Source organism: Panthera uncia, chromosome D4 (assembly GCF_023721935.1).
Source record: "Panthera uncia isolate 11264 chromosome D4, Puncia_PCG_1.0, whole genome shotgun sequence".
NCBI lineage: Eukaryota > Metazoa > Chordata > Mammalia > Carnivora > Felidae > Panthera > Panthera uncia.
In genome coordinates this window covers 12,589,240-12,733,418 of record NC_064807.1, presented here as the reverse complement: position 1 = coordinate 12,733,418, position 144,179 = coordinate 12,589,240, and the positions used below count along the sequence as shown (strand labels likewise).

Genomic DNA, 144,179 nt, shown 5'->3' with positions numbered 1-144,179 from the left:
AAATACATTTGAGGATAAAAAAACCCAAAGAGGAAAAAATAATGTCCATATGGATATGGTGTGGGAAAAATATGCAGTGTGTATGGAAAAATTCTTGGCCAAGTGACTGGGAAAATTGTATGCAAATGTGTAAGTGGTTAAGATAGCTGTTATAATTAAAACCTGTGAGCAAGAGATAGGAAATTGTTTTGGCAAAATAAAAAGGACTTCACCAATAAGATAGTCTAGAAATGGGGTATTCTTGAAATGGTTTTTGATAATGTTCTAACCAAGGCAGTTTCTATGGCCAAAATCTTTTAAAGGAGAGGGAGGTGCATGATGAATGGGAAAAATGACTTTAATCCCCCAAACCCCACTTCACGGCCACTTCATTTCCACTTTCTGGCGGTTTTGTTGATTTCTTGTTTGTTTTGCCTTCCAAGTCCTTTCAAATGACTGGCCCAAGACCGTCTCAAAGGATGGCGTTCTGTGGGTACACATACAACACTTAGGCCGTAGGAACCAATCCCAACGCCAGTTTTTCAACAGTTCATAATATTCCGTGCCATCTCCTAAGGTGCTTGAAGTTTGTCCACATTTCGTTTCTGAAGAGCCCCAAGGTCTAGAACCGCGGATCGGCAAGAAAGCGTGAAGGGACTCTGTCAAAATGAAAACAGCCGTGTATCATCATTTCGAAAGGGTAGAAGGAACAGTCGGAGAGTGAACTCCAGGAGAGCAAGGCTTTGGAGTCCTGCGTTTGATCTGTCTTTTGTGATGCACGCTGATGCATAACTCAGTCCTCTCCCTTTGTCCCAATGCTGTGTTTGCCTTCTACCAAGATCCAACAGGTGGTCCACTCGGGTGAGGACACCGCCTCTCCAAAGGCTTGTCATCCATTCGCAAGCTATAGCTAGCTGTCGCAGGAGGACAGATAAAGAACAGAATCTCTCCACCTGGGCTCTATAGGTTCCGAAGATTCGTTGCCAAATTCTGTAAACTGAATCCAACCTTACACGAGGTGAATTTATATTTGCACGTTAGAATAAAAAAGATAAGAAACAGGCCTCCTCTGCCTCAGGACACAGGATGGTGATCAATTCATTAAGCTGGCCGTTCTACTTTCTTGGTTTATTATACATTTGGAAGGTAGTGACTTGTAAGACTGGATATTGGCTATAACTTGATAACAAGTTTGGGTTATAATCAGCTGAGAAGCCGTTCTCCCTGTATAACGATGACAAATAGATCATGTTGAATTTTAAAGGAGAGGATATATTCTCAAGTGTTTTGGGGTATGGGTTTTGCTTACTCTCTATCAAGACAGTCTTTTTTTTTTTTAAAGTAGGTTCCACACCCAGCGTGGAGCCCAGTGCAGTGCTTGAACTCACAACCTTGAGATCAAGACCTGAGCTGTGATCAAGAGGCGGATGCTTAACTGACTGAGTCACCCAGCACCCCTATATCAAAAGTCTTAACAGGGTTCCCAGGAACTGGTATCGGTGAAAGATAAGACAACCAACAGTAATAAAACAAACAAGCAAACCTTTGCAAGAAACCGTCTTCATGCTATGATTTGCTCTGGAATGAGAGTCAGTTTCTTATGAAAGTCTTCTTTGCCCCCATCTGTTAATAAGAATGATCAGATTGATTTAAGTTCTCCATATTTTATCAGATTAATGATTTTAACAGCGTTGGTGAGTCATAATTGACACACAAGAAACTGCATATCTTTAAAGTACACAATAGAAGTTTTAACTTGTGTACACGTATAAAACCATAATCAAGATCATGAACATGTCCGTCAGACCCAAAAGTGGCCCATACCTTTTTACAATCTCTTGTTCCTTTCCACCCCTCTCTGCCACACTCGGCCACTGATCGATTTTCTGTCACTATAAATTAAATTGAATTGCCTAGAATTTTATATGAGTGGAAAAACACAGTGTGTTCTATTGGGGGGGGGGGAGGGGGAGGGGCTTCTCTTGCTCAGTATAATTATTTTGAGATTTATCCATGCAGAATTCCATTGTATGAATATATGGCTTCCTTACCCTCTTCTCTATTGTGGATGTTTAGGTAGTCGCTAGTTTGAGGCTAGCAAAGAGAGCTTTTACAAACCTTAATATAAAAATCTTTGCATGGGGGCGTCTGGGTGACTCAGTCCATTAAGCATCCGACTTCGGCTCAGGTCATGATCACACAGTTTGTGAGTTCGAGCCCCGTGTTGGACTCTGTGCTGACAGCTCCAAGCCTGGAACCTGCTTGGGATTCTGTGTCTCCCTCTCTCTCTGCCCCTCCCCCTCTCACACTCTGTCTCTCAAAAATGAATAAATGTTACAATTGTTTTTTTTTTTTTTTTCTAAATCTTGGCATGGGTGCATGCTTATAATTCTCTGGAGCAAATACTCAGGAGTAGAACAGCTGTATCATATGCTTTGTGTCTATTTAACTTTTTTGAAACTGGCAAACTGTTTTCCCAAGTGGTGGTGCCATTCTGCATTCCCATGAGCCTCGAAGCTCCAGTTCCTCCCTGTCCTTGTCAACACTTGTTTCTAATATCTTTTTAATTTTAGGTTTCTTTCTGAGTGTGTAGGGGTATGGTATTATGGTTTTAATTTGCATTTCCCTAATGACTAATGATATTGAGTACTCCTTAACGTGCTAGTCATCTATAGATCTTCTTTGCCAAATTTACTGCCGAAGCTTTTAGCTCTTAAAAAAAAAATGGATTATTTTCTAATTACTGAGTTTTGAGAGTACTTTATATAGTTTGAATACAAATCTTTGGTCAGATACATGCTCTGAAATTATTTGCTACCCATCTGTGGCTTGATTTTTGTTTTTACTTTTTACTCTCTACCAATATCTTTGTGCAAAAGGTTTTTTTTATTCTAAGGAAGTCTAGTTGAACAATTTGTTATTATATGAATTGTGTTTTTGGTGTCCTATCTAAGAAATCTTTGCCTAACCCAAGATCACAAAAGTTTTCCCCTGTTTCCTTATGGAAGTTTTGAAATGCTAGGTTTTACATGTAGGCTTATGATCCATTTTAAGTTGATTTTTTATATGTTGCAAAATATGGATCAAAATTGTGTTTAATTTATTTATTTTTATTTTTTAACGTGAGGATCTTAGGTTGTGTCAGATGAAAAGGCTACCATTTCTCCACTAACTTGTACTGACAATTTTGTTAAAAATTAGTTGTTAGAAAAAAAGTCTGTTTCTAGTGCCTTTAATTTCATGAATTTGTTCCATTAATCTATTTATGTATGCTAATGGCATACTGACTTGATTACTTTAGCTTTGTAATAATTCTTGAAATGTGTCCGTGTTAGACCTTAAATTTTGTTTCCTTTTTCAAAGTTCTGATTATTCTGAATCTTTTCAATTTTTATGTGAATTTTAGAATCAGCTTGTCAAAATCTCTACAAAAAATGCCTGCTAGGATTTCGGTAGAGCTTTTGTTGAAACCAGAGATCAGTTTGGGAGAACTGAAAACAATACTGAGTTTCCAACTTAGGAACAAGGTGTGTCTGCATTTACTTCAGTCCTCTTTAATTTCACTCGGCAATGTTTCATCGTTTTCTGTGTAAGCCTTTCATACCTTTTGTTAGACTTGCCCCTGAGTTTTTCTGTTTTTTGGTACCGTTGTAGGCAATAGTGTTTATCATTTTTAATTTTTGAATCTTCATTGCTAGTATGTAGACACAATTCCTGTATACTCATCTTGTATTCTGAAAGCTGATTTATTGGTTCTTAGGGTTTTTATAGATCTCAACAGATTTTCTACATAAGGGATTACATCATTTGTGAAAAAAGACAGTTTTACTTTTTGCTTTGCTAATGTGGATGCTTTTTTTTTTTCGCTTGATTTATCACATTGACTAGAATCTTCAACGTTGAGAGTAGGCACTCTTGCCTTGTTCCTGATCTTAGGGCACAATCATTTAGTTTTATACCATTAAGTAGGATGCTAGTTAGAGGATTTTAAGTAAATGCCCTCTGTTGAGTTGAGGAATTTTCCTTCTGTTCATTATCAGAGTTTTTTTTTTTTTTTAATCAGGAATGGATATTAGATTTTCTCAAATGATTTTCTGCATCTATGGAGATGATCACATATAATTTATATATTTGTAGATACATATTTTTAGCCTGTTAATAGGATAAATTACAATGATAGATTTTTGTATTCAGATGAATTGTGCCACTGGCCTGCCCTGATGAATTTTCAAATGGCAAAACAATCTTGCATTCTTGGGATAAACTTCACCTGATCAAAATATATTGATTATCCCTTTAACATATATTGGATTCCATTTGTAGAAATCTTATTTAGGATTTTTGTTATCTATACTTACTACATAATGATACTGGTCTGCAGGGGCACCTGGGTGGCTCAGTTGGTTAAGCATCCAGCTCTTGATTTTGTCTCAGGTCATGATCTCACAGTTCATGAGATCAAGCCCCATGTTAGGCTCTGTGCTGGCAGTGTAGAGCCTGCTTGGGATTCTCTCTCTCTCAGCCCTTCCCTCTGCCAAAATAAACAAACAAACAAACAAACAAACTTCAAAAGATACTGGTATACAATTTCTTTGTAATATCTTTGTCTGGTTTTGGTATCTGAGTCATCTTTGGACTCCTGGAATGAGTTGGGAAGTATACCCTCCTTTTCCATTCGCTGAGAGACTTTGTGAAGAATTTGTAAATACTTAGAATTTATCAGTGCTGCCATATGGGCATGGGATTGTCTTTGTGGGAAAATTTTCAACTACTAATTCAATTTCTTTAATCAATACAGAACTTTTCAGATCCTATCTTTATTCCTGGAGAAGCTTTGGTAATTTGAGTCTTTCAAGAAATTTTTCGTTTCATCTAAGTTGTCAAATTTATTGGCATAAAATTGTTGAAAATACTCTAATTTTTTTTTAATACCTATGGAATCTCTAGTAATGTCATTCTGCTCATTTCTGATATTGGTAACTGGTGAATTGCTTTCTTTCCTAATCCAACCGGCTTTAGTTTCATTGACTTTTATCTATTGTTGCAGGTTATTTTACTAATTTTCATTCTGGAATATTACTATATATCTATATCTATATATCTATAGGTAGATATAGATATACACACTGCCTCTTCTTTATGAATTCACCTATTGATGCATACCTGGATTGCTTCCATATCTTGACTATTATAAATAATGCTGCTATAAAGATGGGGGCGCATATATCTTTTTGAATTGGTGTTATTGTTTTCTTTGGGTCAATTTCCAGTAGTGAGGTTACTGGATCATAGAGTATTTCTCTTTTTAATTTTTGAGGAATCTCCAAAACAGAGAGGCTATAGTGACTGCACCAATTTACCTTCCCACCAACTGTGCACAAGGGTTCCTTTTTCTCCACATCCTTGCTTACACTTGTTACTGTCTTTTTGATTTTAGCCATTCTGAAAGGTATGGGGTGATACCTCATTGTGATTTTGATCTGCATTTCCCTGATGATGAGTGATGTTGAGCACGTTTTCATGTGCTTGTTGGCCAACTATATTATCTTCTTTGGAAAAATGTCTGTTCAAGTCCTCTGCCCTTTTTTTAATTGGATTGTTTGTTTTTAACGCTGAGTTGTAGGAGTTTTTCATATATTTTACATATGAACCTTTTATCAGATACATTATTTGCCAATATTTTCTCCCATTCAATAGGCTGCCTTTTAGTTTTAATGATGGTTTCCTTTGCTGTGCAAAATCTTTTTATTTTGGTGAGGTCCTAATAGTTTATTTTTGCTAGGGTTTCCCTTGTCTGAGGAGAGAGATAACTAGAAAACTGTTGTTAAGGGTGATGTCCCAGAGATTACTGCCTCATTTTCTTATAGGAGATTTACAGTTTGAGGTCTTGAGATCTTTCGTATTCTAAAAAGGCTATTGATTGCTATAAATCTCCCCCTAAGTCCTGCTTTATAGGCATCCCCCAATTTTGATATGTTGTTTTTATTTTTAGTTCTAAATATTTTCTAATTTCCTTTATTTTTTCAACTTGTGTGTTATTTAAAAGTGTTTTATTCAGTACCTATATATTTGGAGATTTTCTTTAGATTTTTCTGTTAATTCTAATTGAATTCCATTGTGGTTAGAGAAGATAATTTGCATGATTTAAATCTTAAAAAATTATATGACCCTGAAATATGGTCTGTCTTGGTAGATATTCCATGTGTGCTTACAGAGAATGTGTATTCTGTTTCTGTTAGGTGAAGTGTTTTACAAATGTCCAATAGAACCAGTTGGTTGAGAGTGTTGCTCAAGTGTTCAGTGTCTTTATTGATTTTCGGGTTAAATGTTCTACCAATTATTAAGAGGGGGTATTGAACTATTATCTAAAACTGAGATACAGGGACACCTGGGTGACTCAGGTAAGCTTCCGGCTCTTGATTTCAGCTCAGGTCGTGATCTCCCAGTTGTTGGGTTTGAGCCCCATATCAGCCTCTGTACTGATAGTGCAGAGCCTGCTTGAGATTCTCCTTCCCTCCCCCCCTCCCTCCCCCCCCTCTCTGCCCCTCACCCACTAGTGTGTGTGTTCTCTTTCTCTCAGAATAAAGAGACACTTAAAATTAAATTAAATTAAAATAGGGAGATAATTGACACATTATATTCAGCTATACAACAGTGATTTGATACATGTATATATTGCTAAATGATCACAATAAATCTAGTCAACAGTGGTCACCTCCCATGATTATAATTATTTTTCTTGAGATGAGAACTTTGAACATCTCTCTTAGCAGCTTTCAAAGGTATAATACGCTATTATTAACTATAGTCCCTATGTGATACATTATATTCCCAGTACTTATTTTAGAACTGGAAGTTTGTACCTTCTGGCCACCTTCACTCATTTTGTCCACAGCCCAACCCCATACTTGTTAGCTCTGATTCTTTGTTATTTTAGCAACTGCCTTAGGGCTTTTAGACTGTGATGCATTATTGCTGTATACTATTTTCAAATCATATTATCCCACTTCTGTACATTATTGGAAGCTTAAAATAATCTTCCATTTCTCATTTTACAATCTTTGTACTATTGTTCTACATTTTCCTTTTTTTACATATGTTGTAAACCCAATGCTGCATTATTACTATTATTGCTTAAATGGTCAATTATCTTTTAAAGAGATTTAAATAATGTTAAAATGTATGTATTTCCCCATGTAGTTACCGTCTCATTCTTTTTTCATTTGTGTTTTCTTTATTCCTTTTATAGACTTAGATTTCTGTCTGACATAATTGTTTTTGTGCTAGAAGGACTTCTGTTAACATTTATTGTAGTGTTGGTGTGCTGGCAATGGATTCTCTTGGTTTTTGTGTGTCAAAAGTTGTCTTGATTTTACCTTCGTTTTAGAAAGAAATTTTTGTTGTGCGTAGAATTCTGAGTTTTTTTTTTTCTGTCAAGACTGTAAATGTCCTAGTCTGCTGACTTCTTGCTTGTATTCTATCCAATGAGGAATGTGCTATTTATCTTACCTTTGTTCCTCTTTGATACAATGTCTCTTCCTCTGGCTGCTTTAAGCTTTTCTCTTTCTTACTGGTTTTTAGCAGTTTCATTATGATGTACTTTGGTATCATTTTTCTCACGTTTCTTGTGTTTGGGTTTCATTAGACTTCTTGGTCTCTGGGTTTAATTTAGACTTTGCATAGAATAGGGAAACCTTTAGTTCTTAAAACAGTGACAAATATTTAATAGTTAGGAATATAAATCTATAGAATAGAATTATGTATTTTATGGCAATAAGATATTATTAACCTGAAAATATACCAGCAATTGGTATAATATTTTATATGTTACTTGACATTTGTGTCTGAAGCATATTTTAGTATCTTCAAAGCTTTGAATAATTTCAATCTAGGATATATGGCTTCATACCAAATCTTATGAATAGACTAGACTAGCTCATAAGAGTGTTTTTTTTTTTAACTGTACTCTCCAGTGTACGTTATCGGCTCCACAAAATATGTCCATGTGCAACTGATAATTTGGGGTGGAGGAACAAAACCTTTCCTAATGATTTTTTTAATCTTGCTACTTTGCATTTGATAATGGCAACAATAACATCAAAACCAATGCCTAGAAATTCTCTGGGTTAAGACTCTGTGGTACTTTTGTGCAGAAAACCATAAATCTCTGGAATATAGGACATGTGACTAAAGGGAGGCCTATCTTACTCTTGGATGAGAAGATCCAATATTATGTAAATGTCAGTTCTTTTATTTAACTTATAAACTGACACATTATCAAATGAAACAACAATGGGCTTTTTAGAATGCCAAAACGATTCTAAAGTTCACCTGGAAATATAAACCATAGGAAAATGGAGTAATTCTGAGTAATAAAAGTGGACTAATTACTTCCATGAGGCAAGAATATGTCCTATGAATCAATGGTAATTATGACAGTGTGGCAATAGACTTGTTAAATGCAGGAGCTTGATTCTTGCCTAATTCTTGTCTCAAAGTCAATTACAGACAAAGGTTTAAATGTAAAAAAGTATTAAAATACTGAAAAAGATGAGTAAATTATTAATATCATCCAAGAGTGGGGAAAAGCCTTTCTGAAAATTACATAAAGCCTGGATTAAGAAATCTGGCTAAAGCAAAACTTAAAAATAAAAACAGGAACAACAAATCTTAACCAGAACAATAACAAACAAACAAAAACCATACTACAAATAGTGAAAAATAGGGGAAATATTTGCAACTTATATCGTGGGCAAATTGCTAGCTTCATTATCTCCTTTTATGAAATATATTTTTATATATGTATATATTTTATAGCTATAAAACAGATTTTCTAATATGAAATTTATTGTGAAATTGGTTTCCATACAACACCCAGTGCTCATCCCAACAGGTGTCCTCCTCAATGCCCATCACCCACTTTCCCCTCCCCCCCCTCCCCCCATCAACCCTCAGTTTATTCTCAGTATTTAAGAGTCTCATGGTTTGCCTCTTTCCCTCTCTGTAACTTTTTTTCCCCATCTTCTCCTCCCCCCTGGTTTTCTGTTGAGTTTCTCAGGATCCACATATGAGTGTAAACATATGGTATCTGTCTTTCTCTGCCTGACTTATTTCACTTAGCATAATACCCTCCAGTTCCATTGACGTTGCTACAAATGGCCAGATTTCATTCTTGTCATTGCCAAGTAGTATTCCATTGTATATATAAACCACATCTTCTTTATCCATTCATCAGTTGATGGACATTTAGGCTCTTTCCGTAATTTGGCTATTGTTGAAAGTGCTGCTATAAACATTGGGGTACAAGTGCCCCTATCCATCAGCATTCCTGATCCCTTGGGTAAATTCCTAGCAGTGCTATTGCTGGGTCATAGAGTAGATCTATTTTTAATTTTTTGAGAACCTCCACACTGTTTTCCAGAATGGCTGTACCAGTTTGCATTCCCACCAGCAGTGCAAGAGGGTTCCCGTTTCTCCACATCCTCTCCAGCATCTATAGTCTCCTGATTTGTTCATTTTAGCCATTCTGACTGGCATGAGGTGGTATCTCAGTGTGGTTTTGATTTGTATTTCCCCGATGAAGAGTGATGTTGAGCATCTTTTCATGTGCCTGTTGGCCACCCAGATGTCTTCTTTAGAAAAGTGTCTATTCATGTCTTCTGCCCATTTCTTCACTGGATTATTTGTTTTTTTGGGGTGTGGAGTTTGGTGAGTTCTTTATAGATTATGGATACTAACCCTTTATCTGATATGTCATTTGCAAATATCTTTTCCCATTCCGTTGGTTGCCTTTTAGTTTTGTTGATTGTTTCCTTTGTTGTGCAGAAGCTTTCTATGTTCATGAGGTCCCAATAGTTCATTTTTGCTTTTAATTCCCTTGTCTTTGGAGATGTGTCAAGTAAGAAATTGCTGCAGTTGAGGTCAGAGAAGTTTTTTCCTGCTTGCTCCTCTAGGGTTTTGATGGTTTCCTGTCTCACATTCAGGTCCTTTATCCATTTTGAGTTTATTTTTGTGAATGGTGTGAGAAAGTGGTCTAGTTTTATCCTTCTGCATGTTGCTGTCCAGTTCTCCCAGCACCATTTGTTAAAGAGACTTTTTTCCATTGGATATTCTTTCCTGTTTTGTCAAAGATGAGTTGGCCCTACATTTGTGGGTCCAATTCGGGAGTCTCTATTCCGTTGGTCTATGTGTCTGTGCCAATACCTCGCTGTCTTGATGATTACAGCTTTGTAGTAGAGGCTAAAGTCTGGGATTGTGATGCCTCCTGCTTTGGTTTTCTTCTACAATATTACTTTGGCTATTCGGGGCCTTTTGTGGTTCCATACAAATTTTAGGATTGCTTGTTCTAGCCTCGAGAAGAATGCTGGTGCAATTTTGATTGGGATTGCATTGAATCTGTAGATAGCTTTGGGTAGTATTGACAGTTTGACAATATTTATTCTTCCAACCCATGAGCACGGAATGTTTTTCCATTTCTTTATATCTTCTTCAATTTCCTTCATAAGCTTTCTATAGTTTTCAGCATACAGATCTTTTACATCTTTGGTTAGATTTATTCCTAGGTATTTTATGCTTCTTGGTGCAATTGTGAATGGGATCAGTTTCTTTATTTGTCTTTCTGTTGCTTCATTATTAGTGTATAAGAATGCAACTGATCTCTGTAGATTAATTTTGTATTCTGCGACTTTGCTGAATTCATGTATCCATTCTAGCAGACTTTTGGTGGCATCTATTGGGTTTTCCATGTGTAGTATCATGTCATCTGCAAAAAGTGAAAGGTTGACTTCATCTTTGCCAATTTTGATGCCTTTGATTTCCTTTTGTTGTCTGATTGCTGATGCTAGAACTTCCAACGCTATATTAAATAACAGCAGTGAGAGTGGACATCCCCTGCAGTGTTCCTGATCTCAGGGGGAAAGCTCTCAGTATTTCCCCATTGAGGAGGATATTAGCTGTGGGCTTTTATGATGTTTAAGTATGTTTCTTCTATCCCGACTGTCTCAAGCGTTTTTATTACGAAAGCATGCTGAATTTTGTCAAATGCTTTTTCTGCATCCATTGACAGGATCATATGGTTCTTATCTTTTCTTTTATTAATGTGATGTGTCACAATGATTTGTGAATATTGAATCAGCCCTGCAGCCCAGGAATGAATCCCACTTGATCATAGTGAATAATTCTTTTTATATGCTGTTGAATTCGATTTGCTAGTATCTTACTGAGAATTTTTGCATCCATATTCATCAGGAATATTGGCCTGTAGTTGACTTTTTTTGCTGGCTCTCTGTCTGGTTTGGGAATCAAAGTAATGCTGGCTTCATAGAATGAGTCTGGAAGTTTTCCTTCCCTTTCTATTTTTTGGAATAGCTTGAGAAGGATAGGTATTATCTCTGCTTTAAATGTCTCGTAGAATTCCCCTGGGAAGCCATCTGGTCCTGGACTCTTATTTGTTGTGAGACTTTTGATAACTGATTCAATTTCCTCGCTGGTTATGGGTCTGTTCAAGTTTTCTATTTCTTCCTGTTGGAGTTTTTGAAGTGTGTGGGTGTTTAGGAATTTGTCCATTTCTTGGAGGTTGTCCAATTTGTTGGCATACAGTTTTTCATAGTATTCCCTGATAATTCCTTGTATTTCTGAGGGATTGGCTGTAATAATTCCATTTTCATTCATAATTTTATTTATTTGGGTCATCTCCCTTTTCTTTTTGAGAAGCCTGGCTAGAGGATTATCAATTTTGTTTATTTTCTCAAAAAACCAACTCTTGGTTTCATTGATCTGCTTGACTGTTTTTAGATTCTATATTGTTTATTTCTGCTCTGATCTTTATTATTTCTCTTCTTCTGCTGGGTTTGGGGTGTCTTTGCTGTTCTATTTCCTTTAGGTGTGCTGTTAGATTTTGTATTTAGGATTTTTCTTGTTTCTTGAGATAGGCCTGGATTGCAATGTATTTTCCTCTCAGGACTGCCTTTGCTGCATCCCAAAACATTTGGATTGTTGTCTTTTCATTTTCATTTGTTTCCATATATTTTTAAATTTCCTCTCTAATTGCCTGGTTGACCCATTCATTCTTTAGTAGGGTGTTCTTTAACCTCCATGCTTTTGGAGGTTTTCCAGACTTTTTCCTGTGGTTGATTTCAAGCTTCATAGCATTGTGGTCTGAAAGTATGCATGGTATAATTTCAATTCTTGTAAACTTATGAAGGGCTGTTTTGTGACCCAGTATATGATCTATCTTGGAGAATGTTCCATGTGCACTCGAGAAGAAAGTATATTCTGTTGCTTTGGGATGCAGAGTTCTAAATATATCTGTCAAGTCCACCTGATCCAATGTATCATTCAGGGCCCTTGTTTCTTTATTGACCGTGTGTCTAGATGATCTATCCATTGTTGTAAGTGGGGTGTTGAAGTCCCCTGCAATTACCACATTCTTATCAATAAGGCTGCTTATGTTTGTAATTGTTTTATATATTTGGGGGCCCCCGTATTCGGCGCATAGACATTTATAATTGTTATCTCTTCCTGATGGATAGACCCTGTAATTATTCCATAATGCCCTTCTTGATCTCTTGTGACAGCCTTTAATTTAAAGTCTAGTTTGTCTGATAGAAGTATGGCTACTCCAGCTGTCTTTTGACTTCCAGTAGCATGATAGCTATTCTCCATCCCCTCACTTTCAAACTGAAGGTGTCCTCAGGTTTAAAATGAGTCTTTTCTAGACAGCAAATAGATGGGTCTTGTTTTTTTTTTTTTATCCGTTCTGATACCCTATGTCTTTTGGTTGGAGCATTTAGTCCATTTACATTCAGTGTTATTATAGAAAGATAGGAGTTTAGAGTCATTGTGATGTCTGTAGGTTTCATGCTTGTAGTGATGTCTCTGGTACTTGGTGGTCCTTGCAGCATTTCACTCACAGAGTCCCCCTTAGGATCTCTTGTAGGGCTGGTTTAGTGGTGATGAATTCCTTCAGTGTTTGTTTGTTTGGGAAAACCTTTATCTCTCCTTCAATTCTGAATGACAGACTTGGTGGGTAAAGGATTCTTGGTTGCATATTTTTTTCTGTTCATCACATTGAAGATTTCCTGCCGTTTCTTTCTGGCCTGCCAAGTTTCAGTAGATATGTCTGCTACTACCCTTAGGTGTCTATCTTTGTATGTTAAGGCCCGTTTATCCGTAGCTGCTTTCAGAACTCTCTCTTTATCCTTGTACTTTGCCAGTTTCACTATGATATGTCGTGCAGAGAAGATCGATTCAAGTTACATCTGAAGGAAGTTCTCTGTCCTCTTGGATTTCAATCCTTGTTTCCTTCCCCAGATCAGGGAAGTTCTCAGTTATTATTTCAAGTACACCTTCAGCCCCTTTCTCTTTCTCTTCTTCTTCTGGAATTCCTATGATATGGATATTGTTCTGTTTGATTGCATCACTTAGTTCTCTAATTCTCCCCTCGTACGCCTGGATTTTTTTTATCTCTTTTTCTCAGCTTCCTCTTTTTCCATAATTTTATCTTCTAATTCACCTATTCTCTCCTCTGCCTCTTCAATCTGCGCTGTGACCACCTGCATTTTATTTTGCACCTCATTTATAGTATTTTTTAATTCTCATGATTATTTTTTAGTCCCTTGATCTCTGTAGCAATAGATTCTCTGCTGTCCTCTATGCTTTTTTGAAGCCCAGCGATTAATTTTATGACTATTATTCTAAATTCTTGTTCCATTACATTGCTTAAATTGGTTTTGATCAATTTATTAGCTGTTGCTACTTCCTGGAATTTCTTTTGAGGAGAATTCTTCCATTTCGTCATTTTGGCTAGTTTTCTGTCCCTTATGCGTTTGAAACACTTGTTGTGTGCTCTGCACCTGTCAGCACTGCTATATTAAAGGAAGGTTGTACACTCTCCAGGGCCTGGCCCTTCAGGAGGTGTTTTCTGAAGATTGTTACTTGTTGTCTGTTGTGACTTTGGTTATTTTATTGCCCTACTCGTAGTAATATTTTGGACCCTCCACCAGGTATGCTTTGATTTTTCCTTGGAGTAGCCCTTTTTTCCAGCTTTCCCATTTTCTTCCTAGTAGATTCAGTCTCTTTTCCTCCCAGGCTCTGGTGTTCAAAGTCCTTTGGCTTCTACACTTCTTTTTTTGAGAGACGCTGGAAGTATGGCTTCCCCCTACTTCTCTGCCATATTGGCCCCCTCCTGAAATAGATTTTTAAAAAACATTATGAAAAATACCATAGTAGAAAATAATGGGTACATGCATACCTTCTTATCTGACACATGTCCAGAGGCAAGGGAAACAGTTCATTTTTGCTTTTATTAGGACCTCATCAAGATAAAAAGCTTCTGCACTGCAAAGGAAACAATCAACAAAACTAAAAGGCAACCGATAAGTCATTTGCAAATATCTTTTCCCATTCTATCAGATAAAGGGTTAGTATCCAAAATCTATGAAGAGTGAGATGCTCAACATCACTCCTCATCAGGGAAATACAAATCAAAACCACACTGAGATACCACCTCATGCCAGTCAGAGTGGCTAAAATGAACAAACCAGGAGACTATAGATGCTGGAGAGGATGTGGAGAAATGGGAACCCTCTTGTACTGTTGGTGGGAATGCAAACTGGTGCAGCCACTCTGGAAAACAGTATGGAGGTTCCTCAAAATATTAAAAATAGAACTACCCTCTGACCCAGCAATTGCACTACTAGTATTTTTCCAAAGGGTACAGGAGGGCTATTTCGAAGGGGCACATGCACCCCAATGTTACAGCAGTGCTATTGACAATAGTCAAAGTATAGAAAGAACCCAAATGTCCATCAACTGATGAATGGATAAAGAAGATGTGATACACACACACACACATACACACACACACACACGTGCACATAAACAATGGAGTATTACTCAGTGATCAAAAAGAATGAAATCTTGCCATTTGCAACAATGTGGATGGAACTAGAGTGTATTATGCTAAGTGAAATAAGTCAGTCAGAGAAAGGCAAATATATGATTTCACCCATATGTGGAATTTGAGAAACTCAACAGATGAACATAGGGAAAGGGAAGCAAAAATAAGATAAAAATAGAGAGGGAGACAAACCATAAGAGACTGTTAAATACAGAGAACAAACTGAGGGATGCTGGCAGAGTGTTGGGGGGGATGGGCTAAATAGGTGATGGGAATTAAGGAGGACACTTGTTGGGGTGAGCACTGGGTGTTCTATGTAAGTGATGAATCACCAGATTCTATTCCTGAAATCATTATTACACTACATGTTAACTAACTTGGATTTAAATTTTAAAAAATTATTAATGGGCACTGGAGGGTAAGAGACCGTTCAAAGAAGAAATACAAATAATTGAGAAGCAAAGGCTCAACCTAACCAATGTAAGTTCAAATTAAAGCAAAAATAAAATATATTTTTTCTTGCCTCTCAGATTTATGGAAGTGACAGATTTGCAGTATCTATTATATGGGAGTATATTAATGATGATAAGTCTATACTACTGCACCAGAGAGCAAACAATAGAATGGCTTAAGCAAGATGCTCATTTCTCTACTGAACGCTCCTTCTGTGAAGGGTCCAGATCAATGTGGACAGCTTTGCAGGTGGGGCGACCTTGCCCTGGACCCCGGGACTCAGCCGCCTTCATGGGCTCTGATCTGTATCAAGCAGTCTGGGGGTGGCCTACTTCCTCTGAGGGCTTTTGAGACTTGTTCCACGTTGGCACAGACCCTTTCAATGTATGTCCTGTCTTGCCTCTGATCAGTGGGGCACCTCATGCTCTCCCAGCCTGGCCTTAAGCCCTACCTAATAAGGACAGATGTCTCTTGTGCGGATGGGGCTGTTCTTCTCACTTGGCACATGGGCCCTTCTCCTTCTCTCTCCAGACAGTATGTGGAAGGCAGGTTGTGGCCAACAGAGAAAAAGCATGGTCTGCAATTGCAGTGATTATGGCCTAAAGAGGTCAAAGGCACTGCTGAAAACGTTATTGTACATTTATGCTATAAAATTCTGACTGGTAGATTTAACATGCCTGGAAAATGAACTATGGTTCCTATTTTCTTGCATGCTCGGGCTAAGACTGCCATGTGTCCTCATCATCAGTGAAGCACAGAAATAATGCTAACATCTCTGGAAGTTACTGGATGATACACTCTCAGGAGTAATAATGTGCCAGCATTTAATAAATGAATTATGGAAAGAGCCTAAATGTCCATCAACTGATGAATGGACAAAGAAATTGTGGTTTATATACACAATGGAATACTACGTGGCAATGAGAAAGAATGAAATATGGCCTTTTGTAGCCACGTGGATGGAACTGGAGAGTGTGATGCTAAGTGAAATAAGTCATACAGAGAAGGACAGATTCCATATGTTTTCACTCCTATGTGGATCCTGAGAAACTTAACAGAAGACCATGGGGGAGGGGAAGGAAAAAAAAGTTAGAGAGGAAGGGAGCCAAACCACAAGAGACTCTTAAAAACTGAGAATAAACTGAGGGTTGATGGGGGGTGGGAAGGAGAGGCGGGGAATGGGAAGGAGAGGAGGGCACCTGTTGGGATGAGCACTGGGTGCTGTATGGAAACCAATTTGACAATAAATTTCATATTTAAAAAAATAATAAAGTAATAACATTGTTGCTACTTTTTCTCTGGGTAGGATATGCTATTAGCCAGGAAGGGTTCACTTGGCAATAAAGATGATTTCGGGACTGAAACAGGAAAACATAGTGCACTTATTGAAAAATAAACATTTAAATACTTCTCACGATTCTAAGTCACCATCATAAGTCACTATACCTTACATGGGCTGATGAATCTTATAATATACATTTTAAAATTGTTTTTAATCAGATGTAAAATGTGTGTGTGCGTGCGCACGTGTGTTTAAAGACTAAAAAGAATTACATCAGTTTTACAGTGCTGGTTTCATAAGAGACTTTCTTTTGTTTGTCGTATGTACTGTGATGTCACAGTAAATTTAAACAAATTTTTAAGTGTTTTCTATTTATTTTTGAGAGAGAGCAAGCACGCGCACATGCGTGAGGGGAGGGGCAGAGAAAGAGGAAGACACAGAATCCTAAGCAGGCTCCAGGCTCCAGGCTCCAGGCTCTAGGCTCTGAGCTGGCAGCACGGAGCCTGATGCGGAATCGAACTCAGAAAACACGAGATCATGACCTGAACCCAAGTCGGACACTTAACCGACTGGGCCACCCAGGCGCCCCTGATGTCACAGTAAATTAAAAATAAAATACCTTGGCTATGTTCACGTAGCTAGCTAAGTAGTAGAAACAAATTCTTTTTGAGTCCAAAGCCCATATTTTGTCTTTGATTTTTTTTCTTTCTTCATTTTTTTGAGGAAAAACGCTTTAAAAAAAAAGTAGTATGTTATGTAATTCAAAATATACAAACAGGCATATGGTGAAAAATCTTCTTTACAGCCCAGTTCTTTAGTTACTACCTACTTGATTTTCCCAGAGGTGACCCCTGTTCATTTCTTCATGTCTTTCTAGAGATGGACAATGTAACTCTGTGCTTGTGTGTGTATTTTTTCATTTTTAAACACACTGTAAGTTCCCACCCCTTCGCTCTCCCCAGTACTTTGCTCTTTTCTGTTAACATCAGATGTCTAGGCTGTATTATCAGTACATAAAGAAACGACTGCTTTCTTTTTAACAATTGTACAATATTCTATTGAATGGATATTTGCCTCTTAATTTGTTAACCAGCTGTCAATCTCTTGCTACTTCAAACAATATTGAACTTAATACTCTCACACAAATGCTTAAAAATACACGTGGAGAGGGGCACCTGGGTGGCTCCATTGGTTAAACATCCCACTCTTGATTTTGGCTTCAGGTCATGATCTCACAGTTCTTAAGATCGAGCCCCGCGTGGGATTCTCTGTCTCCCTCTCTCTCTGCCCCTCCCCTACTCACTCTCTCTCTCTCAGAAATAAACATTTTTTTAAAAAATTTTTAAAAAACTACATGGGGAGAAGAGGTAAGACACACTGTTGTAGGTGGACTCCCTGGGTCGGAAGGGAGGCTTACTTAGAAGAGATCACTAGGTTGCTCACTACTGAGGTACAAGTTTTGCACCACAGGCTGGCCTGTGTCTTGAGTTGTGCCTTTCTCTGTACTTGTACCTGCTGTGGCCTCCAAGTCCCGACTCCGGCATCATACTAGGCTTGTGAGTGTGGATGAGCATGTGTAATCTCTGTGAATGGCCATCTTCAACGTAGAGGGCATTAATCTTCTGGCGTTTGTATCAAAATTAAAGGAGATATATGAAAGACCAAACATTACCCGAATGGGAAGCAGAATCAATATTTTTATGTATTCTCTGTGGAAATAGCTCTTATGCTTTCCCTCCACTTCCTCTATTCTTAGCAGAGCAACTGTTCAGGCTTTATTATGCATCTACCTGCTTCCTGTATCTTTATCACATGTCCTTGTTTCCTTCCACTGAGTCTGATGGTCAAATGAATCATCTTGGATCTTAGTTCTAGTTGTGTTACTCTCCTGAGTTAACAAAATAAAAAGAAAGAAAGACCAACAGAAGGATGGATGGGAAGACAGACAGAAAGACAGAAAAAGACAATATAAGAAAATTCTGTGCCTTATTCTGTGATCTAGCTCCACCTGACCCTTCCAAGCAATTTCCACCGCTGCCTTTGGCCACTGTTAAATATAGAAGTCCTTTGAAATGTTCCCACCCCGGCACAGTGATCTCCTGTGCCAGGTTAAATGATCCGTGCAGCCAATTGGCCTAATCAGTGTGTACCTGAACATTCTGAACAGAAAGCCCACACCAGAGCAGCAGCTATGAAAAGTGCATCTACTATCCGTATATCGATTAAACCCAGACAGATGCTTTGTTAATCAGCACAGAGTGTCAGAATTGGTTTTTTATTAAATTGATAGCTTGTAATAAACATGATGAGTGTTAGAAATGGGCTCTCAGTGAGAAATTAAAGGCATTCGGGATATGTGTTAATAGCTTAGCTAAAATGCTCAGATACTCGGTATTATTTTCATGGACTGGTTGTAAGAATTCAGCAGGGTCTAGATGTTTTACTCTTAGAGATGGTTCCCAAAGCTTAAATCCCCAGCAGTCTTTGGACTAGAAATTGGTCTAAGAATTTCTTGTTGGTTTCCATCGGCGGGAAGATGGCGGCATAGGAGGACACTGGGCTCAAGGCATCCTGCTGATCACTTAGATTCCACCCATACCTGCCTAAATAACCCAGAAAACCGCTAGAAGACTAGCAGAACGGATTCTCTGGAGCCAAGTGTAGAGGAGCGGCCCACAGAAGAGGGTAGGAAGGGCGGAGAGGCGGTGCGAGCTACACAGACTGGCGGGAGGGAGCCAGGGCGAAGGGGCGGCCCGCCAGCAAAGCAGAGCCCCCGAGTCTGGCTTGCAAAAGTGGAGGGGCCAGACAGAGTGTGTTCGGACAGCAAGCGGGACTTAACGTCTGGAATGTTATGAGCTAACAGCTCTGCTTGGAGAGCAGGAGGGCTGGAGGACATCGGGAGGGAGAGTTGTTGAGCCCCGGATGACAGAGCTCAGCTTGGAGGGGAACAAAGGCGCTCACCAGAGCCATCTCCCTCGCCCATCCCCCAGCCAAAATCCCAAAGGGAACCGGTTCCTATCAGGGAACTTGCTTGCACCTCGCAAACACCCAATGCTGTGCTTCTGCGGATCCATCCCTCTGGCAGCGGGTCTGACTCACTCCCGGTGCCGAAGGGCCCCTCCTAAAGCGGACCACCGAAGGCAAAGCGAGCTGAGCCTGCCCCTCCCGCCCCTGTGCACCTTGCCGATCCACCCCAGCTAATACGCCAGATCCCCAGCACCACAAGGCTGGCAGTGTGCAAGTAGCCCAGATGGGCCACACCACCCCACAGTGAATCCTGCCCCTAGGAGAGGGGAAGAGAAGGTACACACCAGTCTGACTGTGGCCCCAGCGGTGGGCTGGGGGCAGACATCAGGTCTGACTGTGGCCCCACCCACCAGCCCAAGTTATTCAAGACAGCACAGGGGAAGTGCCCTGCAGTTCCACACCACTCCAGGGACTATCCAAAATGACAAAAAGGAAGAATTCCCCTGTGAAAAGAATCTTCAGGAAATACTGACAGCTAGCGAACCAATCAAAAAAGGATTTAAATAACGTAACAGAAAGTGAATTTAGAATAATAGTCATAAATTTAATCGCTGGGCTTGAAAACGGTATACAGGACAGCAGAGAATCTATTGCTACAGAGATCAAGGGACTAAGGAACGGCCAGGAGGAGCTAAAAAATGCTATTAATGAGCTGCAAAATAAAATGGAGACAACCACAGCTCGGATTGAAGAGGCAGAAGAGAGAATAGGAGAACTAGAAGATAAAATTATGGAAAAAGAGGAAGCTGAGAAAAAGAGATAAAAAAACCCAGGAGTATGAGGGGAAAATTAGAGAACTTAGTGATGCACTAAAGAGAAATAATCTACACATAATTGGTATTCCAGAGGAGGAAGAGAGAGGGAAAGGTGCTGAAGGTGTACTTGAAGAAATAATAGCTGAGAACTTCCCTGATCTGGGGAAGGAAAAAGGCATTGAAATCCAAGAGGCACAGAGAACTCCCTTCAGACGTAACTTGAATCGATCTTCTGCACGACATATCATAGTGAAACTGGCAAAATACAAGGATAAAGAGAAAATTCTGACAGCAGCTTGGGATAAACGTGCTCTAACATAGAAACGGAGACCGATAAGACTCGTGACAGATCTCTCTACTGAAACTTGGCAGGCCAGAAAGGAATAGCAGGAAATCTTCCGTGTGATGAACAGAAAAAATAGGCAGCTGAGAATCCTTTATCCAGCAAATCTGTCATTTAGAATAGAAGGAGAGATAAAGGTCTTCCCAAACAAACAAAAACTGAAGGAACTCGTCACCACTAAACCAGCCCTACAAGAGATCCTAAGGGGGATCCTGTGAGACCAAGTACCAGAGACATCGTTACAAGCATGAAACCTACAGACATCACAATGACTCTAAACTCCTATCTTTCTATAATAACACTGAATGTAAATGGACTAAATGCTCCAACCAAAAGACATAGGGTATCAGAATGGATAAAAAAAAAAAAAAACAGGACCCATCTATTTGCTGTCTAGAAAAGACTCATTTTAAACCTGAGGACACCTTCAGATTGAAAGTGAGGGGATGGAGAATAGCTATCATGCTACTGGAAGTCAAAAGACAGCTGGAGTAGCCATACTTCTATCAGACAAACTAGACTTTAAATTAAAGGCTGTCACAAGAGATCAAGAAGGGCATTATGTAATAATTACAGGGTCTATCCATCAGGAAGAGATAACAATTATAAATGTCTATGCGCCGAATACGGGAGCCCCCAAATATATAAAACAATTACAAACATAAGCAGCCTTATTGATAAGAATGTGGTAATTGCAGGGGACTTCAACACCCCACTTACAACAATGGATAGATCATCTAGACACACGGTCAATAAAGAAACAAGGGCCCTGAATGATACATTGGATCAGGTGGACTTGACAGATATATTTAGAACTCTGCATCCCAAAGCAACAGAATATACTTTCTTCTCGAGTGCACATGGAACATTCTCCAAGATAGATCATATACTGGGTCACAAAACAGCCCTTCATAAGTTTACAAGAATTGAAATTATACCATGCATACTTTCAGACCACAATGCTATGAAGCTTGAAATCAACCACAGGAAAAAGTCTGGAAAACCTCCAAAAGCATGGAGGTTAAAGAACACCCTACTAAAGAATGAATGGGTCAACCAGGCAATTAGAGAGGAAATTTAAAAATATATGGAAACAAATGAAAATGAAAAGACAACAATCCAAATGTTTTGGGATGCAGCAAAGGCAGTCCTGAGAGGAAAATACATTGCAATCCAGGCCTATCTCAAGAAACAAGAAAAATCCTAAATACAAAATCTAACAGCACACCTAAAGGAAATAGAACAGCAAAGACACCCCAAACCCAGCAGAAGAAGAGAAATAATAAAGATCAGAGCAGAAATAAACAATATAGAATCTAAAAACAGTCAAGCAGATCAATGAAACCAAGAGTTGGTTTTTTGAGAAAATAAACAAAATTGATAATCCTCTAGCCAGGCTTCTCAAAAAGAAAAGGGAGATGACCCAAATAAATAAAATTATGAATGAAAATGGAATTATTACAGCCAATCCCTCAGAAATACAAGGAATTATCAGGGAATACTATGAAAAACTGTATGCCAACAAATTGGACAACCTCCAAGAAATGGACAAATTCCTAAACACCCACACACTTCAAAAACTCCAACAGGAAGAAATAGAAAACTTGAACAGACCCATAACCAGCGAGGAAATTGAATCAGTTATCAAAAGTCTCACAACAAATAAGAGTCCAGGACCAGATGGCTTCCCAGGGGAATTCTACGAGACATTTAAAGAAGAGATAATACCTATCCTTCTCAAGCTATTCCAAAAAATAGAAAGGGAAGGAAAACTTCCAGACTCATTCTATGAAGCCAGTATTACTTTGATTACTAAACCAGACAGAGACCCAGTAAAAAAAGAGAACTACAGGCCAATATCCCTGATGAATATGGATGCAAAAATTCTCAATAAGATACTAGCAAATCGAATTCAACAGCATATAAAAAGAATTATTCACCATGATCAAGTGGGATTCATTCCTAGGATACAGAGCTGGTTCAACATTCGCAAATCAATCAACATGATACATCACATTAGTAAAAGATAAGAACCATATGATCCTGTCAATTGATACAGAAAAAGCATTTGACAAAATTCAGCATCCTTTCTTAATAAAAACCCTCGAGAAAGTCAGGATAGAAGGAACATACTTAAACATCATAAAAGCCATTTATGAAAAGCCCACAGCTAACATCATCCTCAATGGGGAAAATCTGAGAGCTTTTTCCTTGAGATCAGGAACACGACAGGGATGTCCACTCTCACCACTGTTGTTTAACATAGTGTTGGAAGTTCTAGCATCAGCAATCAGACAACAAAAGGAAATCAAAGGCATCAAAATTGGATAAGATGAAGTCAAGCTTTCACTTTTTGCAGATGACATGATATTATACATGGAAAATCTGATAGACTCCACCAAAAGTCTGCTAGAACTGATACATGAATTCAGCAAAGATGCAGGATACAAAATCAATGTACAGAAATCAGTTGCATTCTTATACACTAATAATGAAGCAACAGAAAGACAAATAAGGAAACTGATCCCATTCACAACTGCACCAAGAATGATAAAATACCTAGGAATAAACCTAACCAAAGATGTAAAAGATCTGTATGCTGAAAACTATAGAAAGCTTATGAAGGAAATTGAAGAAGATATAAAGAAATGGAAAAACATTCCGTGCTCATGGGTTGGAAGAATAAATATTGTCAAACTGTCAATACTACCCAAAGCTATCTACAGATTCAATGCAATCCCAATCAAAATTGCACCAGCATTCTTCTCGAAGCTAGAACAAGCAATCCTAAAATTTGTATGGAACCACAAAAGGCCCCAAATAGCCAAAGTAATTTTGAGAAGACCAAAGCAGGAGGCATCACGATCCCAGACTTTAGCCTCTACTACAAAGCTGTCATCATCAAGTCAGCATGGTATTGGCATAAAAACAGACACATAGACCAATGGAATAGAATAGAAACCCCAGAACTAGACCCACAAATGTATGGCCAACTCATCTTTGACAAAGCAGGAAAGAATATCCAATGGAAAAAAGTCTCTTTAACAAATGGTGCTGGGAGAACTGGACAGCAACATGCAGAAGGATGAAACTAGACCACTTTCTCACACCATTCACAAAAATAAACTCAAAATGGATAAAGGACCTGAATGTGAGACAGGAAACCATCAAAACCCTAGAGGAGAAAGCAGAAAAACACCTCTCTGACCTCAGCCGTAGCAATTTCTTACTTGACACATCCCCAAAGGCAAGGGAATTAAAAGCAAAAATGAACTATTGGGACCTCATGAACATAGAAAGCTTCTGCACAACAAAGGAAACAATCAACAAAACTAAAAGGCAACCAACGGAATGGGAAAAGATATTTGCAAATGACATATCGGACAAAGGGCTAGTATCCAAAATCTATAAAGAAGTCACCAAACTCCACACCTGAAAAACAAATAATCCAGTGAAGAAATGGGCAGAAAACATGAATAGACACTTCTCTAAAGAAGACATCTGGGTGGCCAACAGGCACATGAAAAGATGCTCAACGTTGCTCCTCATCAGGGAAATACAAATCAAAACCACACTCAGATATCACCTCATGCCAGTCAGAGTGGCCAAAATGAACAAACCAGGAGACTATAGATGCTGGACAGGATGTGGAGAAACAGGAACCCTCTTGCACTGTTGGTGGGAATGCAAACTGGTATAGCCGCTCTGGAAAACAGTGTGGAAGTTCCTCAAAAAATTAAAAATAGACCTACCCTATGACCCAGCGATAGCACTGCTAGGAATTTACCCAAGCGATACAGGAGTACTGATGCATAGGGGCACTTGTACCCCAATGTTTATAGCAGCATTCTCAACAATAGCCAAATGATGGAAAGAGCCTAAATGTCCAACAGCTGATGAATGGATAAAGAAATTGTGGTTCATATACACAATAGAGTACTATGTGGCAATGAGAAAGAATGAAATATGGCCCTTTGTAGCAACGTGGATGAAACTGGAGAGTGTTATGCTAAGTGAAATAAGCCATACAGAGAAAGACAGATACCATATGTGTTCACTCTTATGTGCATCCTGAGAAACTTAACAGGAACCCATGGGGGAGGGGAAGGAAAAAAAAAAAGGTTAGAGTGGGAGAGAGCCAAAGCATAAGAGACTCTTCAAAACTGAGAACAAACTGAGGGCTGATGGGGGGTGGGAGGGAGTGGAGGGTGGGTGATGGGTATTGAGGAGGGCACCTTTTGGGATGAGCACTGGGTGTTGTATGGAAACCAATTTGACAATAAATTTCATATAGTTAAAAAAAAAAAAGAATTTCTTGTTGGTGGTCCATTTGAAGAAATATTATCACATCTGGTACAAGTGAACCTTTCATGCAACGTATGATCAAATCACCCAAAACGATAGACCTAGAACTTCACTATGTTTAGAAAACAAGGTAAATGAACAGTTTTATGCTTACCTATAACAGATGCATAACTAATGTCTATGATTGGCAGAATTATGTAAGACTTTGATTGTATCCTGTAGTCAAGGTTGTGGGGGAATAGCTAACTCTCATCCATGTTAACCTTATTTTTTTTACGAACAAATCCCTGGGAGTTGTGTGTGACAGAATTATCTTGGATCGGCTGAAAATAACTGGACATATACTTTTAATGACAGGAGTATCTTTCCATTTCTATCAACAGCCTACAAAAGCCTGCCTGCATGTTCTTTTCACCTTTCTGGAAGGCCCACTGTGAAAACCAAATTCTGTATCTTCATGATATCCCATTTCTCAGATTCCATACCCTCTTAATTTCAGTAGTGTTCAATCTGCATGTCCCTTAGCTCCAAAATACCTCTTTGTGGTACACTTTAAAGCATCTTCATAGACCAAGTTTCATATATATATCTATATATATATATAGATATCTATAGATATATAGTTATATATAGATATATATCATATATATTATAGATATATGTAATATTACATGTATATATGTACATGTATATTATATAGATAATATATATTACATATATAATATATAATACGTTGTATATTATATATGTAATTATATGTATAGTATATGTATTATATATGTAATTATAATATATATATGTATAATATATATATTTTTTTTACCTTTCGATCTCACTCTCCCATTTCTCCCATCCCCTACTCCCCATCTGTAGCTATCGCCAGTCCTTTCTGTATATCCATGAGGCTGTTTTTTGTTTGTTTAAATTCCACATATAAGAGAAATCACACAGTATTTGTCTTTCTCGGTCTTACTTCACTTAGCATAATGCCATCAAGTTCCATGCATGTTGTTATCAGTGGCAAGATTTCATTCTTTTTAAAGGTTGAATAATATTCCATTATGTATATATACAATTCCTTTATCCATTCATCTGTTGATGGAGACAGGTCATTTCAGTATCTTAGCTAGTTTAAGGAATGCTGCAATGAACACAGGAGTGCGGATATCTTTTCAAGTAAATGTTTCAATTTTCTTCATTTTCTTTGGACAAATACCCCAAAGTGGAATTGCTGGATAATATGGTAGTTCTATTTTTAATTTTTTGAGGAGTCTCCATATTCTTTGCCATAGTGGCTGTGCCATTTTACATTTCTGCCAACAGTGCATGATGGTTCCCTTTCCTCCACATCTTCACCAACACTTAATTCCTTCTCTTTTTGGATACTAGCCATTTTAATAGACTTGAGGTGGTCTCTCACTGGTGTTTTGATTTGTATCTCCCTGATGATTTATGATGTAGAGCATCTTTTCATGTGTCTCTTAGCCATCTGTACGTTGTCTTTGGAAAAAACGTCGAGTCACAACTTCGGCCCATTTTTTAAAATTGTTTTCATTGTTGTTTGGTGTTCAGTTGTATGCATTCCATATATATTTTGGATATTAAACGCTAATTGGGTATGTGATGTGTAAACACCTTCTGCCATTGCCTTTTCATTATGTGGATGGGCTGCTATGTAGAAGACTTTTAGGTTGAGGTCGTCCTACCTGTTTATTTTTGCTTTTGTTGCTTTTGCTTTTGGTGTCACATTCAAAGTATCACCACCAACACCTATGCCTATGTTATTTGGGAGTGTGTTTACGGTTTCAGCTCTTACATTCCAGTCTTTAATCCATCTTGAGTTAATTTTTGTGTATGGTATAAGATAGTGGCCCAGTTTCATTGTTTTGCACGGGGCTGTCTGGTTTTCCCAATCATATATCCTTACCTCTGTCATAAATTAATTGATCATATATGAGTGGGTTTATTTCTGTTCCATTAACTTAGGTGTTTTTATGTCAGTGTTATACTGTTTTGTTGCTATAGCTTTGTGATACAGTTTGAAATAAGGGAGCATGATGCCATCAGCTTTGTTCATAAGAGTGCTTTGGCTACTGAGCGAGCATCTTTTGTGTTTTTATAAAATTTTAGGTGTGTTTCTTCTAATTTTGTAGAAAATGCCATTGGAATCTTAATAGGTATTGCATTGAATGAAGATTATGTTGGGGTGCCTAGGTGGCTCAGTTGGTTAAGCATCTGACTCTTGACTTTGGCTCAGGTCATGACCCCAGGGTTGTGGTTTCAAGCCCCATCTCGGTCTCCCCACTGGGCATGGAGCCTACTTGGGATGTTCTCTCTCTCTCTCTCTCTCTCTCTCTCCCTCTCCCTCTCCCTCTCCCTCTCCCTCTCCCTCTCCCTCTCCCTCTCCCTCTCCCTCTCTCCCTCCCTCTCTCTCTTTCTCTCTCTCTCTCCCCCTCTGCCCCTCTCCTACTTGTGCATCCACTATATCTCAAAATAAATGAACAAACTTTTTTTTAAAAGATTGTTTGGGGTAATATGGATTTTTTTATTGTTAATTCTTCCATTGTATGAACATTGGATATCTTTCCCTTTTTTTCCCGTGTCTTTAATTTCTTTCATTAATGTCTGATAGTTTTTGGTCTTTTACCTCCTGGGTTAAATTTATTCCTATGTATTTCATTCTTTTTGGAGCAAATATCAATGGATTGTTGTCTTAATTTCTCTTTCTGATGGTTCATTATTAATGTATAAACATGCACCAGATTTCTGTATATTGATTTTACATCCTGCAACTTTACCAAATTCATTCTAACGGTTTCTCATGCAGTCTTTATGGTTTTCCATATATAATATCATGTCATATGCAAAGAGCTTAACTTCTTCCTTTCCAGTTTGTATGCCTTTGTTCATTTTTCTTGCCTAATTGATCTAGTAATATGGCATTTCCAGTACCATATTGAATAAAAGTAGCTAAAGCAATCATACTAGTCTTGCTCCTGATTTTACAGGAAAAACTTACAGATTTTCACCTGGTCATATATGGCTTGTGTTACATTGAAGGGAATTCCCTATTTATACCCATTTGAGAGTTTTTAATATAAATGGATGTTGAATTTTGTTAAAGGCTTCCTCTGCATCTGTTGAGATGATCGTAAGATTTTTATCTTTCATTTTGTTAATGTAGTATATCACATTGAGTGATTTGCAGATGTTGAACCATCTTTTCATCCCTGGATTAACCTCCACTTGATCATGGTATATGATACTTTAAAGTATTGATGGGGGCCCCTGGGTGGCTCAGTCAGTTAAGCGTCCAACATCAACTCAGGATGTGATCTCACCATTCGTGAGTTTGACTCCCACATCGGGCTCTGTACTGACAGCTCAGAGCCTGGGGCCTGCTTCTGATTCTGTGTCTCCCTTTCTCTCTCTCTCTCTCTCTCTCTCTCTCTCTCTGTCTCTCTCTCTGTCTCTCTCTCTCTCTCTCTGCCCCTCCCCCACTCACACTCTGCCTCTGTCTCTCTCAAAAGTAAGTTTAAAAATTTTTTTAAATTAAAAAAAAAAGTAATGATGAATTTAGTGTGTTATGTTCATCAGGGATATTGGCCTATAATTTTCTTTACTTGTGGTGTCCTTGTTTGGTATCAGTATCCATGGAATGCTAGCCTCCTAAGATGAATTTGGAAGCATTGCCTCCTTTGCAGTTTTTGGGAGAGTTTGAAAAAGATTGGTATTAATTCTTCGTTGAATGTTTGATAGAGTTCCCTGGGGAAGATGTCTCATCTTGGACTTCTGTGTGTTAGGTTTTCGATTAAATCTCATTACTAGTACTGGCCTGTTGAGATTTTTTTATTTCTTCATGATGTTAGATGTTGCTAGGAATTTAGGCATTTCTTCTGGGTTGTCTAATATTTTGGGATATACTTGTTCATAATAGTCCCTAATGATCCTTTGTGCTTCTGTGGTATCAGTTGTAACATCTTTCTGATTTTATTTAATTTCCTCTTTTTTTTAATTTAAGGATAGTTGACATACAATATGATATTAGTTCCAGGTGTACAACATAACAATTTGAGAAGTTTCGACATTCTGCTCTGCTCACCACGAGTGTAGCTACCATCTGTCACCATACAGTGCTATTATAATATCATTGGCTATGTTCCTTATGCTGTGCCTTTTATTCCCATGACTTATTCCATAAGAAGAACCTGTATCTCCCACTCACCTTTACTGATTTTGCCCTTTCCCCCAACCCCTTCCCTCTGGCAACCATAGTTTTCTGTATTTACAGATCTGATTCTGCTTTTTCTTGTTTGTTTATTTGTTTTGTTTGTCTTTCAGATTCCACATATGAGTGAAATCGTATGGTATCCATCTTCCTCTGTCTGACATATTTCTCTGCTAGGTCCGTCTGTGTTGCCAACAATAGCATGATCTCCTCCTTTTGATGGCTGTGCAATATTCCATTGTGTATGTATGTTTGTGTATAATATATAGATCGCCCATCTTTTTTTATCCATTTGTCTGTCAACGGACACTTAGGTTTTGCTTCTGTATCTCAGCTGTTATAAATAATGCTGCAATAAATACAGGGGTTCATAGGTCTTTTCAAATTAGTGTTTTCATTTTCTTTGGGTAAATACCCAATGGAGAAAATATAGGGTCATATACTATTTCTGTTTTTAATTCATTGAGCAACTTTCATACAGTTTGTCCATAGCAGCTGCACCACTTTTCATCCCCACCAACAGTGCATGAAGGTTCCTTTTTCTCCCCTCACCAGCACTTGTTATTTCTTGTGCTTTTTATTTTAACCATGCTGACGGGTGTGCAGTGATCTCTCATTGTGGTTTTGATTTGCATTTCCCTGATGATAAGTGAGGTTGAGCATCTTTTCATGTGTTGGCCACCTGGATGTATTCTTTGAGAAAAAATGTCTACTGAGGTCCTCTGCCCATTTTTAAATTGGATTGTTTGTTGTTTTGGTGTTGAGTTATATAAGACTGTTCTACATTTTGGTTATTAACCTTTTGCCAGATATATCATTTGCAAATACTTTTTCCAGTTCAGTAGGTTGCCTTTTTGATTTGTTAATGGTTTCCTTCACAGTGAAAAAGCTTTTTATTCTGATAGGGTCCCAATAGTTTATTTGTACATGTGTTTCTCTTGCCTTACGAGACATCTCTACAAAAATGTTGCTATAATCGATGTCAGAAAAATTACTGCCTGTGCTATCTGGCAGGAGTTTTATGGCTGCAGGCCTCACATATAGGTCTTCAAACCATCTTTAGTTTATTTTTGTGTATGGTGTTAGAAAGCTGTCCAGTTTCATTCTTTTGCATGCTGCTGTCCAGTGATCCCAACACTATTTATTGAAAAGACTTTCTTTTCCCCATTGCATATTCTAGCCTCCGTTGTTGTAGATTAATTGACCGTTTAATTATGGGTTTATTTCCAGGTTGTCTATTCTGTTCTGTTAATCATTGTATCTGTTTTTGTGTCAGGACCATACTGTTCTGATTACTATAGTTTTGTAGCATGTTTGGTAGAATTCACCTGTGAATCCATCTGGTCCTTTTTAATTGCTAATTCAATTCCATTACTAGTAATTGGTTGATTCAGATTTTATATTCCTGATTCAGTTTTGGACAATTATTTTCCTAGGACTTTATCCATTTTTTTCTATTGTCCAGCTTGTAGGCATATGATATTTTATTGTAGTCTTTGATGATCCTACATGTTCCTGTGATGTCAGTTTCAGATTTTATTTCTTGGGGTCGTTTTGTTTTGTTTTGTTTTGATGAGTTTGGCTAAATGTTTATCAATTTTATTTATCTTTCAAACAACCAGCTCGTGGTTTAACTGATTTTTTTTCTTTTCTTTTTTTTTTTTTTTTTTTGTCTCTGTGTCCTCTGTTTCTTCCTTGATCTAGGTTATTTTCTTTCCTTTTTAAAAAAATTTTTTAATGTTTATTTTTGAGAGACAGAGTGTGAGCAGGGGAGGGGAGGGGAGAGAGGAAGACACAGAATCTGAAGCAGGCTCCAGGCTCAGCCTGATGTGGGGCTCAAACTCACAAATGGTGAGATCATGACCTGAGCTGAAGCTGGACGCTTAATCTGAGCCACCCAGGTGCCCCATGTTATTTTCTTTCTTATACTCATTCTGGGTTTTGCTTGTTCTTTTTCTAGATCATTTAGGTGTAGGGTTAGATTGTGAATGTATATTTTGTTGTTTTGGGATGGAATGTTTTGTGCATATCGGTTACGTATATGTGGTCCAATGTATCCACTATTTCCTTATTGATTTTCTTCTTGGATGATCCGTCTATCCATTACTGTAAATGGGTGTTGAAGTCCATTATTATTGTATTACCATCAATTTCTCTCTTTATGTCCACTAATATTTGCTTTACGTATTGAGGTACTCCAAGGTTGGGTGTGTAGATATTTTCAATTGTTCTATCCTCTCGTTGGGTTGATTCCTTTATCATTATGTAACGCCCTTCTTTGTCTCCTGCTATAGTCTTTATTTTGTCCAATAAAAGTGTTGTTACCGTGGCTTTTCCCCCCCATCTCCATTTGCATGGGAAATTTTTTTCCATCCCTTCACTTTCAGTCTGAAAGTCTTTTTAGGTCTGAGGTGAATCTCCTGAAGGCAGGATATAGATAGGTCATTGTTGTTGCTTTCCAAACAATTCTGCCACCTTATATCTGTTGATTAGAGCATTTAGTCCATTTATGTTAGTAAATCGAATAAAGCAATTGACAGGCAGGTACTTATTGCCATTTTGTTATTTTCTTTCTGCTGTCATCTTTACGTCTACTTAACTGTAGACTTCATCTTTTTCTTCCAGTTCCTTGAGGTATAAAAAGTTTGGTTGTTTATCAGATGTCCTTGTTTCTTCAGGTAGGCATTTATTGCTGTGAGTTTCTCTATTAGTACTGTATTTGCAGCATCCCATATGCTATGTTTCCATTTTCATTTGTCTAAGGGTATTTTTTAAATTTCTCTTTTGATTTCTTCTTTGATCCATTTGTTGTTCAGCATCATATTATTCTTTACATATTTATTGATTTTCTGGTTTTCTTCATATAATTCATGGGTAGTTTCATACCATTGTGGTCAGAAAAGATGCTTGATATTTTAATCCTTATTGTCTTGTTTTGTGGCCTAACATATGATCTATCCTGTGCACTTGAGAAGATTGTATATTTTGTTGCTTTTGGTTGGAATATTCCAGATATATCTGTTAAGTCTATCTGACCTAATGTGTTGTTTAAGGCCAATGTTTCCTTACCGATTTACTATCTGGATGATCTATACATTGATGTAAGTTGGGTATTAAAGTTCCCCACTTTATTGCTGTCTATCCATCTAATAATTGATGTATACATGCTTCTTTGTTGGGTACACAAATATTGACAAATGTTACATCCTTTTATTGAATTGATTACTTTATCATTATGTAATGCCCTTGTTTTTCTCTTACAATAGTCTTTTTTGTTTTAAAGTCTGTTTTGTCAAAGGTAAATATAGCTACCCCAGCTCTCTCTTGGTTTCTGTTTGAATAGAATAGATTTAGTCATCTCTTAACTTCCAGTCTGTGTGTATCCCTTCATCTAGAGTATCTTGTAGGCAAAATAGAGATGGGTCCTGTTGTTTAATCCATTCCGTCATTCTGTCTACTGAAAGTAGAATTTAGCCCATTTACATTTAAAGTAATTAATGATAGGTATGTGTTTGTTTCCATTTTGTTATTGTTTTCTGGCTCTGTTGTAGTTCTTCTGTTCCTTTCTTGTGTTATTTGATAATTTTCTGTAGTAGGATGCTTAGATTCTTTTCTCTGTGTTTTTTGCTTGTGGTTACCATCAGGCTTACACATAACAACTTAAATCTATTCGTCTATTTTAAGTTGGTAACACTTAACTTTGAATGTATTCTAAAGTACTCTCTCCCCCACATTTTAGGTTTTTAATGTCACATTTTAGGTCTTTTTATCTTGTGTATTCCTTAACTAATTATTGTTATCATAGTTATTTTTACTACTTTTGTCTTAACCTTCATACTAGCTTTAAGAGTGATTAATCTCCCTTACTCTGTATTTAGTTTTCTAGTGAGATTTATTCTTTTATATGTTACTAATTAGAACCTTTTCTTTCAGCTTTTAAAGAGGTCCCTTAGTATTTTTTTGTAAGGCTGGTTTAATGGTGATGAATGCCTTTAGCTTTTCTTGTCTGGAAAATTCCTTATCTTACTTTCAGTTGTGAATGATAAGTTTGCTGAGTAGTGTATTCTTGGGTTTTTTGTTTTTTTTTTTTTTCTTTTAGTTCTTTGGATATATCATGCCACCCTATTCTGGCCTGCAAAGTTTCTGCTGAAAAAAATCTGATAGTCTTCTGAAAGCTTCCTTGTACATAACAACTTGTTTCTTCTTCTGGCTTTGAAGATTTTGTCCTTATCTTTAACTTTTGACATCTTAATTATAATGTGTCTTAGTGTGGGTCTCCTTGGGTTCATCTTATTTGGAACTTAGTGGGTTTCCTGGATTTGGATGTTTGTTTCCTTCCCCAGGTTAGGAAATTTTTCAGCCATTATTTTTAAAAAATAAGCTTTCTGCCCCTCTCTGTGCTTCTTCTGGAATTCCCATAATGCGAACATTAACTCATTTGTTGTTGCCCTATAAGGCTCTTAAGCTATCTTTACTTTTTTTAATTTTTCTTTTTGCTGCTCAGATTGGGTGAGTTCTGCTTTGTCTTTGAGTTCACTGATTCTTTCTTTTGCTTCATGTAACCTGTTGTTAAATGCCTCTAGTGTGTATTTTAGTTCAGTGATTGTATTTTTCAGCTCTAATACTTCCACTTGGTGCTTTCTCATACTGTACATCTCTTTGTTATATTTCTCACCATATTCATCCATTTTTCTCCCTAGGTTAGTGAGCTTCTTTATGACCAGTATTTCAAAGTCTTTAATGGGTAAATTACTTACTGCCATTTCATTAAGTTTTTTCCCTGAGTTTTTATCTTGTTCTTAAATTTGTAACCTACTTTTTTGTTGCTTCATTTTATTTAATTCTCTGTTGGTTTCTATGCGTTAGATGAAGCAGCCACCTCTTCTAGCCTTGAAGAAGTGAATTCATGTACAAGATAAGCCACAGGCTCCTAGATGTGTGTGTTAAATGTGATGCCAGGTTCTCAAGCTGGTGCTTTAACATAAGGAGATGAGGCTCTGTGTATTGTGTAGGCACAAACAGCTGTGTCTGAGCTGGGCCCTGGGGCAGGTGAGTGCAAGCACACAAGCCCTTGCACAACTGTTTCTCAGATTGCTAGTCTTGTGTGTTTGGGGGATTGCGAGCCCCATTGGTTTACAAAGTTAGATGTCTTGGGGGCTCATCTCTCAGGTGCACATTTTAAAATTTGGGGTGCCTGATGGGTTTGAGCTGAGCCCTTCACTACTCAGGGAGAAGCTCTGGGCTTGCAGTTCTGTCCTAATTGTAGGTCACTGCACCTGGGGTGGGGGTTGTGGCAAGTTTGTGTCCCAGCCTCTCCTACTCTTGACTTGTTTTCTTTTTTGTCCAATGTGTAGGTGTTGCTCAGTCAACTTTTAGGTTATTCTGAGGACATTGTTCCTTATGTAGCTGTAGGCTCAGTGCCTGTGGGAAGAAGGGAGTTCGAGATCTTCCTACGTCCCCATCTCGAATCAAATCCCTACCCTAGGGTGTTTCTTGAGAGAGGAATTGTATGCAAGTCTGATTTTTTTCCCTTAAAATACATACGCGAGTGTTTTGCTTGTAGTACATGTAAATGAAGATTGAATATATAAATAATGGAATATGCGCGAATCCATCAGTGCTGGGAGAGAGGGCATTGATTGGATTGGCTCATGATACTGTTACTGAGCTGTAGTCCTTCTCCCCTTTTTAACAGAGTGGCTGGAGTTTAACTAGGAAAAGAGACACATAGCTAAAGATGACCTAGTCCAGTGTGGTGCAGACCATGTGACTCAGTTCAGGAGAAGAACAAAAGTAACATGGGCCGCTTGCATGTGGTTCTCTTAAAAAGGGTGACTGTGTCTTCCTCTTACCCCTTTCTCCCTAACTTGATCATTTGGATACAAATGGTGGCAAGAGTTGAAGCAGTTCCACCTTGGACCATGAGAAAGAACCCAGTTTCGAGGACGGCAGAGCAGCACAATGGGAACTGGGTGAGGAATCCCAGACTGCTTATGCTCTGTTAAGAAAAGAATAAACTTCTATCTTATCTAAGCTCTATCTGGGTTTTTGTTACAGCAGAACTTGCACCTGACCTAAGGTATAAGTATTGATTGGAGCGGCAGTGTCTTAGCCCTAACAACGTGCATTACGTAACCGGAACAACTGTTTACGGGGTAGCTCCCAACAATCCAGAAGGCAAGGTATCTTGATAAAAAGGCAGCACGGTATCCTGGAAAAAAAATTAAGCCTGTTTCTTCAGCCTCACCTCTCCCATTTACCAGTAGTAAAAGTTTGCAGAAGTCTTACCATTGCTAAGTTTCTGTTGATCTACAGTTAAAGGGTTGTTGGGTGGAAATACTTGGAGTACAATACAGCTTATAAACAGATTATTATTCCATCTAGTTTACAAAGTAACTTGAGGCTTACCGGGGCTAGCCTAATCACTCCAACGATTCCCCTTCATGATTTAAGACTGTGAAGAGAATGATCTAAGCCACTTGGAAGATTGTTTCCAGCCTAACAGCTAATATTTGAAGGTGAAAAATGACAGGCCAGACAACACTGGCACTACGTGAAGATTGTAAATAATACGAAGAGAACTTAAAATTTATTATTCTATCATAACACTGGACAGTTTGTCCCCAAACTTTTACACTGAAATAATGTGTCTCAACCTACTCCCCAGTGGGTATTTGGCAAGAATGAAGGGACCCCCTGGCACTGTGCCTTCCCCCACCCCTCTTCACATGTGGGCCTGGACGCCACCCGAGTGTGGAAGCTTGCTCCCACGAGAATAAAGGAAATAACGAGTTTCTTAATGGGTGACCAGAAAAGTGAGGCACGATTTATAGCAGTCTGCCCCCGAACAGCCAGCCTGCGTCTCAGTGTCTCAGATGAAGCTGGGGCCCAGAGTCCGAAAGCTGCCCATAGGCCCCTCTCAGCTTCTCCAAACCCTCTAGAATGAATCTAGGCAGAGCAGTCATGCTCTTTCTCTTTGGGGTTAAACAAAGCTGGCTACAAACAAAAACAAAAACCTAAAAAAACAAAATCTTCCAACCAATCGCCAATTAACTAATTTCAGAGCAACGAGGGCATAGTCCTATCTCAACAACAACCCCCCCCCCCCCAAAATCCAAATTTTCCCCTGGGAATAAAAAATAAGCCCGAATGGTCAATAGAGTCAAATCTCCCCAATGTGCAAAGCGTATTAATTAGAAGCTTTCCAAAATAGATGGTGTGAGTATACAGTAATGAGACAGAGTGCAGTATCTTGAGGGTAGCTCATCGACCGGATTCAAATTTCATGAAGGTGTAAGAAAATAATTTTATCTCTACATCAAAAGGCTCCCTCAAAGCGTACAGGTGCCTCTGTCCTTTGAAAAACTGACACAATCGATAAAATAGAACTCTACGTTAACTTCACTTGAAAGGGAATTCTCAGACCTCCATGTATAAAATACACCGTATATTATGCTTTTTAAGATTTAAATTACAAAACTGCAATGAAGCTGGAGAAAAAAATGAGACATTGATGAAGTGCCACTAGGATGCCAGGTGCCGTTGACGCCCCTCAGCTCACCTGCTCCCTTCGACAACTCTGTACATGAAGTATTCTCATTTCACAACAAGGGAACTGAGTCAAGACAGGAGCTTAATGTATGAAGACAAAATGATTCTTGTGAACGTTTTTAGCAAATCTAGGGCTTCAGGCTAAAAACTGTTGCCACTCGTGTTGTAAGGTGGCTTCCTCAGATGGTTGAAACCTTTTTTCATGATGTTCATTGCTTCCGTTAGACTGTAATCTCCTTGCAGGCAGGCAAAGAACTAAATATTTGATGGGTTTTGAACATGGACAGGCAAAAGCACACCAGACAGACTGGCTTTTCACTAAATTCGAAAAACAAAATGACTCTTAATAAGGCTGAAAGTGTGAAAACAGTTTTCACTTCAAATAACCTACACCAGTGGTGCCTGGGTGGCCTGGGTCAGTTGAGTGTCCAACTCTTGATTTTGGCTCAGGTCGTGATCTCACAATTTGTGAGATCCAGCCTTCTGTCAGGCTCCGTGCCAGGCTCCATGCCCAGCACAGGGCCTGCTTGGGATTCTTGCTCTCCCTCTCCCCTTTCCCCACTCACTTGCCCGCGTATGTACTCTCTCTCTCTCTCTCAAATAAAAAACACCATACTCCAAAATAATATGAAAATATGCGTTTATTACCAACAAAGCGTTTTCCACAGAGGTCTTTTTCCCCAGTGACACACACACACATGCACGCACGCACGCACGCAGACACACACTATGGCAGGACAGAATTACATTTTTCACAGACTAAAGATTCATACTCCAAAGAAAACAAGCACGTGTCCAAAAGACAATCAGAAAGCAAAAAATCTTTACTTTGAACACTAAAAATCTTTGAATAGAGACTCTCTCCTTAGGCAAATTAATGAGGATTTTCTCATTAAAAATACTTGTCACCTTCAGGTTTTGAATATTTTATTCATCAAATCAGACTTTCACTTGGCGTTTGTACAATTTGTATGTAATTAGAAATCAACCCTTGCAGAAAATATATGAAGTTTTAAGTGGCTGAGAATATAATGTGTTAGACTTATTCTCTTATTAATATGTTAAAATGATACATAATTTTTCATTTACAGTTCAAAATCCAATGTAAAACTAAATATTTGTCCAGTAGAGAAATATAAAATGCTTACAAACAAAGTATGGAATAATTACTGGCATATGTAAATTCCAATAAACTTGACCATTTGATTTGCAAACACAACTCATCTTCAAGCTCCGCGTGCCCACGGGTCACCTGCCTGCAGAAGGAAGATGGTTGGCACTCAGACACAAAACACAGGACAGTAAGCGTGTATCAGTAAAGATATTTTGGTGGAAAGCAAAGTATTAAACAACAGAAACATTTGGGAGCACTGTCCCTTTAATAGGTTACCAAGTTTTTCAATGTTTACGTGAGTTGTTACACCAGTAAAAATGTTTTTTAAAATATTTTCATAATACATGCATTAGACTGAGAAGGCTCTTTTAAAATTTTTTCAAGAAAAAAATACCTTTTAAAGAGAAAATGTCCAAGTGAGAGGATAGACTTGCAGTTCATTATTTTTTGACCTAATAAGAATATAAATTTCCATGGCTATTTATGAATATACAAAGCACAAACTGAATGCAATTCTGCAATTTATTCAAGCTACCAAGTCAAAAAAATAATTCTGTCATGACTGGCACGGATCCAATCCGTTGTTCAGAGAGACGTGTTCTTGGATTCGTCCATTATCTCACAAAATTTATCTTTTAAAAGAATAGAACTGTTTTGGCACTGTTAATTAGTGTAACTCAGAGATAAACAAATGCTTCTCTAATTCTTCCCTGCTCAAAGAAAACAGTTCAAACTAGATTTTCTAGGACAGTGGGGTAGGATCAACATGGTAGGAAGGACCTCAAAGCTTAAGTTCTAGAAACAGTATGTTTTGAAACAAATCAATGCTTTCCCTCACTCTTGACATAACACTGAGAAATTTCAAATATAAACTGTAGAAACCAGTATATGAAATCTTAAGAAAAAACCCTTCTAAAAATAATTATAAAAATGCTTTTAGAAATTGAAGATGTAAAATACAGTTGACTTTAAATTAAAAAAAAAACAAACCAAACCCACCCCACACACACTTTACAGGGTTATTCTTTAAAAACTTGATTTTCTTCTGTCAATCTTTTGCTGTATGTTGCATCATCTAGTGGCCACCTTGTGGCATTTCAAACAAGTCCTATTTTTGAAGCCCAGCATGTTTTTCCCTTGAGATACCAATACGATTAGAGTGTCAAGTTTCATAAAGTTTTTTTAAAGGCCCATAAAATCACATTTCCTAGTGGAGATAAGGTAATCCTTTTTAATAGGAAGAAATGAATAGACTTGTCATAAATTATTATACATTAGTCTAGACATTTCCGTATCAATTTTTAAAAAATTAAATAGAACACTGGGAGGAAACTATGACTTGAGCTGCAGAGTCCTCTTTAGACTCTGACAGTAATTAAAGTTACTCAGGAATTCTAGCTGGAGGTTAGCAGGCCCACCACACTTCCCCTGCACCTGTGATGTAACACAGTCAACACCTTTTATCGTGGGAACCCCATGACATACGGCCAGAGGGCCAAGGACTCAAGTTCAACAAAAGCTGAAGACTAATTTCTACTACGGGATAATGTTCCACAGACAGAAGTTACTACGGTCTCCAATCATCAACCCGTTTGTGTTTAACAGGTTTCCAAAAATGACTGATCTCTTAGTCTTTAGTGAATCTCCTTTTATTCAAGCGAGCCACACTTAGAAACAGGATTTAACCAGAGAAACGTCACAGCTGTCGCCCTCTACTTTCACTGCGGTTGAGTGAACGTGATGCGCCGCCGCCGCCTCTGGAAAGCCTTTAGGTTCCACCTGTTAGGTTCCAACATATGAGGACCGTTGTAGACAAACAACACAGTCATCTTTTCAGAATAAGGAAGATTCTGCAGGAGCTGTGTTAAAACAAAGGGGCACATAATGCCGTATATTAAGCACGATTTACCGGCCTCACGTGGTGGGTCAAGTCAAATGTTACTTTATTTCTAACATAAATGAAATACTTCTGAAGTTCTCAGTTCAACATAAACCCTGCCAGACCGTGATCCTTCCTTGAGCGAGCACGCCTGAAGCCCCGCCTAATGATCAACATGCCTTGTATTTCCCAGGCCAAATAAGATCCTACAGCTTCCTAGGTTGACCCTGGAAGTAAGTCCTTCAGAACATCCCTGGGATCCATTCTTTCACTCATTTATCCACAAATACTTCACAAGCAACTTGTACGGTCGTGAAAGATTGGTAGCCTGAAAAGTGTGTGACAGAGGGGTGGGTTTTTAAGGGTAGGGTGTTTGGTAGACAACAGAGCAGGTCTGGCTATTCCAGAGAGTCTGTGCCAGACCCAGAAGACAGATTATACTCTTCAATAAAAATGTGCATTTAAGATGGACTTGCCAATGAAATTTTTCATGCATACTTAGTTTTAAAAAGAAAATCCAGTAACGTTAATAAACACAGCTTTGAGTTTACTGGTCTTACAATTCACCTACAGCACAAGATGTAACAAAAGACAATTTCCTGTTGTAATGGTTCTAGCTTACGGAAAATTCTCTGTAAGGATGATTCTGCTTATATCGAAGTTAATGTGAGAAAAGAAGACATTGGCTTAACTTGCGATTTCCTCTGGGTCAGGGCAGTGGTGCTGGTGAACGGTGAAGGGCAGTGCATCCCTGGACGGGCCCTTCTGGGGACATGAGCATCTCAGGTCTGAGTGTGGAATCCCCTGCCGCTTGTAAAAAGTGCTAACAGAGAACTTATCTAGAGAAGGAGTAAGTGCCAAAACCAGGGAGGAAATCTTGGTTCTAGAACATAATTCTATGCCTCCTACGTTTCTTCTTGCAATAATAAGGTCTCTGATTAAGTATGTCACTGGAACTTGTCCCCTTTAGTAATATAAATACTACTGTAATCCTTGGAGTTCCTTTTGTGGGAGTATTTCTGCTCACCTTTATGTATTGGGCCATAAAATCTGCTACATGATGAAGCCACAGGGGACTTCGGAGTTACATGAGCTCTTTAAGATTACTGATTACCCACCTTTGGTGTGATAAAGAAGTACTGAGATGTATTTTCTTTACAAGCAGTATTTACAACCATTTCAAACACTCTCCGTTCATTGATCGGGTCCATTCCCTAAACAACAATGATACTGATTACATTTACATCCACCACAAGATGCAATAAAACCCAGGTAAAGGAGTAAGCTCCACACCTGATTGATCTCATCAACTACTCTGAACGGACATCGATTGAGTTCCTGAAGGGCCATCAAGTACAACATAGTGGACACGCTTCTTTCACCCCCGCTCTGGTGGTGTGGAGTTAACTCATGCAGCTGCGTGCTGCTGCGGAACTTGACTCGAATCCGGATGCCGTACTTATCATAGTCCTCCTGTGAAACGTTCACATACTTGTTGAAGGTTCCGGGTTTCTCGGGCACTTACATACTACTATTTGAAAAGAGACTGAATAAATCCATTAGAAGAGGAAAAGCCGTAAAATTTAGTGACTGTAGTTTTATTTCAACAGATCTGTGAAGATGCCTAAAGGCCTGTAGACGGCAACTAGTTCTTTGATACTTGGTTGTTGCAGTTTATTTGTAAATAAAAAAAAAAAAAAAAGAAAGAAAACTGAGGTATAGTACCTGCTTTACAAAATAACTGTGAGGATTAAACAATCATCCTGTTTCATCTATAATTCCCCCAACTCCTTTTTTCAATTATTTTAAAGCAAATCCCAGTTGATCACTTGATGTATTTCTGAAAGGAAATTATTTTACCTATACTTGCAATGCCTTAACTTACAGCTCAAGAAACTAGTAACAAATTTGCAAATATTTTCATTCCTGTGTACTCTCTCTTGCTAAAAACGGAAACCACTAATACACTGTATTTCAGTGAAGTTTGCCAATCTGCTTAGGAATGTTGTAATGTGGACAGTGGTGGATTTATAAATCAATTCACGCAGAGCCAAATAACCATTACCTCCCTGGATACAAAAAGTCAGTAAGATGCTAGCGACTGATCTCAAATGTCACACACACACACACACACACACAAACACAAGTGACCGCGATGGACTCCCGCAGTGGTATTTTCCTTCCTTTGAGTGATTTTTTAGTAAGCAAAACTGTCACAGGCCTCATTCTACAATTAACAATTCACACGTACTCTCAGCACATAATTAAAACTACTCGCCAGGAAACACGTGAAATGCAGTTTTACCTCATTTTCTGTATGCAGATCGACTTCACCAGCACACTGCATGGAACTAAAAAAATTGCTGAATTTTTCATTAATTTTTTCTACGAGCTCTTTTAAAGGATTAAGCCACCTTTCTTTTACCTGCAAATAAATTCAATATAAAAACACAAAAGAAGTATTACTATATTGATAGAAAACTGCCCCTAAGAAATGGAGTATCAATCTAGTCACGAGGACATGTGTAACTATTTGTTCCATGTAATTTCACTGTGCGCCGTTCTATGTTCCCGTGGGATGAATGGTGAGCACGCAACAGAAGAAAAGATAAAGGTTAAATAACTACCTGTGAAATGTTTTCCCTGTATTTATCCAGTTCAACTTTCTTTATCTTTAGTTCCTCAGTTAATTGCTCTATTTCTTCTTCTCTTTTTGTGTATTCCTCAACGACCTGCCAGGGAAAAAGACTATTGAAGACAAATCTACCAAAGGATAAAATTACAGGGAATTGTGCATCAATTAAAACGTGAAGTGAAAATGCCCATTGTGTCACACTGTTTGTATGCAACTCATTTATGTTCTTGTACTGAAAGTGTTTTTCATCCTCAAAAAAAAATAGACGCTGCAGTATTCCAGGTTAGCCCCACTATTCTTTTTATAAAGGAAAGGCACAGAACAGTGTGTTCCTTAGGAAGAGTCTATTTAAAATTCTAATAGATTCAGAATCTGGCATTTAAAGCACATTGTTCCTGCTGTCTAGCTTATTATTACCAAGAGCTCTAGTACAGAGTGGGAGGCCGGCACTGGAGCGAAGTGTGTGCACGCGCGTGCATGTGGGGTGTGTGGGGAGAGTGGCGGTGCCTGAGGGAGGCCAAAGGGGAAGAAGCATACTGTGGGATTCAGTCCTGTGAAGCAAGAAGCTCTTGATCTTTCTTCAGTTAATAAAGCATCAATTTCATCCAACGTGTTTGGAAGATCCTGGAAAGCCTAAAGAAGAAAAGAATGGTCTATTATTAGCAGACAGTACAGCAAAGGCAGTTCAATTTGAATAAATATTCTGCTGAGTATCTACTATGTGTTCAACAGCATGCTAGCATACAAGAAATCAAAGGAACTAAACAGGGTTTTGGGCCTTCAAATAGCTTACTCTTTAAAAAATGCGAAACATATTGACTAACACTGGGTAACACCTTAAGGCAGAGTATCAATGTTGAGTATTACAGTAAGCAGTACATATCATACAGACTAAGGGAAGTATCAGTTCATGCTAGAGGAGCTACAAGAGAGTTAAGAGAAGGTAAGAGGCCTCGACTTCATCTCTGGGCCTTAGAGCAAGTAGCTAGGGAAAAGCAAGGCAGAGGGGAGACAGGAAGCTTGGAAAAAAGAATGAGTGCTGCATACCATGGGGGGTGAGGAGTTGTGTCCATTTGGAATGGTGGGTACTTGCTGAATTGGTAGAATGGGTCCAGAATATGTGGGGCATTGAAAGAGAGCAAGAAGTTAGAACTTTATACTGATATGAAGAACGACAAAAGCATCTTAAGAATCCGGTTACTCTGACGGTAGAATCTCACCATAGTACAGCTGACCCTCGACCAACACAAGGTTGGGGAGGCCGACCCCCACTGTGAGTCAAAAATATATGTATAACTTTTGACTCTCCTAAACGTAACTACCCACAGCCTACTGCTGACTGGAATCCTTACTGATAACATCAACAGTGGATCAACACATATTTTGGATAATACATGTTTTATATACTGTACTCTTACAATAAAGGAGGCTGGAGAAAAGGAAATGTTAAGAAAAACATGAGAAAAATATAGCACTGTTATTTATGGAAAAAAAATTTACACATAAAATTTACACAAAATTGACCCTCACAGTTCAAACCCCTGTTGTCCGAGGGTCACCTGTACGACCTTTGGAGTCCAGGCGGTAGAGACAAGTCAGGGCAGACCCCTTCCTATCTGGGAGGAAAACGGTACACTGTGTTGCTAGCACAACCTGCAATGATCGCGTGGTATGAAGTACAAAATGTATCTTAAAACTCTGAAAAAGACCTTGAAATAATACATTAATATCTTATGTCTTTTAACTGTTTCGAAAGCAGTTCAACATCTACAGCCCTTCAGATAGGAAGTATCCGCTGTTGACGTGACTTGTCCGCTGAGCTTTCACCCTGTGCTTGACTTAAATGTGCTGGGTGTCTTCACCTGACTCCCTAACGGGCATCCTAAATCTTAGATGGTCACGCAGAAATCTTCACACACCCTCCCTACCAATGTGAACAAACCTATTTCTCCTTCAATCTTCGTCATCTCAGTCAACGGCAGAATGTAGGGGTTGGTTTTCTCTCCTACCCTCCACCTCCAATCCATCAGCAAGTCCTGCTACTGTCAGTAACAGATCCTCAGATTGGCACGCTTCCCTCTTCTCCAGCCTCCCACCCCGATCCCTGCTGCTATTATTTCTGGCCTGGTCCAAAGCAATAATCTTCTAAACGGTCTCACTGCACTAGTTCTGTGTCCCTACTTGATTCTTCACCTGGCTGGCAGTTAGAGTGCTTTCCTACATGCCCGTCAGCCACATCCCTCTTGATAATCTTCCAGTGGGTGCCATCTCAAAATACAACCCAAACTCCTTCTGTGGGCTGAAAGACCCTACATGGTGTGACTTGTGCCTTCGTTTATGCCTGGATTACCAAGTTTCAACCGACTGAGATTCCTTCCATACTGACACATGACGCATACACTTCTGCCTCGGGGCTTCATGAGGAGCAATTTCCTCTGCCTGGAACACTCTTCTCCCCAAACACTCACTTGACTAATTTCTTCTCTGCATTCAGGAATCATCTAAAATAGTTATCTTCTCAAAGGAACCTTCCCTGACACTCTATCCTCTTACCTTGTTTTATTTTTCTTCTCAGCACCTCTCGATAGCCGACATTATCTATTTGCTTTTTAATTCGTTTGTCTGCCCCACCCTCCACACTCGGATGTAAATTTCAGTAGAGAAGTATCTGTCTTGTTCAAGGCCTGATAGATCAGTAACATTTTTAATATACAAATTATCTTCTAATTTTCTTTCGAAAACAGTACAACTTATCAAGGGTGGAATTGTACTGCTACTCTGAAAGAAACTACAGACATTGGACTAATATTTACTTCTTTTGTAACTAAACGTACTTAGGAAAAGTTCTAGTATATTTTTATAGAAACAACAACCACACAATTTGTCTCATAGCTACTAAATCCCCATTATGTACCCTAATAGATCCGTTCTCTGTGGTGTCTGTGTCTGATACAGTAGAGTAAAATCTTTGAGGATTTGAAAATTCTAATCTAAATGAGTTTTTTTCCAGTTCTATTTATATCTTTAGTAGACATTCATTAGTTATTAAAATAGAGATTAGACATTAATTATTGAAATAGGGAAATACATATTTCACTACCTACTGAAATTAAGTATTTTATCTAAATATTTTAAAAGTAGTTTTCTATTTTATTTAGACATTACTCTGCAAGAAGTAGGTATGTTGGACAAGGTGTGATCCCTACTTGGCAGATAAAGCTTAGGGTCACGGGGCCCCAAGTCATGGTAGAACGTGAACTACGGGCAGCATCTCATTTATTAACTGAACTCAACAGTATGTTAGCACATAAAATACAAGGAGGAAAGGCTCTTTTCTCCTTTTCTTACCAACAGATGTTAGCCCTAAAGATCAAACCATAAATAAGCACCCTCATTTCCAGAAAAATATGTTCACTTTGCCTTTTTCTAAATATCCTCTATTTACTGTTTCTTATAAACTAATTACCAATGCTATGTGTCCATAAAAAATTACACCCCACCTCCTGCCCCCACCTCTTACGGGTAGGTTGGGGGAAAAAAGCCTTTTGTCGCAAGAATGAATGTTCTGGTAGTGGTAATTGGGCAAGGGGACAGCAACAACCGACAACTGGTGCCCAAGTTTGAAGACAGTAAAGAAAATCCATTAAGCTTGATGACATACACATTCAGCTTAAAAATGGGAAAATCCCATTATTTCTTTCAGCACATTATGTTTCTTATGGCACATTACAATGACTACACACTTTGAGCTTAAAAATAACGTGCTGAGTATATAACTTGTAGCCGTATATACTTTTTATACTTACTGTCTGGTATTCTTGAGGAACCGTCTGCTCTGCGCCCAGGTTACATACTTGCCTAGCTCTCTTCATCAGCTCCTTGCATTTCTGCAGTAATCTCTGTCTGCTTTCATCCAGCTCAATGAAATGTTGCTAAGTGTAAGGAAACATTTTTGACAATTTGTAGGTTACCGTTAGAGGATGACTTTATGAAATGACCACATTATACATGTATCTTGGAGGCACTGTGGATTCAGTTCCAGACCACCTCAATCAAGTGACTATCACAATAAAGCAAGGCAAGTGAATTTTTTGGTTTCCTATATAACCAAACATATATATTTTATATATACACATATAAACATGTCATATATATAAAAGTTATTTACTATACTGTAGTCTAGTAAGTGTTCAACAGCATTATCTAAAAAAACAATGTACATACCTTATTTAAAAAATAATTTTATTGCCAAAAAAATGGTAACCACCATGTGAGCTAGTAGCAAAGCCTCTTGCTTACCACAGGTCACCATAACAAATATAATAATGAAATATTATGCAATATCTGAAGAATTGTAGCACAGTAAAGAAATAAAATGAGGTATGCCTGATATCAAATAAATTAGGGAATCTCGATTGATAAATCATCTAAAAACCATACCTCAAAAATCCTGACAGCTTTTGTTAGAGAGTAAATTTGAACTTAAACTTTAAAATTTATCAGCACATAATGTGACATTTCTCTAGTCCTTAAGACCTCTGAAATTTAAATTCGCTTTCTCCTGAAACAGTTTAACTTAGCTATATATAATCATGCTTGAATAAAATTTGAAATACACAGTACATAGGTTTCCTATCTGAAAACTCAGTACTCAAATGTAAAGAGAACCTTTCAATAGTGTTTGGTAGTTTTCCAAGTGCCTTTCATGTACTTATCATTTATTCATGGACCCATTCATTCCTTCACCAGATAATTACGGGGAATCCATTATATAAATGTCAGTATTTTATTATGCACTGAACAGAGAGAGGTGAATAAGGAGAAAGCTACACAAAATTATTATCATAAAAGAAACAGCTACTATTTATTGAAAGCTTATGTGCTGTGCGCTTCACATAGGATTCCCTCCTCACAATACCGTACAATGATATTATTTCCCATTTTGCACATTAAAAAAAGAATTAAAGCATCTTGGCCAACCTCACACATTTAGTTGCAGGCTGTCAGGATTCACATCCTTGCCTGCTTCTAGAACTCCTGCTCCTTTCATTATGGCACCATGTCTCTCAGGGGAAAGCAAAGCCAGCATGTGAGGGGGGGGGGGGGGGAGGGGAGAATGCAGGAAGGGCAGAGTGGTCACAGAAGCTATGACAGGTGAATGGTCTTCAAGGACAAGTAAGAAATGACTAAAGAGGAAGCAGCAGAAAGCATTCCTAGGACAGCTGATTACAAATGTGATGGAAGGAAAGCCTCCTTAGAGGCTTATTTCGGGAATGACAAAACTACCATAGCTGGAGAGAGGAGGTAAGGTTGTAAATATCAGAGTGGTAAGGTAGGCAAGAGCCAAATGTTAAGTTTCTGGGTAACGAGGAGGGCGGAGTGGAATGCCTTCTGTGGGCCAAGTTGGTTATAACCACTATCCTGTGTGTTAACTGATCCAATCATCATTACAGTCTTAGAGAAATGCATTATCTTTTTTACATGTGGCTCAGAGATACTAAGAAACTTGCTCAAGGTTATAGCAAGCAAACAGGTTCCTAAGAAAACCGGTCTAGTTTGCTCTTTCCATTAAACCTCAAACTTTGGTCTGCCCACACAAACTAGAGGGGTGAGGGAGGGGGATGGTGAAGACTGTTAAAACAGTATTGATGCCCAGCCAGGAGGCAGATCTCCTGATTAAGATCTCTAGGGCAGAGGCCTTGACATATGTATTATTAACAAGGTACTCAGGTGATTTTTGTGCATATAAGTTGGATAGCAGATAAATTCAGGAGTACATACTGAACAGAACTCAAAATACAAAGCCAGCCTGACACGAATCAATGGTACTATGGTCTCTATATCTGAGAGAAAAGAAAGAGAATGTTAAAGACTCCCTATCACCCTTGCTTTGCTCTCAGGGCAGATCACACTGAAGCAGTATAAACAAGGGCCAGATGGAAACCAAACACTCCTCGAGTCTTCCACTCCTTTGTATTCCTCTGGGCCTTGACAAAGGATCGCAACAGTACAGCAAAGAAATACAGGAGTCGAACATCGAGGCCTCTGGGCTTCAGAAGACAAAACCTCACTCAACAGTTGCCTAATTAAATCTTTCCCAAAGAATAATGTTCTTTCTGGACATACATGCTTTTGACATACCTCTACATATAGCACCTGTTTCCCCCCCACTCCAAACCAGAATTCATGGTGAGCTTTTTTTGTGGGGGGTAAGGGGCAGCAAGAAAGAGAGCATACAATTATGTAAGATAATGTTGTCAAGTCAGACTAGTGAAAAAGGCTTTATCAATAATTTTGCTTAGAGTCTACCCTTTAACAGTTAATAGGCAACAAACTTCATCTGTGTAAGACCTAGGGAGAGAAAAAGGCAAATTTACCAACTATGGCTCACCAACATCTCAGAAAGAACTACTCTGTGGGTATATATTCTGAAAGAATAAGCATTAGCTTTTCTCTGAAATTCTTTTTGAGAAAGTTCAATGGTCATGAACCACGTCCAAGGACATTTTACAAGGAAAAACTTCTCTAAGAGGGCCCTCTAGTGGAACAAATCAGAATTGTTCACAGAATTTCTTGTAAACTATAAATAGGATGTTGCACACAAAATCAACAATTGATCAAATTCAACAATTGATCAAAATCAACAATTTCCTGTATGAAAAAAATTGGAGTTCTAGGTCTTATGGATTTCTACTAGAATATTAGTAAATAAAAACATTTCTACCTCAATTTTCCTCTACTGTAAATATAAGCATCACATTTCATAGCAATTTAACAGATTCAAATTTAAATATTAACTAAGTTTTAGTGCATATCACATAGAATACATATCTTAGAAATATGGAAAGAAAAGACAGTGATCTTGACTACTTAATATACAAGACTACAAGTTCTATTTCAATCAAATAGTAAAAACAAATGAAGTAATGGCGATAATACTACTGACTTGTTAAATGATCCCCCCTCGCCCCAAAAGAGATCTCCCTTAAATAAAAAAAAAATCTGAAATCGTTTTGCAGGAGAGGTAAGCAGGTAGCCACAGAGGGCAATATTAGATGAAAGAACAGAATTTCTAAATTTAGTAGGAGGCTAAATACATTTAACAATTTCTAATTCTTATCACTAATTCTGATGTAAATCTATATTTTTTAAGGAAACTGTCTTTGTGCTAGACCATGTATTTAAGCATCTTGATCTATGTTCAAGTGAATGAGGACGCCTGGGTGGCTCAGTCGGTTGAGCGTCCAACTTCGGCTCAGGTCATGATGTCACGGTCTGTGGGTTCGAGCCCCGTGTCAGGCTCTGTGCTGACAGCTCAGAGCCTGGAGCCTGCTTCAGATTCTGTGTCTCCCTCTCTCTCTGCCCCTCCCCTATTCACACTCTGTCTCTGTCTCTCTCTCTCTTAAAAATAAACATTAAAAAAAATGTAAAAAAAGTGAATGAGCACAATATTCCCACAAGTCAGACAGGTATTTTAATACCTATGGCTGTAAACAAACAAGAGACATGGAGTGGAGTTAGGAAACCAGTGCGTGGTTTAAAAGCAACTAAAAACCCAACCAAGTAATAGGTATATCCATTGTGTCCACCTCCATATTTAGACGTACAGCTTACAAACTTGTCCTGATGATACTCCAGACGTCATTACCAAACAGGCTCACCACCATTCGCCTCCCTTGGGATGTCTGACAGGTCCGGAACCCTGCTGCCCTATTTGCCTTCCAACAGTTTGAGGACTTCTCAAACTACATGATGGTTAAGTCACCTTGGGTTCCCTCATGGACACAATCTCTACTGAAACTCTGTGTCAATACTCTTTTGTGAACATGCTTTCATGAGGAGGCTAAAATGGGAAGTGGTACTAACGGGTCCTTGGTGTAACCTGCCATGTGTTCAAGGGGACAAGCAGAAAAAACACCCCACTAGTTCTTGTTTCAAATGAAGGAGGAAAGCAAGACAGAACAGTAAGAGCATCTGTGGGTCAATGACAGCCAGCAGAAGAAAGAGAACAAGTGAAAGAGAAGGTGCACTGCCACACATCGTACCACATATTCTCTCACTCATTTGGATGATTCAAGATGTGGGCTCAGGGAGCACGGTCAGTCAGCAACAAACAACTACTACTGAGGACCCAGCGTAAAAAATCAAACAACCTTACAAAGGAGATGGAGAAAGCAATTTTCAGATCAACTCGTTACAAAGAGAAACAGAATGGTGCAAGATACTGCTGAGGAAATGCAAACTCAAGTTGGCTAGCATCGAGTAAGATCGGCATGGAAAAACCTGTGTGCGTGCAGGCATGTCTGCGAGGGGTTAGGAGGCTGACGACTGAGTGGCTAGTTCCAGGTAACGAAATCTAAAGGGACAAGCAACAAACCAGAGGTTATCTGTCTGGACGGTATAATGGGGCCATCTTTGTAAAAAATTACTGACTCAAGGACTGAAAACAAAACCTCCTCCCAAGAGGCTTTCCTATTCCCTAGAGTAGTCCACTCTGCTCAAAGTATTAACACTGCTGCTGCTACGAACACAGAAAACCCTGACACAGAACGAAGGCTGGAAGAGCAGCTCTATGTCAAGAGTAGGGTGAAGTCTGGGAGAACCCTTCCCCCAAGCCATGGTGATTTCCTGATGCTTCTGTAAACAGGACACAAACCCATAGTTTTCTTCAGCTCATTAATGCTTAATTCGAAATTAAAACTTGAGGCACAAGGATCCAAGACTGTATGGTGTGACTGGACTCTGTCCACACAGTACTGGCACGATGGGTCAACTTCTTCATGATACCATCTATGATACCACTTCCCATCCTGAACAACCAGGTTCACAGGCTCACTCAGCGTAGAGTTAGAGCGTAGGCTCTATAATTATTTATCGACAGAACACATGAGGGCAGATGACTTCCCTCACTTTCCATGAAATAAATACAGATGAGGCGAGTTCCAGATTCAGTCCCCCACAGCACCCATGGCCTCCCGTCCCCCACCCCATTTGGGTCCTATGTTTGTTTTTGTCTTTTTTTCTCCTGGATCCCTTCCACATGTTCAGAATGACTATGGCTACTCCTGCTGCCTTCCTCCCCCTTTTTTGCTTGGGAGGGGAAGAAAGGAGGGAAGGACTTTCCCATCTTTTAAGCCTCTGGCTTTGGCTCTACTAAGTGAACTAATCAATCCTACCATATCAAACCTGACCTTTAGCTCCTTCTGGCTAGGTGTGTTTATGCTTGCTTACTACTCTAAGATGCTTATCTGCTAGCAAAATCTTGTTTCTTCTGATTTCTTTGAGCCATAAGCTTTTTCAGGAAGAGGAGTCTGAAGAAGCTGCCTTCCAAATAATGAAGCTGCAAGTCTGCTCTGATTTAATGTTCCCACTTCTCTGTGCGGTCCTGTATTTCTTAAAACCTATCATCTCAGGCTGTTGCTGCTGAACGACACTACAACACTTCACTACTGCACAACACGAGTGTTCTTCAAGAGAGAGGCGTAAAGTGAATCATCTACAGACCCCGCCAGAGCGTAGCAGACCCTGGGAAGGTAGGAGCGTGGATGACAAAGGGCACAAGGGGACTTCAAATACATGACAAGCTTTCAAAAGCCGCAACAAATATGGCAGTGTTACATTTGTCAGGGATAAGGGGCACATGGAAGTTATGTTATTCCTCCTACTCTGGTGTAGCTTTACAATTTCAGACTTGAAAATATTCGAAAAATAGACTTTATTTAAATGTGTTTTCAGAGTTGAAGTGTAACTGGTGAACAAACTACACGTCAAGTGTACAACCTGATGAGTTCTGATGAACATACACAAGCGTGAACCTGTTACCCCCAAGATGACAAATATATCTATCACACTCAACACCTTGTCCCGCTTTGTAATCCATCCCCTCTGACCCTGCCCAGGCTACTGCTGACTGATTTGTTACTGCGCATTCTACGTTCCGTAGAATTCGTACAAATGGAGTCAGTTTTTTTGGTCTGGCTTCTTACACTCAGCATTAACTGAGAACCATCATGCTAGGTCTCAGTAATTCATCCCTTTTAATGGCTGAGTAATATCCTCTTATGTGGATATACCATAATTTGCAACCACTTACTGCTGCTGGACATTTGTTTTCAGCTTTTAGCTGTTACCATACTGCCACACGTTCCTGTACCCATCTTTCATGGATGCAAGCTTTCATTTCTTTTGGGTAAATACTAGGAAAGGAATGGCTGCATCATATGGCATACAGACGTTTAGCACTTATGAATCTCCCCAATGATCTTCCAAAGTGGTTACACTCTTTAAGTCTCTACCAGTATGTATGTGAGTTCCAGGTGCTTTACTTCCTCACCAGCACTTTGGTATGGTCCGTCTTAAAGTCTGTCATTCTAGTGCATCTGTGGTAGTAGCTCATTATGACTTTAATTCACACTCTCTAGTGACTGACAAAGCTGAGCATCTTTCCCTGTGCTTATTTGCTGTCTGTGTATTTTCTTTAGTGGAGATCATGCTAAAACCGTTTGCCCATTTTCTGAGTAGGTTGTTAGTCTTCTTAGTATTGATAGTTGTATAAAAGTTCAGCGGTCAGCAATCTTTTTCTACACAGGGCCAGCAGGTAAGTATTTTAGGTGTTGAGGGCTTATATATAATCTTTTAAAAAAAAATGGAAAAACTATTAGCTTGTAAGGATTGTGTATAAGCAGATGTTAGGCTAGATATGGCCCCTGTGACAGCCCTTCATCTTGATACACTTCATTAGTTGTATGTGTTGCAAATATATTCTCCCCATTTGTAGCCTGCCCTTTAATAGCATCTACTGAAAAGCAAGTTAATTTTGAAGTAAAACTTCTGATTCCTTTTCCTTAACGTAGTTCATGCTTCTTGTGTTCCATTCTATTTTGTTAAAACTAAGATCACTAAGATTTCTTTTCTTGTCTCCAAAACGCTTTTAGCTTTAGTTCTTACTTAAGTCTATGACCCATTTACATGTGGTATGAGGTAAGGGTTGTAGCTCATTTTTTGTATATGACTATTCTATTGTTCTAGCTCTATTTGTTAGACTATTCTTTCTCCATTGAATTGCCTTGATATTGCCTTGCCAAAAAACAACTGACTATATATGTGTGAATCTATTTCTGGATTCCCTATTCTGTTCCACTGAGCCATATGGGTCTATTTTTACCCCAATACAATGATGTCTTCATTACTGCAGCTTTCTTTATAAGAAGTCTTAAAATTAGGAAGGGTGAGTCATGGAACTTGTTCTTTTTCAAAGTTCTTCTAATAAGCTTGTCAATTTCTAAAAAAACCCTGCTGGAAATTTCATTAAATCTATAGATTTGGGAGAGAACTGACATTTTAACAAATCCTGATTCTATTATCCATGAACACAATGATTCTCTCCACATACTTACATCTTATTTTAACTTCAGCAAAATTTTGTACTTTTCAGTATACAGACAGGTCTTATAAATGTATCCCTAAGCATTTCATATTTTTGAAGCTACTAAACACAGTGTTGTTTTTAAACTTCGATTTCCAACTGTTCATTGCTAGTAGACGGAGCCACAACTGATTTTGAACTTCTGTATTGAACTTGTATTCCGCAACCTTGCTAAATGCACTAACAGAACTTACAGCATTTTTGTAAATTCTTTAACATTTTCCACAGAAATGATGTCTGTCTGAAATAGGTTTTTGTTTTTTCCTTATTGCATTGGCTAGAACAGTGTGGGACAGAGGTGAGTAGTGAGCATTTCCTTGTTTGCAATCAGTAGGAGAAAGCTTCCTTCCATTCCTTCGCCAAGGGTATGGTATCAGCTAACGGTTTGGGGTGAATGCCCTTCATAAGCTGGATAAAATGTCCTTCTATTCTTAGATGCAGAAAGTTTCTATCATAAGAAGGATGCTAGATGTTGGCAAATATTTACTCTGTATACACTGAGATGATCATCTGGTTTTTGTGTATTGTCCACATAATGAACTACACTGATGACTTTCCAAATGTGAGATCAACTTTGTATACTTCTGGGATAAACTCATTTGGTTAGGATGTAATACTCTTTTACATGCTGTTGGATTTCATTTGCTAACTTTCTAAATCTGCTCACCTTTTTAAAAGAATTTTTGCATCTAAGGTTCATGAGTGATACTGGTCTGTAGTTTCCATTGTGTGGTTTTGATACTGGGGAATGCCAGCCTCATACAATGTGTTGAGAAGTATTCCCCTCCTCTTCAGGTAGAGTTGCTATTAATTCTTCGGTTACGTGCTTGGGCCTGGAGCTTTCTTTGTGGTAAGGTTTTTAAGTACAAATTTAATTTCTTTAGTAAAAAGAGGGCTATTCTAATTGCTCTTCAGGAACTTTTGATAGTTCATGGCTTCTAAAGTTTGCCCATTTCTTCTGAATTGTCAAATTTACTGCCAGAAAGTTGTTCACCATATTCTCCTGATACCCGCTTACCACATCTAAGAACTGCAGTGCTATGCTGGATCTCCCGCCGGGTTCCTTTTGCCTACATCGTGGCCCGGAAGCTCTCCCTGAAGTAAGCTGAGGGAGCCACAGAGCTCACCTCGCACTGTTCCTTCTCCCCAAAATCACTGTCCTTTGCTGCCTGTTATCCAGTGTCTGCACATCACTGTTTCATATATTTGGTCCTATCTTTTAGTGGTTTAAAGTGACTGGGTACATTTGGCCCCTGCTATTTCATCATGGCCAAGAATGGAGGCTTTTTGGTTTTTATTGTGGAAAATTTCAACAATGTACGAAAGCACAGAGAACAGTATAATGAACCTTCATGTACCTATCGTCCAGCTTCAACAATTATCAACCCGTGACCAAGACTGTGTCATCCATGCTCCCTTCCTAAACAACCCCCTTTCTGGAAGATTTTGAAGGAATTCCAACATTCTATTTCCTTCACATGCCTTTCTTAGAAAAAAAAAAATATTGCAATTGCTTTGTTCAAATCGAGATCTAAATTATGTCCACACATTGTATTTGGTTAATGTTTTAAAATACTTTTTAACTTCTAGGTTCTCTATCTCCTTTTTCCTTTTTTTCTTAGATACTGCACTATCCAGTGAAGAAGGAACAATCCAATGCAGCCATTAAGCATTTAAAATGTGACTAGTGTGACTGAGAAACTAAATTTTTAGTTTAACTTAAAAACAAATACTCCAGCTACTAGAAAATGTTTAGTTAGAACAACTTGAGTATATACATTTACTTTTTTAACTATAAATTTCTTTTGAGGGGAGGGGAGAGGCAGAAGGAGAGAGCGAGACAGACAAAGAGAGAATCCAGCAGGGGCTCCACACTCCACACGGAGCCCAAAGCAGGGCTGGACCCCACTACCCTGGGATCATGACCTGAGCTAAAATCAAGAGTCAGATGCTCAACCGACTCAGTAACCCAAGTGCCCTTCAACTGTAACTTTTATAAAATCAAAATACGATCAAATATTTCTGATGACAATTTATCATCTAAATTGAGATGTGAGTATTAAATGGATTATTCTGAAGACTAAACTGGTAGTTTTAGGGTGGTGGTTCTGAAATGGGAGCCATTTTGTCCCCCAGGGTACATCTGGGCAATGTCTGGAGACACATTTGGTTGTCACAATGGAGCGGGGAGGGGTACACTACTGGCATCTAGAAAGTAAAGGCCAGGGATACTGGGTTTAAATTTCAACATCCTACAATGCACAGCACAGCTCCCACAGTAAGAATTTTCCAGTATAAAATGTTGACCGTGATGATGTGAACACACCCTGTTCCAGAGGCCTAATCAGAGTGGAATTTTTTCATAAAATAATTTCATATTATGTCTTTTCGTCGGCACATACATAAATATCTGGGTATTTTTCTGTGATGTCAGCAGCTAATGTGAGCCACGGATTCATAAGCAGCTGCAAGGGGGATATTCTAATACTCTCATTCCTTCTGCATTTATTATCTGAAATGCTTCTGTAAAGAGGCACTTCGACTTGTTTAACCAAGATAGTAGTTCACACAGGGGCACCTGGGTGGCTCGGTAGGTTGAGTGTCCAATTCTTGATTTTGGCTTAGGTCATGATGTTACAGTCATGGGATTGAGCTCAGAGTCGGGCTCCAAGCTGTGCGTGGAGTCTGCTTGGGATTCTCTCTCCCTCTCTCTCAAAAAAAAAAAAAAAAAATCACCTAGGAAGTTCTGGATAAATGCTTGATTCTTTCTTTGCCATTTTTCAAAATAATGAGCTAGTTCTCCAGTATCCTCCAAAGGTGACCAATATTATTTAAGTATCATTATGATTTCATAAATTTAGATATTTTTGAGCCTCTGTGATTTAAAAAAAAAACAACCCCTTGGGCTCTTCATCTTCCTTTTTAAACCTTTCTGAATCCCTTTCTTTTTTATGTCATATTTATTTTCATGTCATATATGTATATATATATCTTTAGTGACATGATCTGTTTTATTATCTCCTTCCCCTTTTCTATCTTTTGGTATTTAGGAAAGTTTACACAAATACCTTATATAATACCCTTATGTCCTTTATATCTTTTTTAGAATACTGTCTGTTGGTTCCCACTGTAAGTAATACTGAAATTCTCCCTTACTTCCGTCTCTCAAAGTACCCACTTTGAAGTAATATCCTTTTATTTCCTTACAATTCCTATAGGACAATCAGGAAGTATATTCTATTTTACTTCTATTGTCTCCCTTCCCCCATTTTAGTGTTGTGTGTTAGCTACCCTGTCTGCCTTATAACCATATAAATACCAATTCTGCGGTCTCCCTAGTCTATCACTTCTCAGTACAAGTACTGAGTACTGAGTAGAAGTATAGGTCTACTTCTCAGTAAGCAGCGTGCTTCTGCACAGCAGTCTAGGCTAATTTGAGAGTTCGCCAAGCCTGGACCTCCACAGCACCATCGACCTTCCTAGAGTCAACAGTCGCCTTCAGCGGTTTTCAAACTGATCTGCAGAGCTTCCCACACCTAGTGGGGCCTCTTTCCTTTAGAAAGGAGAACCTGCTGGTGACCTCATTTTTGGCTTCTCTGAGCTTTCCCTCTGCTTAGCATGTACTTCCTGATACCACGCTAGCCTGCTGCTGACTTAATGTTACCTGCTGATATTCTGGAGTTCGCAGGTGTTGTGTAAGAAAGAATCAGGCCTTACTCCCTGGTTCTTGGGAAGGAGACTGTAAAGCCCTAGGAATTTTCTGAGTGATAGGAATGTCTTTGTTATTCACGAGGAGCTACACTTCTCCTTCAATCACACCTACACTCAGGCTTAGGAGATGACTCAAGATGGGGATAGACAATGCCAGAAGGACAAATCCTGTGGTTAGAGGGTTGGGGTTCTGAGTCCTACGAGTGTCTTACCTTTTTTTTTTAAAGGTTATTTATTTATTTTGACAGAGAGAGTGCAAGTGGGGGAGGGGCACAGAGAGGGGGACAGAAGACCCAAAGTGGGCTCCATGCTGACAGCAGAGAGCCTGATATGGGGCTCAAACCCACAAAGTGTGAGATCATGCCCTGAGCTAAAGTCAGAAGCCCAACCAGCGAAGCCACCCAGGAACCCCTGGACTTATTCTTGAGGCTTCCGGGGAAAGGGGCTAGAAACTGAAGTTGAGTCTTGCTGGAGACCGTGCCCTTACCTTGTCCAGTTGGACGCTAACTCTGGGTGGGTGGTGGGAGAGTGTACTGTGGACCAGCAACAGGGATACTCTGAAACTTAGTTTTGCTCTATACGCTGTCCATGGGCTTGTGGCTGCTATCCTAGCTGCACTTCTATTTTCTGGAACAGGATTCGGAAGACTCAAAAGACGATGCCACTGTCACCATCATTTTGTTGCCAGTTCTTCTTGGGGATTTTCATGACCTTAGTGCATCACATTTCACCCTCTGCACGCTATTTTAATATTTATCATTTCACAGAATATTAACAGAAGATTAAATCACCAAAACTGTACACTAAGGCCACTCTCAGTGTTGATTATAACTCATCTGCAGTTGACTTTATGAGAAGTACAAACCGTAATAAAAGCTACTAGTGGCTACGTGGTGACAGAATGACTGAAGTTTTTATGGGTTAAGGGAACAGATAGGAGACTTGGCTGTCAAGTGACTAAGATGCTCTCATTTCTCACATTACCACACCTCCTCCAATCAATAACGCAAGATGCATTGTACAGTGTTTCACACAGGGCTTCCTCATCAGCAGAATGCATTAAATTTGTAAATTAGAGAGCATATAACAAAATGCATATTTCAAATGATGATACAGGTTTTCAAACTGGTCTGAGGCTGGCACCCCATAATCAAAAACTAAAAGCAAAAATTGTACCTCTGTGAGACGGAGCTGTGATGAAGCAGCCATGTAATCTGATTCTAATTTGTTCTTCTCGGAGATCACTGTAGTATTTTGAAGAATTAAATCAACTTTTTGTATATGTAATGAGGTACAAATCTAGGAACAAAAACCCCTGAAAGTTTAATTTGTTTTACAACTAAGGAAAAAAAAATGAAGTTTTTAAAAAAATTACAAACCAGGAGAAAAATAACATTTTTCTAATCTGGTATCTCAAAGAGTTCTTTTTACAACTATTTCTTACAAGAGACTTTTAAAATGTCTTTCTCTGTATTTAATTGAATCATCTGGAATAAAATAATTTAGCTTAATGAGTGCTTTTAACCAAATTATTGACCTATAACGAGAAATATCAAGCAAAGTTAAAACTGTCGATGGTAAAATCTTAGCAAGAGTTTTTTTAATCTATGTACTTATCTACCTGTCATAATAAAGTGACCAAAATTAAGAAAATGCCTTACCTTTACAAAGTTTGTTAATTCAGTAACAAGTTTTGCTTTTTGAACATTGATTTCCTTGATTTTGGTACTTGCTTTTCGCTCTTCCTCCTCAAGGTTGCAAGTATCCTGTTCCATCAGCTTTAAACTATATGAAACACATAATCGTAGAAATCGGAGTTAACACAAGGACTGCGCCCAGGTCTCCTGCCGTTTCATGGGCTTTTTATTTTTAGCAAAGCTACTCAGACATAAACTAGCTTCTGGACTAAACAATCATGTGACCATGCAGGATCAAAATGTATTTGTTGAGATATTATGTGCCCAGCACAGTTTAAGTAATGATGCCATAATGGTGTAGGATCTAGAGTCAAAAAGATGGATTTGAATCTCCTTTTGCCAATAATGAGCAGTGTAACTAGACAAGTTACTCTTCTGAACTTTAGTTTCCTTATCTATAAATTGCAAAAAATAATACTTCTCCTATAGGGCAATGGTGAAGATTTAAAAAAGGTAAAATATGCAACACACTTAGTATACTGCCTGGCCCTGAACTGATTGATAAATATTATTTACTACTGTTATTAATGTTGTTTACACACAATCCCTCACCTTAAGGAGCTTAACTGGGAGATTTGATTAACAGATTAAAAATATATAGTAAAAGGGTAATACAACAATCCTAAAAATTAATACTTTGTTATCTGAGATGAAACTAAGGATCAGAAATTAATGAAGTTACATAAGATCATGTATAGTACGTGGTAAGAGGTGTCTGACACCAAAGTCCAAGTACTTTCTACTCCGCTGCGTTGCCTCCAGGGCAAAAGTAAGGTAAAGGCAAGAACACACTTTGGAAGCAATAATAAACAAGGATGAACAAGTTCAGCAGGTGTGGCAGAGAGGGGCCTCAACAGAACATGGAAGAGAGTGTGGAGGAGGCTAGGGAGCTGAGGTGAAATAGGTCAAGTGAAAGGAGACTGGGAAAATTTGAAAGTCAATCTAAAGGAAAGGAGTGTTGTAACTATAGGTGGCGGGGTGATGGGTATGAAAGGCCATTTCACTACAAAAAACAACATTATACAGAGAAAGTTTAGTTTTAGACCATGGGTCCGACAGAACGGTCAAACAGAAAAGGTTAAGTGTCTTATAGATGATTAAAGATAGAAATGATGCCAAAGGTGAAGGCTGAAAAGAGGCGTAGAGATGAAAAACCTGGGCAGCCAGACTAAATAATATCTTGCTTTAAGCAACCAAGGTACATTATTTGTCCAGTAATAGTTAATGGACAATTGCTTACTTAAAAAAAAAATTCTTTTAATGCATTTCATATATGATTCAATTTACAAATGTATTTAAAAACACATACTATATTAGGTCAAGGTAAACAGATAACTAAAGACAACGAATGGTCACTTACTATCAAAGATTAACTATGTCAGTCGTATCTAAATCTTTACAGAAAAAGTCATAAAAGAATAATCACAAAAAGGTCTGAGGCAGGACATGGGAAACACCTTTAAACTGGAAGCCATGTTCCTTTCCCCTAGAAAGAACCCCCCAATAGCTTTTATACCCCCTTCTATATTGTACTTTCTATAAAATATCCAAATACAAAACAAAATATATAGTCAGTTCTGAGAACGGTTGCAGGGACATTCACAGTAAGCTGGCAGTCATCTTTTAGGAAAAGACTTGTGAAGACTATTCACATCTTTTTATAGGATTCTGTGGAATCTGTGTCCATTAAGGCCAAGCAAACGTAATTCTACTTGTAATAAGGGAGATTACAATTGAAGGAGTACACACCCAGTTGCCCATTCTCTTCTGTGAAAATCAGCATATTCTCCTCCTTGCCTATTATTACTTTCAGAATCGGTGAGAAAGCGCATAGCCTAATAGCTTGGATTGATAATCTCCCTGCCTGTACCTTCCTCTCTCCTCTCCCACCAATCCAAATTCATTGGATAGAAGTCTAGGTCAGTGGTTCTCAAAGCGTGGTTCAGAGACCTCTGGGGATCCCTGAAACCATTTCAGGCGAATCATGAACCATTTTCACTGTTGTAAGATGATCTCAGTTGCCCTTTTCACTGTAGTGATATTTGTACTGATGGTACAACAGCAGTGGTGAATAAAAATGCAAGCACTCTAGAATGAATCTGGGTAGTAGCCCCACAGTGTACTTATAGTTAATAGATATTTTAAAATGCCAAATTCATATTCTTGATGACAGTAAAAATTAATTTTATTAAATCGTGTATTTTGAGTATGTTATTTTTTTAAAGTGTAATTGACCTAACGTTGTATTAGTTTCCGGTGTACAATGCAATGATTTGATATTTGTATACATTGCAAAATGATCACCACAAAAATCTTGTCAACGTTTGTCACCATAGTTGTAAGTTTTCTTTCTAGTAATGAACACTTTTAAGATCTACTCTCTCAGCCATTTTTAAATATGCAATACAGTATTATTACCCGTAGTCACATGCATGCCATACATTACATTCCCATGAGTTTTTATAACTGCAGGTGTGTACCTCTTGATGACCTTTACCCAAGTAATCAGCCCCCCAACACTCCTCCCCTCTGGCAACCACCAATCCCCTTTCTGTTATCTATGCATTGTTTTGTTTGTTCATTTGTTTTTTCAACTACAGGGCAATCAAATGGTATTTGTCTTTCTGACTTATTTCACTTAGCATAATACCCTCAAGTTCCACTTCTGTTGTCACAAAAGATTTCATTCTCTTATTTTTTTTAAACGCCCCCTTCTTTTTTTTCTTAACATTTATTTAATTATTTTTGAGAGACAGAGAAAGAGTGGGAGAGGAGCAGAGAAAGAGAGAGACAAAGAATCCGAAGCAGGTTCCAGGCTCTGAGCTGTCAGCACAGAGCCTGACGTGGGGCTTAAATTCATGGACTGTGAGATCATGGCCTGAGCTGAAGTCAGACGCTGAAACAACTGAGCTACCCAGGTGCCCCAAGATTTCATTCTTTTAATGGCTTAGTAATATTGCAGCGTGTGCACGTCTCTCACATCTTCTTTACCCATTCATCCATCAGTGGACACTTACGTCGCTTCCATGTCTTGGCTTTTGTAAATAATGATGCAATGAACACAAAAGGTATCTTTTCAAATCCGTGCTTTCATTTCCTTGAATAAACAGCCCGAAGTGGAATTACGGGATCGTATGGTAGTTCTATTTTTAACTCATGTGCCTCTTGGTCATCTGTAGGTCTTTGAAAAAATGTCTATTCAGATCCTCTGCCCATCTGTTATAGATTGGTTTTTTTTGCTATTGACTTGAATGAGTTCTTTACAGATTTTAGATATTAAACCCTTATCCAATATATGATTTGCAAGTATCTTCTCCCATTCCATAGGTTGCTTTCTTGGTGTGTCGATGGTTTCCTTTACCGTGCAGAAGCTTTTTAGTTTGATACAGTCCCATTTGTTTATTTTCGCTTTGTTGCCAAGGCCTTTGAAGTTGATTCCAAAATAATTACTGCCAACATCCATCCATGTCAAGGAACTTACTGCCTGTCATTTTCCAGGAGCTTTATGATTTCTGGTCTTACATCCAAGTCTCTAACTCATTTTAAGTTGATTTTTCTGCATGGTGTAAGAGAGTGGTCCAGTTTTCCCAGCACCATGTATTGAAGAGACTACCCTTTCCTCATTGTATATTCTTACCTCTTTTGTCACAAATTAATTGACCATAGATACATGGGTTTATTTCTGGGCTCTCTCTTCTGTTGTAATGATCTATGTGTATTTATGTCAATACCCTAACTGTTTTAATATAGCTTTGTGATATAATTTGAAATCAGGGAATGTCATGCCTTCAGGTTTATTTTTTCTTAAGATTGCTTTAGTTATTTGGTATCTTTTATGGTCCCCAAAATTTTTAGGAGTTGTTCTAATTCTGAAAAATGCCACTGGAATTTGGAAATGAATGGGACTTGCACTGAATCTACAGATGGCTATGGGAAATATGGACATTTAAACAATCTTCTGATCCATGAGCACAGAATTACTAATAATACTAATAATAATTACTAATTATTTATGTCCTATTCAGTTTATTTCCTCAATGTGTTACAGTGTTCACTATACAGGTCTTCTACCTCATTGATCAAAGTTACTCCTTTGCATTTGCGTTTTCATTTCCTTTTGTAAATGGGGCTGTTTTTTTCTTTTTTTTTTTTTTAATTTTTAATGTTTTTTGTTACCTATATTTGAAAGAGAGACACACTGTGAGCGGGGAAGGGGCAGAGAGGGAGACACAGAATCTGAAGCAGGCTCCAGGCTCATAGCTGTCAGTATGCAGGGCTCGAACCCACCAACCATGAGATCATGACCTGAGCTGAAGTCAAGACGCTTAACCGACTGAGCCACCCAGGTGCCCTGGGACTGTTTTCTTAATTCACCTTTCAGAGTACCTTGTTAGTATATAAAAATACAACAGATTTTTGTATGGTGATTTTGTACCCTGCAACTTTATCGAAGTTGTTGATTAGTTCTACCAGTTTGTTTTGGTAGAGAAAGGTTTAGGGTTTTCTATGTAAAATCCTGTCACTCACAAATAGTGACAGTTTTACTTCTTTTGCTTTTTCTCTCTTGCCTAATTGCTCTAGCTAGGCTTGCTTGCTTTTTTTCAAGCAGAGGGACAGATTTTTTTTTTTTTTTTTTTAGAGAGCACAGGAGGGGGAGAGAGGCAGAGAATCTCAAGCAGGCTCCACATTCAACGCAGTGCCCAACGTGGGGCTCAATCTCACAACCGTGAGATCATGACCTGAGCTAAAATCAAGAGTCTGATGCTTAACCGACTGAGTTACCCAGGTGCCCCGAGCACTTCTAATACTATGCTGAATAAAAGTGCACAGAGTGGGCCTCCTGGCCTTGATCCTGATATTAAAGGAAAAGACTTTAGCTTTTCACTGTTGAATATGAGGTTAGCTATACACTTGTCATATACAGTCCTTACTATAATTTCTGACACTAATTACTGTTCTATCCTTATCTGGAAAAGGAGAGGGAGAGAGAAAGGGCCTACTGAGTCTACTAGACTACCTTCATGGCATTATTGTAAGCAAACCAAACATGACAGTGATGTGTCCTCTAACACCTGAAAACAGGCACAGAACCACTAAATTACTAATATTGTTGGTGCCTTTCTGATGACTGAAGATCATGTTTCACAGCTGAGCTTGACATTTGGCAATGCACTTTTCTCCATCGAAAAATAGATGGGCAAGTAGAACACTGTCAGAATTGGCTATGGCCCCAAGATCATCTCCTGTTGGCTGGTATTTAATGTGAATTTGGAGCAATAGGCAGCATTTTCCCTGCTAACTAATTCCAGGAACTAGAACATTCAACACTGCTTCTTGTGAAGCTGCCAGGACTTCTCCTAGCTTCAGACCATCTGAGCAACTCTTCATGGCCAATCCCCTCCTTCCTGGAGGTCAGAAGAGGCATATGTGCTACTGTGGGTGAACCTTAGAAGAACAGGTCAAACTGTCAGTCCTGTGCCGACTCAGATATTGCTGTTGCTGAGACTGGTATTGCTGGTAATGTGATCGTGGGGAAAGTGCTCTGTTGTAGTGGAAAAGCAGCAGAGAGGATATGCTGATTTCAAGGATGCTCCCTGAGGATCCTTCAAGTCTGTAAAAACTGCTGCAGTAGTTGGGTGAGCTGAGCCGGAGATTCCTGGGAACTGTGCTGCATGACTGACAAAGTCTGTGGCTGCGGCTGCTGCTGTGTAGCCAAAGTAGGGCAGGCAGTCACCACATGACCCGTAAGCATAGTGCTAGGTACCAAGATGGCCCCATAAGCTACAGGAGCAGTTAGTAATTTAATCTCTAATCACAAACTGCTGACCTTGAGAAAATCTTGTCTGTCCTGAGTGAATGCAGTTACTGCAGCACTCTGGGTACGGTTTTGTGGCATACTAGGTGGAATGGGGACCATGCTTCTAGCTACGAAATCATAATAGTGTCCATACAGTGGGGCTGTAAGAGTGCTGTGACTGGAAAGAGGTGTTTACGGTCTGTGCCAGCTCAGTATATTCTGTTGACTCTGACGATGTACTTTTTAAAGGCTGCTGTCGTGTCCTATGCAGAGTGGAGCCAATGTGTCCAGTATTCATTCCACTTTGATTTTGGTTAAACAACCTGGTCATTAATATTTATAGATACAAGTTGCAAGATGTTAGATGAATTCAGAAGAAAGCTGAACAGAATCAATATTCAACCCAGGGGCTGATCACTTTAAAACAAACAAACAAAAAAAAAACTGCAGCCCTTGGGGCGCCTGGGTGGCTCATTTGGTCGAGTGTTCTGCTCTTGATTTTGGCTCAGGTCGTGGTCCCAGTGTTGTGGGACTGACCCCCGCCTCGGGCTCTGCACTTAATGTGAAGCCTGCTTAAGATTCTCTCTCTCCCTTATACCTCTCCCCTGCTCACTCTCTAAAATTAAAAATTAAAAAAAAAAAAATCTTCAGCCCTTAACCATGGACCATTTGAAGCTGTTCTTGAATTTTTTTCTTATATCTTCTTCTGGCTGATGAATATTTGCCTCTATCATCCAAGTCTGTTGCTCTGATTGGTCTCTCTAGATGCTGCATGGCTCATAACTGAGCTAAAAACTGACACTGAGACATGTTTTAAGGAACTGGTACAGGTGCAGCTTGAGACATCAAGCTGTATTAATGACTGAACAACAGATGGGGAATTTATGGACTAAACAATCACCTCCTTTGTGTCATCTTTTTAGGAGCTAGTACATACTGTCTGGGAGGAGTGCAACTATCTGCTGGGTCTTGGTTGGTGTTGAGGAATGGTCTGAGACTGCTGCGTGAGATAATTTTCTTGAACTCTGGAAGGAAGCAGAAGGGGCTGGGCTATGATCACACCTTTCCAATACTTCGTTGAGACTGGGTCTATAGGATTATCAGACCCAGAATCTTGGCCTTTGTCAGCAGTTGTCTCAGAAAGAGACTCTTCAATGCCAAGTACTCATCTTCCAGTCCCACCTACTGAGTTAATTTACTATGGTGTGACTACCAACAACAAACTCTGGCCTTGAATTTCACTGATGATAAACGATATGATGACTGTGAAGCCAAATCCACTGTGGACCTTTGATCAGTGAGCTATAGCCACATGACTTGCCTTTCCCAGACTGCATTAAGTGCTCATGACATTTTTGCCAAATGTTCTAGACCATCCACATGATGTAATCCTACCCTGATGTCCAGAGAACTTCAAATGGCAAATGCTCTATCACAGGTAATTCCTTGTAACCTAGAAATAGAATTCTAAACTACGTCTAGATGTCTAAAACTCTTCATTAGGCTCTTCAACAGTACATATCCTTGATGAACTGAGGTGTAGCTCATCTGACAGTAGCTACAATACAATCTCAATCATCATAAGGCCTATGACAGCTTGTATAGTTCCTTCAAAACCCTTCCGTGGTGAAGTGTTTAATGATTTGAAATTTCCTATAAATTCCACATATTCATAAGTGTATTACTCCTTTGGGTCTACTGTTCCTCAAAGCATATGAAAAGAGAATTCTAACTGATTTTAAATATTCAGGCATTAATGAATCACTTTCAAGCAGATGGGTACAGAGTATTTTATAAACCAGTGAACGTTCCCTCTCTGAGATAAAATACTTTGATTCATAACATCAGATGGTACACATTAAAGTGATGAAGTTACATACTCTCAGACACAAATAATATGCTCCCATCTATCAGGGATGCTTGAAAATGAAACACCAAGAGCCTTGAACATTGTGTAAATTCTTCACTACTGAGGAATGCAGGTTTCCAGTACTGTCAAATGTCACTGGCATCTGACTGTAAAGTGATTTGTTTTCAATTAAAAAAAAAAAAAAATCAATGCTCTTCTGCAGAAGAGATTTCCTCTTGTGCTCATGTGGAACTCTCTGGGCTTCCTGGATCTGGATGTCTATTCCTTCCTGAGGTTAGGGAACTTCTCAGTTATTTATTTCTTCAAATATGTTTTTCTGCTCTTTTCTCTCTTTATGCTTCTGGGACTCATATAATGCAAAAGTTACTCTGCTTGATGTTGTCCCTTAAGCTATTTTTACTTTTTAAAATTATTTCTTTTTTGCTATTGTTTTTGGGTGAATTCTACTACCTTGTCTCCCACATTACTGATTTTTCTTCTGCTTCATCTAGTCTGTTGCTGGAATCCCTCCAGTGTATTTTTTGTTTCAGTTACTGTGTTCGTCAGCATTGTGAAGTCTGTGTGGGACTTTATTTGTATTTCTCCTTAGCGAAGTTCTTGCTGTATTCATTCCTCTTGTTTTAGGACCATTACTTTGAATTCTTTTTTAGGTAAACTATCACCATTTCATAATGGTTCTTGTTCTGGTGTTTTATCTTGTTCTTTCATTTGGAACACACTCTTTCGTCTCTTCATTTGGCTTGATCCTGTGTTGATTTCTTTTTTTTTTTTTTTCTTTTTTGGTCCTGTGTTGATTTCTAAGCAGCAGATGAAACAACCTTCAACCCTCTCAAGCTTCAACAAGTCTTGAACTGGCCTCATGGAGATGAACCCTGTCATTCAACTGTGCTTAGCTCTTGGTTGTCACATGAACCTTTGTGGTCTAAGCAGCCTGATTTATCCTCGATACAGCCCAGTTGCTGAGGGACTGCCAAGCGCTGTGAGTGTTCCAGAGGATGGGATCGCAGTCTGCCCCTAGTTTCGGGCTGAACAGAAGCTAGAATAGAAGCCAGAACTTCAGGCAGCAGCTTTTAAGCTATGCAAATATATATAGAGAGAGTCCTACGGGACCACAACCATAAACCCTGTTGGCTTACACACCACACAATCTGGAGGGGTCTCCTCGGAAACTGCTGCAAAAATGAGGGCTCCAGAGGAGCCCTTTCTCGGAGGTACTGATGGGCTGTGGCAAGGCCAACACACTGTATGACAGAGATGACATCTCCTAGACCATGTTGCCTGAGGACAATTCTGTAGCCTCTAGATGTGTGGTAGTCCTGGAGCCCCTGAAGCTGTGGTTCTAGGACGAAGGGGTCTTCTCCACAGGAAGACTGGAGAGTGTTTCTGATTGCTGTCTATGCAGGGCCATGGGATAGTAACTTGCCAAGAACTCTCTCTGATCATTTCAGAACCTTGGCCACCCAGCTCTGGCGGGGATGTGGGCATGACATACACCGACCAGTGCCAGCAGATTACAGGCAGAGTGCAAAAATGGTGCCCACCAGTGCCTCTGTCCCAGGAGGAATTTCCATTAGGCTCCTGCCTCTTGGGTGGATACTTTAAGATTAGCAAATGAATCTCCTTCACATATGGTCTGACTACTTTTCAAACAGTTACTTTGCCCAGGGTCCTGTAGTCTTTGAATAAGCTCTTTAAGAGCAGAACCTGTATTCTCTACTGCTGTACCTTTCTCCTAGATATAAGCCCCCTTGGTTTCCAAAGCCAGATGTTTTGGGGACTCATCTCTCTGGTGCAGGTCCCAAGGGTTGGGGTGCCTGCTGTAGGCATAAACTCCTCAGGGAAGAGCTCCATATTTGTGATATGGATCACAACACTACCCGAGTATTGGTCACCACACTAGGGGCGGGGTTTTGAGTGAGACCCTATCTCTAGTTCCTACCCGCCTTGATGTGGACCTTACATCCCTTGTTACAGAAGAGCAGTTCAGCTAGTTATCTGATCTTTTTCAGAGCAAACTGTTTCATATGTAGCAGTTGATGTGCTGTGTCTGTGGCAGGGGGGGAATTCAGTATCTCCCTATGCTGCCATCTTGAACCACCTCCCCATGGTAACTGACTACATACACCTTTATAATAGCGTGATGAAGTATAGAGTACACAGTACTTCTAATGTATACCAAAGTATGATGGCGGCCTCAAGGAAAAGCATTTGTGTGACTGAGTTGGGAGCTAGACTACTTTTTTCATGAAATACCAGTTTTTCTTGAAAGAATAACAGACAAACTATGGTTAGACTCAGGTATCTGGCAGACTGTTCCTCCCAACCCAAAGTGAATGAAGTGAGCCTATCACTTCAAGAAAAAAAACTGATAAAATTTGCCCCCAATGATAAAATTCAACTTTCAAGTGAAAAGTAGAATTTGGAAAATCTACTGTAAGCTTGACAGCTACCACTGTAAGCTTGATAGCTTCCCAATTCTTAAAGATCCTTCTGATGGGATAGGAAATTAACATAATTATTTTCTTTACACAATGAAATGTCAATATTTGAGAGACCTATAAATGACCAATGCATGATGGAACAAGATCACTGGGTAAAAGACCCAGTTACAATACAATGAGTTTTAACATAAGAATAATCTACCTCACTAATTGCAGACTCCACAGTGCAAATGAACTTTAACAAACCACAATCTTGGCAGGTTTTGATGCAATATTAAACAAGACGATATAGGTAACTATCTGAAAATTCTATCAATCTACTTCAAATCAACCTCTCACAATAGACTGAAAGTAAAAGCAGATATGAAATAAACAAGTAACTTTATCAAAAGAGGTTGATAAAAATGTAAAACAATGCCACTCTTCTTGCTAAATGTATTTTGTTTGAAAAACAGTGGTTTTCATAAATATTTTAAACATTCTGTTTTAATTACTAATGTGGTATAAATATCACTAGATATATAAGTGAAACTTCCTCAGGGTCCTCAATAACTTTTAAGCATGGGAAGAGGTCCAGCGGTCAAAACAGTTGATCAAAGGACAGAAGAACAGCACTTAAAATTCACCAACCTTTGCCTACAATTTTATTTTGGGCAGTAGGATTAAAGTTTGAGGGAAATTATTACAAAACGTGTTTTTGGGAATTGCATCAGCCTTACAGGGTACAGGCATACCTCAGAAATATTGCAGATTTGGTTCCAGACCACTGCAATAAAGCAGGTCAAAAGAATTTTGTGGTTTCCCAATGCGTGTAAGAGTCATGCTTACACTATGCTATAGTCTATTTAGTGGGCCACAGCGTTGTATCTAAAAACAATGTACGTACCTTAATTAAAGAATACTTTGCTGCTTAAGAATGCTAAGTTATCTGAGATTTCAGAGTCCTAATCACTGATCACAGATCACAACACATAATCAAATAGTTTGAAATAATGTGAGAATCGCCAAAATGTGACACAGAGGCACAACATAAACAAAAGCTACTGGAAAAATGGTGCCAACAGACTTGCTTGACACAGGGTTGCCAGACCTTCAATTTGTAAACAAAACGAAAGAAAACAACGCAGTATCTGCAAAGCGCAATAAAACGAGGTATGCCTATGTAACTCCTAATAGCCTCGCAGTGCTTTGTGCCCGCCCCCTCTACCCAAAGGGGCTGAATGGTACCTTCCTAGTTTGGAACTAATTTTTTGCTCCAGTTGTCTTTTCTTGGTTTTCCTTTCAAGAAGCTCCTTCTTCTTCTGTCTAAGTTCATTGTCTTTGTGTTCTAGATGCTTGTTTCTCTCATACAGGGCAATCAGCCCTGCTTCCACGGCTTGCAGTTTTCTATTAATTTCCTACGAGATATTAAAAATTATTTTAAAAACAGATCTACTTAAAGTATTACAAATCCAGTTTATATTTTCTAATACAGTACTCAAAATAACCAACCTTTAGCTGTTCTTCTAAGTGTCTTCTTTGCTCTAGGTCCACGGTGACTGTGAGAAACTGGGCTACTTTCAGGGATGTGTTGCTAGAAATAACTTTGTTTGAATAAAAGGAAGTTTTCACTACGTACTTTTCTTCTGCTGTGTACATTTGTTTTAACCGGGTTTCTTGTATTACCTGTCAAACAATGTCAAACAAGTATTAGTGCACATGTAATAGTAATTAAATATTTTTAAAAGGATTAAACCATTGAAAACACAGACCAAGTCCATTTTAGAAGATCAAAATATATTTTCTTTTCTTTTTTTTTTTTTTTTTTAAACTTATCCAGGTACATCTCTAAAAAGGTGGCTGATACACTTCAGATTATTATTATGGAAAACACTGAAGAAGAGAGAAGGGAGAAAACCAAAACATCTGTAGCAAAGGTGGCTACGTTTCTACCTGACTTTACAATCTCTCCTATGTAAGTGTCCTTTTGGAGTTTTGCTGGGTCTATGGAGGAGATACAAGGAACCAGCTGCCCGAGAGACAAAACTGTGGGGAGCTCAAGTAAATCATTTACTCTCACCTTCCCTCAGTTCTGTTCAGAGACACATGATCATATTCAATTCCTGTATATTTGGAAGAATACTTAAATGGAAACACTTTACTTCAAACTTTTTCTTTGCATTTTTTGGAGATCTTGTCTCTCAAGAACTTATACAAAAAGTTTCGTAAACTAAAGCACGTTCTAAACACAAAAATGTTACTATATTTCTGTATATTAGTTAAGAATAGTAGTACAGTTTTTTCAGATCTCTGCAGCCTCACCACCAATACTCTTGTGGCTTGCTTCTAACCAGAAGTTTATAGTCTAAGTAAAGAAATAAGACATACTTAAGCACACTTAGTTCAACAAGGTATAACGTGGCATCTATAAACCGCTGAATACTCTGGAATGAAAGGAAAGCCTAGAAGAAGTTAGCCTACTCTAGTTCTAATGAATTTAAATTGATAGAGATGGTGAGGGAAGGGCACTCCCAGCAAAAAGGACATCCTGAGTTAAGGCTGGCAGGAGATCCTTTAACCAAAGGGGAGAGTCCTGGAAATTAGAAAAATTCCATGTATGGTCTTATCCTGTTTTCATAAGATAGAAAAGAGGTGTACCCACATGCAGAGTTCTAGTATTCATTTCCCCAAATACTTCCCAGGATGTAATTTTTAACCAAAGACACGGGCAACTTACTATAATTAGCTTGGTGGGGTGTCCCTGCCCCCTGGCAAAATGCATTGGTAATGAGCCTTCATTTCTTATCTGCTGTCAGTAAAGTACAGAGTCCCTATATTACAAATAAATTGTCCTAGGGATACTGGTACATGAAGTGTTAAAATTTTAAAACATATTTTTAAATAAACCCAATGTAACAAATAGTAGTTAGGTCTCTAACTGGGTCCTAGATACTTACAAGCAAAAATATGCAACCTGGTGTTATGAAAAAAACCTGTTTTGGATGAAGAGATTTCTCTCCTGTTTCTGTCTGTAACAGAAGCAATGAATGTATTTTGGAGTCTTGGAGATTTATATGAGGAGTAGAGAACTCCCAGCAGCATTAGCAGAATATGGGAGCTATGAGTTTGTGTGCTATGCTAGCCAGGAAAATGAGATCCTAAAATGGAGGTCATTCATATAGAAGATAATATTTTTTTTAAGTTTATTTAGTTTTGTGAGAGAGAGACAGAACGAGTTGGGGAGGGACACAGAGAGAGTAGACAGAGATGCCCAAGCAGGTTCTGTGTACTGACAGAGCAGAGGGCAATGTGGAACTTGAACTCACAAACCGTGAGCTCATGACCTGAGCCAAAATCAGGAGTCAGATGCTTAACTGACTGAGCCACCCAGGCGACCCTCATATATGAAATAATCTTAAGCAGCAGCTTAAAGAAAGAAAGGGCTTACTGAAACAGTTCTCTATCCCAGCCTATCATCCTAAAGTGTAATTTATCTGAAAAATAATCTAGAATACAAGAACTTAAATGACAAAACCATTAATATAATGTCTCAACATAGGTTTGTCAAGCAGGGAAAAAATGAGGTAAGAGTGACAGGTGTCTCTTTACAGGCCTCAGCTTTCTTCAATAAATACAGATCTAGAGTATTTACTCTAGGGGCCTCCACATCACATCTGTCATGAAGTATTAGTCAACAGTTTTCTGTTTTATTAAAAATGTTTTGTGTTGTATTAAAAATGTAAATACAAAGAATTTCTGTGTGGTTAAAAACAACAGAATGACCTACTTCTTGAATATGCTAAGAAGTTTTTTTTTTTTTTAATTTTTTTTTTAATATTTATTTTTGAGAGAGAAAGAGAGCGCGTGAGAGCATGCACACATGGGGGAGGGGCAGAGAGCGAGGGAGACAGAGAATCGGAAGCAGGCTCCAGGCTCCGAGCTGTCAGCACAGAGCCCAACACGGGGCTCAAACTCACGAACAGCAAGATCGTGACCTGAGCCCAAGTCGGACGCTTAACCAACTGAGCCACCCAGGTGCCCCAAGAAGTTTGAACAAAACAAGGTTTGGGTACTGATTCAGTACTTCCTTACCCGTTCAATTTTTTCTCTGGTCCTTTCAGTTCCTACAGGAACTTCATGAATATGATAATGGCAGCAAAGAAAGCTCATGACGGGATCAGGTGCATCAAATAACTCTCGCAAGTAAGAGAAAAACCCATACTGTCTGAAACGAAAAGCACTTCTTAGATTTTTCTTCTTAAAAATCATTTACAGAAATCTGACAGTCGACAAGTGGCAAATAAACAAAATGTAATTTAATGATAGTACAGAAAAAGTTTTTCTTGGTGTCTTTTAAAATCACTTAAGTGATTAAGACTTGTCAGAAAAGTTTATTAATATATTCATGATTACAAACTATTTTAATCTTTTTTGTTTCTTCCATTGTGTTTACATTTAGAATGTCTACTTACATCCAGAGTTAATTACTTATAGCTGTTCTATAATTGCAAATTTTCCATTTAGTCCTTCTGGAATTATTTCTGCGTTATGAAGTGATGATTTGTTTTATTTTCCCAATACCTAACCAACTATTTTAGGATCTTTTAGTAAACAGTCCAATATTATTGCACTGATTTGAAACATCACCATCATATAGTAAGTATTCCATGGTTTGTCTGTTCTTAGATATTTCCTTATTTTAGACTTAAGTAGAGATCCTAAAAAGGAATAATACAGCCTATAACATCCATATTTATGTGAGAGATAATTAAAATATATATAAGAGCTGAACATGGTTATTCAATATTCAAAGTAACAGGTTAGTTCTAATAATATTTTTAAGACTTACTTGAGGTCATTCAGAGATCTTGAAGGGGCTTTATCTGCATATGAACTCTTGGGAGCAATAACAGCATTTACTCTTAATTTTTTATTGTCACGAATCTGAATATAAGGAAAAGAAAATATTTTAATTACCATATACTATCAATCAAAATGATTTTTTAAGTTACATTCCTCCTGGCATCCATGGGATGATCAGAAGCTGGATATTTAATGGTACTTACTTTTTTTTTTTTTTTAAGTTTATTTATTTTAAGAGAGTGAGCATGGGAAGGGCAGAGAGAGAGAGAATCCTAAGCAGGCTCTGCACTGTCAGTGCAGAGCCTGATACAGGGCTTGAACTCATGAACCGCAAGATCATGACCTGAGCAGAAACCAAGAGTCAGAGGCTTAACTGACCGAGCCACTCAGGTGCCCCTTTAATGGTACTTACAAGAATTTTTTGGTGTGAAAGTGATTATTACACTTCCATGTTTTTAAACAAAGAGTTTATCAGTGAAAATAGTGAAAGAGATATGCTCTAACAGATAAGCAGTAATACTAAAACTCATTCAGACACAGGAAGAATGGAACAGGCATTTCCCAAATCCTTTTTATGATTCCAGCATAATCCTGACACCAACACCTGACAAAAACAATATCCCTCATGAATACATATGCAAAAAGCCTCTACAAAATATTAGTACACCGAATCCATTAATGTAAGAATAGTACACCTGACCAAGTAGAGTTTATCCCAGAAATTCTAGATGTAACATTCAAAACTCAATCTAATTATATCAATGGACTAAAGTACAAAAGCCATATGACCATCCCAGCAGATACAGAAAAATAGGATAAAAAATTCTCAGCAAACTAGAAATAGAAGGAAACTTCCTTAACCTGATAAAGGGTGTCTATGATAGATGTATAGCAGACATAATACTTATACACAGTATTGGAAATGGTACTCTAGTAGATATGAGTACAGGAGGCAGTTAAATACATTTCACAACTTAAAATACAAAGTCATACATGTATGAGGGAGTTCTGGTCCTGTTGAGGAGAAGTTATGGAAAGTTAATTATCACAGCACACACACAAAAATACAGGTCAAAGTTTTAGGAACCCACGTTACATTATCGATATGAGATTCAAATCCTTAGCACAGACGAAGCATTGAGTTTTTGACTCAAAAAAGGTATTCAGTGTAGGCTAAGCTGGTCATTTCCAACAGAAAGCATCTAATTACACCCGACGGAATGCCCTTTGCAGTGTGTCCTCCACTTGTAATCCAAATGCCCTACTTCTCACACTGGACCAAAAACTCACTGGTTAAGCTTAAAGAATTCTGGGAGTCCATTCTATAATTTGATACATGCAACTTCTCATCCAGTTACCATATATTCCCATTCCCTGCCAACTCCCAAACCAGGAGGGCACTTCGATAAAAGCCAAAGAAAGTAAGGGATTCTTTCCAATCACTAGTGTACCACACAAATAGAGGACCACTGCAGCTGATTCAGGATCCTGTCCTCGCTCACACTTGTAGCGAAAGTTTAACCAAAACAAAATCTAAACATAATCTTTAGGGCTTTTAAAAGAAGCAGAAGGTGTATGTAAAAGGAAAGAAATCTTACCATAGCAAATAACAGCTAACAATATATGTTTTATAGATAACCATAACCCGGGTGGCTCAGGCAGTTAAGCATCTGACTTCGGCTCAGGTCATTTCACATCTTGCGAGTTCGAGCCCCATGTCAGGCTCTGTGGTGACAGTTGGGAGCCTGGAGCCTGCTTCAGATTCTCTGTCTCCCCGTCTTTCTACCCCTCCCCTGCTTGCACTCTCTCTCTCTTTCAAAAATAAACACTAAAAAAATTACTTATAGATACCCATATATAATAAAAATATTTGCAAGCACTGTTCTAAATACTTTTCCATTTATTAATAGAATTAATCCTCACAACCATCTTGTAGATAATGGATCTGCATTTTACAGATGAGGAAATTATGGCATAAAACATACAGGAAACTTGACCAATTTAGTAGCAAAGCCAGATTTCAAATCTTGGCAACCTACCTGTATGTAGGTCTATGCTTCTAACTACTAAGTCATCCACATTGCCTTTTAGTGCCTTAGATTCTCAGTGGTGTTTCTGTAGCCAGATACAGAATTCTCATCCTTTTTGAAGAGGTTTTATTGAAAGCAACAACATATTGATTCCCATGCTCACCGCCAAAGAAAAACCGAGTTCATTCCAATACATTTCCAAAAAGAATTTCTAAGGCCAAAGGCCCTTCATTACATTTTTTTCTCTTAAAAGAGTGTGACAGAATTATTTTTACGAATTCCAAATAACTTCAAAACACGTTTCAGGTGGAATTATGGGCTGTTTTTTCTCTTGCAAAACAAATTCATTCCCCAGTAATGACACAGATTAAAAAAGAAATTAACAAAATTGAATGATTTTACACAAGAGTTACTGCTGGTATTAGTCACTATTTTTGTTGTAGTTTGAATTTAAAAACGTAAGCACTAGAGGGTAAGCACCAGATGAATCAAAGTATTATGATGGTTACTTGCCTCTTTGAGGAAAACCTCCATATCTTCTTGACTTTCAAATACAAAAGCTCTTAAGTCATTTGATGAAATATGATTTTCAATATATTTGGCATTTTTATTATCTTTCATATTGATCTAAACAAAATGAAAAGAAAATATAAGTTGATTTTCATGAAATCCAAACTGATTGCAAGAACATTAGTTTTACTTAGATGTATTTAATCAGATTAAATACTTCAGGGAAAAAAATGAAAAACACTTTGTACTGAGACAACATTTCAACACCTCTATAAGTTAGTACCCAGAAACATTCAATACATAGTAAAACAAAAGCCAACACACGAATGAGTACCTGAAGCTTATCAATTTGATACTATTCAAGAAATAATGAAGTTCCTTTCTAGTCCACTCATTAAAAACCTCTGAAATAGGCTTAGATTGTAATCTAAGAGTATAAACATTTCTCCTCTATCCCCACACTTTTAGTATTTTTCTTCTTAATCTTCAAGAGGAATTCATACTATACACGGCAATAACCAATCAGTTCAAAAACACAATGAAAAAAAAAAAAACTTGCTCTGAATGAATTTTAACAGTGTTTGCAAGAGAAATCCTAGGCTTGTACCACCAGAACAGAAACTTTAAGATTTATTTTTAAAATATTAACAAATCAGGCACTTCTGCATGTGACACTCAATGCTATGGAAAATACTAAGATTGGTCAAGAAAACAGATTGTTTCAAAAAGACTACGCTATTATTTTTTGCAGATGGTAAGTATGTTGAAAAGCAGAACACAAGATAAAGCTCTATAACAGATGCATAAAAAGTGCTATCTATGGAATTTTGGGAGCTGGGATAGATTACCTTCAGCAGATGGAAATCAGTGTACTTGAAAAAATAAAGATTTATGAAAGAAAAAGTATATGTACTATATATAAAATATAGCATACTAGTTAAGAGCTAAGTCTCTGGGGTCAGACAGATGTTGCTTCAAATCAGGTACAACTTAAATTTCTGAAAATTTTAGTTTTTTACCAAAATGGGTATAGCAAAATAGTCTGTATCTCAGGAATAAAAGGATTAAGACAGAATAAAAAATTTAGTGCAATGCTTATCATGTAAATGTTGGCAAATACTAGTATTTTAAATTATAAAATATCAATTAGCATAAGAATGGGAAAACTGATAGACGAACAAAAAAATTAATACCATCACCAGGACATAGACACTATACCAAGTTAGTGTTTACTGTTTCACAATATTTTTTGGTACCAAATTACTTCATTAGAAGGAATGGTATAAATGAAAGAAAATTTAAGTGGGCGTTAGCTATAACTTTTAGAAAGTGTTAAAGTAACCCCAATATGACTGCTGGAAGTCACCTTTTTAAAATAGTTGTGGATAAGCCAGCCTAAGACTCAGCTCTCCTTATCACTCTCTCCTGTAACAGATGTCACATCTTTGGGCCTCCGTCTTGTGTGAGTTGGTTACGTGGTCATTGATTTCTTTGAAGAATTTCACTTGTTCATTGAGACAGTGAGTATCAAAATTAAGTCACACAGGTGGGGGGTTATTTCTATCCCCGCCCAGTTGGGGCACTTCCAGGAGTGACTAAGTCACACGTTTCTCCCCAGGTAGAATGCAAACTGCATTGCACTCATTCTAGCCTCATGACATCCTGAAGGAAGATTTCATCACGTTGTCACTAGCTTCTTTGGTAAAGAAGATACCTGGCTAAGTTCTTCAAGGCCACGTCTTTGCGACGTAGTAAAGACACAGAGAGGTAGACAGAGGAGGCACAGCACTCCAAGGTGATGTGGTGGCTGATGGCAGACTTGTGTTTCAGCTCTTTAAAATGCACTCTTTTTCAGGGTGCCTGCGTGGCTCAGTCAGTTAAGTATCTGACTTCAGCTCAGGTCATGATCTCGGGGCTGGTGGGCTTGAGCCCCTCATTGGGCTCTATACTGACAGCTCAGAAGCTGGAGTGTGCTTCAGATTCTATGTCTCCTCCCTCTCTCTCTCTCTGCCCCTCCCCAGTTCAAGCTCTGTCTTTCTCTCTCTCTCAAAAACAAGTAAACATTAAAAAAATAAAATCTTTCTATACATCCTATCTTATAACCTGCTTTATAATTCATTAATAAGTCATAAATGTCCTTTTATATCAAGAGACCTAGAACGACATTTTTAATGGCTGCATAGTATTCCATTCAACTGATGTACAATAATTTGCATGACTAAACAACAGCTTTGGGAATTTCATTCTCTGTCCCACCACCATTACAGTATTATAAACACTGCTGTGAGGAACAGAACTATAAACAAATCTTTGCACACTTCTCCCATTGTAGATTGGAATGGTCAGAAATAACTCCTGGAAATGGACTGCTAGTTGACAACTTATAGGACTAAAATTTTAAGTTGATATATTGTTAACTTGCCTACCTTGATGACATTTCAACTAGATATTGGAGGGTTAGGTAAGGTGTATCCAGATGGGGCTAGGGGAGAAACACAGTTGGAAGAAGGTGGTAGGAAAGGTGAAGGGTTATTTCAGAAAGGATAAAAAAAAGGGTAGATCTTTTCATCTCAAAGATTCGAATGTAATTTGTAATGTAAATATATGCCTGCTAGTAATCCCTCTTGGTGACAGGCTACTGATAGGAGATGAAATGATAGAAGGATGGCAAATTTACTAACGTTGTGAATTATAATTTTGAGGTTGACATTTTAACAAAAATCTGTTGACAATTATTTGCATTATAATTTATTAAGGATCAAAATATTTTCTTATATTTTCTTTCAGTCCTTACCAGATTAATCAAAACAATAATGTCTGCATCCAAAATAGATATTCCCTTCTTGATCTGGCAAAAATACTCTAATAATACATACCTGAGCAAGAAGAGAATACAGTATTATGCATATTAATTTTGCTAACATAATCTAAGATATAAAAAACTACATGAAATGATTTTAAATAAAGGATAACACAAACACGAATTACAGAAAATAGAAGTTTTCATGAATCCTGCAAGGATCTATAGTGCATTCTTTCCTAAAGTTAAAAAAAAAAAAAAAAAAAATTACCCAGCAAAAACAATCCTTAAGTCATTTTGGTGTAAGTTTTACGTTCATATTATACCTAATATATCACTACCAAAGACTGTGGTGTTTACTTTCTTTTTCCCTTTCCACGGCCAAAATTATTATTTTAAATATTTTAGATGGAAATTGTCCTAGCCATTCCATCTAAATTCCAATGAAGCCACACTTCATTAAATGATTTGCTAAATATAGCTTACCTTCTTCTTAATGACCCATGATCATCAAAAAGAGCTATCAAAGGTTTATGCTGGTTTCATTCTCAGAATTCTCAGAATGCTAATATTTGTAGGTAATTCTCTCTCTCTTCTGTCTTCTATCAGTTCCCCCATATCAACATAGTTATTTACAATAGTTTCCAGCCCTTTGGCAGCATTTAATCTATTGCCTGCTATCTAACCTAAGAACAACAACAGCCAGAAGGAACTAGCTAACCAAACTAATTTTATAAGTGATTCCTGGTCAATAAGCTAAGTTTCCTACTTTTCCTATTGTTGGTCAACGGCCCTTTAGAAAACTCAGGTATGGATTCAGCAGCCTACCAACTGCCACAAGTCTGATAATAGAAAAGCATGTTGTTAATAAAACTAAGAATTCTTAAAACAACAAAAATCTATAACGATTGCAATAATAAAACTAACAGATGCTACCAAGACAAACAAAATTTCTTACCGTGAGCATTATAGGTTCACAGACCCTTTGCTTAAATTTGTCCCGGTTATTTCTTAGCCATAAAACAGCATCATATGTGTCACGGTATCTCTGTCTCAGCTTATCTTCCTTTTGATTCATAAGATTGTCAAATCGTACAATATTATCACCCACGCCTAAAAAAGGAAAACAAAGTATATCTTTGAAAACCTGCATTAAATAATACAAAAGGGTATCTTAGATCTCAAAGTTAGCACCACTCAGCAAGTACCCAACACAGTGAGAAAGCAAAACCCTGGAGAAATTATTATCAAATTTCCAAACACTTGGGATAAAAAAATGATCTTTAAGCTATCAAAAACAAATAGGCCACATAAAGAAGATTAAGAAATCGCTATATTTCCTAACATGAGGTGATTGCAATAGGCCTTCAAACTTCGGAGAGAAAAATTATTTTCAACCTAGAGTCATATATACAACAAAACCAGGTTAAAAGGGGACCATGAAATGAAGGTGTTGTCATTAAATCCCAGATATCTGTAATTAAATTCCAAATATCTCTTCTTACAAGGTTACCCAAAGATGTATAATGGAACAATGCAAGAAAAAGACACGGAATAGTTTTATCCAATACAGACAAGGATCTGTGACAAATCCCAGATGGCAGACACATGGGAGGCTTTGAAAACAATCCATTTAGGTGGAAGGAGGAGGATGGGGTCTCCAGAACTCACAAGAATGCCTAATTGTTTTTGTTTTTTAAGTAGGCGGCAAACCCAACATGGAGCTTGAACTCACAACCCTGAGATCAAGAGTCACATGCTCTGACTAAGCTAGCCAGGCACCTCAATTGTTTTTTAAGGAAACGCTACAGCAAATGTTTTTCTGTTTTTGTTTTTGTTTTTGAAGGAAAACTAAAACCTTTAAAAAAGCTATCAGGGTGCCTGGGTGCCTCAGTCAGTTAAACATAAGACTTTAGCTCAGGTCATGGTCTTGTGGATCACGAATTCAAGCCCCACATTGGTCTCTCTGCTGTTAGCGCATAACTGTGCATACATAGCCTGCTTCAGATCCTCTGTCTCCCTCTCTCTCTGATCCTCCCCTGCTTGCACTCCCTCTCAAAAATAAACATTTAAAAAAATAATAAAATAAAAAATATCAATAAAAGGAAATCAGATCAAAATGTACTACCTGGCTCTTCTGTGAATAAGTTTCACTGTTGTAGTAACAAGTAATACTTGATATTTCTAGCTTTTAGAATTAACCCATAAACAGAGCCCATAAAACTTGATATGGTGCTCAATAAAATGTTTTCAGCCTTGAAAGAAATTTCAAGAGACCAAATTAGAGAACTTAAGAGTGTCAGAAGGGTGAAAAGTAAACAGGATGAAAGTATCGGTATTTTTAGCTGACAAAGTATACACTCAAGCAATACTGACAACTGTTAAATGACAAAAGATTTAAAGATACTATAGTTAACCGATAATCAATGTTAAAGATTAGTAATTAGTATTAATACAATAATGCCACTTAAGGAATTACAATAGGGACAGGAGATGTTATGACCAGGAATCTAAATCCAAAGTACAAAACATCAAAAGATAATGTCTAAAGTTGATTCATCTAGCCAGGGCAAAACAAGAACGTGATAAAAATATAAATGAAGGTCTATTAGAAAACACTGCCGAGGTAGTTAAACATGCTTTGTCCTGAGAGCAGGTCTGGAGGTTTGAAAGAGGTTGGGCCACACTTTTGTTCTAGTTTTTCTTTTTTTTTTTAACCACACACATCTCGTACTTTGATAAACAGACCAAGTTAGGGGTTTTTGTTTTTTTTTACTGATCTTAGTTGTATACACTGAGCAGATAGAATTTAAGACCTGTTTTATGTGACTCATGTTATAAATCTATTTTCATGGTCTACAGGAAAGAAAAGCAAAGATGATTTGGGACAGGTTTGAAGGGGCAAAGTTAATGGAAGGTTATGAAGAGCTTAAATCTGATCTGATAAACAATGGTGGAGGACTTTGTGAAGAAAATAAAGGAAAGCATTTTTGGAGAATTAAATCAACCACCATTATCTGACATAAGACAGTGGTTAGCCAGTGGCAAAGCACGGTATATAATACATCTAAGTAATTAAGGCATCAATTTGGAAAACCCAAGGGGAGATTCCTCAACAAAGGGATTTGAGCAGGTAAAGACCTGGTTCCAGGGGAAGAAGAAAGTCCATCAACAGAAACAGATCTCCATTTTATAAACATCTCTTCACACTAAGTTTAATAAAACTTACTCTTTTTCTCCTTCTCTAGGGTTTCCTTCTCTCCTCGCTTATCGATCACCTCGCCTTCACATAATGCCTTTTCATCTTGAATTCGTCTCAAATCATTTGTGATGGCATCAATTTGGGGCTGAAGATTCTCACAGTTTTCTGCGGTCTTCAGTTCATTTTGCAAATCTTCGATCATCTTCCGAGTGTTACTTATCCTCCTCTGGCGATCGTGTTCTTCATTCTGTTTTACTGTTAAAGCCTGCTGCAGTTCCTCAATCTAATAAAACAAAAGTAGGTTAGTACTGCTTTACAAGACTTTTATAGTAATACAGTCTTTAAAATGCAAACTATCTAAGTACACAGGTGTTTTCTTCACTAAAAGGTATTGTGTTGTGGGCTGTTATTCCTACCAGACCACCTGGGTTATCTTCATTTGTTCACTAATATATCCTACGTACCTAGAGCAAAGCTTAGCTTACAGTCAGCACTCATTAAATATGTGCTCAATGAACAAAATATTTATAAAGCCAATGAGCAGATTTCTAAATACAGACAGAAAGTCAATGCATACTACACACCAGAAGACTGAAATTAAAACAGCATTTATATGGTATATGACAGACTTTCAATTAAGCAGGAATACAAATGATGATTATGATTATGTAACCCTTAATTTTAAATTGAAATTAACTATTGTCTTTCAACAAAATTATTTACTACTATTACTTGAAATTAATATTTTGAGATTTTAATTGTCAATCTACATGTTTAGATTTGCTGACTTATATTCAGGGTAAATTATTAAAAAACAAAAACAAAAAATCATATCTGCTTGATTTTTATCAAAACCATATAAAGCCTACCTAGAGCTAAGATTTTTAAGACACACACACATGTACATGTATACAACCTATTGTTTTTTTTACAGAAACAGAATTTCATATTATAGTAATTAAGGTTAACATATCACATAATTTGTTAGCTTGCTTTCCTTCCAAGTCATATTTACTCCCTTACCTCCTCCCCATTATAAAAGTAGGAACATATTCATTATAGAAAATATAGAAAACAGAAACTTAATAAAAATCATCTATAATCTCAATGTCCTTAAACACTTCCATTTTAATACCTACTTATTTACATCTTTCTATAGAACATACGTTTTATTAAATGACACCACTAAATATGTATTGAGAACAGTTTCTCATTTCTCCCATGTCCTTGGTAAAACAAAATTTTGGTTTCTGTGTAATGTTCATTGGATATAATATCTATGGATATTTTGTCCTATTCCCTATTGTTGGACATCTGGGTTGGTATCAACTTTTTCCTTTCTAAAAATTTAACTTCGTCACGATAACAAACTGAAATATGCCAAAATCACCTCTCCATACCAAACATGGAGAAGATGGAAATATATGAAAAAATTAAGAGACATATCTGTGCCTTAAAGTTCACAATGTCCAATAGGATTAAAAGAAGGAAGGAGACGAGAAGCCACACCGTTGGGCTGGAAATCCATGAAGTCCAAGGCAATGAGAATTAACAGGTACAGAATTAAGAATCACCAAATACATGAGGCAGTCCAGCTCCATGAAAAAGGGACAAGAAATTTAACAAAACCTTTGCACTCCCAGCAAAACAGACCCACCAAGCTACCAAAAATCACTGGACTACTAAAGAAATCTGTACCAAGAGGTCTTTGTCTGACGAAAAACTGGGAAGCAGCCCAATATCCCTGCCCTTCCAGCTAAGTTTTCTGAACTCTAATTCATGTGTCACTCTCATCCAAGAAACTTCCATGCTAATCCCATACTCATCATCTTCAATTTCTGTGAATGTTCTCTATTGTTCCAACTGACACTTGGCTATTCCTGAAAGACACTTCTAGAGCCCTCTCTAGACCTTCTCCTGCCATAATCCTTCAGACTGCTTCAGGACTCAGAGGTGGGGAGAGGGTGTTAATCCTCATGAATCCCCATTGTACTATTTCTTCCATTAACTGAGCCCCACTGGAATTCCCTTGAAGACCATGGTATCAGGCTTTACCACCCTTATCTCTGTTGCTGTGTTAACTACCTCCCTCAAAAAACCTTCATCACTCCATTCGTTGATGATTGTAGCTCCCCACTCACTGCTTTCCTATCATTATGCCCATCACATATATAGAAAATCAATCTTTGGTCCTTGTGTTCCTGGACTTCAACTTCAACCATCTTTTCCAAAACCCCTCTGCAGCTACCTTCTCCTATGGTTATACTTCAAATCATGTAAATCACCCAAAATCATCCACCTGAAAACCATTTCTACAATCCTGTTCTTCCAGTCCCCTTTACCTGCATTTTATTCACTGTGGTATTATTCACACTATTCTTTGACCCCACAGAGTCCTGTAATGCAGTGACCCTACTATCTTTTCACAATCCATCATCCCCTTCATTTCTTTTTTTAACCTCCTGAGGTTCCACAACCCAGTACAGGACCCACTGCAAAGACCTCTTGTTCCTCCACCATTCCTATGTCACATGAGCCACGAAAAAAAAGCATAGTCTCTATCAAACCTAACTACATACCTTCTGTCTATCTCTGTCCAAAAGGCTGAACTAATTGAAGAAACTCTCCAAAAAGGCGTCTCACTTTGAATTGATGGCCACAAAACTTAAATACAAACTCAAAACTACCAGACACACCTATCACATTTCTCTGATCAATGTGTGCTCATTCTCAAGTGACTTCACATCTTGTCTTCCACCTTCCTCAATCCTTTATTGCTGCAGGCCCTCTGCTCACTCAGCTGATGACCTTGTCTCACACTTCATTAACAGCATAGTTAAAATTCCTGCTTTAAAACCCATCACTGTATCTCCATCTATACTCACTCCATTTTATCTTGTACAAGGACAGTCCTTGTAGCTACCTACATCTAAAGGAGGCCATTTCAAGCAGTGTCTCTCTAATTACTTATGGTGAAGGACCATGTTTTAAAAATTCCAAGCCATCAAAAGTCAACTTTTATCAATGACAACTACAATAAATTACAATCATTTTGGAAAACATGTTGTTAATTCCTTCAAAAGTAAAATATATACCTATGATATTCTACTCTTAGGAAACTACCAAAGAAAAGTAAAGCATATATTTTATACAAAAACTTGCACAAGAATACTCATGGCAGCTTTACTGGTAATAGCCCCAAACCAGAAACAATCTTAATGTCCATCAATAGGTGAATAAATTGTGGTCTCAAGAAAAGTGAAAAAGTACATCAAACTAAACAAAAATAATAATACAAAGTATCAAAATTTGTGGACACATCTAAAGCAGTGACGAGAGGCAAGTTTATAGCATTAAGTCCATACACAAAAGTCTCAAATCAGTAATCTTGAGATTTCACCTCAAGAACCCGGAAAAACAGCAAAATAAACCCACATCAAGCAGAAAAGAGGAAATAATTAGGATATGAACAGACGTCAATATAATTAAAAAGAGAACAACAAAATCTATGAAGCAAAGAGCTGGTTCTTTGCAAAAACCAATAAAATTAATAAACTTCTAGCAAGACTGCCTTTCCTCCCCAAAAAGAAGACACAAATTACCAATATCAGAAATGAAATAGGAGTATGACTGTATCACTACAGGCATCAAAAGGATAGTAAAAAACTCTGCACAAATTTGACAACTTAAACACAACAGATCAATCCCTCAAAAAACACTAACTACCACAACTCATTAAATATGAAATAGATTATTTGAATAGCTCTTAATTAAATTTAATTCATAATTTTAACCCCCCTCCCTCCGCCAAAATCTTAAAGACCCAGATAGTGTCATTTGAGAATTATTCAGAATGTTTAAAGAATTAACACCAATTCTTCGGTCTCTTCTATAAAAAAAAACAAAAACAAAAACAGAAGAGGTGAAACACTTCCAAATTTATCTTATAAAGCTAGTTAGTATTCTGACACCAAAAACAGATGGTACAAAAAGAAAACTACAGAGCAATATCCCTCACAGACACAAAAATCCTTTAACTGTTAGTCAACAGAATTCAACAATTATAAAATTATATACCACAACCAAGAAGGATTTTCATGGATGTAAGGTTGATTTGATGATAAAAAAAAAAAATCAAGGTCAAGGTAATGCAATGCTAAAGGTGAACATGAACACTATCATATCAACAAATGCCAAAAAAAAAAAAAAAAGCACTTAACAAAATCCAACACTCAATGATAAACACCCCCAGAAACATAGGAATAGAGTGAAAATTACCAAACTTGATTAAAAAAATCTATAAAAAAAACCTACAGTAACAATACACTTAATGATAAAAAACAAACTGCTTTCCTCTTAAGATCACGAATGAGGTAAGGATGTCCACTCTTGCCGTTCTTATTCAACACAGTGCGGGAAGTTCTAGCCAGTGCAGTAAGGCAAGAAAGGAATTAAAAGGCATACAAATCAGAAAAAAAAAAAAAAAAAAAAAAAAACCAAAAAAAAAACCTGTCTCCATGTGTAGATGACATGATTGCCTATGCAGAAAATCCCAGGGACTCTATTTTTTAAAAACAGAAAGGGAGAGAAAAAAATACTTAGGTGTAATCTCACAAAACACAGAGAACTTGCATGCTGAAAACTACACAGTGGTCACTGAAGAAATAAAAGATCTAAATAGATGGAGACATACCATGTTGAAAGACTGGAAGACCCAATAAAGTAAAGGTTTCAATTCTCCCCAAACTGATATACACGTTTAATGCAATTCCTATTAAAATCCCAGCAACATTTTTTTATAGATACAGAAAAGATTTCGAAATCACCACAAAATCAAACTGAAAATCCTCTCCTCCAAAAAAGCAATGAAAGCACTGACAAATGTTGTCAAAATTAACTTTTTTGAAATTCTGGAATTTAATCAAAGGCTTATAATAACCTGGAGACTGTTTATTCAAGAAAAATGCCTGAATCTTGGTAAAAACAGCAAGATGTATGGGATTAAAAAAAAATTTTTTTTAATGTTTATTTTGAGAAAGCGAGAAAGAGAGAGAGAGGGAGACACAGAATCCGAAGCAGGCCCCAGGCCTCGAGTTGTCAGCGCAGAGCCCGGTGTGGGGCTCCAACTCACAAACCCTGAGATCATGACCTGAGCTGAAGTCGGACGCTTACCCGACTGAGCCACCCAGGTGCCCCAAGATGTGTGGGATTTTAAACATGTCCTATTCCCTTCCAGTTCGCTGGCAGCCCTGAAAATCAACTGCCCACAATCACAGTGAAATCAAATCAGCTACTTAATGGCCACTGTAGAGGTCAGAACAAGGTTAGAAAGTTTTCAAGCTCTCATTCTCAGATAAGTGCCATTATCTGATCCATCGGCACTTACTCAAAAACCTTACTTGCAAAGGTTGTCTTTTTTTGATGTGACTCCACCACAGCTGGAAGTCTTTCCCCTGAAGGCATTTGTCAAAGACAATCAGTGGCCAGTGTTTTAACACCACAGTTGTTTCCTGACGAATAACAGTTGTGGCAAAGCTAACCAAAAAAACTTAAAAAGCTGGAGAGGACACCCATAGCAGACTCTGGAAGCTCCTGAGAATCTAGAAGGCTATATGAGTAGGACAGTGCGCATGCCTAGGATGGTACACATTCTCCAGAAAGACTGGAGGAGATCCTAAGCTCTCACAGAGGCTCTGTGCACACAAAGAATGTCTCACCTTGAGGCTATGTGCAAGTAGGAAGTGAAACCCAAAACAGAGCTGTAAACTAGCACTGGATATTAACCAAAGTTTGCAACAACCCAGGGAGCATTTACTGAATCTTGGTGGAAAGTAAAAACACTGCCCTGCTATGTGTTGAAGGTGTGACCCAACATGCATGAAGAGACAATCAACAAAGACTGGGAGACAGAGTGGTTGCAATCATTTAAGGAAATATCTGCCCACTATACTAACTCAGCACAGACTTCCGTTGTCATTCACAACAAAAACTACAAATTTCAAAGCATCAGTTAGGAAAGTAACTAAAGCAACAGCAACAAAAACATCATCAACAAACAGCAACAAAAGCCTGGGGAGGGAAGGACAAATGATTTCAGTTGCCACATCATGCTACTTAAACTGCCAGTTTCAACAAAAACAAAATATAGGTCATACACCAGAAAATTAGCAGTCAATAGAAAATATCCCCGAGGAAGTCCAGAAATAGACTTACAAAGTAAAGACTTTACAACAACTATTTCAAAAATGTTTTCAGTGAACTAAAGAAAACCATGTCTAGATTACTAAAGACAAGCAAATAATGTCTCAATGAATAGAGGATTAATAGAGGAATCAAGTATAAAAAAGAGCCAACTAGAAACTGTGGAGTTGAAAAGTACAATAACTGAAATAAAAAAATCACTAGTGGAGCTAAAAGCAGATCTGAATAAGCAAAACAAAGGGAAACTGAACATCAGTCACTTGAGATTATCCAGTTTGATGAAAAGAAAACAAATGAATAAAATGTGTATCAAAGTGTACCATCATGTAGATCGAAATACGCAGAATAGGAATCTCAGGAGAGAACAAAAACAGGCAGAATGACTACCTGAGGAAATTAAAAACCCCAAACTTCCCAACTTTGATCTAAAACATTAATCTGCATATCCAAAAAGCTAAATAACTTCCCAGTAGGATAAAGTGAAAAACATCATTGTTAACTGCTAAAAGACAAAACGTTGAAAGCAAGATAAAAGTAACTCATCAAGTACAAGGGATCCCCAAGAAGATTAACAGCTGACTCCTTCCTCATCAGAAACCAAGGAGGCTAGAGGGCAACAGGATGTCATATTCAAAGCGCTGGGAGGAAAAAAAAACAAGAATTCTGTATCCAGTAAAACTATCCTTCAGAAACAAAGAATAATTTAAGACATTGCTAGATAAATGGGAACCGGGATAATTCATCACTAGCACACCTGCCCTACAAGAAATCCTAAAGTCAGTCTTTCATGCCAAGATGAAAGGACAGTAGACAGTAACTTGAATCTATACAAAGAAACAAAGAGCACCAGTAAAGGTAACTACATAATTAATATACAAAATAGTTAAAATGTATCTGTTGTTTGTAACTTTTTTTCTCTTTTCTGATTTAAAAGATAAATCAGTCCTGGTACTGATAAAAAAGATACAGTTGGTCTTACTCCCTAGTTCCTGGTTTGGAGTTCTTAACATCCTTGAAATTGCCTGAGTGGCAGGAGTATCTTTTGTTATTGATACTGAGCACGTCTGAACATGCTTGATTTTATGCCAATAAGATGATTCTTGGAAGGGCCCCGAGATCACTTCAGAATGGGGACTGGTTGTCCGAAGAATCAACCACAAGACCAGAGGGCTGGAACTTTCAGCCCCATGCCCTGACCTCCTGGAGGAGAAAAGAACTGGAGATGGAGTTCATTTACCAATGGCCAATAATTTATTCAATTATGCCTACATAATAAAACGTCAATAAAAAATCATAATAAAATGTCAATAAAAACGACAAAGTTCTGGAGCTTCTGGGTTGGTGAAGAGGTCAATATGCCGGGAAGACAAAGCACCTAGTAGAGGTGAACGAAAGCTTTGAACACCCCACCCCCATATCTTGTCCTACGCATCTCTTCCATCTGGCTGTTACTGAGTTGTATCCTTTATAATCAACCAGCAGTTGTTAGGGCACCTTGGTTGGTTCAACTGATACAGCATGAGACTCCTGATCTCAGGGTTTTGAGTTCAAGTCCCACACTGGGTGTAGAGATTAATTAAAAATTTAAAATTCTTGGGGCACCAGGGTGGCTCAAACAGTTAAGTGTCTGACTTCAGCTCAGGTCACGATCTCACGGTTCAAGAGTTTGAGCCCACGTCAGGCTCTGTACTGACAGCTTGGAGCCTGGAACCTGCTTCGGATTCTGTCTCCCTCTCGGCCCCTCCCTGGCTCACTCGCTCGGTCTCTCTTCCTAAGTAAATAAACATTTAAAAAAAATTTTTAATTAAAAAATAAAAATTAAAAAATTTTTTAAAAATTAAAAAATTAAAAAAAACCCAAAAAATAAAAAAAAAACCCAAAAAACAAAAAAATGGGAATTGTTAGGTGTAACATTTTCCTGGGCTCTGTGAGTCACTGTAATGAATGTAGAACCTAAAGGGGGACCGTGGGAATCCCTGTACTTGTAGTCAAGTCCAGCAGAAGTGCAGGTATCAATAACAAAAGATACTCCTGTCACTCAGGCAATTTCAAGGATGTTAAGAACTCCAAACCAGGAACTAGGGAGTAAGACCAACTGTATCTTTTTTATCAGTACCAGGACTGATTTATCTTTTATCTTGCCCTGGGTCCTGGGTCCTTGAGACTAATATATGAAGCAAAGGCTGTCCTATGGGACCAAGCCCTTAGCTTATAGAGTCTGCTCTAATTCCAGGTAGTTAGTATCCAAACTGAATTGAATGTAGGACACGGCTGGTGTCAGAGAATCAAACATCATTACAAAAACAAAACTGCATGAAGAAATAATTATAAACTGTGCTAACAGGCTTATACTAATTAAAGTACAATTTGTAGGACAGTAACAGCACAAAGGAGGGAGAATGGAATGGAGCTATATATAGGGGCAAAGTTTTGCACACTACTGAAATTAAGTTGGTATTAATATAAATTAGATTACTATAAATTAAGATACTGTTATCCTAAAGGCAGCCACAAAGAAAATAGCTCAAAAAATACATGGTAAAGAAGGGAATTTAAATGGTACAACAGAAAATGCTTATTGACATAAAGTAGTAATGGAGAACTAGAAGAACAAAAAAGTCCTAAAATACACTGGAAACAAATTAGCAAAAATGCTGCCTTGCCAGTAATTACATCAAATGGATTAAACACTCCCAATTAAAGGCAGGAAGAGGCAAAATGGATACAGAAGATGGCTAGGTAGGAGGATCTTGAGCTCATTTTGTCCCAAAGACACATCAAGGTAACAGTAACATCTATGAAACTAACCCTGAAAGCAATCTGAAAGACTAGCAAAACACATCTTCCACAGTCAACTGAAAAGAGGAGGCCACAGAGAAAATGATGGGAAGGGGACACCTGGGTGGCTTAGTTGGCTAAGCGTCCAACTTTGGCTCAGGTCATGATCTCACAGTTCATGGAGTTTGAGCCCTCTCGTTGGGCTCTCTGCTGTCAGCATGGAGCCCGCTTCAGATCCTCTGTCTCCCTGGCTCTCTGCCCCTCCCCCACTCGTGTGCATTTGCAAGTTCTCTCTCTCTCTCAAAAATCAACAAACATTAAAGGAAAAAAAAAAAAGAGAGGAAGGGCAGAGACACTTCTGGGAAGTAAAGCCCTGGAGGGAGTAACCACAAATGGCAAGGACCCTACAAGCACAGAGAAGTGAGAGGATCAGACTCCACACCAGCCAATCCTGGCACTGGGAAGACGGTAACATGTGGTAACTGGGAAGATGGTAAAAATCAGCAGAATTTGGGGCGCCTGCGTGGCTCAGTCCGTTACGCGTCCGACTTTGGCTCATGATCAAACAGTTCGTGGGTCTGAGCCCCACGTTGGACTCTGCGCTGACAGCTCAGAGCCTAGAGCCTGCGTCTGATTCTGTCTCCCTCTCTTTCTGCCCCTCTCCAATTTGCGTGTGTGTAAAAAAAAAAAAAAAAATCAGCAGAATTTAACTCTGAAAGAGCCAGAGGGCAAGAGGAAATTCAGCCTGTGCCCTTAAAGAGCCAGCATAACAAAAAAAACTCTGCTCAAGACAGTACAGAAGCAGCAGTTTGAGAAGTACCTGGGGTGTAAGACAAGGGAATTTACTGACCAATCTTAGAATGTGTACCAAAGGGGCAGGGATCTTCAGGAGATCTCTGGAGGAACAAAAGTGCTGGCGATGCCGCAGATGACGCTGCCCTTCCATTCCCTCCGTTTAGGTAGCTTGTCTGCCGGCACTAACACTCCATCTACTTTGCTAGCATCACATGCTCCGCCCAAGCAGTCTCCTGGGGCCAGCCCACCCAAACCACTGCTCCTAACCCACCATATGCTGCGGACAGCCCCAGCAGTTAGTGGTGCCACTCCAAAGTGACTCCTGCCCTGGGGGGACATAACCCCACACACCTGCACATCCGCAGTTCCAGAAGCCCAGACTCTTAGCTGGCTGTGCAGGGAGCCAGTTATGGCCTTTGACGCTCCTGCAAGTATGGAATCAAGGCTAACTGCAGACACCTAGGCTGCCGGCAAGTCCTGCCCACCAGCAAGCCTGAGGCAACCTCAGGCCTCAGGGCAGGGACCAAACCCCGCCTAGTGCACCCACACCAAATATTTGGGGTCACTGCAGCCAGCAAGGCCAGAGGTGAGAGAGGCTCAGTCACAAGAGCAGGGCATACACAGCCCACACAGAGGGCACTCCTGGAACACCAAATTCTGGAGACCAGTGGGCGATTACGCTATAGGGTACCACAGGACCACCTTCTACACAAGGCCATGACTTTCAAGACTAGGAGATGCAGCTGACCTACTTAATACATAGAAACAAAAGACAAAATGAGATAGTGGTATGTCCCAAATGAAAGAACAAGACAAAATTCACAAAGCTAAATGCAAAGGAGATAAACAACATGCCTAATAAAGAATTTAGGGGCACCTGGGTGACTCAGCTGGTTAAATGTCAGACTCTAGGTTTTTTTGGCTCAGGTCTCATGGTTCATGAGATCGAGCCAGGCACTGGGCTCTGCACCGACAGCATGGAGTCTACTTAGGATTCTCTCTCTCCCTCTCTCTCTGCCCCTCCCCTGCTCATGTCTTTCTTTCTCTCTCTCTCTCAAAATAAATAACTTAAAAAAAAAAAACAACCCTCAAAACAAAGGTAACAAAAATTGGGACTTCAGAAAACAGATGATCTCAATGAGAACTTCAACAAAGAAAATATGACAGAGTAGAAGAATTTAATAACTAAAATAAAAAATATACTAAAGGAATCAACAGATTAGAGGATGTATCAATGATCTGGTAGGGTAATGGAAAGCAATCAAGCTGAATATCAAAAAGAAAAAATAATATATAAATGCGGCTAGGTTAAGGGAACTCAGCAACATCATTAAGCATAATAACATTCACATTATAGGGATCCCAGAAAGAGAAGAGAGAGTGGGGCGGCTGGGTGGCTCAGTCGGTTGGGTGTCTGATTTTGGCTCAGGTCATCATCTTGTGTTCTGTGGGTTTGAGACCCACGTGGGCTCTGTGCTGACAGCTCGGAGTCTGAAGCCTGCTTCAGATTCTGTGTCTCCCTCTCTCTCTGCCCCTCCCTCACTTATGCTCAGTCTCTGTCTCTCTCTCAAAAATAAGTAAACATTAAAAAGAGAGAGAGAGAGAGAAGAGAAGAGAGAAAAAAGGGGGCAGAAAACTTATTTTAAAAAATACCAGCTAAAAAATTTCCTAATCTGGGGAAGGAAAAACATCCAAGTCTAGGAACCACTGACAGCCCCTAACAAGATAAATCCCAGGAGGACCACACCAAGATACATAATAATTAAAATGCCAAAAAGTAATGATAAAGAGAAAATTTTTAGAGGAGCAAGAGAAAAGTTAAATACAAGAGAAACCTCCTAAGGCTATCAGGTGATTTTTCAGCAGAAACTCTGCCTGCCAAAAGGGAGGGTCAGTGATATATTCAAAGTGCCGATAAGAAAAAACTCACAACCAAGAATACTCTACCCAGCAAAGTTATCATTTAGAATAGGAGGAGAGAGAAAAGAGTTTTTCACACAAACAAAAGTTAATAGAGTTCTCACTAAACTTAACAGGAGCTCTTTAAGTTGTGAGAAAAGGCCATAACTAGAAGAAAATGATGAAACGAAAAAAGTCTCATAGGTAAAAGCAAACATCTACTAAAAGGTAGATTAATCACTTATAAAGTCAGTATGGAAGTTAAAATACAAAAGTAGTAAAATCAATTACACTTACAAAAATTAGTCAAGGGATACCCAAATAAAAAGATGTAAAGTACAGTATCATATACATAAAATGTGAAAGGGGGAGCAAAAATGTAGTGATTTTAGAATGTGTCTGAATTTAAGGAACCACTAACTTAAAATAGACTGCTACACACATATGATGCTATATATGAACTCAGTGGTATCCACAAATCAAAAACCTAAAATAGATACACAAAAGGGGCACCTGGGTGGCTCAGTCGGTTAAGCGGCCGACTTTGGCTCAGGTCATGATCTCGCGGTCCGTGAGTTCGAGCCCCATGTTGGGCTCTGTGCTGACAGCTCAGAGCCTGGAGCCTGTTTCAGATTCTGTGTCTCCCTCTCTCTGACCCTCCCCTGTTCATGCTCTGTCTCTCTCTGTCTCAAAAATAAATAAAACGTTAAAAAATTTTTTTTAAAATAAAAAATAAAATAGATACACAAAAAAACACAGAAAGGAATACAAGCATAACACTAAAGAAAAATTTCAACCAAAATATAAGAGCAAGAGAAGAAATGAACAGAACTACAAAAAGAACCAGAAAACAATATAAACAAAACAATAAGTACATACCTGTCAATAATTACTTCAAATGTAAATGGATTAAGCACTCCAGTCAAAAGACAAAGGATGACTAAATGGATTTAAAAAAAAAAAAATACCCATGTATATGCTGCTTTTAAGAGACTCACCTCAGACATCAAGACACCTACAGACCAAAGTGAAGGGATGGAAAAAGATATTCCATGCAAATAAAGCAGAACAACAAAAAGCAAGGGTCGCAGTGTGTGTATCAGACAAAACAGACATTAAAACAAATACTAAAGCAAGAGACAAAGAACTACAGCACTACACACTGATAAAGAGATCAGTCCAGCAAGAAGATATAACAACTGTAAATAACTACGTAACCAACAAAGGAGCAACTAAATACATAAAGTAAAGATTAACAGACAAAGTGAGAAATTAATAGTAGAGGACTTTAACACCTCATCAATGGATAAGATCATCCAGACCAAAAAAAAAAAAAAAAAAAATCAACCAAGAAACAGTAGCTTTGATCAACACTTAGATTAGATGGATCTAACAGATACATACAATACATTCCATCCGAAAACAGAATACACATTCTTTTCAAGTGCACACAGAACATTCTCCAGAATAGATCACATTGGGCCACAAAGTCTCAATAATTAAGAAGACTGAAATCATATCATATCAAGCACCTTTTCTGATTACAATGGTATAAAGTTAGAAATCAATTACAAGAAAAATCTGGAAAGAACATAAGCACATGGAAGCTAAACAAAATGTTACTTAACAATGAACGGGTCAACCAAGAAATCAAGGAAATAAAAAAATACACAGAGGCAAAAGAAAATGAAAACACAATGGGCCAAAATCTTTGGGACGCAGTAAAAGCAGTTCTAAGAGGGAATTTCATAGTGATTCAGGGCCTATCTCCACAAGGAAATCTCAAACAACCTAACCTTACACTGCAAGAAGCTAGAAAAAGAACAAAGCAAACCCAAAGCTAGTAAAAGGAAGAAAATAATAAAGATGAAAGTAGAAACAAATGAAATATAGAAAGATAAAAAAAGATAAAAGAAACCAAGACCTGGTTCTTTGAAAAGATTAAACAAAATCGATAAACCTTTAGCTGAACGCATCAAGAAAAAAAAAAGGGAGGACTCAAACAAAATCTCAAGTGAAGGAAAAGAAATAATGGACACCACAGAAATATAAATAAGAAAATATTATGAAAAATTGTAGGCCAACAAATAGGACAACCTAGGAGGAATGGATAAATCCCTAGAAACCTATAACTTCCCAAAATCAGGAAGAAACAGAAAATTCAAACAGACCAAACACTAGTAATGAAATTGAATCACTACTCAAAAATCTCTCAGCAAACAAGGCCAGGACCAGATGGCTTCACAGGTGAAATCTACTACACATTTAAAGAGTTAATACCTATTCTCAAACTATTCCAAAAATTGGAACAGAAAATAAAACTTCCAAATTCATTCTATGAGGCCAGCATTTCGCTAATACCAAAACCAAAGATACTACCAACCAACCAACCAACCAACCAACCAACCAAAAAACTACAGGCCAGTATCTGATGAATACAGATGCAAAATCCTCAACAAAGTACAGTATTAGCAATCCAAATTCGACAGCACATTAAAAGGATCATTCACCATGACCAAGTAGAAGTTATTCCATGGACGCAAGGTGGTTCGATATTCGCAAATCAATCAATGTGATACTCTGGTATAAAAATCCTATCACCATCTCAATATATGCAGAAAAACACATGTGACAAAATACAACATCCATTCATGTTTAAAGAGAAACATAACATAATAAAGACTATCTATGAAAAACCCATATCTAACATCACACTCGATGAAGAACTGAAAGCTTTTCCTTTAAGATCAAGAACAAGAAAAGAACATCCACTATCACCACTTTTATTCAACATAATACTGGAAGTTGTAGCTGCAACAACCAAACAAGAAAAATAAAAGACATCCAAACTGGTAAAAGAAGTAAAAATTGTCACTATCTGCAGATGGCGTGACACTAACATACAGAAAACTCTAACGCCTCCACCAAAAAACTGTTAGAACTGTTAAGTGAATTCAGTAAAGACGCAGAATACAAAATTAATATAAAGAAATCTGTTGCATTTCCATACACTATTAATATAAGGGCAAAAAGAGAAATTAAGAAAATGATCCTATTTATAACTGCACCCCCAAAATATAAAATACCGAGGAATAAATTTAACCAAGGAGGTGAAAGACATACACACTGAAAACTATAACACACTGATAAAAGAAACCAAAGGTGACACAAATGAAAGACAGACCATGCTCATGGAATGGAAGAATTAGTATCATTAAATTGTTCTGTTGTCCAAAACAATCTACAGATTCAATGCAATCCCTATGAAAATACCAAGAGCATTTTTTCACAGAATTAGAATAATCCTAAACTTTGGGTGGAAACATAAAAGATCTTGAATAGCCAAAGAAAATTTGAAAGAAAGCAAAGCTGGAAGTATCTCAATCCCAAATTTTAGGATATACTACAAAGCTATAGTGATCAAAACAGTACGGTACCAGTCCAAAAAAACAGGCACACTGATCAGTGGAACAGAACACAGAGCCTGGAAATAAACCCACACCCATATAGTCAATCTACAACAAAGGAGGAAAGAATATACAATAAAGACAAGACAGTCTTTTCAATAAATGCTGTTGATAAAACTCAACAGCTACGTGTAAAAGAATGAAACTGGGCTGCTTCCTTACACCATACACAAAAATTAACTAAAATGGATTAAATTTCCTAAATATAAGACCTGAAACCATAAAACTCCTAGAAGACAGCATAGGCAGTAATTTTTTTGACATTGTCCTCAGCAAGGTATTTATGGCTATGTCTCCTCAGGCAAGGGAAAACAAAAGCAAAAATAAATATTGGGCCTACTGGTATACCAAATACAACTACTAGTATACCAAAATGAAAAGCTTTTGCACAGTGAAGGAAACTATCAACAAAACAAAAAGGCAATCTAGTGAACAAAAAGATGTTTGCATGCAATACAAGGTTAATACCCAATCTGATAAGAAGTTAATATCCAATATATAAAGATCTTATGCAACTCAACACCAAAAAAAACTACAAAAACACCAACCAACCTGATTAACACATGGGCAGAGAACCTGAACAGACATTTTCCCAAAGCAGACATACAGATGGCCAAAAGATAAATAAAAAGGTGCTCAACATCTCTCATCATTGGGGAAATGCAAATCAAAACCACAATGAGTGAACACTTAGCACCAGTCAGAAAGGTTAGTATCAAAAAGGCAATTAACAAGCGTTGGCAAGGATGTAACCATTGTGTTCTGCTGGTAGGAATATAAAATGGTGCCGACCATTTGTCACTGTGGACAACAGTATACAGGTTCCCTGAAAACTTAAAAATAAAAAACAGAAATGCTGTAAGACCCAGTAATTCCACTACCCAAAGAAAACGAAAACACCAGTTTGAAAATATATATGCACCCCTACGTTTACCGTAGCATTATTTACAACAGGCAAAATATGGAAGCAACCTAAGTGTCCATCCGTAAATGAATGGATAAAGAATGAACACACACACACACACACACACACACACACACACACACACACACACACACCAGAATATTACTTAGCCATAAAAAAGAATGAGATCTTTCCATTTGCAACAACATAAATGGACTTAGAGGCATTATGCTAAGTGAAATAAGTCAAAGACAAATGCCATATGATTTCACTTATATATGGAATTTAAAAAACACACAAATGAACAAAGACTCTTAAGTACAAAAAACAAACTGGTGGTTGCCAAAAGGGAGTGAGTGGGGTGATGGGTGAAGTAAAGGGGATTAAGGAGATAAAAACCTCCAGTTATAAAATAAACCACAGAGATGAAAAGAACATAAGGAAACAGTCAATAATATTGGAATAACATCATATGATGATAGGTGATGACTACACTTATGATAAGCAAGAAGTAATATACAGAACTGTTGAATCAGTATGTGGTACACCTGAAACCAGCATAACACTGTATGTTAATATTTATTTCAATTAGACAAAGGAAAAGGCGTGATCCACCAGAAATACATTTTAATTTTTTTTTCAACATTTATTTTTGAGGGAGAGAGAAAGAGAGACAGAGAGAGAGAGACAGAGTGTGAGCAGGGGAGGGGCAGAGAGAAAGGGAGACACAGAATCCAAAGCAGGCTCCAGGCTCCGAGCTGTTAGCACAGAGCCCAACGTGGGGCTCAAACCCACGAACAGTAATATCATGACCTGAGCCGAAGTTGGATGCTTAACCGACTAAGCCACCCAGGTGCCCTAGGAAACACATTTTAGATCTGAAGACACAAATAGGTTTAAAGTAAAAGGATGAAACTTTCTATAGTCAAACAGAACTCTTCATTTCCCCCCTCTTTGCAATCCTCATTTCAGTACAAGGAACAACTATCCATCCAATTGTGAAGTGAAAATGTTAGATGTGATCCTTGATTCCTCCACAATTCAATCCTTCTATCTACTCCCTCAGCAAATTTTGTGGTTCAGTTTTCTAAATTAGCTTGTCAACTGCTACCACGTGAGGGGAAGCCACCGTTCTCATGTGCCTAGCCTACCTCGGCAGCCTCATAACTGAACCCTCTACTTTTTTGTCCCACATGATCCATTCTCCATAAGGCAATCCTGGATGTTATTAAAAAATATATGAAATACTGTTTCTCTCTGGCTTAGAAACCTCCAACACCCTCTGAGTTTCTCACAGCATTTAGAATCAAATTTAATTTCCCTTCTTTTTTCTTCAAGGGCCTATCTCTCATATCTGCTGTTTCTCAGGAACAATACTGGACCTCGTGGGACACACAGGAAAGATTGTCAAAGTGTTAAGAAAAAACAATTTAGAATTTAGAATTTGATTCATCAATATTAATATTCTAGAATGAGTGCAAAAGATGTAGTTTCCAACACATAAGGCCTCAGAAAGTTCATCACCCAAAGCGTATCTCTAAAACACCCATAGAAAATATCCAGCAAGAAAAAAAACAACAAAAAAACCACCTCCTAAGAGGCAGAAGGATGATATAAGTACTATGATCGAAAAAGCCAATAAAACATATTAAGTCTAAATAACCACAGATGGTAAAAAATAACATTTTAAATAACTGACAAGTAAAATTTCTGAGTACAGACATGGAGTGGAGGAAGAGAAAGTATCTTAATTAAATGGAAAAATACAAATGCTGATAACTATGAAAAACATGTTATTTAAACTTTGAGAGTAATCAGTAGAATAGGCTTAGAATATATAACTTTAGGGGAAAAATGGAGTAAGAAAACCTTTATCAATAGCAACAGAAAGTAGGAAGGGAAGCAGGAGAAATCAAACAAAAAGCATAGTAAGTAGAAAACAACAGTAAATGGAACTGGTTCAACTCCCTTACTGTATGAAAAAGTGTCAACACACGAAATTAACAAAAACTACAAAACAAAACCCAGTATATACTACTCATACCAGATCAAATAAATCAAAACATGATGCATAAGTAACAAAACACCATAGTTTTAAAATCTAGGAAGCAAAAACTAATATAATTTTGAGGCAAAATAGACATATCTACACTCACAGAAAGTATTTCACTTTAAAAATGGATAAATCAGGTAGGTAAGAAAGTATGTAGAACATCTGCATAATATAAGCATGGTAAACCTGTTCTAACACATATGTAAGTATATTCATACATATATATAAATATATATACACACACACATATAAAACCCCACACCTAAAGACTGAATACACATTCTTTTTGAATATATATATAGAACATGTATAAAACCAAATATACAAGTCCGAAGAGATCTCAAAATATCTACAATTAAGTCGACATTTATTAACCATCAAGGAACAGAATTAGAATTCTACATTAAGGTTTTGAAATTACATATTCATAGACATTAAAACAGTATGAACTCCTATATAACCTTAGATGAATGAAAATATTAAACTGAAAATATAAAATCTTAAAGGGAAAAGCAAGAAATGCACTTATCAACACATAGGAGATACAACCAAGTGATAACGAGAAAAGTATTTATACCCTAAAATGTTATTTATTAAAAGTTAATAAAAGTTAAAAATGAAATAACTTATAAAAATGACAAGCCCTAACAAATACATTAGGGAAAAAAAAGACAATATTGGTCCAAGGAGTGTTAAACTATTTAAGAAGTCAGCATAACACTGAAAAACCAGTTAAGGATGAAACAAAAGAAAATTTTAGGCCAATCTGACATGGTGCGAAAAATCCTAAATACAAGATTTTCTAGTTGAATCCAGCAATATATTAAAATACCAAGTAAGATGTGTGACAGAAACATAAGGGATGGTTTAATTACACAACTTATCAACCTGTATTCCTGTTCAGGGTTTTAAAGATGAAATCTTTATGCCTTTTCCCTTCTAAACTCTAAAAAAAAAAGGGTTCACTCCCACAAGGATAGAGGGAACAAGGTAGGAGACACCAGCAATTGGGGGATTTCAATAACATTCAGAAAAGGAGAGACAGCACAGGGACAACTAATTTAGCAGCTTAGTTAGTCTAAGAGCCACAGGGTAAAAGGCATGAAAGGACACGGAAAAGACGACTCTTCCAAAACAAAAACCAAAATACAAATCCCAGAGACTCTCAACAACTAGGAGATGGCAAGTACAAAAGGACTGCCCTGCCCTACCTCCTGCACCCCATCCGTACAGACAACCTGAGCACCTGACACGGACGGCCTAGCTTCTGCCATGGAAATGTGAGGTTTATTCTCTGGAGAAATTAAATGAGAGGTGCCTGCCTGGGCTTTGAAGATGAAGGCACAGAAAAAAGGGTGAGGCTGAAAACTGGAAGATTAACATAATGCTTCAACTGCCAGGAATGCTTCAGGTTATACACCTTTCCCTAAGAGAGGTAATTCACATTTTAGTTTCTCAATGGTTCTAAAGAACAAAACCCCACATATAGCTGGGGATCTCTTAGCTAAAAAGCCCGTCTTCTTGCATAGTCATCCTAAAATAATTCTGGCATCAAGCCCCACACCTGTGCACAAAGAATCTGCATTAGCTTTGTAATGTCCTATCTCAACATAAACAGAATCTCTTAAAATTTAATTTCTGCTACTGAGATAACTAAATCCAATTTTACCATTAAAAAACTATAGCCACCCAGTTACAAAGATCATAATGCTTATTGATAAGTAGTTTTGAGAATTTTTCCTAATTACCCTCTGTGCAACTTCTCTACTTCCAGATCTTAGTATCCCTCACAGATTAAGAGGCAGAGAATGAAGAAAACTTTAAACAACTCCCAAACAAAAAGTCGTCCCATAATCCAGACCCGAACACAAAAAAGTTAGGGTAAATTAGCATAATAAAAATGTCAATACAAAATCTTACCTGTTTATCTTTCCTTTCTATAATATCTTGCTTTTGTTTGCATTTTTGAGATGTCTCTTTAATATCTGTTGCCTGTAAGATTGAACCAGAAGGAGGGGAATTTAGTTAAAATCTCAAGCAAGCAAATTATGTGGCCCAGCCATCAAAATATTAAATTAACCCACAATGCTTTTTCATGATTTCTTTCAAACCAAATTCATAATCATCACCAAAAATACTAAGTTACCTGCAAATCTATAAAAGGTTATTCCTATTGATATTAACAACAGCTGTAGCAATATGCATACATATGTTTTCTTTATTTCTTCACATTTATTATCTCATGTTATTTCATCTGATCCTAAAAATAATCCTATTAGGACAGCAGGAGCCCACAGTTTAAACCATTCTTAACATCTGATTCCAAAATCTCCCTAAAGTTAACAGCCATGACCATAAAAATTTTTAATTTAGGTTTAAAATGTTTAGTTTATTTGTTTTGAGAGAGAGAGAGAGAGAGCGCGCGCGCGAAAGAGAGAGAATGTGTGTGTGTGCGTGGGAGGGGCAGAAAGAAAGGAAGAGAGAATCCTAAGCAGGTTCTGCACCGGCTCAGAAACCCCAAGATCATGACCTCAGGCAAACCAAGAGTCAGTTGCTTAACCAACTGAGCCACTCAAGCACCCCTTAGGTTTAAATGTTTTAAATACATTTTTTAAAAAATAGTATATTCCATATGCCACAGAATATGGCATAGAATACATAGAATACTATGTATTCTAAGACACACAAGGTTTTCTACAATACGCTCACAAAAGGAGTTCAATGTTTCTAGGAACACGACTCTGAATCCTCTTATAATTAAAATAATCACATTTCAGTTTTCCCTTTTGTATCTTGGAATTTCCATAAAGTAGCAACTGTCCAAATGTGGCGATTAGACCCTAAGAACCCTGTGGTGGCCGAATTCAGTCAGAGAATGTAAACGATGAAAGCTACAAGTCCATCTACAAAATATCTTAAAAGATGGCAAAAGAGCTCTTGTATTTGCTAAAATAAAACACAGAAAATCCAAAAATGAGCCATAGAAGTACCTTCTCTTTGATTCGAGCCTCCAAACTGTGACGCTGCCTCTCAATTTCTTCAATTCGACGTGTCATAGGGATCTGCCCTTCTTTAAGTTTTCTGACCTCTTCCTTCACTCGGTCTCGAGCTAGCTTTACTTCTTCATACTCCTGACGGACATTTTCATATTCCTTGCAATTAATTCAAAAAACAGAAGTTAATGCACTACTAGCTTAAACTAAGTCATATACTAAAATCAAGGTGCAGGAAAAACCAAATCTATGAAAAAACCCTTTTGATATCCTTTTGGCAGGTCCACAAGTATAAAGTTTGCCATAAGAAACAACGTCAGATATAGTGAATTCCAACGACGTATAAAGAAGCTTGACACTGTCTTAGTACTGGTCTCTATTACGAGGTCAGACTCCAACTTCCATCCCTTCCGGGTTCTGAAACTTACACACTAATTGCTACTAAAATAAGGGTTTCCTCTCGTCTCTCAATAGAGGAAGGATATCAGAACTTACAAATAAACAAAAGAAATTCAATTATGAAAAGTAAAAATGAAAAAAAAAACGAGGAAAATGGGTCACAAGGAGAACAAAAAGCAGCATGCAGGTAAAAATGAGGCTTGTCATGTCACAGGAATTAATAAATATTTGCTAAAAAATAACAAAAGTAAGTGGAGTACTAAGGGAGCACTGAGTAAGAATGAACGGGAGGAAGAAAAGTAAGATTATAAACATGCGAGTAAATTTTTAAAAAACGAAAAAAGATTGAAATCAATCTTAGAAAGAAAAGGATTAACCAAAAGACTTTAAAGGAGAAACATAAAGTAGGTTTAAGACTAATAATGGACATAGGAAAATGTAATCAAAACAAGCTAAAGAAAGGAAAAAGTTTAAGAATAATGGGATCGTGGGACAGGAGAGGGTGATGAGGTGGGGGGAGAAAGGCCACAAATACAGCCACTCATTTTTCCATTCTATTAACAATTATTTCCATCCTAAGCCTGGAACAAACATTATGAAACTTCCTCAATCTGTTCCGCCCATCAAAAAGAAATGCACTGAGAGAACTGACTCTTGAGTCCAAACTATGGTCTGGGACACTATTCATCATAGGGTGATTAGGAAGAAAACAGCAGCATCAATAAGCTTATGAAGCAGGAGTAGAGAATCACAGCACATAGCGTGCAGCTCCTTCCAGACCAAAAGTCAGTATCAGTAGTATACGCCAAGTGAATTCTCAGCGACCTAAGGACACTCCAAGAGTTAATTTTTATATGTGTAAACATTTTTAGATCATTACATTTTATAAAACAAAACTACCTGTTGAGGACTCGTATCCAGAAAAATAAAGAGCACAATCAACTGTTACCCGTTATACAAGTATACAGCTACATCATACCACAGAGACAAACTTTATGATGATTTTTAAGGCAAAAATGAACAAAAACACCTAATCTGAATACAGAGCAATTAGTGCCTTCTTCATAGCTTTTCTGCCAGTAAAAAGAATCACTATTTTTGCCTCTGATAATTAAGACTTACCACCCATGGTCTTTTCGCTTCAAGCATCTCGATCAAATCTAAATGTCGCTTACGTTCATAGAATCTCTCCACATCTTGTTTATATCTTTCATTCCTCTGAATCATTTTCTCTAGATATTCAGTTTTCTCTTTGCACGAGGTCTAAAACAAATATGTAACAAATCGCTTAACTGAGAAGACAACAGGTCAAATCTTTTAATAATGAAAGACAATGCTAGCAAAATTTCACAATAAAGAATTTCACAGGAGTTCTTAAGAACTGTGTAAAACTAACATGCATGCGTGAGTTCTGGTCTAGGCTCTACAATTTATTAGTCGGGCAACTGTGAGGAAGCCCTGCCACACCTGAGCCTAGAGTCTTCCTGCCTAAAGAGAAGACAGGTATCTGCCCCACTCGCCTCAAGGGCACAAGTGATGTACTTACTATAAGTGCAAGTTCAACAAAAGCTGGAACGTGAAAAGTAGTATATTAAGATTTGTATGTTATGAACACTCATGACTTAAGGACTAAGAAATGAGACGAAGGAAGGTAAGATCTGGCTTTCAGACTGCGAGTTCACAAGCGCAAAGATGTACTCAGAACCTAGTACAATACATGCTTGCGTTCTTTCAGAGGATGGCAGCGGTCTCGGTGAGTGTTTCAGATGGAGTACAGTGGTCCCTCCCCTATCTGTGGGGAATACAGCCCCAAACCACTAGATGATGCCCGAAACCAAAATAGTACCAAACCCTACATACCTGGTTTTCCCTATACATGCATACCTATGATAAAGCTTAATTTATAAATGAGACACAGAGACTGACAATAACATGGCAGAATAACTGTAACAATATGCTGTAATAAAAGTCATGTGGATGTGGTCTCTCTCAAAATACTGGACTGTTGTCACCCTTCTGCTTGTGATGACTGACATGAGTGATAAAATGCCACGTGAAGTGAGGTGACCGACAGAGGCACTGTGATGTAATGTCAAATTATTGCTGTACTTGTGACAACATGTCAGGAGGATCATCTGCTTCTAGACCGCGAGTGAACGCAGGTAAATGAAATGGCAGTAACTAAAAGCATGAAGGGGAGGGTGGGGAAACTAATGTATGAGACTGGTCCATGGGGGCAAAGGTAAAAAGACTTAATAAGTATCTAGAGCAATATAAAATAATTACTACTCCTTGGGTCATTCAGTCTGATTAAGTATAATAAATATTAAATTACAACAATATGCATATTATTAAGTATGGGCAGTTACGGTGTAAGAGAAAGCATTTGTTTATAAGGCGTCTGATTACAAAAATATACTGGATTTATTTTAGTGGCTGGGACATGGAGAATGATTCATTACACAAAACACCTTTTAAAAGGGTATTCTATAAAAGGACTCATAAAGTCTAACCTACCTCCTGCAACTGAAAAAATATAGAAATGGTTCAAAAGAGACACTGTGTCAAAAGCTACAGGGTATCTGCTGTACTCCCCCAAAGCCTTTTGGGTCCTGACTCATGGCAGGTGTTAAAGAAATGCTAAATGAGTAAAAGAATAACATTGAAACTTCCTGAGAGGTAAAAACATACTTTAAAATAATATGATTGGTTCTTTAGAAATTTAATTCGTAACATGTGTTTGATGAAATGGTAGTCAGATTTTTCAAACTTTCCATGATCAAATCCATTTCTCACTTTTTGTCACCTAGTTTAATGTTAGCAATAAAATCCTACGTGAGAAAAAAAATCACAAATAAATGAAGTCACTCAATGAATCGGAGCTCCTATTCACTCTCCCACATTATGAAAGACAAAAATCAGTGAGAAACAATAGAAATGAGTTGTCTATTTATAAATACCTCTAGTTGTTTTTCTTTCTCCCTGAAGTTTTTGAGTTCACAGTGGTATCTGTGCATTTCTGGAGGTCCAATGGACTTCTCAGTAGCTTCAAGGAGTTCAATTTTACTCAGTTTAGCAAATTCTCCAACTTTATCCTAGAGCACAAAATTTAAATATCAACAACTATTATCACTTATAAATATCTTCAAAACATGTATCATTCAATGATCGCACCTGTCAAGATGAAACTTTGAAAAGAAAAAAATTATAAGATGTGCCAATATAAACGTCCCGCATACACTATTCTTTAAAATGATAAATATAAACTTAGGGTATGAACTCTCATCTTTCTGAGAACCTTTTAAAAATTTCTATGCCAATATTTCTAAGGCAAAGTGTTTATATACACATAATAAATAGCTTGGGAATAAAAGAAAAAACAGTCCCCTGGATTGAAATGATCATTATCTACCACTCATCAGTTGGAATGTTAGAAGTTAAGAAAAAAGACATTTCAAACATCTACTTCATATCAGACACCAGCTAACAATGCTTTCAAATTTTAAATCTGTATTTAATTTGGACATATGTAATCAAATCATTGTTTCCGAATGGAAAATATGAACTATGATTCAGACACTAGACAGCACTCAAAGATGTAATAACATTCACTTCAACATTTAACATCTAATGTGCATTTTCAGGATATTTTTACTAAAATTTAAAATATGACAAAGTTTTAGAAGGCACACATAACCGATTTAAGAGTTTTAGTGTATCAAGTATACTTGATGTATTTATACAAAAACATGATTAAGAAGTTATTTATTAACAAAATTTTAAGAGACTACAAAGTGTAAGCACATGGTCATCCAAGTTACTCTACTTCAAAACAATACAACTTGATACCCTTTACAATATTCTGCAATTGAGACTTTCAACTTCTTATCACTTCAAATCACTACAATAAGATCATAATAGGAGATGAGATGCTATCTTTTACAAAGAACAGTGAGTATTAACATTACCAGGCTGTGAGTTTAAATAGCACCCATGACAACATCTCGTGAAAAGTATTTCTATTCTCATATGGCATGAAGAGGAAGAAACATGCAATTTTCCCATCTGTACATTGATTTCTCTCATACCTGAGGTAGAAACTGGCAAAGATTGCCCACTTGAATATTTAAGGCTGCAACTTGCTCTTCCACCACTTTCTGGGTTGTAGATTTTTTGTTGATGAACCAAGATGACTGATTTTTTGCCACGTCAATTTCACGGGTGATGGTAAGATTTCCAGAATTTCTGAACCTATTTAAAAAATAATTTAAAAATCCTTATATTCAGAATTACATGTATCACTTTAGAAATAAAATTTCCAAAATTCTCTTGCAACAAAGGTTGCCAGACAGGATTGTTACTACAATTTTTATTCCTTCTGATATTTTGGCCCCTCCAAAGAAGGAAATCTTGATATTTTATTGGTAATAATACTTAATTGACCACACGTAAGTTACCACAGATTCAACATCACAATTATTTAAACTGTTACAGCAAATGCCAATACTAATTTCCAAACACTGACAGAGAATTTATATATCTGAAGTTATTTATCCTTTAAATTATGTTATTCTCCAATCACATGCGTTGACTGCAATTCAAAACAGGTTGGCATATTAAAGCATATAAAAACTAAATGCTGAAACTTCCACTACTTGGAAAATATATGAATAGAAACCAATTCTTGCATAAGCACTTCCAGACATCAGAACTAGCCCAGTCATACAGGTAGCCCATGCCTTCCTCATCACGTACTCTACTCTGAATTCAGAGGAGACCACAACATACAGCCTTATAAAGGAACATTAAGCAATACAGAATCTGAAAGAAGGGTATTTACTTATTTCTTGCTTTTAGAAGTACTACTGCTCCACACCTCCCATCCATCTTCTTCACTGGGAATCAGCAGCATGTGGTAGAAAGATAAATTATTGGTATTCAATGGCTAAATGACAATGATAATTTGTAAATGTTGTGTATATAGACTATATTGTAATCAGAACACTCCAAACATTAAGATTTCACAACTTAAAAAAAAGTCGTTTTAAATTTTCATTTCCAGCAGAATGACTAATGAAGTACCCTTCCTGAGCTTCTTGCTGTAAACTACGAATAATGAAATATTAAAATATGTTCACAAATGCATTTATGAGTTAGCTTGAAAGTAAGTAATTCTGGCCAAAATCCCAGTGCAGGTGGAGATCCAGAAGTGGAAAAATGAAAATGGCTTTTACCCTGGGAGCATGTATTCCACCAAACAACCTTACACATTTTCATAATCACCCAGGAGAGGGGCTGCAGAGGAGGCCTACAGCTACCCAAAGTAGAGGGTCTAATAAAAACCAGCCCCAGAAGACTACACCCTCATGGAAGGGTAAACTAGAAGTACACCACCACCATCACCAGACCCAGCGAAGTGCCTGTCGCAAACTATGGCTTGGACGGAAAAAGTCTCTCCTGACACGCTTATTAACCACAAGTCAGTCTCAAACAGATGAGTATCTTGAATTTAGTTACATGACATACCTAAGATTCAAAATGCACCAACTGAGAATTGTGTATATTTTGATCCTGGTTTGAAAGTATCCAATGATCTGCTGCAGAAGTCAGTGAAAATACCCTCAGCAGTAACCTACCTTTACCCTCAAAGAATTAACACGAAGTTCAAAGAGAAAGGAGCGGCTTACTGGAAACACACACAAAAACAAAGCATCAAGAGTACGAACTAGCAGAAATAACAAAGTAGAATCATACTGGAAACAATGGGCAAGTACAGAATAAGTATATTTACTGTATTTCAAGAAATAGAAGATGGAAAATATTGACTTGTATCTAGGATCTGAAAAAGAACCACAGGGAAATGGACTAGAATGGAGCACAAAGACATAAAAAAATGAAAAATATGAAGGATGTAAAGAGACACAGATGACTTAGAGCCCAATATCTAATAAGAGTGCCAGGGGAGCCTGGGTGGCTCAGTCTGTTAAGTGTCTGACTTTGGTTCAGGTCATGATTTCACAGTTTCTGAGTTTGAGCCCCACACTGGGCTCTGTGCTGACAGCTCAGAGTCTAGAGCCTGCTTCAGATTCTGTGTTTCCACTTCTCTCTGCCCCTCCCCCACTCATCCTCCCTCTATCTCTTTCTCAAAAATAAGCATTAAAAAAAAAATACAGTTCCAGAAGGAAGAGAGACAAAGAATGGATCAGAGGCAATATATGAAGAGATAATACATAAGAATTTTCCAAACCATAAATTTAAGAAGCTCACTAAATCCCAAGCAAAATAAACAAACAATAAATCCACATCTAAATATATGGTGTAAAACTATAAAACACCAAAAACTGAGATAGGATTTTAAAAATCACTTGAGAAAAGGAGAATTACTATGAAAGAAACTAAGATCAGATTCACATCTGAAGACAATGGAATAATACTTCACATATGTTGAGAAAAGACCTATTGGGGCACCTGGAAGGCTCAGTCTGTTGAGAGCCCAACTTTGGCTCAGGTCGTGATCTTGAAGTTTGTTAGTTCAAGCCCCACGTTGGGCTCGCTGCTGTCAGTGCAGAGTCCGCTTCAGATCCTCTGTCCCCTTCTCTCTGCCCCTCCCCTGAATGCGCTCTCCCAAAAATAAATAAACCTTAAAAAGAAGAAAGAAAGAAAAGAAAAAGAAAAAAGACCTATCGATGTAGACTTTTATATCCAGCATATACACCTTTCAAGATTGATAGCAAAAGATCATCATTTTCAGACAAAAACTTAGTGTTCCACTAGAAGATCCTCATTAAAGAAAACTTTAAAAAATGTCCTCTGGCAGAAAGAAAGTAATCCCACAGGAAATCACAAAAATGCAAGAAAGAATAAAAAGCAAGGCAAACCAAAAATACATAGGATAATTCTAAACAAACAATGAGAGTTATTTATAGTTATTATGTCTTAAAGACTTGATAAGATAAAATTAAAATAGTTCAGGGAAATTATTCAAATAAAAGTAATGTAAGGTCTTTATTCAATAGGAAAATAAAGACATCTAAGTCTAGACTCAAATTCAAATATATATGTTAAAAATTCTAACCACTAAAACAAGAATGACTAATTTTCAAAACAGTAAAGAAAATATTAAAGCAAACAAAAATCCAAACAAAGGCATGAGAGAAAAGATATAGTGAAAAGTAGAACAAATAAAAAGCATGGAATAAGGCAGTAAAAGTAAATCCAAAAATGTAAGTCATTCAATACATGTAATGGATCATATGCATTATGTAAAAAGCAATATAAACAACACCAGCTATCCTTGTTCAAATGAGATATTAAAGGTCTAAAAAAACTTGAAATAAATGAATAAAACCTGAAAAATACTTAAAAAAGAAAGCTGCCAACTATGTTAGTGGCAAGTTAAACACATTCTAAGGGTAATGCATCAAAAGACAAAGAAGTCAGTACGTAACAACAGAAAGTTCAATTCACTCGGAAGATCAAGCAATGTGAATCTTAGCTGCAACTAATAACGTCCTGAAAATACACAAAGCAAAAACTGACAGGATGAGGCTAACTGACAAATCTACACAGAAGTATAATGTAAAACACCTTTCTCAGTAAAGAATCGATCTGATGACTAAAATCATAAATATACAAGATTTAAAAATATAATTAATCAGTTGAACTAATGGACAAATAGACAATACTGCACATAACAAGAGCAGAATACTCATTCTTTCAATCCAGCGGGTAACATTTATGAAAGCTCACTATAAGTATACCTTGACAAACGTCAAAGGGTTGGTAACATGACCGTATATATATAACTCTATATAATATAGTAATATTATATATTGTACAATAGCACATATATAATTTAACATATTATTTATAATATATATTTTTTTCTACTACAGTACTATCATCAAAGTGGAAATCAATACTAAAATATAACAAGAAAACCACTACATGAGAATCTTAAAGAACTTCTAATTATGAACTCATAAAGAAAATGAAGAAAATATTCAGAACTGAAAAAAAGGAAAATGCTTTATATACCAAAACTTAGGAGAAAGAGCTAAAGCAGTATTGACAGGGAAATTTTTAACCTGTTTATATTAAGGAAAATAAAAGACTACACATTTGTACAATAAATATCAATTTCAAGAAATTAGAAAAAGCAAAAAAAACCCAAAAACCCAAAAGTTTAAAGAAAAATCAGTAAAGATATGTGTAGAAATTAATGAAACAGAAAACAATGATATAACAGAGAAACAACAATGCAGAAGTCAATTCACTGAAAAGACTAACAAAACTGACAAATCAAATCCTTCAAATTAAGGGGTAAAAAAACAAAGGAGGTTAATACTACTACAGAAGACATTTAGATCATGCCACGTCTCTGCTCAAATCCTGGTGGGTTCACAGCTTACTGAAAATAAATAAATGCAAAGTCCTCACAGCAGCCTACAAGTCCCTTGGAGCCGGCTCCTTGATGTTTTCAGACCTTACCTCTTACTATTCTCTTGTTCAATGCAATGCAGTCACACAAGATACCACTTGAGTCTTAGCATTTGCAGACACCAAAATGCTATTTCCCCAAGCATTTCCATGCTCATCACCTTATCTCCTTTAAGTCTTTGCTCAAGTACCATCTCCTGAGTGAGAACTTTCCTGATCACCCTATTTAATACCATAAACTCTACTCTGGCACTCCCTCCCTGTCCTCCTTTCCTGCTCGATTTTCTACGTTAGCACCTATCATCACCTAAAATAATATTTTACCTATTTATGTATCCGTCCCTCTCCTCATGCCCCTAACCATAAATTCCAGAAGGCTGTACCCCTCTCCCCCTCAACGTATAGGTACTCCAGAATTACTTGAAAGTGACTGCATCAGTGTGTGCCAGAGATTATTCTATTCACCGTTCCACTCAACGAGTATGTGACCAGTTAACAGATTTGTTCAACAGCAGTAATTTCAACTAATGATGAGCCATTTTGTGTTTGGTATTCCCAGCAAGTGACCACAATGTAACTATAATGACTTTGGGAAAACGGAAACCTCCCCCATGTCAGATGTGGTAACAGAACTCTGGTTCATGGTCACTGGTTAGATTACAGCTAGTGGCTATTGCATGCCAGCATGTGTGCCTGAGAAGTAAGAAAACAATTGGGCCATGGTGATGGAGTAGAAAATCAGGAGTGCTTAACACCTGCTGCCATCCATAAAAGACACTGAAACTTAAGTATTAATACTTCTTCTGTATGTCAGAAATATACCTGGCTTCATATATTTATGTCAGTTGCAATATCGAAGAAACCACTGTGACCCATCAATGGTACCAAGGTTAACACAGGAGTTATCTTTGGCTAATGGAGATATAATTCACATACCATTTTACATATACGAATCAATGCTTTTTTCATTGTGGTAAAATGTGCATAACATAAAATTTACCACTTTAACCATTTTTAGGTGTATAGTTGAAGGAAGATGTGCTTCAACAATGGTCTTTAACATATTCACAAGGTTGTGCCACCATCACCACCATCTATTTCCGAAATCTCTTCACCACCCCAAAAAGGAGCCCAAACCTGTTAAGTCGTCACTCCCTATTCTCTCCACTCCTCCTTCCTAAGCAGCCACAAATCTATTTTCTGTCTCTGCAGATTTGCCTATTCTGGACATTTCATATAAATGCAGTGATACAGTCTGTAGCATTTGTGTCTGGCTTCTTCCACCAAGCACGTTCTCCAGGTTCACCCATGTCGCAGGATCCATCGGCACTTCCTGCCTTTCTGTAGCTGAATAAGATGTCATTGTGTGAATGTATCACATTTTGTTTAGTCATTTACCAGACGATAGACATTTGGGGTGTTTACAATTTTTCACTATTAAAATTAGGAAAAGGCTAATTTTGTGCAAATGAGTAAACAATGTCTACGACAGTAACCGGATCAAAGATTTATTTAAAACCTGATAATATACTCCCAAGTAAGATAAAGTGCTTACATTCCCACAGTGCATGACAGGATTCACTTCTCTATACCTTCATATTACTAAATTTTATTTAAAAATTTTTCTAAGCTAAAAGGAAAAAAGTCCTCATTTTGATTTCCTTGATAACTAATGAGTTATATCCTTTTTATAATTATTGGCCACTTATTTTACTTGGTGTTAAATGTTTTTGTTTGTTTCTTTTACCAGTTAGTAATTTTACTGAGTTGCATGAGACTTGGTATTTTAGTAAATTTAAGACATGTACAGGTTATTTGTGCTGAAAATGTTTTCTCCCGTCTATCACTCATTTTTAATTACAGTATCATTATTTTCAGCTGCATGTGGATGCAATCTAAATTTCCTATCTTCCTTTTTTTTTTTTTTTTTAACATTTATTTTTGGGACAGAGAGAGACAGAGCATGAACAGGGATAAATTTCCTATCTTCCTTTTTATGGTTACTGGGTCCTATTGTGCTTGGAAGAGCCTCCTTCCCCTAAGACTTAAAAAATCTACACTTTTTTCCCTATTATTTTCAAAGTTACATATTTTTTCACTCAGCTTTTAACACATCTAGGTTTTATTCATGAATAGAGTATTTGATAAAGCTCTAAATTTATGTTAAAAAAATTAATAGCCAATTAACTTACTTCAATTTGAGTAATTTATAGCCCAACCTTAAACTGCCATCTTTACAATAAATCCTGTTATATATTCAGGTCTGTCCCTACTTCTTCCATTCTGCTCCTCCAATTTTCTGTACTAATACACCACACTATCAACAGCATTATAGTCCACTCTAACATCTAGTACACAAATACCTTATTCATGATTCTACTTTTCCAAAATCTTCTTGGGTTTTCCAGCACATTTATTCTCCCAGATAAACTTTAGAATCAAACTTACCTGTTGATACTCTGATTGGAATTGTGTCAAATTTATATATTTGGAAAGGACTGATATGTTAATAATGATATGAACTATATGCTTCTAGGAACATAGTAAGCTTCTCCATTTATTCAAGTCTTGGCTTTATATCTTTCAGTAAAATACTATCATTACATTTTAATGAACTGAGTATAATCTTTTGTGTATGCCTATTTCTCATTGCTATATAAATAAAACATTTCCCCCACAGTTTTTGAGTAAAAAGATCATATCCCCATATCCTATAAAACGATGATGCTATCAGATAATTTTTAAAACCTAAAGCTAGAAATTCCAGGACTTTGTAGAACACTCCAAAAAACAACACTAAAAATCAACTAAGCAGTAAACAAACCTGCGTAAAAAAGACTGAAAGTATACACACGAAGGAGGGTTAACTGGTGTCATCTTGAATACTAACTCTGATCCATCAGAAATGGCTGCCAAGAGGTAATTTCTTTAAGAATTCTATTGAAAAAAATTCTTACAATTTAGTTTTTAAAAGACACCTTAAAAAAATAACTTCTCTGGATAAAACATCCTCGAAATAGTAGTTCCAACATTTACATGATAACGTTATGTTATTACTGTTTTCTAAAGTCATGAGGAATGCATGAACATCAAGAAATTGTACAGAAAACGGTGGTTTCAGTACTTTTAACACTTACAATTCAATTTCAACCATTCCTTTGGAACATCCTCTCTTCACAAAAAAGCCAACCTAGAGTAAAAAAAAAACAATATGCACTGAGTGAGGACATTCCCAGGTTATCCCAGATTTAGTGAAGTCATTATTATTTGTCAAATTAAAATTCTTTCATTAAGTATTTTCTCTGTCCACTCCTATCACTTTCCCAGATTTGAGTCCCTCCATTGTTTCCACCCACCAGCGACAAAAATTAGTTACCATTTACCGAAAATTCTATGTGCCAGACAGCCTCTTACAAAACTCGTGACAAAGCCAGTAAGTGATACAGAGCAAAGAACTGAACCCACATAATCTGGCTCCAGAGTCTGTGTGCTTAGCCTCTGTACTAAAAACTCTCCTTATAGGCAAAAAAGCCAGTGGGAAAATAGGTTCTACAGTTTAACCATAGAGCCATACCAAATCTCCTTATTACCATTGGAGACTTCTTTAGAGTGGCACCGATAAAATATCAACAATCACTCTAATATTACCCATCCTGTCATTAATGAAGATATAATTGTCATTCTCTTAAAAAGAGCAATACACATAGGAAATACAATTTAAGTACAATCTATGGGATAAAACAGACATATTTCATATTTAAGCTAGTTTGTATATATGTATGACCAAAAACCTGAGACGGACCCTGGGCCTAAAACAATAAATCAGACTGGATCTTCAATCAGGCTATAAATAATTCTTAAAAAAAAAAAATAATAATTATCTTGCAAATAATTATCTTTTTAATAGTGGTAACGGCAATGATGACAACTGAAACCACAACAGTGAACATCTATTAATATGCATTACCATATGCTACTCTGCTAAGCAATTTATAATTTCCTTTTTTAATACTCATAAGCAATCTCATGAGGTATATATTACATCCCTTTTACGGATGATGAAACTGATACCCAGAGAGATGAAAAAGGAGGACTTGCCTTGTAACTAGTAAGTACAGCTTAACGATTAAGAGTACAGGCATTAATATACACCACTCAGGTTCCAATCTCAACTCTGCCATAAACATATAAGTTGTTTGATTCTGACAAGGCTACTTAAACTGTTTTAGTTTCTTCATAAACATGAAAAAACAATGGCATCTTTGTAAGAGTGCTATCTGCTCACTGCCTTGCATCAGTTAAAATACTTGGTACCACTAAGAAGGAAAAAAATCATGAGGCAGTTCTTATTATTAAGTGTACATATGGATGATATAGAAGATGCTAGTGTTAAATTTTCATACCAGGATTTAACTGTAAATACAACATTAAACATGTTTTTAGTGAGAACTTGTGTAGCCCCTAAATATATCTAGGGATACCCAAAGGTCTGCAATGTGCCACCTAAGAAACCCTGCACTCCACAGTCTTCTTCAAAAACCCTACCACTCAAGGGGCATCTGGGTGGCTCAGTTGGTTGAGCATCCAACTTCAGCTCAGGTCATGATCTCACAATCTGTGAGTTCGAGCCCTGCGTTGGGCTCTGTGCTGACAGCTCAGAGCCTGGACCCTGCTTCAGATTCTGTGTCTCCCTCTCTCTCTGCCCCTCCCCTGCTCATGCTCTGTCTCTCTCTGTCTCAAAAATAAATAAAAACATTAAAAAAAAAAAAACAAAACAAAAACAAAAACCCTACCACTCAGGGTAAGATCTGTCTTCTTCCCTTCTGGCAACCACCACTTGGTTCTATATTGGAGTCTGTTAGTCTGTTTGTGGGTTTTTTGTTTTATTTTGTTTTAGATTCCACATACAAGTGAAATTGTATGGTATTTGTCTTTCCCTAACATATTTCACTTAGTATAACACCCTCTAGGTCCATTCAGGCTGTTGCAAATGTCAAGATTTCATTCTTTTTCATGGCTGAATAACATTCTACACGATGTCTTAACTTCATGTTAAGTCTTGATACTTGAGAGGGCAAGTTTTCCCATTGTGTTGAATTTCTTTATGAGTATCTTAGCTATTCTTGGCCCTTTGCTCTTCCATCTGAATTTCAGAACCTGCTTGTAACTATGACTGGAACGATGCTGATATGTACATCAATGTGAAGAATGAAATTTTTATATTAGGTCTTCCAGCCTGTTCATACTGTACATCTCTCCATCTGTTATAAACTCCTAATATTTTCAAAAAAGTTGTATAATTTCTACATTGTGTGTAAGTCTTACATATCCTTTGTTAACTTATTGCTATGTAAGCTGCATTTTTGTTGCTACTGTAAATGATATCAAGTTTTAATTGTATTTTTCTGTTCATTGTTAGTGTACAGAAATGCAAAAGATTTGTTATATAATCTTGTATCTAGCAATCTTAATAAATTTCCATATTAATTCATCAGAAGGCTTATCTGAGGACTCTTCTGTGGTTTTCGTTGCAAACATTCATATAACCTGTAAATGACTTTTCTTTCTTTCCAACTTGTATCTTTTGTTTTACCTTCCTGTTCTGTCTAGAACTTCGAGTACAATGCTGAATAGGAGTGATAGATAGTAGGCAACCTTGACTTGTTCTTTAACTTGCTGTATATTTTAGCTGTCTTTTATGCAATTAAGAAAGGTATCCTTGAAGGAGGGGCCAACATAGAGGACAAGTAGGGGGATCCGAAGTTCCCTCATCTCACAAACAAAGCAGTGTTGAAGCTAAAGGATGCTGAACTCCAAAGTCCGGGAGGAAAAGAGACAGTTGCTTACAGGGACCCATAGGGACAACCTGACCAGCCATAGGTGGGTGATTGCGAACTGGGAGAGATAAAATGAACAGAGGGGAGGGTTCCCCTTCTGTGGAGAGACAAAGGGAAGAGAAAGAGCAGCTGGGGAAGCACAGGACTGTATGTGGACAAGAAAAACAACAGGGACCAGGACATAGAAGGAGCCAATCTCTGAAGGGCTCTCTCCAGACTGGGGCAGGCTGCCCGGATCGCACACCTGGGGAAGAGGGGAGCCAGCCCCAGGCTAGCTGCCTAGGCCAAGGGCACTGTCCACAGTAGGAGAAAGCAATCCCCTCCCTGGAGTGCAGTGGGACAGGCCAAAGCCTGCCTGCATCTGCCAGCCAGACAACTCATGCGGCGGTGCTGAGTGGCGCTTCCCCAGTACCTGGGTGAACGGAGCAGGAGTTTGTCAAACGCCAAGGCACAGGAGCTGGCGGAGCAGGACAAACCGCCTCACTTGTGCCCATGGCACAGTGAGACTGTTCCAGAAGAGTGGTTTGGGACACCTGGTCCATGGAGGAGAGACTTGGGTGTCGTCATTTTTCTTCCCATCACCAACAAGGGGAAACTTCAGCAAAGGGACAGCAGGGCCCACAGTGGAGGCAGGACCTGCTTACACCAAACCACGCCCCTCCGTGACTGGTAACTGCGCATCTACTGGAGTGGGATGAACCAGACGGCCCTTCCTCCAGACCAGCGCTGTTGCACTGGTTTAATTGCCTGATTTAATTCTCAGACAGTTCTTACTGTATAGATATATTCTTCCTTCCTTTTCTCCTTCTTATCTCTTCCCTCCTCTAGTCTGGTTACTCTGGTTGTTGGTTTGTTTAAGCAGACATATTTTTTTTTTTTAATTTTTTTTTTCAACATTTATTGATTTTTGGGACAGAGAGAGACAGAGCATGAACGGGGGAGGGACAGAGAGAGAGGGAGACACAGAATCGGAAACAGGCTCCAGGCTCTGAGCCATCAGCCCAGAGCCTGATGCGGGGCTCGAACTCACGGACCGTGAGATCGTGACCTGGCTGAAGTCGGACGCTTAACCGACTGCGCCACCCAGGCGCCCCTAAGCAGACATATTTAATCCATTCTCTTGATACATGTTCCACACCTCCTTCTTTATTCCCCTTTCTCACTCTCTGGATTAAGTCCTAGAGTTTTTCTGGTCAATTTTTATTCGTTCTTTTTCCCCGCTCCTGTCATTTCTCTCTTTGTTCGGGACAAGGCCTCTTCTACCAACACCTCCTCCACCCTATTGTTTACTTGTGGCTGATGTTTCTGGATTTTTGTTTTTGGGGTTTGTTTGTGTGTTTGGGTGTTTTTGTTTTCTGTTTGTTTTTTGTTTCTTTGTTTTCCTTTCTAGGACACTTCAAGGAACAAATCAAAGCACACCTAGTGGAGGGTTCAAAACAGCACTACAAGTAGGGAGATAAAGTAACCACACTACAACAACAGAGGGCAAGTGACACTCTCCAAAAAACACCTCCTGAAGGGCCAGGCCCTAGACAGTGTATGACTCCACTTTAATATAGTAGTGCTCGCAGGTGCAGGCACATAACAAGCTTTTAAAACACATAAGGGACAAACAACTACCCAAAATGATGAAATGGAAGAATGCCCCTCAAAAGAAAGTCCAGGAAGAAATGACAGCTAAGGAATTGCTCAAAACAGATATAAACAATATAACTGAACAAGAATTTAGAATAGTCATAAGATTAATTGCTGGACTTGAAAAAAGCACAGAAGATGCCAGAGAATCTACCACTGCAGAGATCAAGGAACCAAAAAATAGTCATGATGAAATAAAAAATGTTGTAAACAAGGTGCAAAATAAACTAGAGGTGGGGACAGCCAGAACTGAAGAGGCAGAGGGGAGAATAGTTGATATAGAAGATAAAATTATGGAAAAAGATGAAGCTGAGAAAAAGAGAAAAAAATTCTGGATCACAAGGGGAGAATTAGAGAGCTAAGTGACTCAATGAAATGCAGCAAATTCCGTATCACAGGAGATCCAGAAGAAGAGAGAGAAAGGGGCCGAAGGTGTGCTTGAACAAATCATAGCTGAGTCCCCAATCCGGGGAAGGAACCAGACATGGAAATCCAGGAGGTACAGAGAACTCCTTTCAGATGTAACTTGAATCGATCTTCTATATGACATATCATAGTGAAACTGGCAAAATATAAAGATAAAGAGAGAATTCTGAAAGCGGCCAGGAATAAACAGCCCTCACCTACAGGGTGAACACATAAGGCAGACACAAAAGGGTAGTGGCAGACTTATCTACTGAAATTTGGCAGGCCCAAAAGGAGTGGCAGGAAATTTTCAGCGTGATGAATAGGAAAAATATGCATCCAAGAATCCTTTATCCAGCAAGTCTGTCATTCAGAATAGAAGGAGAGATAAAGGTTTTCCCAAACAAACAAAAACTGAAGGAATTCATCACCACTAAACCAGCCCTGCAAGAGATCCTAAGGGGGACTGTGTGAGTATTGCAAAGACCACAAAGGACCAGAGACACCACTACAAGCATGAAACCTACAGATAACACAATGACTCTAAACCCATATCATTCAATAACAACACTGAATGTAAATGGACTAAATGCTCCAATCAAAGACACAGGGTATCAGAAGGGATAAAAAAAATAAGACCCATCTATTTGCTGTCTACAAGAGACACGTTTTAGACCTGAGAACACCTTCAGATTGAAAGTGAGGGGATAGAGAACCATCTATCATGCTAGTGGAAGTCGTAAGAAAGCTGGAGTAGATATACTTATATCAGACAAACTAGATTTTAAACTAAAGACTGTAACAAGAGATGAGGAAGGGCATTATATAATAATTACAGTGTCTATTCATCAAGAAGAGATAACGATTACAAATGTTTATGCACCAAATTTGGAAGAACCCAAATATATAAAGGAATTAATCACAAACCTAAGCAATTTCATTGGTAAGAATGTGGTCATTGCAGGGAACTTTAATACTCCACTTACAACAATGGACAGATCATCTAGACAGAAAACCCATAAAGAATGATACACTGGACCAGATGGACTTGACAGATATATTTAGAACTTTTCACCCCAAAGCAACAGAATACACATTCTTCTCAAGTGCACGTGGAACATTCTCTAAGATAGATCACATACTGGCTCACAAAATAGCCCTCAATAAATACAAAAGAACTGAGATCATACCATGCACACGTTCAGATCATAATGCTATGAAACTTGAAATCAACCACAGGAAAAGGTTTGGAAAACCTCCAAATTCATGGAGGTTAAAAAACATCCTACTAAAGAATGAGTGGATCAACCAGGCAATTAAAGAAGGATTAAAAAATATATGGAAACAAATGAAAATGAAAACACTACAATCCAAACCCTTTGGGATGCAGCAAAGGCAATCCTAAGAGGAAAATTCATTGCAATCCAGGCCTATCTCAAGAAACAAGAAAAATCCCAAATACAAAATCTAACAGCACACCTAAAGGAACTAGAAGCAGAACAGCAAAGAAACCCTAAACCCAGCAGAGGAAGAGAAATATTAAGATCTGAGCAGAAATAAACAACATAGAAACAAAAAACAAAAGAACAGACCAATGAAACCAAAAGTTGGTTGTTTGAAAAAAACAAACAAAAGTGATGAACCCCTAGCCAGACTTCTCAAAAGGAAGACCAAAATAGATAAAATCATGAATGAAAATGGATTTATCAGAACCAATCCCTCAGAAATTCCTAGACACCCACACACTACCCAAACTCAAACAGGAAGAAATAGAAAATTTCAACAGACCCGTCTGTAACTAGTGAAGAAACTGAATCAGTTATCAAAAATCTCCCAGCAAATTGAGAGTCCTGGACCAGATGGGTTCCGTGGGGAATTCTACCAGACATTTAAAGCAGAATTAATACCTATCCTTCTCAAGCCATTCCCAAAAAACAGAAATGGAAGGAAAACTTCCAGACTCATTCTATGAAGCTAGCATTATCTTGATTCTTAAACCAGACAGAGACCCCACAAAAAAGGAGAACTACAAGCCAATATCCCTGATGAACATAGATGTAAAAATTCTTAACAAGATACTAGCAAATCGAATTCAACATCATATAAGAATTATTCACCATGATCAAGTGGGATTCATACCTGGGCTGCAGGGCTGGTTCAATATTTGCAAATCAATCAGTGTGATACATCACATTAACAAAACAAAGGATAAGAACCATATAATCCTGTCAATAAATGCAGAAAAAGCATTTGACAAAATACATCATCCTTTCTTAATAAAAACCCTCGAGAAAGTAGGGATAGAAGGAACATATTTAAACATCATAAAAGCCATATATGAAAAGCCCGCAGCTAATATCATCCACAAAGGGAAAAAACTGAGAGTTTTCCTCCTGAGATCAGGAACACGACAGGGACGTCCACTCTCACCACTGTTGTTTAACATAGTGTTGGAAGTCCTACCTCAGCAATCAGACAACAAAATGAAATAAAAGTCATCAAAATTGGCAAAGAAGTCCAACTTTCACTTTTCACAGACAACATGATACTCTACATGGAAAACCCACAAGACTCCACCAAAAGACTCCTAGAACTGATACATGAATTCAGTAAAGTTGCAGGGTACAAAATCAATGTATAGAAATCAGCTGCATTTTTATATACCAATAATGAAGCAACAGAAAGAGAAAGAAAGAAAGAAATTGATCCCATTTACAATTGTACCAAGAAGCATAAAATACCTAGGAATAAACTTAACCAAAGATGTAAAAGACCTATATGCTGAAAACTACAGAAAGCTTATGAAGAAAATTGAAGATACAAAGAAATGGGAAAACATTCCGTGCCCATGGATTGGAAGAATAAATCTTGTTAAAATGTCAATACTACCCAAAGCAATCTACACATTCAATGCAATCCCAATCAAAATTGCACCGGCATTCTTCTCAAAGCTAGAACAAACCTAAAACTTGTATGGAACCACAAAAGACCCCGAATAGCCAAAGTAATATTGAAGAAGAAAACCAAAGCGGGAGGCATCACAATCCCAGACTTGAGCTTCTACTACAAAGCTGTAATCATCAAGGAAGCATGGTATTGGCGCAAAAAGAGACACATAGACCAATGGAATAGAATAGAGAACCCAGAACTGGACCCACAAATGTAGGGCCAACTAATCTTTGACAAAGCAGGAAAGAACATCCAATGGAAAAAAGACAGTCTTTTTAGCAAATGGTGCTGGGAGAACTGGACAGCAACATGCAGAAGAATGAAACTACACCACCTTCTTACACCATACACAAAAATAAACTCAAAATGGATGAAAGGCCTAAATATGAGACAGGAAACCATCAAAACCCTAGAGAAAAAGCAGGGAACAACCTCTTTGGCCTCAGCTGCAGCAATTTCTTACTCAACACATCTCCAAAGGCAAGGGAATTAAAAGCAAAAATGAACTACTGGGACCTCATCAAGATAAAAAGCTTCTGCAGTGCAAAGGAAACAATCAACAAAACTGAAAGGTGACTGACAGAATGGGAAACGATATTTGCAAATGACATATCAGATAAAGGGTTAGTATCCAAAATCTATAGTGACCTTTCCAAACTCAACCCTGAAAAACAAATAATCCAGTAAAGAAACAGGCAGAAGACATGAACAGGCACTTATCCAAAGAAAACAGCCAGATGGCCAACAGACACATGAAAAGATGCTCAATGTCACTCATCGCCAGGGAAATACAAATCAAAGCCACACTGGGATACCACCTCACACTGGTCAGAGTGGCTAAAATGAACAAATCAGGAAACCACAGATGCTGACGAGGATGTGGAGAAACAGGAAACCTCTTGCACTGCTGGTGGAAATGCAAACTGGTGCAGCTGTTCTGGAAAACAGTGTGGAGGTTCCTCAAATAATTAAAAATAGAGCTACCCTATGACCCAGCAATAGCAATGCTAGGTATTTACCCAAGGGATACAGGAGTGGTGATGCACAGGGGCATATGTACCTCAATGTTTATAGCAGCGCTTTCAACAAATTATAGAAAGAGCCTAAATGTCCATCAATTGATGAATGGATAAAGATGAAGTCTATATTTTCAATGGAATACTGCTTGGCAATGAGAAAGAATGAAATCATGCCATTTGCAGCAATGTGGATGGAACTGGAAGGTATCATGGAGTGAAATAAGTCAGTCAGAGAAGGACAGGTATCATGTTTTCACTCATATGTAGATCTTGAGAAAGTGAACAGAAGACCACAGGGGAAGGGAAGGGGGAAAAATAGATACAAACAGAGAGGGAGGGAGGCAAACCACAAGAAACTCAAATACAGAGAACAAACCAAGGGTGGATGGGGGGGTGGTGGTGAGGGAGAGAGAAAATGGGTGATAGGCATTGAGGAGAGCACTTTTTGGGATGAGCTCTGGGTGTTGTATGTAAGCCAATTTGACGAATTATATTCATAAAAAAAGAAAAAAGAAGGAAAGGTATCCTCTACTCCTAATTTGCTAAGAGTTTTTTGAAATGCTCATGCAGTTGTCCTTTAAAATGTGACATGTAAAAAATAAAAATAAATAAAACGTGATGTGTTCATTTTTTTCTAATGTTCAATCTCTCATTCCTTGAATAAATTCTATTTGGTCACGAGGTATGATGCATTTTATGTATTAGATTCATCAGACTATAGTTTCTTTTTCTTGAGATTTTTGCTCCTATACTCATGAGTAAGACTAGCTATAGTTTTCACATTCTTTCCTTGATGGATTCTGGTACCTAAGTAATGTTCTTTGTGTAAAATACAAAATGACCGTTGTTACAACTAATGGTCTTTGATGTCCTAGGAAAAAATTTAACAGCTGATTTTTTTCTACTAAGAATCAGCTTGAATCATTTATACAGTGGTAGAAACCTACTATACATTTACAACTTTAAGAATTTAAGCTTTACTAGCACGAAGTTGTTCATAATAGTCTTTTTTGTTTTTTTGGAGGAGATAAATCAATTTTATTGTCCATCATTATATTATCCAAAAATCCAGGAACAACAGATTTATAGAGAGGACATAAATGAGTAAGTAAGAGGGCAAGGGAAATAATTTAAAAAAATTTTTTTTAACGTTTATTTATTTTTGAGACAGAGAGAGACAGAGCATGAACGGGGGAGGGGCAGAGAGAGAGGGAGACACAGAATCGGAAGCAGGCTCCAGGCTCTGAGCCATCAGCCCAGAGCCCGATGCGGGGCTCAAACTCACGGACTCACAGACCATGAGATCGTGACCTGAGCTGAAGTCGGACGCTTGACCGACTGAGCCACCCAGGCGCCCCTAAGGGAAATAATTTAAATTTGAATGATTTTCCATGATATTAGCATGAAAACCATCTCAAAGTACTTGTGTGTCTGGCTTCGGAGTAGCTTTGTTCCCCGGCCAAAGCCGACCATAAAATTAAGGTGTTCAACATCTTGCCTGCTTTACTGGCTCTTGACAAACCTTTGGGATCTTCGAAAAAAGTCATGTATTCCTGGTGCTCCAGGGCTGTGCTGAGTCTACCAACTCATCTGCCAAAGTGTTATCCTCAGTCCACTGGGAAATCCATCAGGTGGTCATATAAAGCTCAGCCCAGGGGACCAGTGTTGAGTGTGTAATTCATATCCTTCCACGCAGACTTGCCAATGGATCAATAGCTCACTTCCCTGATGAGAAAACATCACTCCCAACCTCCTCTTCGTGCCCAACCTCATCTTCTGGATAGTGACAGTCCAGCACTAAGCCATTCTTTGTAACTTCCAAGAAATTGAGAGTGGCCATCAATTCAGACTGTTCTTCAACCTTCTGCCTTTTGGAGGGCTCCTCCTCCCCATCAAATGTTAGCAGCATGCTATTGTTAATGTTGAAGTGATAGTGACCTTCTCTCCAGCACCTTTCTGCAATAATTTGGCTTCTGTCCCATACATTTCCAGCTCTCAACCACGAGACATCTTGGGGAGGAATTTATGCTTCCAGATCTTCTTTTCCTCCTCAATTTCATCACTCACGAATTCAACAAAAGCTTTGTCCCCAGCAGGGCAGGCCCGGTGGGCAGCAGCCGCCGAGCCCAGTGCACAAGGCACACGGCCCAGCAGAAGCAGCACCACAGTGGCAGACACATGCAGGCGCCATGATATTCTCTTATAATCATTTAAATCTTGACTGCATTCTGATAATGCCCTGGTGGTAGGCATTACAACAGTTCATGAAAACTCCAGCTCTGCTCCAAGCCCACAGGAGGACTGCATTTGCTCGTTCCCTCTGATGCAAGGTGTGGTGTTTTACCTGGCTCTGTCCAGTGAAAATGTGAGTAGAATATACATGAGTTTTTGGAGGAAATATGAATAGCCAGTTCCCTTTCCCAAGGTGGCCATCATGGAAGTATATATTGAAATGAAGACTTCATGAGCCTAGGTACCCAAGTGACCACAAAAGGGCCTACACTGGGTAAGCAGCAAGAACAAGAATTAACCTTCTCTATTTTTAAACCACTTAAATTTTGGAGTTTGAACCACACAACATATCTTTATTGCATTTTTACATTCCTTTTTTCTTTTCCTTTTTAAATGTTTATTTATTTTAAGAAAGAGTGTGAGCAGAGAGAGGGGGGGGGGGGAGGGGGGAGGATCCACCCTGTGAGCACAGCCCAAAGTGGGGCTTGATCCCTCTAACCACGAGATCATGACCAGAGCCGAAATCAAGAGCTGGACACTTAACTGAGTGAGCCACCCAGGCGCCCCTTTTTTCTACTTTATCTACCCCCAACACCTTTCTTCTCAAAAGTTACTGATTTGGGTTTTGTTTTTTTTTTTTAATTAATTTCTGCTCTTATTTTCATTTTCCATTAAGATTTCTTCTTTGACCTATATATAATATAGAAGCATATTTTTCATTCCAAACAAATGGGAAAACTTTACTTACCTTGTTTCTCTCTTAATAGCATTATGATCAGAGACTATGGTATGTGTGGTAGCAATTCTTTTGACTTTTTTTATATTTGCATATGGCTCAGTATGTGGATTTAGTAATGTTCCGTTTGTGCCTAAAAAGAATGTGAGCTCTCCGAGTGTTTAGCGCAGTGTTTATAACCTGACCACCAGCTCAAGCTTAACTGTTGTTCAAATCTTCCATATTCTAATTTTTATCTGACCGATCTGACTACCGATAGCTCTCCAACCACGATTATGAATTTGTTAACTTGTCAATAGGAATTCTGATTTTGTTTATATGTTTTAGACCTACATTAAGTGAATTCAAGTTGAGAAATGAATTACCTTCTTGCTGAACTGGACCTTTCATCAATATTTAATGACCGTATCTACTTCCATAAGTACTTTTTGCTTAAGGTCTATTTTGCCTGTTATCAAGTCAGTTATCCCTTTCTTTCATATATTTGCCTATGTATTTCTTCATCTTTTCATTTTTAACTTTTCTGTTGCTTTTTACTTTAAATAGGCTTGTTGTAAACAGGAGAACTGAGCTTTCTTTATCTACTCCAGCAGACTTCCAAATTAAACATGAACTTAGACCACTAATAATTATTGCGACTATTCAACCATTTTATGTTTTGTAATAATCTCCTTTTCTATATTTGTTTCTTTTCTCCTCCTCTCTAAAGGCTTCTTCTGTCTTGTTTGGGCAGTCATTGTTTCTTCCTTCACCCCTCTCTATGTTTTTATCTTTGTTTGGAGGATTTATAAATTTCAATTGTTTTAGTGGTTTACCTACGTAACTTTAACATGCATATTTAATTTAATAAACTGGAAGTTAACCAATTATCTTAACTTCTCCCTGACAATACAAATCCATGGAGTGTTTTAACTCTGGTTACTACCAGAAAAGACAACAGTTCTATCTGGTTTGATCTAAACTTCACAAATTAGACATTATTTTATGCAGGTTCCATATAATTTCCCTATACATTTGCCTTTTTTTTGCTCAACATTTCTTCTCACTTCTTAAGAGTTTTCTTCCGGGATTATTTTTCCTTCTTCCTAAATTATATACTTTCAAAGATATTTCAGTGAGAGAATTTCAGGCTTTCTTTTTTTTTCCACTTCTTTCATTCTGAGAACAATACTTTTGTGCCTGCTCTTCTGTAATTCACTACAACATGTCTGCTTGTGTATTTCTTTTATTTATCCTGCCTAGATCAGGTTTCTTGAATCTGAGGATTTAAACTTTAAGGTTTCTAGAAAATTCTCAGTCATGGTTTCTTGAAATATTGTTTTTTCCTCGTCTATTGTCTCTCTTTGGAAATACTCAGACATACAGTGGATCATCTTCCTTTACCTATCATGTCTTAACCTTGATTTTTCTCTTTTTACTTCTATAATATTTTAAGAAATATGTTCAAGTATTTTAGTTACAAATTCTTTTCTCAAATATGTCTGTTTTGTTTCACCTGTCCACCAAATTTCTATCTTCAAGGAACATATTTTTATTAAGTTCTATTTGATTCTGTGTCAAATTTACTTCATCTGTTACTTACTCCTGTTATCCTTCCAAACTTCTTTTATTTCCTTAAACAAATTAAATATCCCTAGTTTATTTTCTCCATCTACAAGCTTTGCATGTCTGATGATGCAATCTGCTGTTTGTGTTGGCATTTCCTCCTATGTTTTGACTGTTAAGTATGGATTCATGAACTCCTCGGGACTTTTACGTTAGAATTTTTAGGACTGAATTTCATGTATTTTTCTTCATAGGATTTGCACCTGCTTCTGCCAAGTGCCTGGAGATATTACTATCTGGGACCACTTTAAAATTGTCATTTATGATATCAGGCCACAGAGGGAAGACGAATCGTGGCTCTAAACATGTGCTAAGGCTTGTGGTTAAGAATTCTTTGGAAGACAAAGCAGAAACAAACTCATAAACACAGAGAACTCATGATTGCCAGAGGAGAGACAGGGGAGTGGACAAAACAAATGAAGTGGATTCAGAGGTACAATCTTCCAGTTATAAAATAAGTAAGACATAGGGACATAATTACAGCATAGGGAATATTGTTAATAATATTCTAACAACTTTGTATAGTGATAGACAGCAACTAGACTTATTGTGACCATTTCATACATATATAAATATTGACTATATTGTATACCTGAAACTAATACAATATCGTATGTCAATTATTTTTCAATAGAAAATAATAGTAATTCTTTGAAGATTTTTTTTTTTCTCCACCAAATTCAGAGCTAACAATCAGGGTAAGTAAGTAACTCTGTGTCCCATTCTGCAGTGTTTATTTTTCCTACTAAACACAGTGCTTGACTTCAAGTTTCATCTTCTAGCCCTCCTCTACCTTCAGGACCCCCAATCCAGAGCAACCAATCAAAACCTAGGCTTTAGGGTGCAAAGTAAGCAAATGCCCCTGGGGAAACAACTGCAGAGCTTAAGTCTTCAGATCCACACAATTTTGTTTCCGCCCTTGGTAAATTTACTTCACCTTTCCACAAGCCCAACAATACACATTTAAGAAGACATTTTACCCTACTCCTAAGAATTTTAAGTGTCACATACTTGGAGAATTCTCTAGATTCATATATAGTCCAAAATACCTTTACAGTGGCAATCTCCTCCAGCCATCTCTACCTGCCAACTTCATTCTTTATACTCAAGCTCTACATGTTTGGTACACCCGAGGAATTGAGATACAGGAAGTGATTCGATACTAAAAGCAAGTCACAACTCCAAATTTTTTAAAAATACTGATGTTAACTCACCTTGTCTGCCCGTCCCATGAAAGCGGGTTTGCCTGCCAACCCAAGACAAATGGCACACACGATGCTCGACTTTCCTGTCCCATTAGCTCCAATAATCATATTCAAGTGAGGTCCGGGAGATACTTCACAGACATCATATGTCCTGAATTATAAAAAGGCGAAATTACTAAGACATAAGAAGTGAATATTTTCTTTGCCAAAACATTTATTCTTGCTTTACATTACCTACAGGCTTTTCTTGAATTCCTTCAAAGGCCAGCTGACCTTACAGTCTAATCCAACTGGACTTGGTTCACTCATAGGAATTCTTCCAGTAACCACTGTCTTCCAGGCCACTTCGGTTCTCTAAGCCTACCTCTCCTATCTCCTACCTCATTCCTAAAACTCAAAGTCCACTCATCCTGAAAATAAAACAAGCTAGCTCTACACTTTGCAGCCACCTTTTTCTTTCTCTTCACACCCAAGCTTTATTTCCTCACATTCATTCATTCTTCTAGGACTTGCAAAATTTTCTGCTTCCATGGCTTCAAAGGGTAAAAGATTTTCTACTTGCTAAACGCAGTGGGCTCTTTTCAGTCTTATGCAACTCCAGTGCAGCAGATATTTTTGAAACACTTTTTCCACTAGGCTTCTGAGAGAATACTCTCCCATGGTTCTCCTCTTGCCTCTCTGAACACTTCCTTCTCAGTCCGAGGTCCTCTTCTGCTCATCCTTAAACGTTGGCATTCCTCCAGGGCTCTATACTTGGCCTTCTATTCCTATTAATATTTCCCTTTGGGCAATCTCAAGCATTTCTGCAACTTACATGCATGATTTTCAAATCTCTCACCTGTTCACTTTTCCTGACCCTTAAAAACACTGCCTATGCGAGATCTTTTTCAGATGTCCCACAGGAAACTTCAAATCACAGGATCCAAAAAGCATTTACTATTCTTCCCCCCAAATTGTTCCTTCTGCTGAATAGCATCACATCTGACCAAGAACCAAGGCAGAGACTTGAGAAAAATACTGCATAACTCTCTTACCCTCAGCCTCCCAGTCTAAAGCCAAATCCTGACAAATCTCTTCTTTCTGCTACTTCCCACTGCTATTCCAAGGTTCAAACTCTGATCATCCCTTACTGTTGTAAGTCTTCTTGCCTCCAATGTTGCACCCTTTCTCAATCATCCTTCACACTGCTTCCAGAGTAATATAAATCACATGTCATTTCCTGCTTAAAATGCATCCTGGTTGCCAAGAGGATGAAATTGGAATTCCTTAGTATAGAAAACGCAGATTCTCAATAGCTGCCTCCCTCTTCAGTATCAGCTCTGTTCACATATTCGCTCACATCCTACGTTCCAGCCATACTAAGATACTAGACACTTCCTAAATATACAAACTGTTGCAGGTGGTTCCTTCTGTCTACAACACTCTTCCTTCAAGACTTTTATAACCTCCGGTACAAAGCTCTTTCTCACAGTTGTGGATGAAATTAACCACTTCATCCTTTGTGCCGCATGGCACAAATACATACATACACACACACACACACACACACACTCATCTATATTATTATGCTAGATAACTCATTTGATTATATTTATCTTTCCTGACCTGGATTCAAACAGCAATTCAGCTACTTACTAGCCGTGTAAACATGGGTAAATTAACCTTTCCAAGCTCATCTCATCAATGGAGATGAAGAGATGTTACAAGAATGAGAGCACTGTGTAAATAAAGCATCTACTTCTATACTTGGCACAGGATAGATACTTGGGGGTAAGAAAAACACGCTGGTATTGCTACCACAATTCTGTTACCCTAAGCCACTATGTGCAAGCTTTAAAGAAAAAAAAAAAAAGACTTCGACCAAAAGAAATGTAAGATGCTAGAGAGATACACAGTATTTGTGCTAAAACATACTAAATTCTAAGACGATTATTATGATTATTAGTTGTCTGGAGAGAAAGAAAAGGAACCAGGAAAGACAGCTGGATTTGGAGGGGTCAAGGGTCTGCTGGGAGGTCCAACAATTGAGAGTAAGGCTTAATTTTCTGGTACATTTCAACCTCCATCCGCGACAACCTTCACCATTTTGTCCCCCTGGCAACTGCTTACTCTTCACGATTCTGCCACAGCGTCACTGCCCCTCTGATTTAACTGTTGCTTCCTGTGAGTTCCCAGCGCCCATACTTTGATCAATTACAGATTATGTCCTCCGTCTGTGGGCCGTGACTCCCTGCCGCCAGAAATCTATTCCCTACCACGTCCCCTGCCCGCCATATGACGCCTTCAGAAAACGCTGGCTGAATGAATAAAATATCCGCATCACATCAGACGCACACCTACCACACCAACACCTACGTCAATCCCCACGGCCTCTCAGTAAAAATCCTCACGGTAACTCCGGCTTGAATTCACGACCAGACCCACAGCCGGCCACACATCCACCCACCCTCACCCACCCACGCAGCTTGCGCCCCCCGCCCGCGCGGGCCCGCTTGCCTCCCCGCCGCGGCGCGGCCTCCGGCCACTCACAAGAAGTTCTCCATCACGATACGGACGATCGAGCCTTCCACGAAAGGCCTGGACGACTGCAGCGGCAGTGGCGGCGGCGCCGGCGCCGGCGGGGCCGAGCTCTTTCTTTTGCTCGGGACCTCCGACGAGGGGTCTCTCGGGAGAGCTCTCTTGGAGGCCAGGGAGCTTGGGGTCGACGTCTTCCTACTCGGGGTCGCCATCCTAGCTTCCCCTCCGCCCCGCAAGCGCTTCCGTTCCCACTGACCTGCAGCCCCGGCGCCCCTGCGCCCGGCTCCCGCGCGAACTGCCCGGCGCGCGACACCGCCCGCGAGCCCGCCCCCGCGCCTGCGCAGTCCCGGCCCGGCGGCGTCTGCGGGCCGCCCCGCCCCTCGGCGCGCGGCCGAGGAGGCGGGAGGCAAAGAGAACGCAGACGAGGATGAGGGTCGCGAGCGGGTGGGGGCGGCGTCCTCCCGGGAGACGGCTACCCCATCTTTCTCTACGAGCGTTTGTGCGTTTTTCAGAGTTGCGTGTTTGCTTTTTTTTTTTTAACTCAGAGATGTCAATGGCATTTAGTACTTTGAAAGTCCTTTCAGCCGTCTGAGGAAGCCGATCCGCGAGGGGACAGAGGGAGGCGTTCGCGACGACACCTGAGAGCGAGGGCGGGCGACCTCCGACCAGCTGTGTCGGGACACCGACCTAGTGCACCCGGGCTCTCCTGTCTTTGGCTCTTCGTCTTCTCACTTGACTCCCTGTTTGCCTTCAATCAGGTCCCCGCGTCCCAAAAAGAAAACTCTTGCAATGACCCTATGCCCGTGTCTCCCCTAAAAGCGTCGGGCTAGGTCCCCTGCGCGCTCCCACTTGTGAACAGACTCAGCAGAGACTCTCTGCCCCCCTGGCTCCCTCCTTGCCTTTTAAGGCTTCCTCTCCCGAAGTTTCTAGAAATCCACGAGCTAGGCTTCACTGGCTTCAATGAGCGCGTGCTTTCACTGAAACCTACTCGCACGCATGTGGTTAACCTCACTGAAGAAGAGGCGCACGGAGGGTTACGCAGCTCCTCATTTACTCGGCTAATAATGGGCAACCTACGAGAGGCTGGGGCCGCGGTACTGAAGGAGCCAGTCAAGCTTGGGTGTCTGAGCGCTTTCTGATGCGGGAGGCAGAAAAAGAACCAGTGAAGCAAGAAAGGATTAGGGCATTTCCAGGCTATGCTAGATGCTATGAAAAATAATAACCAGAACAAATGTGATGGGGGGAGGCGCAGAGGTGATGCTTGAGTTAAACCCAGAATGAGGGGGAACCAAGGTAAATGACAAAAGAGTATTCCGGGCAAGGACAAAAGCTCTGAAATGGGAATAAGTGGGATGTTTGAGGAACAAAGGAAAGGCTGGTGTGGCTGCAGTGAAGTGAACAGCATCGCAAAGCAGAGCCTTGCCCACCAGGAAAGATCTGAATTTTATTTTTGAAGCACTGGGAAGCCATTGGATGCTTTTAAGCAGGAGAAGGACATGATCTGATTAAAGATTTTGTGGGTTTTTTTTTTAATGTTTATTTATTTTTGAGAGAGGGAGATAGAGCAGGAGCAGGGGAGGGGCAGAGAGAGAGGGAGACCCAGAATCTGAAGCAGGCTCCAGGCTCCAAGCTGCGAGCTGTCAGCACAGAGCCTGGTGGCAGGGCCCGACGGGTTTCACGTATTGGGAGGTCATGACTTGAGCTGAAGTTGGATCCTTAACCAACTCAGCCACCCAGGCGCGCCTGATTAAAAATTTTAAAGAATCAGGGGCGCCTGGGTGGCGCAGTCGGTTAAGCGTCCGACTTCAGCCGGGTCACGATCTCGCGGTCCGTGAGTTCGAGCCCCGCGTCAGGCTCTGGGCTGATGGCTCGGAGCCTGGAGCCTGTTTCCGATTCTGTGTCTCCCTCTCTCTCTGCCCCTCCCCCGTTCATGCTTGGTCTCTCTCTGTCCCAAAAATAAAAAAAATAAAAATAAAAATAAAAAAATTTTAAAGAATCACTCTGGTTGGTGTTTGGAGGGGCTTGAGCATAGAGGTGGGGAGGCCATGTAGAAAACTATTGCAGTAGAGGCGCCTGGGTGGCTCATCCGGTTCAGCTGCTGACTTGGGCTCAAGTCACGATCTAGGGTTTGTGTGGGTCGGGCCCACATCCGGGTCTCTGTTGTCATGGAACCAGCTTGTGGTTCGGGCCCACATCCGGGTCTCTGTTGTCATGGAACCAGCTTGGGATCCTCTGGTCTCCCTCTCTCTCTCTGCCCTCCCCGCCTTGTGCTCTGGCTCACTCTCTCAAAAATAAACATTAAAAAAAAAAAAAAAAAAGAAATCAGGAACGCTGATTCCTGACTCCGAGGAACAGTGTTCCTTTCCTAGGCGCCTGCTTCTTCCTCTCACACGAGTGGAATCAGTGCTCTCTAAAAGTTGTTACCAAAGAACATATAATGAGAAAGAAAGCATATGAACTTGTCAGGGTTACTAGAAATAAATACAAATTATAATACAGAAAAGAATTTTAAAACTGCCCAAATGCTCAGTGTAGGAGAGCGCTAGACTGTCACTTCCTAACCACGCTACTACAAAGTTTTTAAAAAGTAATCTGTTACCGCACTTCAAGAGCCTTTGAAGAGTCAAATTCTTTGAAGAAATTACTACATTTGGGGGACTCTATCCTAATGGAAATATAACATAGGCAGAGTAATGGTAGTTGAGGGCAGGAACTCATTTCTGTGCCATTATTCTTTAGTGGATGAATCAAATTGTGCTTATGACCTTGAAAGTTGAGAAGGGGTCCCTGAGCCTATGATGACCCACAAATGCACACAGGCTATGAGTTCTTATCTAAAGAGCCAGGCAGTCATGCTCTACGACCACCTTTTAAAAAGGAAAATATTATTGCTTTTGCTTCTAATTACAAAACCAGTATAGGAACTGGTTAAGTTCCTGTAGGAACTTTGGGAGCACACAGAAAAACATACACAAAAGGAAAATTTTCTCCTAATTACTCTACGCAGACTAATCACTGCTAAGGTTTTAGTGCATTTTTTTTTTTATCTTTTTCCTTGTGTATGTATGATATATATAGTCCTTTTGTTCCCCTCTGACAAAAAAACCTCAGGATGATGCTGCATGAATTATATTATTTTATAATACTGTTATTACACCCTCTTTTTCTCACATAATATATTATGATTGTATTTCCATGACATTAAATATTTTTTCTGTGATATAGGTTTTTTTTTTTTTTTTTTTTTTTTTTTTTAAGTCTATTTATTTATAGGGGCACCTGGGTAGCTCATTCAGTTAAGCGTCCGACTTCGGCTCAGGTCATGATCTCATGGTTCATGGGTTTGAGCCCCACATCGGGCTCCTCACTGACAGTTCAGAGTCTGCCTGGAATTCTCTCTCTCCCTTTCTCTGCCCCTCCCGCACTTGCTCTCTCTCCCTCTGAAAATAAATAAATAGTAAATAGCTTTTTACTAATAGATCTACTAAATAGATCATGGCTCAGGTCATGATCTCATGGTCTGTGGGTTCAAGCCTCATGTCAGGCTCTGCACTGATAGTAGGGATCCTTCTCGGGATTTTCTATCTCTCCCTCTCTCTCTCTCTCTCTCTCTGTCCTTTTCCTGCTCAAACGTTCTCTCCCTCTCTCCCTCTCAAAATAAATAAACTATTTACTGGCAAAAAGCTGGCAGAAAGGGGCAGGCTCAGAATGCCTGGATAGATTAGTAGGTTAACTATCCCACTCTTGGTTTTGGCTCAGGTCATGATCTCACTGTTCATGAGTTTGAGTCCTGCATGGGGCTCTGTGCTGACAGTGCAGAGCCTGCTTGTGATTTTCTCTCTCTACCCACCACCCCCGCCCCCCGCCCTCTGTCCCTCCCCTGCTCATGAGCTCTCTCTGTCCCTCTCTCCAAATAAATAAATAAACAAACTTTAAAAAGTTAAGAAAGGGGCAGGGTCAAGGACCATGAATATATTTCACCTCCCCCTCAAAATGCCACCTTCTGTGTTGTCTTTCTTGGCTTTACTCCAAGCCCTTGATAATGGTGCTAGAATAGCAAGAAGGTGGGGCAAGATACACGAACTGAGACTCTGCAGAGGCTACACGGACTAAGATGGTTTACTCTTCTAGTTCTGATAAGAACCTTCACAGAATGACAGAGATGATCTCCTGGTTTATATACCAAGTGAGAGGAAATGCTACCTTTGCTTCCGGCAAATTCTTATAGTGGAAAGTGAGCCCTCAAGGCTTGAAAAGGAGGGAAAAGAGTGCTGAAACGGAAGTCCTTGGTACCCAGAAACAACCCCTCTTCCCCAGCTCCCCCTCATCCACACTTTCTGATTAACCCTGTTAAAGTACAGCTGGGGAGGATGTAGGCAGGGATGAGGGGTCCTGAGGAGAGTGAGCGCCCTTCCCCAGGGGGAACTTACACCACATACAGCAAGCTTCTGCTAGAGATAAGGACACTTTCTCTCTAGATTTTAACCTCTAAAAAATTTGTTTCTCACGTCATAGAAAAGCTCTAAACAATCAAAATATCTGCTTCTTCTTCCCGTGGTGTTATTAGCCTTGGAATTGGTTGTGGTAATAGCTATGCCATTAGTAGTAATAGCTAATACTAACAGCATAAACCATATATGCCAGCTACTGTTCTAAGTACCTTTTCATAACTCATTTTTCTATTCTGGATCAGTATCTCAACAGATTTGCGTCTTTCTCAATTTTCCATCTCTTGGATACAGAAACCAATGGAAAGATCGAAAGATCATTAGGGATTAATATCAGGTTTCACATGTGCTTTGTAATGTGGCATGACAGAGAGTCTATATAGCTAAATGGGCCTTCGTTTCTTTTAAGGATATGAAATGGGAAGAACGGTATTAACTTGCTCTGAGATGAATTTGCCTTCAATTTTGGAAAGATCAGGAACAAGGTGCTAGGAGCAATCCCCTCCACCAGTCCTTGCAAAATGATTTGATGGTCCTCGTTCAGACTAGGTCAGGGGTCTCCAGGGAAGGGCGAGTGTCTCCCCCTGCACTGTGTTACTTCCCAAAGGAAAGAAAGTTGGTGACTGTCAGAACCATGCTAAATCTGTTGAAATCGGCCACACAAATGATAAACTCTCCCAGGAACTTGTTGGTTTTAAGTTCTCACCTCCAACACTTTGACTAATAGCCATCATGTTCCTTTCACAATTAAAATTGTACTTGTGTTTTTGTTATGATTTTAGGAAGTTGGAAAACCCAAAAGAACTCAAACCAGAAACCAACAACCATGCATTATTCCTGCAATCGAGAATGGACACTGTTAACAACGGGGGATGATTTCATTGTCTTTCCATTGTCTACTTTTTAAACAATAACCCACGAAACACATGTATACATTCTCTTCTTAAAAATTAGAACAACACAGATCAAATTAGTGTGCACTTGACATTTTTTTTTTCTCAATCTTGTTGCTGTACTCCTTATTCTCCAGTTAGATACTGCTATACACTTGTTCAGGGTATAACATGATGTCCTTTAAGGCCATTTTTATATTTACATGCATTTTACCTACTGAAAATATGTAGTATTATTTTGAGTGTGAATGCATTACATAAATGTATTCTATAAAGATATAAGCTATTACATGCATACATATATAAATGTATTAACATTCAAAATATGGTAAGAATAGTTGTGCAATTTTGTTTTTCATGCAAAAATGTATTTTTGAGATATATCCATGTTGACACATATAAAACTAGTTCCTTTATAACTGCTGTAGGGTTTTTGTATGACTGTATCTCACTTTATTGCTCTGATTTGACATACAGATTGCTTCCAATTTTTCATTTTTACAAACATTGCTTCAGGGAATATCCTCAGACACAACTTTATGTATTTGTGCTAGCATTTCTCTAGGATAGATACCAAGAATTAAAATTGCTAGACTAAATACCATACTGATGACTTTCCTTCAGTTTCTTGACATTGTTGCATGTGGCCAATTTCTTACTAACTGTGATTGAGAATTATGTGAAGACAAAAATTCTCTCTTTTTCCACCTGTTTCTCATATTGGCTTTGGCCCAATAGCTGGCTGTTCCCTGTCTGTCTCTCTTGCTTACACACACGCGCGCACACACACACACACACACCTGTCCTCTACACAGTGCTCTCTCTTTTTCCCACAAGATCTAGGTCCTAGAAGCTTATAAAAGTTTTGAAGTCCCTCTGAAAAAATGCAAAATTACAAATTAGGATGGTGATGATTTATTTCAGAATGAGAAGAAACCCCCAGCCTCAGCACTGTTGACATTTGGGGTAAGATAAAATTCTTTTCTGGGGGAAAGAGGAGGCAGCTGTCCTGTGCATTGTAAGATAGTCAGCAGCATCCTTGGCCTCTGTGTGCTAGAAGCCAGCAGTGTCTCCACAGATTTGACAACAAAAAATGTCACCAGACACTGGTAAATGTCGCTGAAGGGGTAAAATTGCCCCCAACCCCCAGGCTGAGAAGCAGCACTCTAATCCTACCCATACTTTCTGAGTACAGAAAAAGAAGGAAGCCTTTCCAACTCCTCTTATGAATCTTACCATGTCTAAATCTCCTAATTTCTTGGTAAATTAATGGAAATGAAAATTTCCTATCTATCTATCTTACTTATGGACATATGTGCAAATATATAGCAATGCTCGTAAAAGTAAATATATCGTGACCTACTTGGGTTTGTGATAGGAATTCAAGGTTGATTAAATACTAGCAAATCAAATAAATCACTATGATTCTTCAGATTAGAAACTTATAGGAGAAAGACAAAGGCAGAAAAAGAAAAGCGTTCAATTGTTTTCAACACACATTCATGGTCAAAATTTCTAGGAAAATACAAGTAGAAGAAAACTCCCTTTGACCAGGAAAAGGCAACTTCAGAACCCTTCAGCAAACTCATGTTCAATGATGGAATGTTTAGCAATATTGTCTTAAGTTCTGGAACAAGTTCAGGACAATTCTATTGCTCCTTCTATTGAGCACTTTATGGAGATCTTAGCCTGCCAAATCACTTAAGAAAATAGAGCAGCTGGAGGAGTTAAAAAAGGAAAACCAAAACGGGCCTTATTAAGAAATCTACAGCAAAAGAAAATTGCTGTGGGCAGCATAATGGCTCCTCGAAAATGCCCACATTGTAATCCCTGAGACTTGTGAATAGGGCAGCTTACAGGGCAAAAGGGAATATGTAGACGTGATTAAGTGAAGAGTGTTGAGATGGGGTGATTATCCTGGATCATCCAATGGACACGTATAATCAGAAGTGTCCTTCGAAGAGAGAGGCAGGGGGTCAGAGTCAGACAATGAAAGCAGATGTCAGAGCGAGGGCATAGCTGGAGATGGGCCATGAGCCAAGGAATGCGGGAAGCCTCTAAAAGCTGGGAAAGACAAGAAATGGATTTTCTGCTAGAGTCTCCATTAGAAACAAAGCCCTGCCAAAAGCTTAATTTTAGCTCCATGAGATTCATTTTCGGGACTCTGACTTCCAGAACTGTGCGATAATGAATGTGTTGTTTTGTGCCTCAGAGAGCGTGGTAATGTGTTATAGCAGCAGTAGGAAATGAATGTAAATATAGAGTCTGTTCTGAGAAATAATAGATAGCTTAGCAGGTTGGCTGGATATAATTCCAGATAAATCACACACTTAAAGGGAATAGGCAAAAGTTTACTTTTTTAGAAGAAACCATATGGGAATATCTTTAAAAACACAGGGTAGGGAAGAGTTTCTTAAGACAAAAAAATACATAAATCATAAAGAATGTAAAAAGATTATGAATTCATACATATTAAAAACTAAGACCTTTCATTAAACAAATTCACCACAATAGGGTGGGGAGAGAAACCACAAGGTTAAAAAAAAAAAAAAAAAGAAAGAAAGAAAAGAAAAGAAAAGAAAAAGAAAAAGAAAAAGAAAAAGAAAAAGAAAAAAATGGTATTTGCAACACTTGAAATAAACAGAAGCTTAGGGGTGCCTGGGTGGTTCCATCAATTAAGCACCCAACTCTAGATTTTGGTCATGATCTCAGGTCATGATCTCACGGTTTGTGAGTTCAAGCCCCACATCAGGCTCCACGCTAGCAGTGTGGAGCCTGCTTGGGATTCTCTCTCTCCCTCTGCCCCTCCCCAGCTCTCTCTCTCTCTTTCAAAGTAAATAAATAAACTTAAAAAAAATAAACAGAAGCTTACTATCTGGAATATTAAGAGAATTCCTACAAATCTGTAAGAAAATGTTACACAGCTCACTAGAAAAATGGGCAAAATAAACAAGGCATTTTGCATAAGGTGAAATGCAAGTGGTCATAGAACATATAAGAGGCTCAATTTAACTTGTCACTAGAGAAATGCAAATTAAAACCTCAATTAAATGCCATTTCAGAATTATCAGATTGGCAACAATTAAAATCTGACATTAGCATGTTGGGGGCACTCATCTACACCGGTAGGAGTCGTGTAGTCTACACTGGTAGGAGTTATGTAGATTAGTGCAGCCAGCTGGGAAGCAGTTTCTCCTGATTTAGTAGAGCGTACCTATCGTACAAAACAGCAATTCACATGTTAGACATGCAGCCCAAAGATATTCTTTCCCATGGGTACCTGGGCCCTTGTACAAAAAATATTTTAGCAGCATTGTCATGACCAACTCAAATATTCATCAATGGCAGAACTAATTAATAAATTGCAGTATAGTCACTTAATGGAATACCATACCGTAATGAAAGTGAATGAACTACAGCTAGAAATTCAGCATTGCTGACTCTCAGAAACATAATTTTGAACAAAAAAGACAAATGATGATGAATTAATATGCACTGATTTCCTCTGCATAATTTTTAAATGGCAGTAAAACTAAGCCATATATATTAGGATGCATACACATGAATGAGGACTACAGAATACAAAGGAAAGGAATGATTAACATGAATTTGAGGATAATGGCTATCTTTCTGGGCAGTGGAAGGATATGTGACTGGGCCGCAGTCCACACAGTGCCTCCAGGTTATTGACAGTGTTCCATTTCTCATGCTGTATCAGTGCTAATGAGTGGTCATTTTATTATTATCCTTTAACATTTACAAACATGCTGTATGCTGTTTTACAGTGAAATTATGTTTCACGTAAAAATCAAGTCATTTCCTTCTTTTTTTCTTAAAAAAATTTTTTTAATATTTATTCCTTTTTGAGAGACAGAGAGAGACAGCCTGAGGCAGGGAGAGACAGAGAGAGAGAGAGAGAGGGAGACACAGAATACAAAGTAGGCTCCAGGCTCTGAGCTGTCAGCACAGAGCCTGACACGGGACTCAAACTCACGAACCGTGATATCATGACCTGAGCTGAAGTCGGACGCTTAACCCACTGGGCCACCCAGGCGCCTCAAGACATTTCTAACTGAGAAAAAAAGAATCTACACTGTATCCATGTAATTTGCATGCTAAAAGATTAAAGGGGAAAAATCATACTATCTCATCATATGCAAAGAAGCATCTGATAAAGCCCAATGTCTATTTGTAATAAGTTCTTAGGAACTTATTACATTCTTATGCATGGCACTGAAGTTTCTTAACTTGATAAGTGCCGCTGATCAAAAACCTAAAGCACACATGATAATTAATGGAGAAACTGTTTGTTCTCATTAAGATCAAAAGAAAGATGCCATAATCCCCACTATTAAAGATTCTAGATAATGCCCTAAGATGAGAAAACACATTGAGATTTAAAGATTCGGGGATGTGTTTTTTTCTGCTTGTTTCACTATATCCTTCATCCACTCCTCCACCCTGCTCTGTGGCTTGAGAGATTCATTTCTATGACCTGCATCATCTAGGCTCATTTGTCCTCTGACTTTCGATTGGGTTTACCGGGGGGATTGGAGAATAACTGTGTTCTTCCACCTCTGGCCACAGTCCTTCTCATACAACCTTTCCCAAGACCATAGCTCTTCCTGGGCTTGCTAACAGTCCCTTTGGTCCTTCAGGCCCACCTGTTGGCTGCTTCCATCGGCGGTATCAAATGTAAACAATGAGACACATTGATAGCCCAATATTCTCAACTCACAGCACAATCAGAGAACATTCATGGAATGTTTAAAGCCCTACAACAGGCCCCAGGGTGGGTTGCCTGGGTCTAGGGCAGTACTTTAAGTTTAATTTGCTAGTCTAATTCTTGAGATACTTGCACAGATTATTCTTTCTCTACTTGTTTGTTTCTATTGGATTAATGTATGCTCTGTTTTCCTTCTTTCTTTAGATCTCCTGTTCCTTTTCCAACTTCTTGAGTGTGTTGCTTGGCTCAATAATTTTCTCTTTTTTCAGCTTTTAAATGAACTGTTTAAGGTGACAGGATTCTTTTCATGTATCGATTTAGCTACATCCCATCAATGTCGATATGTCGTACTTTTACTATCATTGATATAGATATGGTTTGGTTTACAATTTTTCTGCTTGACAATGGTGAGAAAGCAACACATAGCAGAAAGAGTACTTCAGATTTGGACCGTGGATCTTTTCCTGGGTTGGCGACATACAAAATTCCTTTCTGGTGCCGCGCGGGGGGCAGCGCCTATAGCTCCCAGTCCCAGCGTCACAAGGGTAAAGAACTGGCCACCATTCTGTACCCAGACAAGCACTCGCCTTTTCAGTTTCAAGAAACGACATACAACATTCAACACTTTGTTATAGAATAGGCTTTGTGTTAAATGGCTTTGTCCCACTGTAGGCTAATGTAAGTCTTCAGAGCATGTTATTTTTTTTTTTAAGTTTATTTATCTGGGGAGGGGGAGGGATGGAGCAAAAGAAAGAGAGAGAGGGAGAGAGAATCCTAAGCAGGCTCAGCACTGCCAGAGCAGAGCCTGATGCGGGGCTCGAACGCATGAACTGTGAGATCATGACCTGAGCTGAAGTCAAGAGTTGGATGTTTAACCTACTAAGCCACCCAGGTGCCCCGTGTTCTGAGCATGTTTAAGGTAGGCTAGGCTAAGCTCTGATGATCAGTAGGTTAGGTGTATTAAATGCACTTTTGACTTATGATATTTTCAACTTACAATGGGTTTGTCAGACATAACCCCATTGTAAGTTGAGGAATACCTGTATTTGTATATATACATGCATATATATATTATATATATATGATATATATATAATATATATGTACACGCATATGAAAAATACAAGATTTCTTCCTTGTTTATCTGAAAATGTCATGATTTTGTCCTTCTGAATGCTAAAATTCCCAGGTGACATGATTTTCTCTCAACATGTTAAAGGTATTATTCCAACTTTCCTCGTTGTTGAGAAGTTTGATTTTGTTTCATTT

General features: G+C 38.3%; 1 protein-coding gene and 2 pseudogenes across 2 annotated transcripts; all 3 read right to left on the bottom strand.

Annotated features, from left to right (window-relative positions):
* Nucleotides 1–37,445: 37,445 nt before the first annotated feature.
* Nucleotides 37,446–133,163, bottom strand: SMC5 (structural maintenance of chromosomes 5). 2 transcript variants are annotated; one of them, XM_049633630.1, is made up of 25 exons: nt 132,856–133,163; nt 130,336–130,477; nt 115,841–115,893; nt 108,353–108,515; nt 107,225–107,359; nt 105,387–105,527; nt 103,863–104,024; nt 102,793–102,864; nt 82,803–83,058; nt 80,532–80,686; nt 76,777–76,890; nt 74,220–74,314; nt 73,463–73,595; nt 70,883–71,056; nt 70,619–70,788; nt 59,248–59,371; nt 58,763–58,885; nt 46,257–46,382; nt 43,498–43,542; nt 42,988–43,083; nt 42,443–42,547; nt 42,121–42,240; nt 41,109–41,288; nt 40,934–41,029; nt 37,446–39,795 (listed from the first exon to the last, which is right to left on the bottom strand). In XM_049633630.1, exons 1-25 carry the CDS (start codon nt 133,053–133,055, stop codon nt 39,655–39,657), a joined length of 3,321 nt encoding a protein of 1,106 aa, XP_049489587.1. In that variant the 5' UTR covers nt 133,056–133,163; the 3' UTR covers nt 37,446–39,654. The 2 variants fall into 2 exon arrangements, with proteins under 2 accessions (XP_049489587.1, XP_049489593.1); XM_049633636.1 differs by lacking the exon at nt 43,498–43,542.
* LOC125924054 (circadian locomoter output cycles protein kaput-like) lies at nt 60,532–68,801 on the bottom strand (annotated as a pseudogene).
* Nucleotides 124,856–130,420, bottom strand: LOC125924909 (complement component 1 Q subcomponent-binding protein, mitochondrial-like; annotated as a pseudogene).
* Nucleotides 133,164–144,179: the final 11,016 nt, after the last annotated feature.

Coding starts and splice junctions, on each gene's coding strand:
- SMC5 (XM_049633630.1), bottom strand. CDS start 133,055: ATGGCGACCCCGAGTAGGAAGACGTCGACCCCAAGCTCCCTGGCCTCC. Junction 59,372..70,618: donor ATTAGTTCCAAACTAGGAAG/GTACCATTCAGC, acceptor TGTTTCATATAG/TTTAAAGCTGATGGAACAGG. Junction 43,543..46,256: donor TTCCTCAAGAATACCAGACA/GTAAGTATAAAA, acceptor CTACCAATTCAG/CAAGTACCCACCATTCCAAA.